Genomic DNA, 139,180 nt, shown 5'->3' with positions numbered 1-139,180 from the left:
TTAACAATTAAAAAAAAAAGATTGTAAAAATGTTGTTTGGTGACAAATGACTGACTGCACTTACCGTGGTGAGCACTGAGTAATGTATAGAATTGTTGAATCATTATGTTGTGCACCTGAAATTAATGGAACACCATATGTTCTTTTTTAAAAATTATTTATTTTTAAAATTTCTTTTCAGTGTTCCAGAATTCATTGTTTATGGACCACACCCAGTGCTCCACGCAATATGTGCCCTCCATAACACCTACTACTAGGCTCCCCAACCACCTAACCCCCTCCCCTCCAAAACCCTCAGATTGTTTTTCAGAGTCCACAGTCTTTCGTGGTTCGTCTGCCCCTCCAATTTCCCCCAACTCCCTTCTCCGCTATATGTTAACTATGCTTCGGTTTTTAAAAATGTGGGCTGCTCAGGGGCACCTGGCTGGCTCAGTTCATGGAGTATATGATTCTTGATCTCGGGGTTGTAAGTTTAAGCCCCATACTGGGTGTAAAAATGTGGGATGCCCGGGTGGATAAAAGGTTTATATATAAAAATATAATAATGTTCTTCCTAACAATTGTTTTTCCAATCCAGGACCATATTGTGCATCGTTGTTTCTATTTGAAGTCAGCTTTTAATACCTGCTTTTGACCATTTTGCTTTTACTGTTTCATTAGACCCCCATTTCTAGACCAATGAAACATTGCCCCTCCACATCCAGCTGTCTGAGCGAGTCCAGCCAGGATGGCACAATCACAGGGACCCTGCATGTTGAGATCCAAGCCCTGAAGAATCCCTGTGCTTTGCCCCATGTTCTGTCCTGTGGGAAGGGCAGATTTGCCTTGGCCTCTACTAAATTAAGAAGTTGTGACGTAGGCAGGGGCTCGAGTTTCCAGCAGAATGGGATTAGCTATTACAGCTTTCGCTACTTGGGAGACTTGCGAAGCTCGATTTTGAGTGAGAAGTGTAGCATGAATGAAAAGATGTTCATCAAAATGCGTCTGAAGCTATTTTGGGAGTAGACTGAGGACTGTCTGTGCGGGTGTCCTTGGAGCCTGTTTGGTTGCCAGGGGATCTTTTCCTTGTGATTGATCACGGGAGCACGTGACAGCTGGCGCGCCGCTGTCTGGCTAGGACCCCGTGCCTACATGTCCCGGCTTTGATGAGACACCACCCAAGGAGGCCACTCTGCCAGCTATATTTAGTACCATGATGCACGCATGTCCTTCTGACCTTAGCTTCCTCTCACGTCGTCCAGATGTATATTTTTAGGTTTATCTTACAGCACCCAGCTCTCACATTTACAGTTTTCTTTGGATTCTGCAGCAGCGGTCGTGGGCTGACAGCCTGCCTCCACTGCGTGGGGAAAAAGAATTGCTCCCTCTGCCTTCTCAGGATCCAGATTTCTACAGCATGTTCAGACGCTGAGCATGAAATCTCCTTCTTACGTGTCCTGGAAATGTGACCTTAAAGACGTCATGTAAACTCCCAGGTGTCCTACGGGTATAACAGGTGCCCTCCCTCACTCATCACTCATTCCGTTCATTCACCTGTTCAGCAACAAGCTTTATTAAATACTGTGTGTTCGGTTTTGGGGCCTCAAAGATCAATAAGAACTTCCCCCCTCAGAGAGGCAGTTTATAAATTTCACAGATCATCAGGCTGGGAGGGACGGTCCCGTCTAAATTTTAGTCTTATAGACCAGGAAACGAAGGCCCAAAGAAGTATAATAACTGCCCGGATGTCACACCCAATCACTGACCAGATTGGGATTAGAACCCAGATCGCTTAAAAAGAACAAAAAGAACGCAAATCACCTTATTTCCCAGCCCAAGGATCTTTGCTCTGTATCACCTGCTTTTAGCTAAACTGGTGAGCTTCAATTTTCCTTACATGATCTTAACATTAACATTATAAAATTAATATCCAGTGATTGAGAAAATATACAGTAACTAAGACGTAACATGAAATCAGAAATCAGTACCATTTTGAGGGTGCCTGTGTGGCGCAGTCTGTTAAGCGTTCAACCCTTTGTTTCAGCTCAGGTAGTGATCTCAGGGCTGTGCAATAGAACCCCACGTGGGCTCCACACTCAGCATGGAATTTGCTTGAATTCTCTCTCCATCTCCCTGTGATCCTCCCCCCTTCTCTCACTCTCTCTCTAAAATAGATAAATGGGTTTTTTTAAAGAAACTAAAACCATTTATAAATCAATTGGAGTTTATTCATCAAATGAGCATGAACAGATATTTGAAAAATAGTTGTCATGTATGTGTGAGACGTGGTATATGTTCAGCCTACAGGTTTTCCTGTAAATTGTATTTAACTGCATATAACAGAAAGCACAAAACCATGGCTCAAACAAAAGAGTGGTTTATCTTTCGTATGTAGCATACCAGAGGCAGGTAGTTCAGGGTGGAGATGGGGCCCTCTGGGGCCATCAGGGACTTCAGTTCCTCTGTGTGATTAACTATCTTTTAGCACTGGTTTCCATCCTTATGTCATAAAATGTCTGCTGCGTTACGTCACCTCACAGTCATATAATGGCAGCTGCGGCATCAGCTTTCATGTCCATGTCACTTTGGAAAACCCCAGCTGCAAGGGGGGGCTAGAAAATGTAGTATGTTCATGGGCACATTGTTACATAGAATAAATTTGGGCTTCTTCACTTAAAGAAGAGCGAGAATTAACAAGGGGTTGACTAGAAGTCTCTGCCACAGAAGAAACTATTTTACCTTCTCTTGTACCTTCACTCTGTGGAAATCAGATTTGCAGAGATTAGATTTCCTTTCTTTTTATTCGGTTTTGCCACTTCTCTTTCTGCCACTTTTTGTTCTAACAAAGTTTAGTTTTCTCTTCCAATTTGAGATGTCAGACTCCCTCTGTTTGGATTTTAAAGCAGCTCTACTTAACATTTGCCTCATATTCTAGAGTTATGTCTCTGTCTCTAGGTTTATAAGTGTATATGGCTTTTTAAAAAGATTTATTTATTAGAGAGGGAGAGCACACATACAAGTAAGCCTGAGTGGGGAGAAGGGTGGAGGGAGAGGATCTTCAAGCAGCCTCTGCTGATCACAGAGCCCACCACCATCCCATGACCCATGAGACGGGACCTGAGCCAAAACCAACAGTTGGATGCTCAACCGACTGAGTCACCCAAGTTCCCCCCACAAATGTATAGTCTTAAGTAACTTTCTTTTTGAGGCAGAACATGTATGGCAAAATCATAAGTGTATAGTTTGATGAATTTTCACGAAGTGAATATACAACATGTGCACATCGTTCAGATTAGGCTCCATAGACTATCACCTAGAGACCACCTTCCGTACGCACCTCCCAGTTTTCACTCTCACAAAAGTAATAAAAATCCCCACTTCCCCCACGTACAGTACTCTGTGTTAGAACTTTCTTTAAGTGAAATCATACAGCAGTTACCTATTTTGTGTCTAGCTGTTTTCATGCATTATATATTTGACAAATGTTGCATATAGCACAAACGTGTTTATTTTGACTGCCTTAAAAGCAGTGATTCTCAATGGGTGGGGAGCAGGTGACATTTGGCAGTATCCAGAGACATTTTCGGTTGTCACAACCAAGGAGGTGCTACTGTCACCTAGAGGGAAAGGGTGCTGTTAAATAGCTACAATGCACAGGTTGGGCCCTCATGCTTGATTAGCATCTGGGTACCCTCTTTTGTGAGTTGCTTGTTGAGTCTTTTGCCCACTTTTCTACTAGGCTGTTTGCCTTTTTCTTATTGATTTGTAAGAGTTCTTTATATATTCTGGTTATGAGGTCTTTATCAGCTGTTAAGTATTGCAAATACCTCCTCTCATTTTGTGGCTTGCCATTTTACTTTTTTATTCTTTTTAATTTTTTAAAATTTTTTCTAAACCAGAATATTTATTCTGCTACCAATTGTCGAAATCCTTAAGGTAAACTAATGCTGCCACGCTGCCCTCTAGGGTTTAGGTGTTGTGTCTCCATGGACTCATGCCTGCGTCTGCCATATGCAATTTTCAGGTGCCTCATTTGACCCCACCCAGTAGTATTTCATCTTTTAGCCTCGGCACTTCAGTTACGCTCTTCAGCTTGGCAGGGCAGCCACATCTGCCACAGGTTGACTTCTGTACGTGGAAGTCCTGACAGCCACAGTGGCGGCACAAAATGTGCCTCTTCTTAAGACGTCACCTCGTTCCTGTAGCCAAGACTGGAGGAGAAGACCGCCATTTTGTTTGTTTAATGGCATCTTTTTGACAAACAGAATTAATGTTGATACCCACCTTATCAATCTTTTCCTCTTTCATGTGTGCACTTTGCCTTCATTTTTAAAGCTATTTTCACTGGGTTTACACCCATAGGTTGTCAGTTTTTTTCTTTTAGCGCTTTGAATATATAATTCAAATATTCTTCCTTCCCTATGGCTTAGTTATCTGGGGCCATTCAGCATTACCACAACTTAACATCTTAAAACAAAACACATTTATCATCTCACAGTTTCTGTGGGTCAGATGTCTGGACACAACTTATGTGGGTCCTGGACAAGGCTGCAGTAAAGGTGTTGGTCAGTCCTGGGTTCTTCTCTGGGGCTTGACTGGAAAAGACTCTCCTTCCATGTTCACTCAGTTTGTCGGCTGAATTCATTTCCTTGAAGTTGTAGGCATAAGGGCTTCAATTTCTTGCTAGCTATCAGCTGAGGCTGCTCTGAGTAGCTAGCTCCCCAAAATCCCTTGCCAAGCGAGATCCTCCAATACGGCCACTTACTTCTGGAAGTCAGCAAGGGAGGTGGGACTCCAGTGGACAGCAGCAGACAGTCTCCATGATCTGATCTTTTTTTTTTTTTTTTAAGATTTATCAATTTGTTTATATGAGAGAGAGAGAAAGTGAGAAAGTGCAGCAGGAGGGGGCAGAGGGAGAGGGAGAGAGAATCTCAAGCAGACTCCTTACAGAGTAAGGAGCCCAATGCAGGGCTCAGTCCCACCACCTGAGATCATGACCTGAGCCAAAATCAACAGTTGGACGCTCAACCAACGCTCAACCAACTGAGTCACCCAGGTGCCCCACCATGATCTTATATAACATTGTTGTGTAATCTCATCATTCACGTATTCACATAATCATGTACTTCTCATTACCTTTGCTTATTCCCTTGATTAGAAGGAAGCCACAGGCCCTGTCCATCCTCAGGGGGAGATCATACAGGTCACAAGCACCGGGAGGCAGGAATCACAGGGGCCACCACAAAAGTCTATCCACACAGCATTAGAAGCGACCTATTCATCGTAACGTTGTAAATGTGAAAGTAATGTACATTTTTTTCTGTGGCTGCTTTTAAAACTTTCTTTTTGGTTTTTAACAACCCCATGATACTCTAGGTGTGTTTTTCTTTGAACTTCTCTTAAGTTTCATAGAACTTCTTGTATTAGTGGCTTGATAGTTTTCATCTATTTGAGAAAATTCAGCCATCATGTCTTCAAGTATTGCTTCTGCTTTATTCTCTCTTCCCTTTCTGGTATTCCCAATTACCCACACATTAGACTTTGTCAGTGTATCTCATATGTTTCTTATACTCTTTGCTGTATTTTCCAACCTTTTTTTCTTTCAAAATTTTCTGTCTTTTTTCCTCTCTTGAGTCTGGATACTTGTACCAACCTATCTTCTAGATTACTAATCTTGTTAATCTGCTGCTGGTAGGCACTTCCTCCTCCCATCACCTCAAATCAAGACACAGGTTTTATCGTATCTTTAAAATATCACAGCTAAGTCTGAGGAAGCATCTGGCACCTTGCTGTTTCCATAGCTGGGCAACTTAGCTCTTTATTCTCAGCCTGCTGAACTGCATTCCTTTTCTCAGAAACATAGATACAATCCAAAAATTCTCTGATATCCTTGTTTGGAACTTTTGTGGCTTACTGAATCAAAGCAGCTGAATTCAGTACAAGTTCAATGTCGTTTCCTTCAAGAATTAACTCACCTTTCTGGGCTCAAGATACTGAATAAGCAAATGCTAGACCTCATCTGAGGCCCATGGGTGTATTTTTCGCCCCAGAAATTTTGGATTTCGATAAGAGAACCATTCTCCTGAGTAACAACATTGACGGGGAGGTGAGCGTACGCAGACCACATCTTGTAACAGAAGCCCAGGGTAACACCCTTCCTTGATCATGTTCTCTAAGTGACTACACATAGTGAGAATGGTAGCCAATTCCTTTCTGTTTCTCTGCCATTTGTCAACTCGGAGCCTCTTCTTTTTCTTTCCAAGGAGACAGATCCACACTGGTGCATTTGAAAGTCCTCCACAGGGTTCCTCTAGGGCCCTTCACAGCAACAGTGCATCCCTTCAAAGTGATGTTCGCATTTTCTGGAACGTCAGCCATCTGATTGCGGAAAACAGTCCTCACTGTCACAGTAGATGCGGCAAAAAGAGAACCTTGTGGGACACATCTGTTGTATCACTGCCCAGCTTTTCGGCATTTCTCTCCCACGACATTTATGATACAGCACATTTCTCAAAGGGGGAAAGATATGATCAGGTAGCAAGAATTTCCTGTCCCCTTGGGAAAGGAAGAATCAGCTAGACTAAGAGTCCAATTGATATGAGACAGATTAACGGGAGAAAATGCAATTATCCTGCATCCGTGGAATCCACACAGGCATGGAAATTCCAAAGACAGGAAAAATGGGGTACATATGTCAATTTGAACCAAGGAAAAGGGGGGTTGGGGCCTGGGACTTCAAAGGGAAGGAATGCAATTTACAGGACAATGAAGAAAAGTAAATGTTTGGTGAATGTTTGCTGGGTCACTAGAAAACAAAGGCACATAGAGAGGAGTTAGATCATACAGGCCTTGCTATGTTCCTCCCTGTTCTCCATAACTAGTTCATATCATAATGTAGTTACGGGGATAGCTTTTTTCCTGGAGAAGGTCCTCTATGAATTCTTTTTTTTTTTCTTTAAGGTTTTATTTATTTATTTGACAGACAGAGATCACAAGTAGGCAGAGAGGCAGGGCAAAGGGGGGGGGGGGGGGGGAAGCAGGCTCCAGGACTCCGGGATCATGACCTGAGCCAAAGGCAGAGGCCTTAACCCACTGAACCACCCAGGCACCCCTCCTCTATGAATTCTTTTAGGCAATTGTGGGGGAGGTAAAGAGCTTTCCCTGATTTTTTTTGGGTTTTGATTGCTTTTTAACTCAATAATTTTCATGCCAAAATGACCCATTTTGGTGGGGGGGGGCCTGCTCTTGGACCCTAAAACACTACGTTCTTAGAATTTTCCTTCTCTCTGGAATTTTGGCTCCTTGAGTGCTGGCTGTCTGGGCAGCTCTCCGATGTCTTCAAACAGAATTTTCCTTTTCCATTTCTCTAGGCTTTCCAGTTGTTCTCAGCAAAAGGATTAATGTACCCACTTAGACCCACTTTTATACTTTAATGCAGATTTCTCTATACCACACCATCTGGTCTGAAATGTATACTTCAGTTCACATCTTTTTATAGGAAGCAACTATCTCACCAACCTGCTCTCAGTCAGACATAGGTTTATAACTGGCTTACAGACCTCTGAAACACTGTGGACATATGAAGTGTGAACATTGTAGGGGTGCCTGGCTAGAGCATCATAGAGTAATGCAACTCTTGGTTTTGGAGTTGTGAGTTCAAGTCCCACCCTGGGTGTAGAGCTTACTTAAAATAAATAAATAAAATTTTTTTGAAAGTGCAAACATTGTAATTCATGTTTCTTCTCTCCTTTTATTTATTCACATGGGACAGAAGTACCAACACACCCATTCAGTTCAACACCAGGTAGATGCAAATGTTGAGGGAAAAACTCTGAGCCCTTGGTTCATCTAATTAAGTCATTGACCAAGGAATAAATTTCAGAAGGAAGGTGTCTAGGCTTGCTCGCAGAGCAACACTATCTGTTTGGAATAAAATGGATTTCTTAGAAAAATGTATAAAGCCAATATGGTTTTCTTTGCTGTTTATCAGAAATTCAGACTTAACTGGGACTTGCATTTTTATTTGCTAAACTGGCCACCAGTGTGCATTCTTCCCTGATGGTGTCTCTAAAAGAGAATTGATTCTAGTGTTATAGGAATCTTGACAATGGGAATCATAACTTTCATTGGTCATTAATGCAAGTAAAAAATGGAAATAAATTTCGTTTTGAACCCAGCCCCTGACCAAATTAGCTTATCGTTCTAATACTTTTTCTGTTGGTTTTCTTGGCCTTTCCAGTTGTGTAATTATTTCACAGCAAATAATGGTAAATTAACTTCCTCAACAATTTTGATTCTTCTCATTTTATCTCAGGAGGTACTCTCATGTATGGTAATACCAAAGTGGTGTTTGTGGTAATAGTTAATGTTTTAGTCATTATTGCTGTGTAACAAACAATCCCACACTGACATAAAACAACCACGGATTCTGTAGATGGGGAATCTGGACAGGGCACTTTTTTTGAAAATTTTATTTATTTATTTGACAGACAGAGATCACAAGTAGGCAGAGAGGCAAGCAGAGAGAGAGAGGGGAAAGCAGGCTCCCTGCTGAGCAGAGAGCCCGGTGTGGGGCTCGATCCCAGGACCCCGGGATCATCACCTGAGCAGAAGGCAGAGGCTTTAACCCACTGAGCCACCCAGGCACCCCTAGACAGGGCATTTTTTAAGAGTGAACATCTTGAGACACCTAGATGGCTCAGTGTGTTAAGTATCTGCCTCTGGCTCAGGTCATGATTCCAGAATCCTGGGATCAAATCCCACATTGGGCTCTCTGCTCCGTGGGGAGCCTGCTTCTCCCTCTGCCTCTGCCTCTCCCCCTGCTTGTGTGCTCTCTCGCTCTCTCTTGCTCTCTCTGACAAACAAATAAAATCTTAAAAAGAAAAAAGAGTGGGGGTGCCTATGTGGCCCAGTTGTTGGGCATCTGCCTTCAGCTCAGGTCATGATCCCAGAGTCCTGAGATCAAGCCCCACATTGGGCTCTCTGCTCAGTGGAAAGCTGGCTTCTCCCTTCCCACTCCCCCTGCTCATGTTTCCTCTCTCACTGTGTCTCTGTCAAATAAATAAATAAAATCTTAAAAAAAAAAAAAAGTGACTATCTCAACCAAGCAAGGCAGAAGTGTACTGCATTGTTATGATCTAACCCTAAAAGTCACAAAGCACTGGGAAGACTGGGTGGTTCAGTCAGTTAAACGGCAGTCTTCGACTCAGGTCACATCTCACCGCATGGAGCCCCACATCCAGCTCCTTTCTATACGGGGAGTCTGCTTCTCCCTCCGCCTGCTGCTCCCCCTGCTTGTGCTTGCTCTCTGTCTCTCTCTTTCTCTCTGACAAATAAATAAATACAATCTTTAGAACAAAAAAAGTCACAAAGCATCACTTACACTGTACTATATCCACCGAAGAAGATTCACAAAAGACCACCACAGAGTCAAGGGCAAGGAGGAAACACAGACTCCCACCCAGTGGTTGGTTTGTTGGTCTTGCACTCTAAGAAAAGTATGGGATAAGATATCCTTGAGGCCAGCTTTGCAACATACAATCTACCAAAAGGAATGGCCTTACTGTGTTCCGGAGTTGAATAGCAATTCTTCTACTAAAGATATTTCACCTTTAAGCCTCAGTTCCAATTTATTTATTTATCATGGCAAGGAAGTTTCCCTATTCTGATTTTATTAAGTTTTTAAAGAATAAATAATAGGGGCACCTGGGTGACTCAGTTGGTAGAGTGTCTGACTCTTGATCCCAGGGTTGTGAGTCCAAACCCTGAGTTGGATGTGGAGTCTACTTTAAAAAATATATAAATTTAAAAGTAAAATAAATAAGTAAAAAGAGATGGTGAATTTTCTCAAATGCCTTTCTGCATCTATGAAGCATCTATTGAAGAGGCATTTAATAAGACAAGAATGAATGAGGTTGTTTTTGCCCTCTTTGAGCCAAGTCTGCAGCTGATCCCGTCATTCAGTGAGCATTTCTGAGCACTCCTGTGCCAGACCTCTGCTGGGTACTCAGACACAACACTGAACCAAAACAGAAGGGGTTCCAGCCCTCAGGAAGCTTACAGCCAAAATGATCCAGATCCAGTTCAGTGCCTGAAATCTGGCTTTTGTGCCCCCAAAAATGCAGGAAGAGGAGTAATTCCCACCCTCCCACCTAAATCCCAAACTCAGTAACTTGGTCCTGCAAAGTCTCTCCATTTTGGTGACATCCAATCACTGGTCTGAATGTCGTTTGAAGGCGAGGGGGATTTACATGTATAATTTTAGCCACCAGAGGGCAGTCACATTTAAAAAACATGTTCAAAGGGGCAAGAAATGACAAACCCAATTCCTTGAAAGGCTATCCCCCCAGGTTCCTGGACTAGAGTCAATCCCCACGGTGGGATTCTCTCCAGTGGAGAAATGGCCCAGCACCCAAACCACTCTCCCACTTCAGGCCTGGGGATCTCACCAATTTATCACAAGGCTCTGGTCTCTTGACTGGAGGATGGTATCATGGAAACTGACATGGACCATAATTAAGTAGATCAGAGGGTCTCCCAAACCAAACACTTTAGAAGAAGTTAACTGCATAAGAACCACCACAGGGAGGGGCCAGGGCACCCACACACCCACCTCCCTTCAAGTCCTCACTTAGGAGAGTCAGTCAGTGAGCATTTATTGAGCCATATCTCCTCAACAACCAGCCCTGTATGGGCAGGGGTAAAATAGATTTGTTCTGGCTACGGAGAGGGGCCTTGCTTGCACAACCTTATGAGAAAGCAGTAAGGACAGCCCCAAGGCAAAAGAGCATCCAGTTAAGGCGTCCCTTCCCTCTCTTCCAGGGGAAGCGCACAGGAGGCCACCCAAGACGACAGCTTCTTCAGATGCAGCTTGAAGCCCTGACCTTGGGGTACTGTCAGGGAAGGTGGTGCTTCCAGAAAGCTCAGTCCTTCTCTTTCTTAGCCTAGAATGAAGGATCTATTTCCAGTTTGGTTTGTTTTGCTTTCTGCTTGTCCAATGTGTTTTATCAGAGCCCCACATCCCCTTCCCCATCTGGGGCTTGAGTAGCATTGGGAACACATAAGCAACAGAGAATTTCAGGCTCTTTCTTACCCAGACTCCTTCCCCCTCTACATCAACAACTCCAGAGCCCACCTGAATGAGAAGAGGGAAAGGGAGAAAAATGGTTCATATCCCAAAAATATTCTCCTTCCATGGGGTTGTGACTGCATAAGACCTAACCCAAGAGTGGCATAGGACAAGAACCGGATGAGTGTTAGTTATTCTATGTCCACAATCCCTTTCTGGAATTTCCCAAGCTCTCAAAACCCAAGGGTCTTTCAGAATTCATTTGGCAAAAGTAATCTGACCTGAATTCATCTGGCAGGAAAGCCTCACCTGAACCATGATGCCGCTGATTTTGGTCCAGGTGTACCCCTTGGTGAGAGTACTCATGGATTCCATCACAGAAATCCACAATGCTCCATCACAGGGCGTAGTCCCAGACTCCACTGCGTGCATCACAGAGTCTATGGTGTAAGCACCTGATTGTCTTTCTCAAACCGAATATTCTGAATTCTGAAACGTAACTGGCCTCTAGGACCTGTTTCTATATGAAATCTAGGTTCTATAGCTTATCTGTCCTATTATCTAGCTATGTGACTTTCAATAGGGTGGACAGACCCTAGGGTGGCCCTAAGATTCATGTCTCCTGCATTATGCAGGCCCCATATAATCCCTTTAAGTGTGGGCAGAACCTGTGACTTGCTTCTAAGTAATAAAATATGGCAAAGGTGAAGAAATTTTGAAGATATAATTAAAATCTCAAATCAACTGATTTTTATTTAGTCAAAGGGAAAATTATCCTGAGGGAGCCTGAGTTAATCAGGTAAAAACCTTTATTTTTTTTTATTTTTTTAAAGATTTTATTTACTTATTTGACAGACAGAGATCACAAGGAGGCAGAGAGGCAGGCAGAGAGAGAGGAAGAAGCAGGCTCCCTGAAGAGCAGAGAGGCTAATGCAGGGCTCGATCCCAGGACCCTGGAACCATGACCTGAACCCAAGGCAAAGGCTTTAACCCACTGAGCCCTCCAGGCACCCCAGGTAAAAACCTTTAAAAGAGGGACTAAGTTAAGACATCTGGATGGCTCAGTGGGTTAAGTGTCTGGTTTGATTTTGTCCTCGGTCATGAGATCGAGCCCCAGTTTGGGCTCCCGGCTCAGTAGGGGTGGGGGTGTCTGCTTGAGATTCTTTCCCTCTGTCCTGCCCTCTACACTCTCTCTAAAGTAAATAAATAAATAAATAATTTTTAAAGAAAGGGACTAGGCCCTCCCTGAGGTCAGAGGGTCTCAGATGTTTGCTTTGAAGAAGCTGTCAAGCTCTAAGTGGGTCTCTGGAGAGGGCCATGGGGCAAGGAACTGAGGGCAGCCTTTAGTCATGGAAAGCATCCGGCTGACCACCAGCAAGAAACCCAGGACCTCAGTCCTGCAAACGTGAGAAGATGAATTCTGCCCTTGAGGAAATTCTGCCCACAGCCTGAGGGGGCCTGGAAACAGATCTTTCCCCACTTGAGACTCTGATGAGACAGCCACCTCAAACTGATACCTGGATTCCTGGATAGCAAATCTGGGAAGTGGTGGACCCAGCTAAGCCAAACCCAGAACCCTGATCCATGAAAACTGAGCTTATAAGTGTGTGTTGTTTTAGTCCACTCGGTTGTGGTCATTGGTTACGCAATACAGAGAACTAACACAATGGAGACATCCCTTAACGTCCTTGGGCTGCGGTTGTTTATCTGCAAACTGGGGAAGTGTTTTGTCACACCTAGCAGCATTTCCAGCTCTAGCTTTGGAGACTTGATGTATGGGGTAGATGCTGGGGGCTTTAGTGTTGGGGGGAGGAAGAATGGTTTTCTTCGTGGGTGAGCAGATGCGGGGAAGGGGCTATGGATGCCAAGGCGGTGTGCTGTTGAGGTTTCTGATGCACAAGCAGAGAAAAATACAGGCAGCTGAGGACTCAGCGAGTCCCCAGTGACCCAGCTGCCAGGCTGGACACTGACCACAGCTGGCATCGCTCCGGGCAGCAGGAGCGATCATCTTTCCGAAGCAGGGAAAACAAGCATCCTCTTTCCCCTGCTCTATAAGGGAAGCTTCACCACACTGGGCACCCGCCCCCATCTCTGTCAGTTTAGGAAGGGGCAGAAGATTCCCTCTAACCCTCTTCATCTCCGGGCACCTAAAGTTCTTGGACTGGCAGCCTCAGGAGCTGACCTGGGGAGCTTATGGGGAGCTGAGTCAGGGAGGGCATCGGGTTTCCTGTGAGCTCTTGGCAAAGCCCAGACAGAGGTGAGGTTGTGCTTCTGAGCTCTCCCACCAGACCAGTCCATCATGTCTCCTTGCCTTCTATACTCCTGCTGCCTGTCACAGGGGCCCCAGACCACTAACAAGCCCCAGAGGTGGTGCATGAACCGTCTGTCTTGCCTCCCCCAAATCCTCCCTCAGACACAGCTGACAGGCTCCTTTGACTGGCTGAAGCAATTGTCCTTTATTAAATTCTTCAGGGGATGATCTCATTAAGCCTTGTTATGGGTCACTTCTATTTCAGGGAGAATAAATTTGCTGGACTCTTTCTGTGTGCAGCTAGTTAATTGAAACCTGAAGTAGGGGGTGAGGGGAGGGGGAGGGACAGGCAAGGTGGTGAGCTGGCAGGGGGCGGGGGGGGGGGTGTAGGGGAGCAATGCGACTGGCTGGGTGAGGAGCTAGGAGCTGGTGGAAGGAAGAGGCAGTGGGTCCATGTGAGGGGGACCGATAAGACAGAAGACACAGGCCCTGGAGGGGGGAGGGGAGATAAAAACAAGTGCGCCCTGCAGCCTGATCTGCAAGATAGCCTCCTAGCTGCCTCCCAGGCCTCTGTGCTCAACCCTGCCTGACACATGAGTCCAGACCAGCAGGAAGCGATAAGGGTCTAGGCCAAGATGTGGCAACAGAGATGGAAAAGAAGGAGATGTGAGAGGACTTGGAAACCAATTTAATATGAGGACAGAGGAGAGGAAAGTGCCCAAGGTGACCTTGAAAGATCTCTGGAGAATGGGGAGGAGTGCCAGCAAACAAGACCAGCAGAGTCCTCAGATCAATACCACGCTCACGGCTCTATCGTGTGGAGAATCCCTCTTCACCCAGTCCGAAAAAATGACTGTGTCCAGTCTTCTGGCTCTTCTGCGATGATGCACGCGGGCAGGAAACATGAACTGAGTAGCCACCGTGGACAGGTCCCCCTGCTGAGCACCGGGGAGGCAAATACAAACAAGCTCACTGTCCAGGCCAAGAGACTCCAGCCCTTTCCAAGCAATTGGCCCTTCTCAGAGTGTTTTACTTCAATTCCCTTTTCAAACAGTTGTGCTGATCCTCAGCCTGGGCCCTTGGCAGGAGAGGGCATAAAGACAGAGGGGAGTTTTGTGTTGGGGACCTTAACATCAAGGGAACTTGGTATGGCTGAAAGATAGGTGACTGCTGAAAGACAAGTGGCCCCAGGCTGGTGCCTTGAACTTGTGGACCTGGCTTCCTTCACCTGTAAAGGAGGGAGGGGGGTTAGGTGATTCCTGGAAACTCTCCTATCTTTCTTTCTTTTGCTTTGTTTCATGGATGGGCAAGTGCTGTGACGAGTCTGATTTCTACAGAAGTGTAGGGTCGTCCTTTATTCCAGAAAACGATAGTAATATGAGCACCCACAGAGTGGGTGTGGGGTGTGACATGGAACCTCTATTCCCTACTCCTTGTGTTTCCATGTCGAGGTGGCTGCATTGAGTGTGTTCTTGGAGTCTCCCTGGTCTCTCTCTCTCTCTCTCTCTCTCTCTCTGGAAGAAAGACATCTGACTGGAAAACTTGAGGGAAGGAGCTGAGCATGCTGCGTAAGACCAGCTTCCCAAGTTCACATGTTGAAGCCCTAATCCCCCAGTACCTCAGAACGTGGCTGTATTTGGAGATCGGGCCCTTAAAGAGGGGATTAAGTTAAAATGGAGTCATTAGGGTGCATCTGGGTCCTCAACCGCCCGGGTCCTTAGGAGCTTAGGACACAGACCACACATACTGACGAGAGGCCATGTGAAGATACAGTAGGAGGGAGGTCATCTGCAAACCAAGGAGACCTTAGAAGAAACTAACCTTGCCGACGCCTTGATCTTGGCCTTCCAGCCTCTGGCACGTAAGGAAATAACTCCCCACAGGTTAAGCCCCCCGTGTGTGATACTCTACTATGGTAGCCCTTGTGAACTAATACAATATTGTCTTTAGGACTTGCCTGCCTACAGGGATGTATACTCAGAGCTGTTCATGACCAAACCTGCCTTCTGGGGGAGGGCTGAGTCTGTCCAGGTCTGTCTGCTGCCAGGTGAATGTCTGTCTGCAGTGCCTGGGGCATATCAGAAAGCCCTTAGGGATGGCATGTGTGTACCGAGTCCTCCAATCTAGTTTGTATCTACCATAAAGTTTACCATAAAGTTGACATTTAAATGTTCCTCTGCTTCCCGTGTCTTATTTCCCAGTTGATCCCAAACTAGAAGAGAAGGGGCAAGGTTATTCATTGTGCCTACAGCCCCACCCCAGAAGGAGAAGGCAAAAGCACCATAGCCCATGTTACACATTAAAGCCCTCTCTCACTGGTGCCCTCACCACTCCCACATGGGCACTCTATATCCAGGCCCACTTGTTCCCAGCATGGCCTGGCTCTTAGATTCCATTAGGACACCCACCTATTACACCTTTCCTCTTCTCTATGCTGCAGAATTCTCTTCATTCTTCCAGTCTTGGCTCAGAGGTCTCCTCCTAGCTGAGTCCTCCTTGGGGCCCAGGTCATGCCTTCATCTTTCTCATGTCAGCGCCTATGACCTGGTACATATTTCTATTATTTTGTCATACTGTCCTAATGTTAGGTGGCCACATGTCTGTGTTCTCCACTAGGACAGACTAGGCTGAGCACTGCACCTGGAAGGACTTCCTGGTCACACTTGTGTCCCCAGTGCTAGCTTGGTGCTTGGCTCCAGAGCAGGTGTCCATAAAGTACTGGAGTATGAGTGAGTGGCAGGATGACATTTTGACTATGTTTCTCATAGTTTTCCACCCCCCACCTTCCATTTCAAGTGGACTGGCCTGTTGGTAATTCCTCCATTTGGGCTTGGTATAAAGCAGAAGAGCCTGAGTTCAATAACTTCCTGTCCTTTGGAAAAAATCTAAACTCATTGGATTTCGTGTGTGTGTATGTGTGTGTGTGCATGCACGCACACGTGCTGTGGGGGAAGTGTGAGGGGTAAAGTGGGGAGATGGCTTTTGAGAGAGAAGAAATCATGTAGGCCTAGAAGGGGAGAGAGTTGTGGGTGCCCTCACCCTTGCACAGCCCTCCATGATGGAGGCGGCCAGTCCTCCTTTAATGGCATGGGAGCAAAGATTTCTGCTCCCTGAAAGGACGTGAAAACAAAGCCAGCTGCCACCCATCACCAGGCTTTGGCAAATCCTGTATTTGCATGGGTGGACAACAAGACCTCACCCCACCTTGAGATCTAGAGTCCTAAGTGGGGAAGGGAAATGAAAATTCAGCAATGACTTGGGGCACCTGGGTGGCTCAGTCCATTATGCATCTGCCTTGGCTTGGGTCATGATCCTAGGGTCCTGGGATTGACCCCATGTTGGGCTCTCTGCTCAGTGGGGAGTCTGTTTCTCCCACTCATTCTCCATCTGTGCTCTCCCTCTCTCAAATAAAGAAATAAAAGCTTAAGGAAAGAAAATTCAGCTATGACTGACATGGTCTTTCCTGCCATGTAGGGACCTTGGAGTAGAAATTAAATTGATCTCTCAGACATAAAGAAAGTGATGTTTCTTGCATATTTGAGTTGGGAGGACTAGACTATCATCCACCAGAAATGAATTCTGGATCCTCTAAGTCCTGAAATGTTTCTCCCTTTCCCCTTCTTCTGACCAAGAAATTTGCCAAGGCCTGAACTGGTCCAGAATTTAGCCCCTCGTTCCCTCAACTATTGTTTGGAGTGTGGTAATTTGGGGAGAGTTTTATCATTCTCAAGATTGTATGGTGACTCATCCTCTCAGCAGCCTGGGGAAGCCCCAGAAGACGAATCCTTCAGCCATTGGATGTTCCCTTCCGGAGACTAAAGGTCCCAGTAAGGAAAATTGTATCCTTCCTTCAGTGAGGTTGGAGAGAAGAAGTGCTGCTCAAGGTCAAGTCCCATGCTTGGGAGGAAGAGGCACCTAGGGAGGCCAAGAAGAAACTCTACTGGGAAATGACCCCAAGTGGGTAGGGGCTGGGGGTGAGGCTGTATGGGACAGGAAGGATCCCTCTAGCCAGCACTGGGCCACTGGGAGCAAGGTGCCCAAGAATGCCATGAGATCAATAGAACTGTCTCTCTTGGGCCCAGCTAGTCACCTCTATTGCAATTAAGACCTCTTAGAAACCACAAACATCTCTCTCCCATCTTTAGCCCCTCTCTCGTCCCTGCTGCCCACCCCCTACCTTGGTGCAGAACCAAAGCTTCCATGAGATGGTGTGGGAAAGAACGTCTGACTTCCTCACCCACACTCGGTCCAAGGACATAGCATCTGTCTCTGAGGAGAGTGTATGTTGAGAGGAGGAGAGCAGACCAGCAAAGAGAAGAGCGGAGGCCGCGTGGGAACTGAGTTGGAGGGACGGAAGAGAGGAAGGAGAGCTTGGGTTTGGCTTTGGGATCCCCCCCAAAACAGAGTCTGAGACAAGAGCTGACATAGAGGTAGTTGATTGGGGAAGCTGCTTGGGAACAGAAAGAAGGGACTAGGAAGATTGGCATGAGGAAGGAGGGAGAGCCATTCTGGTGAATGCTCCCACACTGGTCTCTCTGGAGACCGAGTGTCTCCATGGTCTGGCTGGCTGTCTCGGAGGAGCACTGCAGAAGGGACCACAGAATTGTCCACCTGAGGGAAGGAAGATGGGACATTTATCCATCAGCTCTGGCCTCTGCTGGCTGAGTGTCCCCCTCTGGGCTGCTGATTCCTTCTTCCAGATTCCTCTAGTGTCGATTATCTGCCCCAGGAGGGAAGGCCCAGGGCAGGAGACATTAGCACACAGAGAATGGGGGGCACAATGCAAGAGCAGAGGGTGAAAGCAGAAGATGCAGCCAAAAAATGGAGAGAGAGGAAGGGAAAGAGGGCTGGTGATGGGGACGGGAGGACAAGATGAACACAGATAGTCCCTGTTTGGGGGAGAGCTACATGCCCAACAGAGGCATCATGGGAGCAGCTGTGGACCCTCTGCAGAGCTCTGAAACTGGCTGGAGTGAGCCCTCATTGTCATCTCCTTATCTGCTATGGGACTTCAGCAGGTACAGGGGAGCCTTGGCAATGACTGGACATCCCCACCCCTGGCAGCCAGGAGCAACCTCTTTTGGGCCTTCCAGGAAGACAAACTGTCTCCTTAGTGTTTCTGGCTCTTCTGGTTCAACAACATCGACTCAGGTGTTCTGGCTGAAAACATACCTCTCCCAAGAGGCAGATTGATGGCATATGATTATACAAAAGGATCGTGACTTGCCAGAATGGAGCAAGCCTCCTGCAGTCCTTGTGGCAATGGGAAATCCAGTTTGGGGCATGGTGGTCACCCCTACTCCAAACCTTCAGTGTTGAGCAGATCTGAGAGAGGCTCTTGAAACTTCTGAAGTTTAGAAAGGCCTGGGACATTTCATATCTGTATTCTACCTACACCAGGCTCTTCCCACCATACAGTAGGACTCTTGCTACACAGCACTGACCTTTCCTTCTCTGATGTATTATCATTCTACTAATAATCAGTAGCCCAGATTGATCTCTCGCCTGTCTTTTTTTTCTTAAAGATTTTATTTATTAATTTATTTGACAGAGTGAGAGCACGAGAGTACAAGCAGGGGGAGCAGCAGAGGGAGAGGGAGAAGCAGGCTCCCTAAGCAGGGAGCCCGATGCAGGGCTCCATCCCAGGACCCCGGGATCATGACCTGAGCTGAAGGCAGACGCTTAACCAGCTGAGCCACCCAGGCGCCCCTCTCAACTGTCTTCTTAATATTCTTTTCCTTTGAGTTATTCTTGTCTTCTTTACTTGTAAATTCTAGAGCTTCTTGGTTCCCAGTACACTAGAACTACAAAACAGCTGGGGTTGGGGCCCAGTAAGAATGTATAGATGAATGAGTGTCAGACTGGTCCTCCTAGGCTGTCAGATTGCTATGATTTGAGAATTCTGAAAAAACTGGCTAACCAAAAATATCTCTCTCCTCCCAGCTGACTTGTCTTGTTGTCTGAAATTCCTATCTGTTATGTCATTCCTTGATGGCTTCTAGAGAAGCACTTATGTTAGTTGGACAAAATGCCATCACCTGGGAGAGGTCATGCGTTAGTCAGCTATCACTCTAGTAAGAATTGGGTCCTTAATTAATTGTTATTAAGACGTGGAGATGAGAAGCCTTTGAGATCGAGTCCTAGGGCAGGATGTTTTGGTTGTCAAAGGTGGGGAAGACAGGCAAAGAAGGCTAAAGTCCTGGGGCCTTGAGTGGTGACGACAACAACGCTGACTGGGTCAAGGAGGGTCCTAGCTGTAGTGAGCACAGACACACCAAAGAGATACTGATTTTATGGCTTGCCTTAGGTAAGGTCAACGTGTACATCCCACGAACAAGATCTTAGTTCTCTGCAGGCAGGGCTTGCCTAGACACCTCATACATCCCCCAGACTGACCCACAGTACACGCGTGTACTGAACAGAGCCAGCTTTGCACACACACATCACTCCGTGAGGCCTCCCCATCCACTGCTCTTTTGCCCTTCTGGTAACTTGAAGGACTTAGCAAAAACCACGAGCAGGATGAAAATGCCAGAGCAGCTCTACTGAGTGCTTTAAGGGACACATTTCTCCAAACAAGCAAAATTAGCCGAACAAAAACACATTTTTCTGCAAAATAAAAGGGTGATCTCTAAGACCTCCCTCCCAGGCCTGCTGGTTACTCATGGTTTTCAGTAAATGACAGTAACTCTAGAGGAGGGAGGCCTTTGGAAGTCGCCTAGTGCTTGCTGGCCTGGCTGGGGAGGGCCCTCCCAGTCTACTGCCCCCACACAGGTTCTAGAAATCTCTGCTTTGTCTTTTTCCCAGGGTGGGGGGCATCCTGTTTCCCAAAGCCTGATGCCTTTGCACTGATTCCTCAAGAGAGGGGTCACATGAGATACTCTGCTTCATTTCATTTTAGGTTATTGTTGCTGCTGTCAGTCTATTGAAGGACTTTAATGAAAGCTTGTATTGTTCTCGCGTTGGAGGCTTTTTCAAATGATCAGCACATTATAAAACACAATAATGAGTCTAATTCCCACCCCCCAACACACACATGCACGCACCTGCAATGGCATTGCTAAGTCCCCCAGATATGTACGGTAGTGAAGAGTCTGGGATTTAAGTGCAGCAGAGCTGGGTTTGGCTCTGACTTTCCTGTTCAGTGCTGGTGAGCTTGGGCAAATCCATTCATTCATTGATTTGTTTATCCAGTAAGCATTTATTCAGTACCTCCTTGTGTCAGTCATATAATCTCTGTAAAATGCTATTCTTTTTTAAAGATTTTATTTATTTATTTGAGAAAGAGAGAGAGCACGTGAGCATGAACAGGGGGAGGGGCAGAGGGAGAAGCAGGCTCCTTGCTGGATCCCAGGACCCCAGGATCATGACCTGAGCCAAAGGCAGGTGCTTAACCAATGAGCCACCCAGGCGCCCCTCTCTGCAAAATGGTACCAATGCCTGCTCTTACTATCTTTCCCAGCTGTTTAGAAGAGCTAATGAAATCATACTTATGAAAGGTCCTTGGTAAGCTCTGAACACACTTGTGTTGTTGACATTCATCAGCAAAAAGTTTAAAACAAAACTGGAGGGGTGGGGTAGGAGGGCCCAAACCACAACACTCCATACATCACTTGTGCCAGAAATACACCTATTCCACGTTGTCTGGTGTGCCCTGTATGTTGGGAGCCTAGACTTTCCTCAAGCCAGACTTTGCCTGGCATACCTTTCTCTCCATCTCTGTCCTTGGAAACCCTGCTTTCTCCAAGGCCCTGGCTGAAAGTTTCTTCTTGGCACAAAGTCCTTCTTGCTCTTGTGAATTCATTTCTTCCTCCCACATGTCCTTCCTCTGCTTTGGGCATGTTGTGTCCCATCTGTGAACTACTGTAATTTGTTTCTAGATGGAGCCCTGTTACTGGACGGACAGCCGTGCTTTGGAAGGAGGTGAGAGGTGTTCTTTTCCAGGAATCCTGGCTCTGCCCTTTCAGCTCCTGTGACCTTGGTCAGGCACACTGTCTTCTCTGGGCCTCAGTTTTCTCTTCTGTAAAACCTACCTGTCCTTGCTGACTGTGGGGAGGATGAACAAGATACCACGTGTCAAGGTCCCAACACAGTGTACCTTGCTTTCAGTGGGTGGGCTTTCAAGGATGACTTTTAAGTAAAACTGAAGGGCATTTGTACAGACTTCGGTAAGCTCTCCTGAGATACACATAGAAGAGGCACCCACTTAGTGCAAATGAAGAACATTGGGGCCATCTATCTCTACACAGGATTTGGTACCTGAAATATCCCCAGGAAAGGTGAATTCCTCCTCAGAGGCACTCCTTTATGTTTCAGTACCACTGGGAGAGGCAAACATCAAAGCGCTCTACTTCCACGGGTGCTGGGTGCTGGCAGCACTGACCGCCAGCAAAAACATGGAGACTCCGCAGGGAAGGGAGGTGAGGAGCCTGAGGAGAAACTTGTTAGGACTGGTCTTGCTTAACATAACATGTATTTAAAACCAAGTATGTTAATTTTCAGTCAAAGATTTTTGGGGGTCTTAACAATTCACCTCAATTCTGACACGAACTTCCCTGAGTTCGTAAAGACCCCACAAACGCTGCCACCTCAGATGCCAGGAGCAACAGGAGTTCCCAGGCTACCGACACTTAAGCCTGGCACACCCAGGATTTGGTGTTCCTGTGACTCTCCCAGTAGTTCACTAGAACACCTCACGGAACTGAGGAGAGTGCTTTACCTGTGATTACTGGCTTACTTCAAAGGCTACAACTCAGGAATAGCCAATGGAAAAGAAACCTGGTGGAAGGGGGTTTGGGGGTTGCGAACAGCTTCCATGCCCTCCCCTGGAGCGGCACCTTCCCAACATCTCAGTGTGCTTGCCTGTATGCGCTCTCTGTGAACCCTACCATTCAGGGGTTTTTATGGGTTTCATGAAGTAGGCACGATTTATTAAATCAGTGACCATGGGTGACTGAACTCAATCTCCCGCCTTTCTCCCCAGCCCAGAGTGGGGGTAGGGCCGAACTTTCCAACACTTCTCCGGAGGGGAGGTTGGCCCGCATCCTGAAGCTGCCTGCGGGCCCACCAGGAGAACCCTCATTAGCATAAACTCAGGTGGGGTTGAAAGGACTTTCCTAAGAATGACAAAAGGCACTCTTATCACTTAGGAAATTCCAAGGCTTTTAGGAGCACTGTGCCGAGAACTGAGGACAAAGACCACACAGTTTTTTTTTTTTATTTTTTATTTTATTTTTTATTTTTTTAAAGATTTTATTTATTTATTTGACAGAGAGATCACAAGTAGGCAGAGAGGCAGGCAGAGAGAGAGGAGGAAGCAGGCTCCCTGCTGAGTAGAGAGCCCGATGCGGGGCTCGATCCCAGGATTCTGAGATCATGACCTGAGCCGAAGGCAGCGGCTTAACCCACTGAGCCACCCAGGCACCCCAAGACCACACAGTTTTAATCATGCCACAGGTCCCCTGATGTTGTTCTTGCTTAAATAGCATAGTTTTCAGAGCTGGAAAGAGGAGGGTGAGGGACGCGGGACCTTGTCCATAAGGCTGGTGTTTCCATGGCCTCCCTGTGAGCTTCGACGTTGTCTCTTGTTTTCATCCCGAGGGTAGTTGTCCTCCCAACATCCCAGGGGCTTTTCCGCCCCTTACCCCTTTCCCCCCCAAGAGTCTTTTCTTTCCAGTCCCAGTATGTCTTCGGAACCGTCCTACCCGCTCCCAACAAGGAAAGGCCCTAGGGCTGTGGGCCCTTTCCTTCTTTCTTAATGTTTTCCTTCCTTCTACTTCAACAGGAACCAGACTGAGTCTTTCTGGCTCTCGCTGCCCTGGGGTGCGGTCAGTGTGGTGTCGGTTCCTTGCCAGGTTGTTGGGCAGGGAGGATCTGCTGTCTGAGGTCTTGATAGTAACACTCAGCAGAGGGGGAGACACCTGCTTCCCTGTTAGTGCTGAAGGAACGCAGCCCAGACTCACCTGCAGCCCCCCACCTCCTCTCTGACCGTCCCTCTCCTCACTCCTCTGCTGTCCAGTCACTGGCAGCTTGGCGCTAGGGTCATTGTCCTCCCAACACCCAGGGGCTTTTCCACCTCTTACCCCTTTCCCCACCAAGATCAGCTTCTCTGCATATTTTCTCTCAGTCACAATTATTGGCTTGCTCTTTCTGCCATTCTCTGTGCTGGACACCAAGGGAGCTCAGAAGAAGGAGGCCTGAGCTTTGCCCTCAAGGTACTGGCTCTTTTCTTCCTTTGTAGCAGTGGTCAGGCCTTCCCTCAGGCATCCCTCACCACCCTCAACTGCAGGCGTACCTCCTCCCAGCCTCTCACCCACTTGGCATCTGGCACCACTTCCTTGTCTTGACATCCCTTCAGGCTTCCATGTCTCCCTGGCTAGATGCTTGGTGGACTTCCTCCGTTCACACCCACGGACTTGTGTCTGCCACAGAAGAGGGCCCTGAGGCTCTCCCTGGTGAGTCAGGTGGGTGAGGAGGAAGAATGCGTACAACAGGTACACAGGAGGGCAGATGTTACAAAGGGAACAAACAGTTCCTGAGGTGGGGCAGTGGTGTGCTGGTCTGATGGTGTGTCTGAGGAACCTCTTGCTCCTTGAACCCTGGAGGTCACACAAGGTCAGGTCCTGAGTCATACAGAGCTCCTTACATTGAAAAATGAGAGGACAACACACACTAATTGAGAAATTTTAAACTGCCTGTTGCATTTATTTCCACTTTCTTTTTCCTAAGGATTTTATTTATTTATTTGACAGAGGGAGAGAGATCACAAGTAGGCAAAGAGGCAGGGAGGGGGTGGGGAGGAAGCAGGCTCCCTGCTGAGCAGAGAGCCTGATGCGGGGCTTGATCCCAGGACCCTGAGATCATGACCTGAGCCGAAGGCAGAGGCTTAACCCACTGAGCCAGCCAGGTGCCCTTATTTCCACGTTTTAATACAAGCTATAGACTCTTTATATAGAAGGTATCGCTGGTTGGAAAGAGGGTTGGGGAGCCCAAGACAGAGAAGCCTCACTCAGCCACCCTAGGGAATGGGGGAGCTGAGGGGAGGCATCCCCTCCCAGTGACCATTGGCCAAGAATGGCTCCACTCTCATGGCCTTTTCTGCCCTGGTCCATTCTGGTTCCATGTGAACTTGGGAGCTGAGTTGGCAGCATCACTGTACTTAACCAGTGAGCCTGGGTGCCTCTGGGAGGTGCCTGTCTGGAGCGTTACCAGCAGAACAAGGGCCCCGTTTGTGGAGTGTTCTCTCTGAGTCAAGAATCCTGCTGACAGCTTTACATACAAAAGTCACCTCACTCTTAGCCCTTACAAAAGGTTGCAAGGTGGTGTCAGGAGTGTGATGCAGTAAACTGGTGAGGACCCTTGTGCTTGGCAGGGTTACTGAACTGCCCAGGGGGGTCACTGCTAGAGGGAGGCAGAAGTGTATCCAAATTCAGCTCTGTCATATTCCAGAGCCCCTAGGGCTGATGACCATGTGACCCTCTGCTACCTGGAATCCTTAGAATGTTCTGGATGGCCTTCCGCGTGGAGGACATAAGTTAATTCCGTGGAATAATGCTCTGAGGCCAAGCAGGTAGTGTTAATTCTGGAGGCAGTGACTTGTCTGAGGTTATGTGGACAGCGCAGGGCAGACTTTCAACAGTTCCCCTTACAGTGTATACTGGGAGATTGTAGTGAATGCTGGTCATGCTGGGGTTGGAGGGTAGAGGGCTGGGTGGTTACCCTGAGGGAGGGGTAGCCTGGTTCTTAGCAATCTAGAAGAAAGAGTGCAGCCCAGACCCACAGATAAGGGTTCTGTCTCTCCAATCTCCCATTTTCCTCATCTAAAGAATGGCCCTAATAGTAATGTCCACCTTACAGGAAGAAATGGCAGAAGTAACCAGCTTGGTCAGGAGGGAATAGGCTATAGTCAAAGCAAGTCACAGGCCAGCCACATTCTGATGCTACTGTTCAGGTCACCATTTCTAACAGACACCTGCTGCAGGCCCAGCCTCAGTGCTGGTGGTGCACCAGGTATAAGCAATGATCCAGAAGAGCGATTCAGACAGGCCTGGCCTTGGCCTCCAAGACTTAGGATGGAAGTTGGGAGGAGAACTACAGCTCTGATTCAGTCATAACACTGCAGGTAGGCTAAGGGATGGAAATGTTTGTGGGACGGTGTCTCTGAACATAAGGATCAAGTTCAATTTCTGGTGGTGACAATGGGGCGGAGGGGGTTGCTAGTGATGTAGATGGAGGGGGAAGGGAGGCTGTGCCAGGCTTGTTGCACGGAGATGGGATTTCAGGAGCTTAGAGAGCTGAGCACGCCCTGCACTAGAGATTCTGGGAGACCATTCCATATCTCTACAGCACTGATGAGATAATATTGTCAAGGAGTAGTTTTAAAACCGAAGGTATTAATCCACATTTACTCTTTACTTCAAGATTGATAGGTGTGATCTTCACAGTGAAATTTTCTCTTTTTGTACTGAAAGAGCCTGGGCTCTTATCACTACTCAACTTCTCAAATTCCTTGAGGACTACGGTAGCACGGAAAAAAGTGAACAAAGGGATGAACAAGTGGGTGAAATATACATAGACAAAATGTGTATCATGCACATGGTGTAATTTCAGTGAGTTTCAAAGAGATGGGTGGTGGTAGAGGTTGGGAGAGCAAGGCTTAGAGCTGGACTGTTTGTGCTGGAGTCCCATCCTGCCACTCCTGATGTGTGACCTTGGGTGGGTCACTTTAACCATTCCGGGCCTCAGTTTCCATTTTTGTCACCTGGGGCTGGTAATGGTACTGAGCTTATAGGGTTGTTGTGGCAAATAAATGAATAAATCCATTTAAACCCATGCTACAGTGCCTGGCACACAGTGGGCATTCAAAAAAAAAGTTGGCTAGTAATATAAAATTATTTTATCAATGTATTCGTTTAGTCGTGGATGGAAAACTCCCATGCTTGTGGGCAGTCAGCATCAATGAGTGAACTGGGGCAGAAGAAGCACCTGGTATGAAGGGGAGACTGACGTGAAGGTGGACATGGGGCCAGTGCTGTGACTTCCATAACCTCCTCTTGGGTAGTGTTACCCCAGGTGCCAGCACGGCTCCTGAAAAAGTAAAGACCTCTTACATTTTCTCCTCAAGCTCTTATTTATTTATTCATTTACTTCTCAAAACCCTGCCTTTGGGAGCACCAGCTAGAGCTCAAGTTGCGTTTTTGTTCTCCGTGCCCTCTGAGCCCTGTACCGGCCAGGTGGCCGGCGCCCACTTCACCTTTCCTCCAGGTCCCGCGTACAGCACGTTCCTTTCCATCACAGACCTGAAGGAAGGGCCTCGCGAACTCAGAGCACCGGGCGCGTCCCGCTTCCCACGGTGAAGTGCAAAAGAGAGGAGTGACTCTGCAGAGGTGGAATTTGGGACGTCTGCAACGCGCGGAGGGGCGGAGCGGGCACTCCCGGCGGACCCAGTCTCACCAGCAGGTGGCGGTCTATCGGCCAGGCCGGCAAGGTAACCGACCAGAAACTTGAACGGGATGCTGATGCCTTCGCCAAGACAAGCACAGCGGAGTCTCCTCGAGCCGAGCTGTCGACATCCGCGAAAAAGTGGGGAGAGAAGAGAGCGGACTCCTTGCTGGAGTCACTCAAGGATTCGGACACTTACGAGCTTCATTCGGGAAGGGTTCAGAAGGGGTGAGTACTGAGAAGCGCGCGGAAAAGGGAGTATTGTCCTTCTCTTAGGGCATTGTCCTTGGCTTGCACTGACTGATTTCCAGTCCTCTGGGAAGGGTGTTTCTGGAAGGGAACTCCCTGATCAGATGGATGAGCGCGGGAAAGAAGCCCGGGAAGCTGGTGCCCGCGCACCAGGCGCTCTGCAGCGGGAGGAGCGCGGATTCCTTTACGCTAGATGGCGCTCTCTGGATTTCCCGTGGCTTCCCGCTCCAGTCCCTGGAGGCTGCCGCCGCAGCGGCCGCTCTAGCCGACCCGTGCGGGCTCTGTGGTTCCGGGCGGAAGTGAGGCGCCGAGCGGAACGGCCTCTGGTGACATTTTCTCCGGGCGGCGCGGACGAGTGAAGGGACTTGGTGGTGAAGGCTGTGGAGGTGGCGAAATTCGCTTTAGCTTCGGCGGGGCTTTGACCGCGACCCTCTGCTCGCCGCTGGGGCTTCTGCTGAAGAGGAGAAGGCGGCGGTGGCCGTCGCGTCCCGAGTCACCGCGGCCGGGGGAGTCCCGGCCGGGGGGTCGGTCAGTGCCCCGACGGGGCGCGCGGAGCGGGCGAGGAGGTGCAGAGCTGCCGCGGAGCTCAGGTGAGCCGGGAAGGTGCGCAGGGCTGGGGCCCGGCTGCGTCCTCGGGAGGGGTCAGGTTTGGTCGGAGGGGTACGGGCCGCGGGTGTAGGCTCTGCGGCGCCGGTGCTGCGGGGTCGTGACGGGCCCGGCCGGCGGGCGCAGAATGTTCGCGCCCGGACTTGGCGGGAGGCACGGCCCGGGTGGGGGCCCCCGACAAGAGCGGAATCGCTGGACGCCTTGTTCGTCCGCCCGCTGGTGACCCTCAGGTCCTCCCAGCCCGGGCGAACTGGCGGGCCGAGCTCCCTCTCCTCTTCCCCCGGCCGCGCGGGTCCCTCTCTCTGGGGGCTGAGAGGAGGCTGGTGGTGCCGCTGCCCGCGGGCCGCGCGGGAGAGCGGCTTTTCGGCCCTGGAGTTGTCTTCATGCAACTTTCCGGCGCCCCAGCCCACGGGAGAAGCGGCGGCAGCAGCCCTGCCAACTCTGCCAGCTCCGCGAGCTGGGATCTGGCGCCGACACCTGCCACTGCTCCCGGGAGCCCGGGCGGCCGCCCCAGTGCCGCGGTTGCCGGGGCTTTGGGAGGAGGGAGAAAAGGCTTCCTTTGGCTGGCGCCGCCTGCCTCTCGGTGCTTCCACCACCTTCGGTCGGCAGACGCCGCCAGTCGATGGGAGGGATGTGTCAGCCTCCAAAATTGACCTCTTCTGGAGAGTTTGTCAACTTTATGTAGAAAATAGGCGCAGATGCAAACTGACGGGCCCCAAGTTAAAGATCATTGTCTTCTTTGACTCTTCCCGGGGAGTTTTCACTTCTCCCCAGTAGCACTCCATGCTTTAGAACTTATTTCTTACAGCACCGACCTCAGTTTATTGTTGGGGCCGCAGCTCCCACGAGAAACCGCAGGTCATTCATTCTCTCTTTTAAGTCCTCCTCTCCACTGTCGCGGAATAGAGGCTCGCAGGTTGAACGAATGAACCTCTCTCTCTACTTGTTCTTCCAGATCGAACCGCCTGAGCAGTTTATGCTTAGATGTGCTTTTCATTTCTTGACTGAGCTTTTGCTTTCTGAATCCATCCACCCAGTAGGATGAAAATCCCACTAATGATGCTTTGTCAAGGTTGGACCTCTTAATTACAAATACATCTGGCAGTTTTGCTTAGGCTATTATTGTGTAGTGTCGTTGGGCACATGCTAACAGTTTGAATCACTTCCTTTCTTCTCCTGGGATATTTTAAGGATGGAGGCTATTAACTTTCTAATGTAGTTTTGCTGATGCAGGCAATCTGGATTCCTCCAGTAAGAGCATTGCCTTTTGGTTTAACAAGCATTTTTAGAGGCTTACAATTGATAGTTATTACCTGATGTCCTGAGGAGTCACAACGCTAACCGTTTGTTAGTGGGAAGTGTAATATTTTGGCTGTCTAATCTGGCCAATACAATGCTTCATTTAGTGCTTTATGCACAGTAGGTGCTCAGTAAATATAAAATTAAGTTAAGTTTTAATTTAGGAAACTAAGATGGAATTTACTGCAATGACCTAAGCTGCTTTAAAAAGAATCTTATTGAAATTTCATGCAGTTCCATTGAGAAATAAAAAATTTTTAGCCATTTTTTTTTTAAGATTTTATTTATTTATTTGACAGAGATCACAAGTAGGCAGAGAGGCAGGCAGAGAGAGAGAGGAGGAAGCAGGCTCCCTGCTGAGCAGAGAGACCGATGCGGGGCTCGATCCCAGAACCCTGGGATCATGACCTGAGTGAGCTGAAGGCAGAGGCTTTAACCCACCGAGCCACCCAGGCACCCCATTTTTAGCCATTTTTAAATCAGAGTGCTTTTCAGTATCACTGTACTCTTAAAACTTCAAACCATGTTTATTTTTCGTAATAACATTTTGTAGATACAAACTTCAAAATAAGTGGAGTGCCTGGGTGGCTCAGTTGTTAAGCGTCTGCCTTTGGCTCAGGTCCTGATGGATCGAGCCCCATATTGGGCTCCCTGTTCCGCGGGAAGCTTGCTTCTCCTTCTCCCACTCCCCCTGGTTGTGTTCCCTCTCTCGTGTCTTTCCCTGTCAAATGAATAAATTAAATCTTTAAAAAAAAAAGCTTCAGTATAGGTGTGTGCAATATGAAAGGCAGAGAGAAACTTCAAGGTAATTATACCTAAAGCGTCAGCTAAGTGATTTCTTTCTTTTTGTTTTTTTTAAATTTCTTTAAAGATTTTATTTATTTGAGAGAGAGAGAGAGAGATCACAAGTAGGCAGAGAGGCAGGCAGAGAGAGAGGGGGAAGCAGGCTGCCTGCTGAGCAGAGAGCCTGATGCTGGGATCATGACCTGAGCCGAAGGCAGAGGCTTTAACCCACTGAGCCCACCCAGGCGCCCCCAGCTAAATGATTTCTTAACGAAAAAATTTTTCTGATATCGTTTTGTGAAAAAGGAGTGGAGCTGGAGACTTTCCTCAGTGCTAGCTTCATATTAAGTTCACAGTGTAGTTGTTATATTACTCACTAATTTATTTTATATTTACTCTTAAGTGCATTTATGAAAGTGTCCTAATACTCTTTGTCTTGTACTCTTTGTGATTAATCCAAGATCTGTATATTAAAAATAAATTCAGCTTAAATTTTAATTTAATGTAGTTCTTTTGGAACTGAGTGCTTGGTATATGTCCTTGAAAGATTTTATTTTGTTAGTGACATTGATTGGTATCTTAAGTCTCGTTACTATATGACTAGTAACTTCTCCAGGATTGTGTAACTTGTAAACTCATTATTCAAAACATTCCCATGTTTTGCTGGGATCTTCAATCTTAAGAGTTTTGTTCTGACATCTACATGAGTAAACTCGATGTATATGCAGTTAGAATGGTTTTGTTTTTGTTTTTTATTTTTTTTTTAAAGTTTGGTACTGGTATATATTAGAGACTCAAACCCTGTGTAATTTTGGTGAATCATCTTAGACCTTCCTGTAAAACATTAAAAATGTTCTACCTTTTTAAAAATTTATTTATTTGACAGAGAGAGGGAGAGAGAGAACGTGAGTGTGTGTGCGCCCACACCACGAGCAGCAGGAGGGGCAGAGGGAGAAGTTGACTCCCAGCTGGGCAGGAAGCCCACGCCAGGCTGGATCCTAGGACCTGAGCTAAAGGCAAACACTTAACCGATTGAGCCACCCAGGCATCCCAAAAATGTGCTACTTAAAATTTTTTTTTTTTAATTTGAGAGAAAGAGAGAGTGAGAGAGAGAATGAGAGGAGAGAAGGTCAGAGGGAGAAGCAGACTCCCCATGGAGCTGGGAGCCCAGTGTGGGACTCGATACCGGGACTCTGGGATCATGATCTGCACCGAAGGCAGTTGTTTAACCAACTGAGCCATCCAGGCAGCCCGCTACTTTTACAAAATTTTTATTTTTTAAGTAAATGCTACACCTAATGAGGGGTTCAGACGCACAATCCCGAGATCAAGAGTCGTATGCGCTATGGATTGAGCAAGCCAGATGCCCCTCAAAATGTGCTATTAATGTGTTTTCTTTTGAACCATACTGATTATGGTATTCTGTATTACTTTAGGAAAGAATCTGGGGCCAAATAAATTTTCTTAGCTGTAGTAAAAATGAAATAGACATATTAATGATTGGGGAAGAGCTACTGAAAACTTTGAGCAAACAGAGGACAACGTATTCAGGTAGAACCTCTTTATTCTTACAACACTAATTTATTGATTGCCTACTGTGTGTCGCTAATGCTCTAGTTGCTAGAGATACACTGGTGAAAAGGACTGACAAGATCCTGATGCTAAAAGAACTTAAACATTTAAACCTGAGTTTAAGATGAGTTTCCAGGTGGGCATTCCAGTCTGGGTAACTGCTTATCCAGAGTCATGAGTATCAGTCTTGACTGGTTAAGTGTGGCCAGTGCCTTGAGTTCACAAAGGGATAGGTTGTCAAGGTACCTTAGTCTGCTAAAGTGTTTTTTTTCCTTTTAGGGTAAAAAAGCTCAGGTGGAATATGAAGGATATGATAGGCATTCCTTTTGAAAAATTTTCTTCATCCTTATGTTCAATGAGTAGAAATGTTACTGGTTTAATTTTATTATTATTATTATTTAGAGATTTTATTCATTTATTTTGACACACAGAGAGAGAAATCACAAGTAGGCAGAGAGGCAGGCAGAGAGAGGGGGAAGCAGGCTCTCCGCCGAGCAGAGAGCCCGATGCAGGACTTGATCCCAGGACCCTGTGATCGTGACCCAAGCCGAAGGCAGAGGCCTAACCCACTGAGCCACCCAGGTGCCCCTATTATTATTATTTTAGAGTGAGCAAGCAAGTGAGTGAGTGAGTGGAGAGGAGCAGAGGGAGAAGAGGAGAGAGAATTTTAAGCAGGTTCTCTACTCACACTGAGTAGAGCTCAGTCCCAGGACCCTGAGATCATGACCTGAGCTGAAATCAAGAGCTAGACAATCAACTGAGCCATCCAGGTGCTCCACTGGTTTTCTTTTTTATTTTGGGTTTGATTCTTATTTGTCAGACTAATTTGATAGTTACTTTTCTTTAGGTTTTAAATTCCAGTTTTAAATATAAATTTGAGTGTTGTCATGAAACTTTTCTAAATCCTTTTAGGGTTTATCTTTTTTTTTAGGGTTTATCTTTAAATTGTACCTACCTTTCTTACTCTTTCGGGGCTCATGGTAGGGGAAATAAACAGTGTTTTCTGCTTCTGTGTGGGCAGCCTCTCAGCACAAGTGGGATTGATGTTCAGTCAGTTTTCACACTCAGCCTACAAGTCCTTGTAAAAGGAAGGAGCAGGGTGAAACTAAAAAGTATTTTATATTCCTTCTGTATTTCTGGGCTAAGGGAGGAAATGTGTGTTGTATATATTAAACATACTTTTCATAACACATTAGTAACAGATGATAATACTAAACGTGGTTTAAAAATAACAGAAAACCAGTATGACTCAGATTTGATGATTGTCTTGTTTAGGATTTGTGGCTTTATAGTGTTCATTTTAAGTTTTGTTTTTGTTCTCTCTCATGTCTTCATTCAAAACAGGGACCTCCGATTCTGTCACTTAATAGCCAAAAGATAGATGGTATAAACCCTAAGTTATTAATTTGACTTGATTCAACTTTGAAACAACCTGGATGGGTATTTTCTAGTTAAGATTAGTTAAAAGTAGATACCTACCACATAACTGCCGTGTTTGTTTGTGGGGGTGTTTATACCTTTTTAAATCAGAAGCCCATTTACTGAGTACTTAGGGGCCAGTTGGGGATGGGTAGAAAGATGAAAGAAAATTTCTGCATAAGGTACTCAAATCTAGTGAGCCAGATGACCTTTAAGTTTCTTTCCTGTCCTAAAATGTGAAGAAAAGTAGGCTATAGCAGAAAAACGTATAGCGAAGTGTAGGATGGAGTTAGTCTTTTCTTTTATAAAATCATTTTAAATACGGTGTTGGAGAATGACGTTTTTCCTAAATAGGTCTCTAAATGTGAAAGAAAATGACTGGAGACTTGAGTGTTCTTTTTTGTACTGCCAGTTCATTTACAAAATACTTTTTCCTCTGCCTGGAATTCAAGTCCATGTATTAGTAAATTAGTTTTGATTGTTCAAAGAGCAGCAAAATTAAATCTTTAAAAATTTATAGCAGTCATTCCTAAGAATTTGGATAAACTAGGTTTGTGCTTAGGTAATCTAGAATTTTAAGTTTTCATTAGCATGATAAACATTTGGGAAACAAGATACTGACTGAAGTGTCCAGAAGTTATTTTATACTGAGTTGTCAGGTTTAAAGAAAAAAACAAACAACTTTTATGATGTTCTGAGTCAGCATTTTGCTAGGTGCCTTATAATTAGAGAAAGGTATTGTTGGGGATAGGGAAATTGTGTGTGGACTAAAACTCTGGGAAAACAGGACTGTTTTCCTTTCTGTATTAAGAACAAAAACCTCATGTGGTTAAGATTTTAAGTGGTATTCTGTCTGCCCTAGTTTTAACCTAGCATAGAAGCATCATTTATTCTTACATCAGCGCTTTATCAAGGGTTTCCCATTACTTTATTCCACTACAGTCCATCAAATAATTGCTATGTTAAGTTCTTGGCACCATTTATCTAGGGGACCTCAGGTCCTGGCATATGGTGACCCATCTTTATCCCATCTTTATGTGTACTGTATTTTGAGGGAGGTAGAAATTGCCAGAGCAGAGATCTTGGAGGAAATCTGGAATGTGTGTTTTAAAGTATTCTTGATTTACACTGATAGTGCTTTTGAGTACTTAGAGGGTCTCATATTAGCCATGGTGCATTCTTTGCATGTGGTAACTTCCTTGGCTCTTGATGCTGGTTTATTCACAGCCTGGGGCTGGGCCAGTTGCATGTCAGTAATGGTGGTATCTGCAACATGAAGTGATTTGAGCAGCCATTATCACTCTTGGCCTATTTATAGAGGTTGTATCAGTGGAGGAAGGTTGGCTGGCAAGCAAGCAGAGCTCCTTTCTTCCCATGGTTGCAGTCTCACAATTTATATTTCAGTCTAGGTGGGCCAAATCCATTCAGCTGCATTAATTTCTAATGTTTCTTTTCTGTACTCCAGTTTTTTAGCACTTCAGTTTCTTAGTCAACTTCACTCATGAAGGAAAAAACCCAAATAACTATTACCACACTGAAGATAATTAGCAATAATTTCTTACTATCATATGATATTTAGTGTTCACATTGCTCCATTGTCTCATAAATGTATTTTTATACTTATTCAGACTGAGTCAAAAAGGTCTGTGTATTGTTTGGTAATCTAAAGGTTCTCCCTACATTTTTTCCCCTGGCAAATAACTTGAAGAAACAGTTTTCCCCATTTGAACTTGTCAGTTACATTCCTATGGTGGTTTTAAACATGTTCCTCTGTCCCTCGGTCTCTTGTTATTTGGTATTAGGTTTAGAGGCTTGATCAGATTCAGTTTTTATACTGTGTGTGTGTGTGTGTGTGTGTGTATTTTAAGATTTTATTTATTTGACAGAGAGTGCAAGAGCAGGAGCACGCACACAAGCAGGGTGAGTGGGAGAGGGAGAAGCAGACTCCTCACTGAGCAGGGAAGCCGACATGGGGCTCTATCACAGGACCTTGGGATCATGACCCAGCCCCAACGCAGACACTTAACCAACTGAGCCACCCAAGCACCCCTGTAATGTATATCGTTTCTTTCCTTTTTCTTTGAAGGGGCAAAAATATACCTTGTTAGATCATGTTGAGTAGTTGTATCAGGAGACACATAATATTTGGTTCTCTGTGGTGTTAGAGGCTGTTGACACTCATTGCTGAGCTGCGCTTAATTACTCCTAATTCCTCACTCTGAATGCCTTTCATCATTCTCATTTCTGAGGCTTTTATACTGTACCTTGTTTATAGCCTCTTCAGCCTCTTCCTTTTGAGAGCTAAGGGAAGGGATGAGTTGCTGTGGAGAAGAGGGCTGTTTCCGTTACATCATTATATTGTGGTGGTTTTATTTCAGTCCTGATCTTTGGTTCCTGGACTGTACATATTATCCATGCTACCTACAACTTCTTAGTGAAAAAAACTAACCCCAGATACAACAAGTAATCAAAAGAAGTCCTTTGGGAGCAAAATTTGTTTTGAGATATTGGTGCTTACTAAGGTAATAGTACTGTTGTTATTAAAGTAGGTTAGTGGGTGCCTGGGTGGCTCAGTCAGTTAAGCATCTGCAGTTGGCTCAGGTCATGATTCCAGGGTCCTGGGATGGAGTCCTGCATCAGCCTCTCTGCTCAGTGGGGAAGTCTGTTTCTCCCTCTGTCCCTCACTCCCAGTCGTGCTCATGTGCCCTAGCTCAAAAGAAATAAAATCTTAAAAAAAAATTCAAAAAAAAAATGAAGTGTGCGTATATAAAAATTAGAAAAAAGGTTGATTTTTCTATTTGAAAAGATTTGGCAACATCACTGTTAAAGACATAGTGGATTCTCTTCCTAGAACTGGGGGCTTTGTTTTGATTTTTAGTAAGATAATTCTACTTTTACCTTATTTGTGTTATGTTGCCTAAGAAATTTAGTTTAGTTGTATCTAGTTTTTGCATCTTTATGCATAAGTTCATAAACATTTATATATAGTATTCTAATTAAGGAGGAATACCAGGTTATTAGCAGTGGTGTCCGTTTTTGTGTTAGTTTTTTTTTTTTTTTTTTTAGATTTTATTTATTTATTTGACAGAGACAGCAAGAGAGGGAACACAACCAGAGGAAATGGGAGAGGGAGAAACAGGTCTCCTGCTGAGTGGGGAGCCCGATGAGGGGCTGGATCCCAGGACTCTGGGATCGTCCCCTGAGCTGAAGAAAGACGCTTAATGACTGAGCCACCCAGGTGCCCTCTCTTAGGTTTTAGGTGGAAAGGAGAGTTACATTGTCAGAAGTCATGTTGACTTTATGTAATGGAAAATCTTTTTATATACAAATTGATAGTTCTATTAAGCAAGCAAGGGGTTTCATTAGTGGTCTTGGTGATTTTTAAAAATGATTCAGTTCAGTTTAACAAAGATTTAAATATTGTGTATAGGGGAAAAGACCATTAAGTATTAGGAACTATGAATGAACTGAAAACAACGTAATCCCTGTTTTCAGAGGAGATTGAAATATAATGGGGCTGGAGGGGTGAGTAAAAACATTTGCATAAGTGACTGGTTTCTTTTTATTACTTTCTTCATATTGTGCTGTTTCTCTCCTCCCCCATGTTTAAGGTTAACTCTTAATTTCTTGGGATTAAATTTTCTGTCATTGCTGTGTGTGTGTTTGTTTGCTTTAAAAATCACCCTCATAGCAGTGTATGTGTTGTGTGCTACAGTCAGAAAAATCAGGTAATTTATTAGGTGCTAATTTTTTTTGGATGATTATTTATACTGTGATTCTCTCCCACCCTTAGCTTGTCATATTATCTGTATCCAACTTGTCTGACATTGTAGAGTCACTTCATAATCTTTGACAGTTGCCCACACCAGCAGGAAGTAGGCTTACAAAACTGTTTGAAAGCCCTGCTTCATTCTAGTTTTATCTTCTTGGGTTGCAGTTTGTCTCTTGGTCTCTGTCTTCGGTTCATGTTTATATTTTAAAAAGTAAAACCATGCAAAACTTCAAAACACCTTAACTTGGGCCTTTTCTTTTAAGTTTTTGGGTATAGGGTAGGCAAAGTTAGGTAAAGAACTTAGGAAGTGGTTTTAAAAGACCCATAATTGTCACGGAATTTTTTTTTTTTTTAACCTTGGTCCCAATTATTAGGGAAGTTATTACTACTGCAAGTGAGTCAGTAGAAGATGCAAGCTATGCAAGAATTGCAAGCATATGCAAGAACATATGCAAATAACTCTTGGAGGCAGAAATTTCTACTCTCTTAGAGTTAAGTTACATTGTTGGCGGTGGTCTCATGATTTCTTTTGTTTTTAAGGTCCATTCATATAAGAAGTGTTTTTATAGTAGTTTAGAAGCAGTCCAGTTGCTTTTAATTTTATTGCTAGGAGAGTTCATCATTTTTGAATCATAGATTCAGTAATAAATGCGTAGTTGAGAGGTGCCTGGCTGGCTCAGTCAGTAGAGCATGTGACTTGATCTCAGAACTCTGTAAGTTAGAGCCCCATGTTGGGTATAGAGATTATACTTGAAAATATTTTTTTTAATAGAACAGCTTCTTCTTCTTCTTTTTTTTTTTTAAAGGGGAGAAGGGACAGAGGGAGAGGGAGAGAGAAAACCTTAAGCAGGCTCCTTGCATGGTGTGGAACCCCATGTGGGTCTTGATCTCACAACCCTGAGGTCATGACCTGAGCTGAAATCAAGAGTTTGATGCTTAACCAACTGAGCCACTTGTTTGTCCCCAAAAATAAAAAGTCCTAAAAAACCCCCAAACAAACAAAAACCTGAACAAACACATGTAACTGAATATTTAAACTATAAGCCAGCTAACAATTTTTGGATTTCAAAGCTAAACCAATTAAAAAAATAACTTAAAAACATTTGCTTAGACTGCTGTGAGGCTATTTGGACTGCACTTCCCTTGCTTAATAACTCCTTCCCTCCTTTATATGGCATAGTTTTTACTTTTTTTTTTTTTAAATTTTATTTTTATTTAATAGAGAGAGAGGGAGACCACAGAGGAAGAAGCAGACTCCCTGCTGAGCAAAGAGCCTGATGCAGGGCTTGATCCCAGGACCCTGAGATCATGACCTGAGCTGAAGGCAGAGGTTTAACCCACTGAGCCACCCAAGTACCCTGGCATAGTTTTTCCTTTTATTGATTAAATTGTATGGTATGCCTTGGGCATGGTTTTAAGTAAGTGTAGTATGGAAAAGTACACTGCTTTTTTCAGATATAAAGATATCAAAGAGGTGGTGGTTGTGTGGTTTCTATAAAGTGAATAAAAACAATGGATATTTGTTTTTAGGGAAAGTTATCAAAGGAGTATCCTTGTTTACCTTCTTAAGTGTAAAATGCAGATATATTTTGATTTATACAAAAGATTTTTTTTTTTGGTTCAAGTTTTGTTTTTTTTTTTAAGTAATCTCCACTGCCAATGTGGGACTTGAACCCATGATCCCAAGATTAAGAGTTGAACGCTCGGGGCACCTGGGTGGCTCAGTTGGTTAAGCATCTGCCTTTGGCTCAGATCATGATCCAGGGTTCTGGGATCGAGTGCTGCATTGGGTTCCTTGCTTAGTGGGGAGCCTGCTTCTCCTTCTCCCTCTGCTTGCCGCTCCCCCTTTTTGAGTGCCCCCCTCTCTGTCAAAAAGTAATATCTTGAAAAGAAAGAAAAAAAGAGTTGCCCATTTTTCCAGCTGAACCAGCCAGGTGCCCCACAAAACATGTATTCTTGTATAATTGTGGGTGAAACTGAATAATGAAGTAGCTTAGAATTTAAACATTAATAGCTTATATTAATTGAGCCATAGATTGAAGCAAGGAAAAAATCGCATGTCATGGGCGCCTGGGTGGCTCAGTTGGTTGAGCGACTGCCTTCAGCTCAGGTCATGATCCTGGAGTCCCAGGATCGAGTCCCACATCGGGCTCCCAGCTCACGGGGAGTCTGCTTCTCCTTCTGACCTTCTCCTTGCTCATGCTCTCTCTCACTGTCTCTCTCTCAAATAAATAAATAAAAATATTTTAAAAAAAGCGCATGTCATTTGTATTTCCTATAGCTACTATTGAAAAAAAAATTGCCTTTATCATTATTGTATATATCTGAAAGGCATGTGTTAAGCTAATATGTAGCTTATTTATAGATAAAGTTAGTGCTGAAGTAAAGGGTAACTGCACTTGTAGCAGTTTGTCCTTAAAATTTTTAAATGGTTGGGAAATTATTAAAAAAATAAGAGATTTTAAAAGCCAGTGTTTGAAATAGCAAAATGCCTTTAAGATTCTATTTTAATGAAACTTATTTTTAAAAAATGATATCCACAGGCCCTAGAAAAATATCTTTTGCTTCATAAATACTGTATAAATATGTGTTGTTCAACAAATATTAAGTGTCTGGCAGGTTTGGGTATTTTTCTAAATGCTGCAGATACAGTAATCAATGCGACAAATTCCCTGCCCTCTTATATCTTATATTCTATGAAGCAGACAGACAATAAACTGTAAACACAAATGAGCAAGGTAATTTTAGTTTCCTTTTAAAAAATAGAGAATAATGGGGATATGGGTGAGAGAGGAGGTGTTTTAGTATATTTAAGGAAGGCCTTTTAAAGGTGGGTTTCAATTGAGATCTTAAATACAAGAGCAAGCCAGATTTCAAAATAGCGACTACCTTTCCTCGTAGTGGGAACAGCAAGGGCAAAATCTCCTGAATCAGAAAAGATCTTAGCATGTTGAAGAATTTGGAGCCTAATGAAGCAAAATGATGCTGAAGTGAGACTTGAGCAATACATGCCTTGTAGCCTTTCTGAAGAAACTGTAGGTCTAAGCAAGGAGCAGTCTTGTTTACCTTTTTTGGTGTACAGTGTAGATGTGCCTTGATTCACACAGAGGAGTTATTCTTGTATATTCATGGGCAAAGCCTGAATTTTAAATATCAAACGTCAAATACATTAGGAAAACTTATTTTAAAGGAGTCTGATGAAAGCCGTATCTTTAAAATGTATAACCTAAATGATCTTTTGTAAAGATCCAGATGTTCACAATTTTCATTTTGGTTAAAGGAGGCTACTTGTGTGTCTTAGGTTAAGAAACAGATTGGAAATTCAGAAAGTGTTCTAAATATATCTATCTAAGTCTATCTAAATATATCTTGGCCATTGACCTACATATTCTTTTCTTAGAAATGAGGATTATATATTTCAGGTTAACTATGAGCAATAATTAATAAAAATAATTAAAATGTTCTGGAAACCTAAATGGAATTGTTTAGATTGTTGTCAGTGTGGACAGACTACTTACTGTGTGTATCTTTTTAAATTGTAGCTTTGTAAAAAGCCTGCAAATAGGTAATAAAACAGTCATCAGTTTGTTTTTAAAAATAGCAACAGAAGCATTCTTTTAGTAGGCTTTTCAGTTGAAATCGCCTATATCTTTTTTTGCTTTTTAAAATATTCCTTGAGGGGTGCGTGGGAGGCTCTGTCAGTTGGGCATCCAACTCCATTAATTTCAGCTCAGGTCATGATCAAATCTCATGGGTGGAGAGATCGCACATTGAGTTGGGCTTTCCGTTCAGCAGGAAGTCTGCTTGGGATTCTCTCCCTCTGTTCCTCCTCCACGTATGCATGTACTCTCTCACAAATTAATAAATCTTTATTTATTCATTTTAAAGTTTAATATTTAAAATATTTGTATTAAATATTTAAGTATTTTTTTATTTGAGAAAGCCAGAGAGGGAGAGAGCACGAGCAGCGTGAGGGCAGGGGGGGAAGCTGATTCCCCACTGAGCAGGGAGCCCAATGTGGGGCTTGATCCTGGGACTCAGGGATCATGACCTGAGCCGAAGTAGACCGTTAACGGACTGAGCCACCCAGTTGCCCCAATAAATAAATTTTTGAAAATAAAATAACCCTTGAACATTTTTAAAACATTGAGATCTTGGCTGATTCATGGTTGAGTTTTATGCTATATCTAATAGTCCTCAGCAGTAGTGCTTACAGGCACTAGTTTTCTGATGCTGAGAAGCAAAGGCCAAGGCAATGCACATTGCTCTCATGTTAACTTTTCGGTGAAGTCTACAAGTAAATCTGTTAACTTTGATGGTTTTCTGTGAGCAGTGACTCTAGCTCTTATAAAAATGGTATGCAAAAGATGACTAACATGTATATTGTAGCATCATATGCACTTTTTAAAAAGCAAAAATGAGGGACGCCTGGGTGGCTCAGTTGGTTAAGCAGCTGCCTTCGGCTCAGGTCATGATCCCAGTGTCCTGGGATTGAGTCCTACATCGGGCTCCTTGCTCGGCAGGGAACCTGCTTCTCCCTCTGCCTCTGTCTGCCTGTGCTCTCTCTCTCTCCCTCTGTCCCTGACAAATAAATAAATAAAATCTTTAAAAAAAAAAAAAAGCAAAAATGAGATTTAATAGGTTCCTTTAATTTTGATAAGTCCTGTGTGCAGCTGGCCTCTAACCTAGTTGGAGCTAGAAACTCACTCGACATCTGGGCACTATTTTTCCTGTTTGTTTACTGGCTCTCTACTGCTTTTCTTTGTGGGCTTCATTTTCAGTCAGGCTTTATTCTCATGAGGGCAAAGTTGGCTTCCCAGTAGCTCCAAGCTTACAATTTCCTCAGCATTTAAAAAAAAAAATTAATAGACTTTATATTTTAGAGCAGTTTTAGGTTTGCTGAAAAATTGAGAGAAAGTACAGAGAGTTGCTCCTCTTCAATTTCCCTATTGTTGGTGCATTTGTTAACAACTATGAGCTAATACTGATACGTTACAAAAGTCCAAGTTTATATTAGGTCTCACTTTTTGTGTTGAAGAATAGAGATACCATAACACGGAATAACAGTTCTGTGGATTTTGACAAATGCCTGTCCGTCATTATGGTATCCCGCAGAATGGTTTCACTGCCCTGGAGATCTCCTTTGCTTCACCTGTTACTCCTCTCCCTTCTCCATTTCTCCTTGGCTACCGTGGGGGTTTTTTTGATGGTGTATTTGTCTTAATAGGCTTTATTTTTCTTTTTTGGTAGTTTGTTTACAGCCGAATCGAGTGGAAGATACAGAGATTTTTCCATATACCTCTTGCTCCCACACATTATCAACATGCCCCATCAGAGTGGTACATTGCTAACAACTGAGGGACCTGCATTGACACATCATCACCCAGAGTCCGTAGTTAACATTAGAGCTCATTCTTGGTGTTGTACAGTTTTTGGGTTTGGACAAATTTATAATGTATATCCACCACTGTAATACTATACAGAGTAGTTTCATGCCGTAAAAATCCTTTGTGCTCCACCTTCTCATTTTTCCCTCCTCCAGGCTTCTGGCAACCACTGAGCTTTTTAGTGTCTCTTCTCCATAGTCTTGCCTTTTCAAGAATGTCATATAGTTTGAATTATAGAGTATGTAGCCTTTCACATTGGCTTCTTTTACTTAGTAATATGCATTTAAGTTTTTTTTCCATGTCTTTTTATGGCTTAATGGCTCTTTTTTTTTTTTTTTTTAAAGATTTATTTATTTTAGAGAGGGAGAAAGCATGCACAGGCAGGGGGAGGGGCAGAGAGAAAGGGAGAGAATCTCAAGTAGATGCTCCGCTGAGCTGGGAGCTTGATAAGGCGCTCCATCTCACTATCCTGAGGTCACGATCTGAGCCAAAATCAAAAGTCAGACTGGACCCTTAACTGCCTGGGCCACATGGGTGCCCCATAGTTCATTTCTTTATAGCATTGAATAATATTCCATTGTCTGGATGTACCACAGTTTACTTGAATGGTCACCTGCTATAGGACATCTTGGTGGCTTCTAATTTTTGGCTGTATATCCTTTAGCACTTTTGACTGAAAATCACGATATTGAAGGAGCTCTTTTTCTTGACTTTATTACTATTATCAATAGCAAATATTTATGTCCCCCCACACTGGTATAAGAATTAATTATTAGTTTTTCAAAAGATGCCAAGTGATAGAAGAAATTTTTCTCTTAGGCTGAGACAAGAGCAGGTCTGTTTTAAAAACTATAAAATGCAAATTAAATGTTTCTCCATGGTTAATCTAGCATTCAGTGGTTTAAGAAATATTTTCTCACACACTAGTGAAATTAATACTCATGGTAACATTTTGCGGGGGGTGCCTGGGTGGCTCAATCTGTTAAAAGTGTCTGACTCTTGGTTTTGGCTTAGGTCACGATCCTGGGTGGTGAGAATGAGCCCCATGCCTGGCTCTGTGCTCAGCAGGGGGTCTGCTTGAGACTCTCCCTTTCCCACTGAATAAATCTTAAAAAAAAAAAATAAGTTCTGAGGTGAGTACTGTAGTGTCATTTTGTAACTGAAAAATAGGCTCAGAGAAGTTACATAACTTGTCCAAGGTCATATATGTGCCAGATAAAAAATAGTCACTTTACTGTAAGTCTTGTGGGTTTTGCTCTCCCTTTACTTTATCCTAACATTTTTTGTGGGGAGGAAGCACCAGGTACAGGTTGTATTTAAGTTTTTCAAAATCTGCAAATTTTCTATATAAACCCCTCCCTGTAATCTCGATTTCTCTAACTGCAAAAGCCCTGTACATTGGCTTAACAAAACTACCACATAATTATGAAAAAATAGGATTGAGGATTATTAATAGCAGAAATTTATTGAGCAGCTCCTTATTTTAAGGAATGGTGCTAGGTGGGATATACTGTGCAGTGATGAGTGATAAAGAACTTGGACTCTGGAATTGCTTCTATGAAAATCCTGACTCCAGTATTGACTTTGTGCAAATTCTTTAACTTTGCCCCTATCTGTAAAATAGGATGATGGTATTTGCCTTATAGAATTCGCCTTGTTGGGGGTGAGTTATACTTTTAAATGCTTAGCTGATTTTCTGGAGGTTAAAGATTGCTTTGTTTTATTTTTTATTTTAAAGATTTTTACTTATTTATTTGACAAAGTGAGAGCACAAGCAGGGGGAGCAGCAGCGGGAGAAGGAGAAGCAGGCTCTCTGGTGAGTGGGGAGCCTGATGTGGGACTCCATCCCAGGACCCCAGGATCATGGCTTGAGCCACCCAGGCTACCCTATTTTACTTTACTTTTAAAAAAATACTATTTAGGGGCAAATGGGTGGCTCAGTGGATTAAAGCCTCTGCCTTCGGCTCAGGTCATGATCTCAGGGTCCTGGGATCGAGCCCCGCATTGGGCTCTCTGCTCAGTGGGGAGCCTGTTTCCCTCTCTCTCTCACTGCCTGCCTCTCTGCCTACTTGTGATCTCTCTCTCTAAAAAAAAAAACAACAAAAAAACCCTATTTATTTGCCAGAGAGTAGGAGTGTGTGCATACAAGCAGGGGGAGGGGCAGAGAGATAAGCAGACTCCTGGCTGAGCCTGGGGTTCAACCCTAGGGCCCTGAGATCATGACCTGAGCTGGAGCCAGAAGCTTAACCAACTGAGACACTCAGACACCCTACGAGCACTTGATTTTAGTAATGTTATTATTTATATGTATATATACAGATGTAGTATGTCCTTGGGCATCAAACAGTTCTATGCAGTCATCCCAAAGGGTGGATTATTTAGTTATTTTTACTAAAATGAAAAATTAGCACTTTCATTAAAATAAAAGATTAGCACTAAAACACTACTGAAACAACTGCTTGTCTTTCCTACATACATGCTATATATTGAAATAGTGTCTTGAGCAATATGTGTTTATGATGCTTTTGACTTTTTAAAGTATTCTTACATTGTTCCATATATACACACGTTTTGTTTCTCTTAACTTGCAAAATCTGTATTTCCATTCCCTACTCAACTTTTTTTTTAAGATTTAAAAAAAAAAAAATTATTCATTAGAGAGAGAGAAACAAGTAAGGGGAGAGGAGGGAGGGGGAGAAGCAGACTCCCCACTGAGCTGGGAGCCCAACACGGGGCTCAGTCCCAGGACCTGGAGATCATGACCTGAGCTGAAGGCAGAGGTTTAACCATCTGAGCCACCCAGGTGCCCCCTCTACTCAACTTTTTAAGTTTTACAGATAAGGAACTGAAGAAATAAGTTAGAGCCTCATGTTAGGTTACACAGTTAGCGGCAGAGCTAAGATTAGAACCCAGGTTTCTGACTCCTACCTAAATTACTTTTTTCTTTATTTGTTGCCTTTCTTTTTCATGTTGTTACTTTTACAGAAAGTGAGAGAGTCAGGTGCAGACAAATAGAGACAATAGTAACTGATTCTCAAAGATTTAAATCTTTCTTTTTTTAAAAAAATAGTTATCAGAGAGAATGAACAAGCAGGGAGAGTGGCAGGAAGAGGGAAAAGCAGGCATGGGGCTTTATCCCAGGACCCTGGGATCATGACCTTAGTCGAAGGCAGACGCTTAATTGACTGAGCCATGAGGTGCCCCCAAGATTTGAATTATCTTTCTGATTCATTGTTTTATTTGGTCTTAGGAATGCCAAGAATACTTTTAATGTTATTGGCAGGAAAATCCAACCCCAGTCTCTGCTGAGTTTTAGACCTGAATGTTAAATACTTAGTGCTTCTCTAACATTTCTTCGAATGTCTCAAAGGCACTTTAAAATCCCTAAGCCTAAAACCAAACTCTTGATGTCCTTTTCCTCTCCATTCACTACACAAATCCTTTCATGTTCCCTTGGTGATTGGTTCTACTGTCAGACTAGTTGCAGAATCCAGAAACCAAAGACTTGTCCTCGACACCTTTCTCACTCTACATATGTACTCTGTAACCTCCTATCCATCCACATCTCTCTGTTGCCAGTACCATCAGTCTAGAGCTACTGTAATTTTTTGCCTTGCCTTGGAATTGTTCTGTTGACATTTATTTGTCTTCTTTTCCATCCTGTCTCTGCTGTGCTGCCAGAGTGCTCTTTTTGAAGTACAAACCCGCTTAAATCTATGTCTCCTTCCCCTCTTTAAAACAATGGGTTCCTATTTACTTTTCAGGGAAGCCTTCCTATATCTTTTAGGCTATGTTACATTCCTCTTCCTTTTCTCTCTTTGTGGTGCCAGTTTATCTTCTCTCTGTAATACTTAACCACAGTAGTAAATTTTGTATTTGTTTGTGTGATTATTCAATCATGTGATTATTCAGTTGTCTTCCTTTTTTTTTTTTTTAAGATTTTATTTATTTATTTGAGAGAGAGAATGAGAGAAGATGAGAGGGGAGAGGTCAGAGGGAGAAGCAGACTCCCCGCTAAGCAGGGAGCCCGATATGGGCCTTGATCCCGGGACTCCAGGATCATGACCTGAGCCCAAGGCAGGTTGCTCAACCAACTGAGCCACACAGGCGCCCACAGTTGGGTCTCTTCTTTAGACTGCAAGTACTGTTAGGAAGGTACTGTATATTTCTTAGTGCCTGGCACAGTAGCTGACGCTGGGTACTCAGTAAATACGTGCTGAATGCATGAATGCAGCATACTTGAATGAATGGAGAAGTGACGTGTTAGCTCTGTGAGGGGCTTGAAGTGAAGAGGAAGAAGAGAATAGAAAGGCTAAAAAAATACAGTTTCTTGAAATTTGACTTTGTGGTTTTTACATATTAGGTACTTTGAATGTGTAACTCATTTCATCTTACCAGGGACTGAAGTTTTACAAACAAGGTAATTAGGCTTAGAGAACATGAATAATTTGTTAGTGGACACCTAGCCCTTCAAATTCCCTTTCTTTTCTAGTGTCAGGACTGATGTTTTTATGAACTTTTGTTTTCTTGTTTGAAATGTGTTAGGTCACCATATCTTATTGCTACCACTGTCTAGTGTTAGCGCTACTACCTTTTTGTATGAGTGCTGAGAGTAACATTGATGAAAAGAGACTGAGAGCAGTTTTGGTTATGCAGGGTTATTGTTTTTGCTAAAGTAGACCCCTCATCTATATCTAATCAGTTCCAAGTTACCTCGTGTGAAACTTTGAAATCCCATCGTGGGGTTTTTTTGTTTTGTTTTGTTTTTAAAAGATTTTATTTATTTGACAGAAATCACAAGTAGGCAGAGAGAAGGGGAAGCAGGCTCCCCGCTGAGCAGAGAGCCCGATGTGGGGCTCCATCCCAGAACTCTGGGATCATGACCTGAGCCGAAGGCAGAGGCTTTAACCCACTGAGCACCCAGGTGCCCCTCATCGTGGGTTTTGAGTCCAGTGCCTCTGACCTTTCTTGTTGCTTTTGATTTTTCTTATGTCTCTTTTGTTACAGAGTTTTAAGATTCTTTAGTAGCCCTTTTAACTCTTGCTTTTGTTTATTAAAATCATTCTTACCTTTCCAAGTGCAGTTAAATTCACTCCTTCTTGGATACTTTTTCTAGTTCTGAGCTTGTGAAGGTCTGGAGTTCTTTATACTTCTTTTGTAGTACTTACCTAATTTTGCCCTACTTGAATGGACTCACTCAGTTCATTTGTGCGAACTTCTTACTGTCTTTATCTGCTCTGAAACAAATAGTAGATTTTCAACCTACAAATTTGTATTTGATCACACCTCAGTGTGAGTACTGGGATTTATTCATGTTTTTGTAATCCCAAACCCAGCATGTTACTTGACATAATAGGCATTTGATACATATTAGTTGAATTAAATATCTTCTGTCCTAGTTTTTCTTTTAAAAGTAGTTTTAGTATTATGAAGAATTTGACCAGAGGTATAACAAGATCAGATTTAAAATTTTTTTAAGAACAGATTTTACTTAAAAAAAAAAATATATATATATATATATATATTTTAAAGATTTTATTTACTTATTTGACAGACAGAGGTCACAAGTAGGCAGAGAGGCAGGCAGAGGGAGAGGGAGAAGCAGGCTCCCCGCTGAGCGGAGAGCCTGATGCGAGGCTCGATCCCAGGACCCTGGGATCATGACCTGAGCCGAAGGCAGGGGCTTTAACCCACTGAGCCACCCAGGTGCCCCAGATTTTAATTTTTTGACGATTTATTTATTTGAGAGAGGACATGCAGCGGGGTGGGGGAAGGGGAGGATTGAGGGAGAGAGAGAGAATTTGAAGCAGATGCCCTGCTGTGCTTGGAGCCCCACACAGGGCTCTATCTCCCAACCCTGAGATCATGACCTGAACTGAAACCAGGAGTCAGATGCTTAACCAACTATGCCCCCCCAGGTACCCCAGTTTTTAATTTTTAAACAAAAACAATTCTGGCTGTACTTGTAATCAGGAGTGGGTGTGGGAAAACCACTATGATTATTATAATAGATCAGGCAGTGGGTCACGATAGCTTCAACGAGGCAGTAGAGATGTGAAAATGTTTGTGAAGATTGTATTGGATGGCTAAATTGATAGGACTTGGTGATGGAATGAGATTTGGGGGTATGTTTTTGGGTTTGGTAATGAGACAGAGTTAATTGTACATTAGTTGCTTGCTAAAGGAGAGGCAAGTTTGGATATATTTTTTAACATTAAATTTGCAGTATCTTTGAGATTATTTATTTTATTTTTTAAAAGATTTTATTTATTTATTTGACAGAAAGAGACATCGAGAGGGGAGATCAGGCAGGGGGAGTGGGAGTGGGGAGAAGCAGGCTTCCTGCAGAGCAGCGACCCCCATGCAGGGCTTGATCTCAGGACACTGGGATCATGACCTAAGCTGAAGGCAGATGCTTAACAACTGAGCCACCCAGGTGCCTCTCTTTGAGATAATTTAAATTGAATGTCAAGTATGCAGTTGGTCATCAGGATTTGGGGATCTTTGGAAAAACCCTTCAGGCTAAAGGTGAGAATTTGGGAGTTAAGGGTGTGGATGATACCACCTAGAAGTGCAATAAGAGAAGGGCCTAAGATTGGGCCATGAAGAACTAAATTTGAAGCTTCTGGGTTGTTGAACACTAGGAAGTTGGGGAGAGTGGTATGCCTGGGGAGGGTATGGAAGTTCTACATACTTTCCCTCCGTGTCTCTTCATCTGGTTGTTGATTCATATCCTTTAAAAACTGGAAAATGTCTGTTAGTTCATCAAGATGACCTGGTGGAAACACCTCAGACAGGGATTATTAAAGCGGCAACTTTGGACATGACATACTCAGGGCCCCTTCCAATAGATAATCTGTTGTTGAAGTTGAAGAACATTGCTCTGACACCTCACATTGGAAGTGTGCCTCATCAAGCCAGATGACAGATGATGGAATATTTGGTTGAACGCATCCTGGCTTCTCTCCATGGCCTTCCCATTTCTAATGAAGTGGTACTTAAATGATCTTACGTGGGCTGAGAATTCAGTGGGATGAAACATGGCAGATTAAATGGGGACAAAAATTCTTTAAAAACATAACTAAATTTAGAGAGATGAGAATAAGTCAATAAAGGATATATAAGTTGGTTGAGTTGGAGAGGAAGAAGGAAAAACCAGAGTAGTGTGATGGATAGAAGTCCATGGAAAGGGATTTTCAAGGAGGGAGTGCTTAACAGCGTCAGATACTGCTGAGAGGTAAGGAATGAAGACTAAAAATGTCTCCTGGATTAAAAAAAAAAAAGAATTAATTAATTATATATATTCTTACATTTTTAAAAATGTATTTTTTATTTTACTTTTATTTATATATTTTTACGGATTTTATTTATTTATTTGACAGAGAGGCAGCAAGAAAGGGAACACAACCAGGGGGAGTGGGAGAGGGAGAATCAGGCTTCCTGCTGAGCAGGGAGCCCCGATGCAGGGCTCAATCCTGGGACTGTCAGATCATGACCTGAGCCAAAGGTAGATGCTTATAGACTGAACCACCCAGGTGCCCCAAAATGTCTCCTGGATTTAGTGACTTGAAATAAAGGTAGTTTTAGCAAGCTTTAAGTGGAATGATGGGAACAGAGATTAGATTACATTGGCTTAAACAGTAGAAGGTAAGGAATTAGAGTCGCTGATAGATCTTAAAGTTTGATAGCTGACGTGAAAGAAGAAGAAAGATGTGTGCTTTTTGGAGTGCTTGGGTGGCTCAGTAAGTTAAGCATCCCACTCTTGCTTTTGGCTCAGGTCATGATCTCATGGTTGTGAGATTGAGCCTTACATTGGGCTCCATGCTCAGTGAGGTGTCTACTTTAGGGTCTCTCTCTCTGTGCCTCACCATGCTCATTCTCTCTTTCAAAAATAAATAAAATCTTTAAAAAGAGAAGTTTTGTGGTTTTTTTTTTTTAAGAGAGGTTCTCAACTAGGTTTTTTTTTTTGTTTGTTTGTTTTTTTTTTTTTTTTTTAAATACACAGAGATCACAAGTAGGCAGAGAGGCAGGCAGAGAGAGAGGGAGAAGCAGGTTCCCTGCTGAGCAGAGAGCCCGATTCGGGGCTTGATCCCAGGACCCTGAGACCACGACTTGAGCCGAAGGCAGAGGCTTAACCCACTGAGCCACCCAGGCACCCCTGTTTTTGTTTTTTTTAAAGGTGAGACTTGGACATATGTTTTAAACTTGTTTTTTTTTTTTTTTTTAGATTTTATTTGTTTATTTGACAGAGAGAGAGAGAGAGAGATTATAAGCAGACAGAGAGGCAGGCAGAGAGAGAGGGAAAAGTAGGCTCCCTGCCTAGCAGAGAGCCCAATGCGGGGCTCGATCCCAGGACCCCGAGATCACGACATGAGCTGAAAGCAAAGGCTTAACCCACTGAGCCACCCAGGCGCCCCTCAAACTTTTTGTTTTCTTGGCAGTGTCTTTGCAGAGCAGAAATTTTTAATTATAATAAAGTCTTTTTTATGGGTTGTGTTTTTGGTATTATATTTAACAATTCATTGCCCAACCTAAGTTCACCTTAATTTTCTCCAGGTTCCCACTATAAGTTTTTTAGTTTTGCATTTTACGTTTATGTCTCTCATCCATTTTGAGTTAATTTTTGTGAAAGGTGTAAGGTCTGTGTCTAGACAGTTGTTTTCCCTGAGAATGCCCAATTGTTCCATTTGTTTAATAGACTTTATCCACTGAATTGTTTTTCTTGTTTTGTCAGTGGTCAGTTAAATGTGTTTGCACGCATCTACATCTGGGCTCACTATGTTCTGTTCCATTGATCTTTGTTACCTGTTCTTTGGCTAATATTACACTGTCTTGATTACTGTAGCTTTTATAGTAAGTCTTGAAGTTGGGTAATGTCAGTCTTTCAATCTAGTATTGTGTTGACTATTCTGGATCTTTTGCCCTTCCATATAAACTTTAGGATCTATGTGTCAGTATAAGGTAGCTTGGGGTTTTGGTTGGGAATACACTGAATCATTGAATCAGGTTGGGAAAAATTGACGTCTCAACAATAATGAGTCTTCCAATCCATGAATATAGACTATTTCCCCATTTGTTTATAACATCTTGAAGGTTAAGAATAGACAGGTTGATCTGTGGTGATAAAGTTTGAGAAATGGTTACTGTTGGGAGAGGGCAGGTAATGACTAGAGATAGCAAGGGGGAGGTTTCTGGGATTTGGAAAATGTTCTGTATCTGTGTGGTTGTTACATGGGTGTGTTCATTTTGTAAAAATAATGAATGATATGTGTACCTCTCTTTGGTAATATTTTCAATATTTCTTTAAAACAACAACAACAGAATCTATTTTGATTAAAGAGCAGAAAACATGGGGCACCTGAGTGGCTCAGTGGGTTAAGCCTCTGCCTTTGGCTCAAGTCATGATCCCAGGTCCTGGGATAGAGCCCTGCATCGGGCTCTCTGCTCAGTAGGGAACCTGCTTCCCCCTCTCTCTCTGCCTGCCTCTCTGCCTACTTGTGATCTCTGTCAAATAAATAAAATCTTCAAAGTAAAAAAAGAAAAAATTTTAAAAAAAGCAGAACACTTGTATCCAAATTTGTGTTTTAGTGGCCTCTGATACCTACTTAGTATCTTTGAAATTTTGTGGGTATAGATTTTTTTGGGGAGGGAAGTAGGTAAGGAATTTAAATATTGAGGATAAGAGCAAACTCACATTAAAGGTTTTAATGTTGCTTGTAGTTGTTTTTATATTAGGTAGTTTTTGGTCACAGATACAGGCAGAATTTTTTTTTTTTTTTAAGTATCAATTTTAGACAAAATGAAAAACCAAGGTAGACTAAATCTAGAAAAAAAAAAACTATGTTATAAATTCTGTTTGAAACAGTGTTCTCCTGGGGTAGTTTGTGTAAGCCCTATCACTTGGTATTTGACACTAGATTAGATAAAACAGTAGAAGGTTTCCTGTTTGGAACAATCCCACTTTATTGCAAGGAAATAGGGTCACTTGTATGGATTTTTTTTTAACTTAAAGTTTTGTGACAGAGGAAATATATCTTCTGCTTTAGTGGTCGGAAGCATTGTTATTTTGTCGTTAAAACACTGGCCCTCTTTAAAGCTGCTTTTTTGTCTAAATAGAAAGCCATATTTAGTGCATTGTTTTGTATAAGAGCAATGTTGGAATTCATGAATAACTGTACATGTGGAGAAGCAGTGTAAGTTAATGGGTTCATATAGATTGTTTGAAGCATTAGCTGCTTATATTTCTTATACATCTAGGGTGGTGATACGAACTAAACAGATGTAGGAGTGCTATTAATTAGAACGCCCCATTTTACATGACTGTAGAGCAAGATCTTTCCTAGAAGCAGTTTCACTTAATGGGCTGTGCTTGTGTCAACTTGCGGTTTCAACGGAACAGTGCCTGTAGCAACAGTAAACTTGTAACAGCAAATGACTTGAGTTTGCATTTGTCACATTAGGAAGGACAATACAGTTTCAGTTTATTCATTCATTTTGTGTCATTATAATGGTGTTTAAAGCATGGTTAGTTGCTCATTAGGAGTAAAATTGAACAGTATAAAAGAAGGCAAACCTTTCTTATGTTGAGTGCTTAATGATTTTATATACAGTGCTATGTCAAAACTCTCAGGAGGGTTTCCTATAGTGGTTGGCCTTAGATAAGACCCCATCATTCAGGGCGCTTGGGTGGCTCAGTGGGTTAAACCTCTTCTTTCAGCTCAGGTCATGATCTTGGGGTCCTGGGATTGAGCCCCGCATCGGGCTCTCTGCTCAGCAGGGAGCCTGCTTACCCCCTCTCTCTCTGCCTGCCTCTCTGCCTACATGTGATCTCTCTCTCCCTGTCAAATAAATAAATAAATTCTTTAAAAAAAAAAAAAAGGACCCCATCAATCATTTTCCATTCTCACAATTCTAAGTTCATAAGAAGTTGTTAATCATCTGAGAATATGTTGTGAGAAGGAAGACTTTCTTCTGTGTGTTTATTGATACTTTCATTTTTTTTCCTCCAAGGATAATTGTTTTACCTATCAGTTTATACACTAAAGCAACAGATTCACATTTATTCATTCATTTATTATTATTTTTTAAAGATTTTATTTATTTATTTGACACAGAGAAAGATCACAAGTAGGCAGAGGCAGGCAGAGAGAGAGGAGGAAGCAGGCTCCCCACTGAGCAGAGAGCACAATGTGGGGCTCGATCCCAGGACCCTGAGATCATGACCTGAGCTGAAGGCAGAGGCTTTAACCCACTGAGCCACCCAGGCTCCCCTGATTCACATTAAAAAAAAAAAAAAAAAAATCTGTTTAGAGTTTCTCCTATGTTTACATTTTACGCTTTCTCCCTGGATTAGCTGATATAGTCATCTACCACCTGTGCTTACATTGATAATGTCCAGATCTGTATTTCTGTGTTTTTTTCTTTGAGACATATGTTCCTAAGCATTATGTAGTTCATATTAAAGTTGATTATTTCTCTTTTTAATTTTCCAGTAGTTCACATCACTTTGTTTTGTTTTGTTTTGTTTTGAGAGGGAGAGAGAAAAAATGGTGGTAGGGAGAAAGAGAATCTTAAGCAGATCCCATGTCCAGTGCAGAACCATATGTGGGGTTCAGTCTTACAACCCTAAGATCATGACCTGAGCCGAGTCAGAAACATAACCAACTGAACCAATCAGGCACCCTCCAGTAGTCCACATCTGAATTTGGGGTTACCCTGTACCCGGTTGTAAATGCCAGCAACCACCCAGGGGTGGGGTGTTCCATATTGTCATATGGATTGAATTGGTTGATAATGTTCAAGTCTTCTAAATTCTTCTTGACTTTCTGTCTTTACAGTGAGGGCTGGAAATCTGCAACTATGGGTGTTGAATTCTCTCTCTCCTTTTCATTTTGTTAGCTTTTGATTCATATATTTTGATTTTTGTATTTCACTGATATATTAATCTTTGAGTCATTATGAAATATCCTTCTTTGTCTCTAGTAATACTTATTGTCTGATGTTGCTATAAATATTTTAGCTCCCCTGTAGTTGGTCTTTGTGTAATGTATCTTTTTCCATTTTTCTCTCAACCTGTTGTATCTTTGAACCTACGGTATGTTTCTTAGACTATATAAAATTGGATCTTTTTGTTGTTGTTTTGTTTCTGTTTTTTTTACAGTTGGATCTTTTTTATCCATTCTGACAATATTTTGCTTTCTGTTTGGAGTATTTAGGTCATTTATATTTAATAGAGTTATAATATGGTTGGGTTTACATTTGTCATTTTATTTTATTTATTTTAAAGATTTTATTTATTTGACAGAGAGAGACACAGTGAGAGATGGAGCACAAGCAGGGGGAGTGGGAGAGGGAGAAGCAGGCTACCTGATGAGCAGGGAGCCCGATGAGGGGCTCTATCCCAGAATCCTGGGATCATGACCTGAGCGGAAGGCAGACAGTGACTGGGCCACCCAGGCGCTCCTGTTATTTTATTTTTTATAATGTCTCATTTGTTGTTGTACCTCTGTAACTTCTTTAACGTCTTTTTTGCAGGGGTTAGTTTTTTAACTATTTATTTATTTATTTATTTATTTATTTATTTAATTGTTGCTCTAGGGATTATACCTTTATCTTCATTTATCACAATCTTCAAATTAATGTTTACTTAATTTCAATAAAATATAGAAACATTGCACCAGTAAGGAAGAGCTCCATCTCCTCTCTCCTTTTTAAAGTATTACTTTTACATGTATGACATCTGTGTGTATTATAAATCTCACATTACAGTGTTATAATTACTGCTTTTTACCACCATTTATTTTTTAAAAGAAGGTGAGAGAAGAAATAAGAATCATTTATAGGATCTTCTATGTTAACATACATATTTACCATTTTTTGTCTGCATTTCATTTTGTGGATTTGAGTCACAGATTCTTTCCTTTCAGCCTAAAGAATTTCCTTTATTATTTCTTTTAAAGCAGGTCTGCTACCAATGAAATTTCTTAGTCTGCTTATCTAGGAATTCTTTTCCTTTACATTTTCTTTATTTTTAGTATTTTTATTTTATTTTACTTTATTTTAATATGTCATATTATATTATATTATATTATATTATATTATTTTTTACAATCCCTCCACCCAGTGTTGGGCTCGGACCCATGACCCTGAGATCAAGAGGCACATGGTCTTCCCATTGAGCCAGCCAGGCACCCCCCAGTAAAAAAAAAAAAAATAATAAAATAAAGTAATATCTGTGCCCAACACAGGGCTCAAACTTGCCACCTCAAGGTCAAGAGTCACATGCTCTTCTGACTAAGCCAATAAGGTTCCCCTTTTGTCTTTGTTTTGAAAGAATATTTTTGTTGGATATAGAATTCTTATTTTTTCCCCTCAGCACTTTGAATGTCATTCTCTCTTTGGGTCTCTAGTGTTTCAAAATGAGAAATCAACTGCTAATCTAATGTGGTTTTCTTGTATATGATGAATTTTCTTTTACTGATTTCAGGATTTTTCTAATTGTCTTTCACTTGTTTGACTATGATGTATCTATGTGGCTTTTATTGAGGTCTCCTTTGAGATTTGTTGAACTTCTTGGATATGTGTGGATTGATGTTTTTCATCAGTTTAGAGGATGTTTGGGGCCATTATTTTTTCAAGTATTTGTTCTACCTCATTTTTTTTCTAGGATTCATATTATATACATGTTGGTATTCTTGATAATTGTCCCTTATGTGTCAGAGGCCCTATTCATGTTTCTTTAATCTTTTTCTCTCTATCCTTCAGATTGCACAGTTTTTGTTGACTTATTTAGTTCGCTGATTTCTTTATTTGCCATCTTGAATCTGTTGTTGAGCCGTTTTTGTGAAATTTCTTTTCAATTTTTATACTTTCTAACTGCAGAATGTCCGTTTGTTCCTCTGTTAAGAATTTGTTTCCTTATTGAGATTCTCTTCTTGTTGATTCATTTTATCATACTTTAATTTTTAAAATGTATTTGCCTTTAGTATTTGGAACATATTTAAAATAGCTCCTTTGGGACGCCTGGGTGGCTCGATGGGTTAAGTCTCTGCCTTCAGCTCAGGTCATGATCTCAGGGTCCTGGGAACAAGCCCCATATTTGGCTCTTTGCTCAGCAGGGAGCCTGCTTCTCCCTCTGCCCCTCCCTCTGCCCCTCCCTTTGCCGGCGGCGCTCGCGCATGCATGCCCTCTCTCTTTCTCTCTGACAAATAAATAAATAAAATATTTAAAAAAAAATAAAATAGCTCTTTTGATGTCTTTGTGAAGTCCATCATCTGAGGACATTGTTTTTCTAGTGACTGCTTTTTATCTCCTGTGTATGAGTCACGTTTCCTATTTCTTCAAAGGTCTTAATTTTTTATTGAAAACTGGACACTTTAGATAATATATTGCAGCAGCTTTAGATTCTAATTGTTTTTCCCTTTGAAAGGGTTGCTGTGTTTTTTGTGATCTGTATTTGTCAAATAAATAATAAAATCTTTAAAAAATAAAGATTTTGTTTATTTATTTGATAGAGATCATAAATAGGCAGAGAGGCAAGTAGAGAGAGAAGGGGAAGCAGGCTCCCTGCCAAGCAGAGAGCCTAATGTGGGGCTCAATCCCAGCACCCTGAGATCATGACCTGACCCGAAGGCAGAGGCTTTAACCCACTGAACCACCCAGGTGCCCCCATTCCTGAGCTTTTTAAAGTAGTTTTAAAACACAACTGAGTATCCATATATATTATGTCATCTCATATTGTGTTGATTCGAACTTTATATACACTGAATGACACAGGGTTTTTTGTTTTTGCAATTTGCTTTTTTTGTTTTGTTTTTATTTACCATTGTTTTTATTGTTTTATTCATGTTGATGTAGTTGTCTTTTGTGTCCACTGCTGTATGCTTCTTTATTGTAGCAGTGTACCACAACTTATTTTTCCATTCCACTGTTTGTCAGTAGGTGTTCTGTTTTTGTTATGTCTATCACAGAAACAGTGCTGCTATGACACATGGTTTCTCTAGACAGTGTTTTTCAAGCTTTTAGGTCACCACCTATTGGGTTGTGAAATCAATTGACTGAGTCATGATTAACACTAAAATTTTTTAAATATATGGAATGAAAAAATATCTGAGTGCTTTACATAAGTTTTTGTCTCACAAATGTAACCACAGGAAGCTCCAAACTCCTAAGTCACCCCTTATTTCTTGCATTTCAGAAAGCACTGCACATTCCCTGTTGTTTGCCCTCCCCTCCTTCTCTACCTCTTTTCTACTTTGGTTCATCATCAGCAAAATCACCAATATTCTTAACTTCCTCTCTGAACTTCCCCTTTACCTTCTTGCACTAGTAACACTGTGGCTTTCCACTGAGGGTACAGCTTCATCTTGAAAGGGGTACCTGTGCTTTTTTTTTCCTCCTGCAGTCCTTATCAGCTCTGCCTGGATTTCCTTGTTCCTCACTGCCACTTTGCAGGTAATTTTCCTCTTCATTAATCCCCATATTGCTGTCCTCTTTTGACCACTGACAGTGGTGATTTTTGTTCCTTGCTTAGTGTCATTTTGTCCATTATTACATTTGTCTTAATTAATTCTTCCTGATTTTAGTATATACAGATGATCCTTCTGACAGTGCCCACTCAGTTCTGTGAACTCTCTCATAATGATTTTGTACTCTGCCTCAGCCAGGTATTTCCACAGTCCTACTCTAACCAATGCTTCTCAAACTATTTGTTGTGATGAACTAGTATGTATGTGTGTGTGTGTATATATATACACACACACACATACATACACATATATATATATATATATTTTTTAAAGATCTTATTTATTTATTAGAGAGGGAGAGAACTTACTTGTGTGTGCACGTGAGCCAGGGAGTGGGGGATGTGATGGGGAAGGGAGAGAGGGAGGAGCAGACTCTCCCCTGAGCAGGGAGCCTGGTATGGGGCTCGATCCCAGGCCCCTGAGATCATGACCTGAGCCGAAAGCAGGCACTTAACCTATTGAGCCACATAGGTGCCCCAAGACCAGTATATTTTTACTTCCAATCCATCACTGGTGGATTTTTTGGGTAAAATACAATTAATTAAAGTGCCTGGGTGGCTCAGTGGGTTAAGTATCTGCCTTTGGCTCAGGCCATGATACCGGGGTCCTGGGATCGAGCCTCCTTCTCCCTTTGTCTTTCATGAATAAATAAATAAAATCTTTTAAAAAAAATACAGTTAATTACTAGGAAATTGAAATGCTGTTTGGTTGTCATGACAATATCAAATTGCTGTAAGTCTCTAGTCAGTTTTCTTAATTTCTGTACTTCTCTCACTGCAGACAGTCCTTTAAGAACACCACTTTGAGTGGCACTGTTTTAGATCTCATCAGTTACCAATAAATGCAGCCCTTCTGTAATCTGTTTCATTCACAGTACTCCTGGACTACCACCTTCTTTACGCAGTTCACTCTAGTACCTTGACTCCACTGGGATGTTCATTCCATTGGACGTTTTCACTGCCCTCTCCTTTCTGACTGTGATCATTACAGTCATTTCCTTGTATACACTCTTTCTTTCTCTGATCTTCTTGCTTGGTAAAACTAGAATTCTGGTTAAACCAACTTCTTCCTCCTCTCTGCTTGGACTTACACAGCTGAATTTCAGAGGAGAAAAACATACCTGTGTGTGCCAGTCTCACTTGAAGTTCATGCTACAACCCTTAAAGTGGGCCCTTATTACTGTCTGAAAATAATGTACTGTACTACTCTAGTGTCTTCACTTTCATAATACTTTTTCGCACCTTGTTTTCTAATCAGCTCACCACCACCTCATTCATCCTCACTCCTAATGATGACCTTGCTTTCCACTTCCTCGAAAAATTTGTAGTAAGAGGGAACTTCCATATATTCCCATTATGTTTATCGTTCATTGGGCCTGAAAATTAGGATGACACTTTTTGTCTTGACAATTCTGTCTTAAGGTCTGTTTTGCCTGTTAATCATAGAGATAAATAGATTGGGGGATTATGTGATTTTTTTCATTTATACAATTTCTTATTTCTCTAAACCTTTATAAGTCCCTGTGTATGGTAGATGGACAGTAAACAGTAACACAGTTAACTATAATTATGCAAAGTGCTATGGAAGAAAATAGGTGTGTAATCTGTATATAACAGGGAACCTATTAGTAAGGTACCAAAGGCTACCCCAAGGAAATGATACTTATTCTGATATCTGTGAAGAATAGCCAGCAAGGGGGAAGGCTCAAAATGAGTGTGAAAGGCCAGAGATCTGGAAAAGCTGTTTATTCTTTGTATCTGGAAGGAGTTAGGGTGTGAGTGGCCTAATATGAAACTGGAGATGTGGGCAGAGGTTTTGAGCAGGGAAGAGCAATCGCACACTACCTTCTCCCCTAAGTTTGTGTTAATGATCCCTACCTGGCGTGGAAATTGAGTAGTATTGCAAATTATTCTTTTTGATGCTATATCAATTATTGTGCTTAGCAGTTTTATTCTCCTCACATTGTCTGTAGCGAGTGTTAGAATCCTTTTCCATTTTCACAAACCTCCAAACTTGCTCTTTTCACCTTGTATTAAGTTTTGCTGACGAAGAATGAGGTCTGATATGAGAGAAACTCCCTCCACATTTTCACATTTAGCCTTATACTTTGTACTTTCCACTTCGTTTCCCTTAATACTTTCCACTTCTCTGTCTCAGAAGGGCAGTGTATTGCATTCTTTCCATGGTTTGGCTCTCCTACCTGTCCTCATCTTTTGTTATCTTAGTTTCTTAGTGAATACAGGACTAATAAATGCTGCATTTTGACTGTCCTGAACTGACAGCCTGTTTTCAGTTTATTTATTTTCTTAAAGACTTCATTTATGTGAGAGAGAGTGTGTGTGTACACAAGTGAGGAGGTAGAGGGGTGGGGAGAGAGAGGGAGAAGTAAACTCCCCACTGAGCAGGGAGCCTGGTGCGGGCTCAATCCCAGGACTCTGGGATCATGACCTGAGGTGAAGGCAGAGGCTTTACTGATTGAGCCACTCAGGCACCCCTTTATTTTTATTTTTTAAAAAAGATTTATTTATTTATTTGGAGAAAGCAAAAGAGCGCAAGCCCTTGGGAGAGTGAGTAGGGGGAAGGACAGAGGGAAAGACCCTTCAAGCAGACTCCCATTTGGGCTCAGGGCTCAGTCTTACAACCTATGAGATCATGACCTGAGCCCAAACCAAAACAACGATGCTTAACTGACTGCGCCACCCAGGCACCACTGACAGCCTGATTTTTAAAATTACTGCATATAATCCTTTTTAAAGGGAAGAAGGAAACTCCTCAGATACAACTCAAGTTGCCTTGAACTACTCTCCTCTTGGTCATTCCCTTGCTCTTGTAAGACATTTATAAAATACTTTATGTGGAATCTACAAAAAACTCTTCCTATATACACGTTATATTTGCCTTGGAAAAATGTTGTTCTGTTCTTTATAGAGCAGGTTGGTGGGCAGGAGTAACACTGAACATAGAGAGGAGATGATGATTATTGATCATTGAAAAATAAATTATGGAGATTGTGTTTAGAGTGGTTGACAGTGGAGATGGAGAATACTAGGCTGGAAATATGAGGTAGGACTGATAGGAATTAGTGAATGATGGGATGTAATGAATAAAGGAGAAGGCATTGTCAAGGGTAACCCTCAGGTTTATGACATGAGCAACTGAAGTAATAGTGGTGTTATTTTTTAAAAGATTTATTTTATAGATAGGGAGAAAGCATATGTGCAAGCGTGGACGCAGGGAGGAGGAGGCAGAGGGAAGAGACTCTTCAGCAGATCTTGCGCTCAACAGGGAGCCTGATGTGGGGCTCAACCTCATAATCCTGAGTAGGACCTGACCTCACCAAGAGTCGGGTGTTCATCTCTGCCACCCCGGTGACCCTAGTGGTGCTGTTTTTATGAGCTAGGGAAAGTTAGAGAACGACCAGAGTGGGGTAATTCAGAGATGACTAATTTGGTTTTGGACATGAAGAGGTTGTGATGCTTTTGTGAAATCTAAATGCAGATGTCGGTTGGCTGTTTGGGTAGACTGGATAGAGCTTGGAGAAGAGCTGAGATGGAGAGAATTACTAGTATAAGGATGGTATTGGAAACTGGATGTAGAAGAGGGTTACTTTGATGGGTGTGAAAAGGACCTAGTCCTAGGAGTAACACTGGAGGTTTGGTAGAGTAAGTTAAGTCTGTTATAAAGTAGGCTGAGAAGGAGCAACCAGAAGAAAGGAAACCTTGGAAACCAAAGAAAAACATGAGCTTAAGGAGAAGAGGGGAGTGGTTAAGCATAGAATGCTGCTTAGACGTTAAATGAGGGCCAAGCTGTTTGTTGGCTTTAGATATACCAGGGTCATTAATGTTCTGCTGTTCTACAGGTTTAATAAAAGCAGATGTCAGATGGGATTGGGTTGGAAGAGTATGAGAGGTAAGGAAATAGAGGCTGGGAATTTAGACAACTCTCTTAATGAGGTGGTGAAAGAAGAGAATGGTTTCTGGAGGAGATGTGAGGTTGAGGTGGTAAGTAGAAGGAGAATTTTCTCAAATGAATGAGTAAATGGATGGATGGGTGGTCCATTTGAGTGTGAGAAGTTGATGAATGTATATCCATGTAGAAGGGGACTGCCTTTAGACTGGAGGGAAGAACAGCATGGTGGAAAATGATGTTCTAAGGAAGTAAATGCTGTATTTACTATTTCATTTACTTAAATGCTTATTTACTATTTCATTGTGAATTTACTATTATACCAGGTGGTTGAGAGCCTTTTATCCCATTTATAAGATGCAACTATTTGATAATTTTATCTTTTTCTTTTCTTTCTTTTATTTTTTTTTAAGATTTTATTTATTTATTCTACAGAGATCACAAGTAGGCAGAGAGACAGGCAGAAAGAGAGGGGGTGAGGGAAGCAGGCTCCCTGCTGAGCAGAGAGCCCGATGTGGGGCTCGATCCCAGGACCCTGGGATCATGACCTGAACCGAAGGCAGAGGCTTTAACCCAGTGAGCCACCCAGGTGCCCCAATTTTATCTTTTTCTATTGCCAGCTACTTTTAATTACCTCTACCAAGAATATCCATGTATTTTTCTGGACCAAAAACAATATATGCAGTAAATACTCTGGTTGTTGGGGAAGATTACTTTGTACACATGACATCTTTCCCCACTGTGTTTAGGGCACTTTATTTTTATTCTGCTGCAAAGAGTTTTGTCAGAGCTTGTATTTTCACTTCCTGTGACTTTTTCTTTCTTTTGTGTTTTATGAATTACGACAAAATTCCGCTACAGAGGGGAGACTCTAATAGACTTCACATGACTAAATTTGACCTGAACAGTGGTTGCTGTCATGAGCAGAAAGGAGAACTCCCCTTTTATTCAGAAGACTTTTCAGTAGACTTTTATGTTTGAGTGGGGTTTTGAATAGGTAATACTTGCATACTTGCACGTGATAGTAGAATCAAGAGGTAAAAACAAAACAAAGGTCTTTTGACTCCTGTTCTCTCATTCGCTTTCTTTCCTTGCCAAAGTAGCTGCTGTTACCTGTTTTCTTGAGTATCCTCCTAGAGATTCTGTACATATGCTGACAAACTCATAAGTATAATTTTGTTCTTTATTTACACAAATGGTATAATGTACCTTTTTTATTCATTTAACATTATGTATTGAAAATTGCTCCATATTAGTGTATTAAAGAGCCTTTTCATCCTTTATGGCCACATTGTATGGACATGTCACCGTTAGCTAACTGGTCTCCTATTCATGGTTGATGCTAGTGTTTGTGATTAAAATTGCTTTTTTTAGGCAGCAGAAGTCATAAACTCTTGTCAATGAACTCTTAAATATAAGGATCTTGAAATGAAAGATAATTGAGTTGTCATATTGAAAGACAATGATAATTTGATGTTTTCTTACAAAGAAAAACAGTCTGGATTTATTTGTCCTACCCACACAACTTACTTACTGAACAGTTTTTTTTTTTTTTTAAGATTTTATTTATGTATTTGACAGAGAGAAAGAGACGGCAAGAGAGGGAACACAAGCAGGAGGAGTGGGAGAGGGAGAAGCCAGCTTTCTGATGAGCAGGGAGCCCGATGTGGGGCTTGATCCTAGGACCCCGAGATCATGACTTGAGCCAAAGGCAGACACTTAACAACTGAGCCACCCAGGCAACACATAGGAGTTTTATGGTCATATTAACATATTCACTTTTCCACCTGATGTTATATTATGTACTTCAAAAAGGCCCAGGGTCTCCTGCTTTCAAAAATTAATTTGAGACTTTTGATTCTTATGCTTTATTTATGTCTGACATTAATTTCATTTGAGTATATTTCTAAAATATTTCAGTTGTAAAAATTTTTTTTATTCTGGAATATATAACATCATTCTCTACAGAAGAGTCAACTCTCATTTTTATTAAGTTAGAAAATCTTGATCCATTCCTCATATTTGCGGTAGTTCATATCTGAATATTTTATTTCCTGTTTGTATTGCCAACATGCTTTAGTTATGACACTGGCAGTTTCCTGGTTTAACTTTCACTCCCTCTGTTGGCTTTCAGAGGTGTTACATTCCTTTTGGAATTGTGTTAGGAATAACATTTATGCTCATTTTCATTTAATTCAAAAATTAGTAATGATGCAAATATGCTTATGAAATAGGCTACATATGGGATTGTTTTACGTTAATGAATGTTTCAGTGGCCGCAGATGTTCTGGTTTTCATGAATGTGTTGAGGAACCTTCATCAGAATGTCTGTTTCATCAGCAGCTGAGAACAAGGCCATGAAAAACAAAAAATAGGAACATAGAATATTCATGTTTATAGTAAGCAAAAAGTAGGCTTGGTATGTTAGATCAAGGAAAAGATATTCTGAGTATCTTCTGGTTGCTGTCTACCGTTTATTAAATTGTTAGTAGAGTTGATGGAGCGAAATGAAGATGTCTTACGGTGCCTAATTAGCACACCATCTAGGTCAGTGTTTGTATCTGTCACCATTGGGACATCATAATTGCCTTCGGTAACATTACCTGTACAGAGTGAGATATTTACTTGTTTTGCACGTTCTTAGCACCATTCTTTTAAAACCAGACCACCAGTTAATGAAGTTCGCTCTGTATGGGTTACAACTCTTGTGTTTAAAGATTGTGTCCTGTTTCTCCATGATTAAGTAGAGTTGTAGTACACTCAGTATGGGATGGATGTTAGGTTCTCAAGTTAGCATAGAGGGGCATCCAGGTGGCCCAGTCAGTTGAAATCCAACTCTTGGTTTCCACTCAGGTCATGATCTCAGGGTCTTCGGATCCAGCCCGGAGGTCAGGGAGGAGTCTGCTTGAGATTTTCTCCTTTTCCCTCTCCCTCCTCTGCCCCTCGTCCCACTCATGCTTTCTCTCTCAAATAAATAAAATATTACCAAAAAAAAGTTAGCATATAAGGCAGAGAATGTATGTAGGGTGTTTTAAACTCCTTAAGTCATTCATAGACTAGAGTATACTAGGCTTTCTGGGTTCACAAAGTAGTTGGTCTGTATTTAATGGCTGCTGTTCATGAAACAAAACATGTTGAAACACTAGGCTCACCTTCAGCCTGATGAGAGGTATGTGGGAACTAGGAAGGACCGTGAGGAAACAGCGTAGTGAGACCTGGCCTCTTCCTATGCGTACAGAGCAGCTTCTTCTGAGAGGAATAGCACAGAGGTGTGATGCATACAGTTACTTTGGGTGCTCATTTGCCAAATGCATGTAATTGAAAAAAAAAATTTTTTTTAACATGTGTACATGTGATGTTACTCCACTATAACTTCCTCTCTTTGAGGATTTGAGTATAAAAGTAATCATTCTAGCTAACTTTTTCTGAGACTAGTTTTTTTTTTTTTAAGATTTTATTTATTTATTTCACACAGAGAGAGATCACAAGTAGGCAGAGAGGCCAGCAGAAAGAGAAGGGGAAGCAGGCTCCCTGCTGAGCAGAGAGCCCGATGCAGGACTGGATCCCAGGAGATCATGACCCGAGCCGAAGGCAGTGGCTTAACCCACTGAGCCACCCAGGCACCCCTGAGACTAGTTTTTTTGAAGCATTCTTTTTCATTGATGTTAAAGTCAGAATATACACATTTAACTGTATCAGAGTTTTGAGGATCCTTTCTTGAATATTTTAAGTAAAGTTTTAAAATGGAAAATCCGTGTTTGGCTCCTTGCTGGGCTTGCAAGTTCAGTAATTGAGGATTAATATTATGCCATTTTTAGTAGTTGTGTATGCTAGTATTTTGATAGTACTAAGTTCTTCGGATTTGACTGTTAAGCAGATGACAGATTTTAAAGGCCTGGCTAAGGGTAACTTCTGCTACTCATTTAAGTAGGCATGTTGTATAGATAAATAATCTACCATTTCTGTTTATTGATTTTGTGTGTTTTTGTACAGGTTGCTTTCCTGTTGCATCTTTGACCTAGTTTCCTAGACTCTGCTCCATGATTTAACTTGAAAGTCTGAAATGAAGATGGAGGAGGCGGTGGGAAAAGTCGAAGAGCTCATTGAGTCTGAAGTCCCGCCAAAAACATCTGAACAAGAGACAACTAAGGAAGAAGATGGATCTGTAGAACTGGAATCTCAAGTTCCAAAAGATGGGGTAGTGGATTCTACCGTTCTGTCTTCTATGCCCTGCTTATTGATGGAACTGAGAAGGGACTCTTCTGAGTCTCAGTTAGCATCCACAGAAAGTGACAAGCCGACCACTGGCCGAGTTTATGAGAGTGACTCCTCTAATCACTGCATGCTTTCTCCTTCCTCTAGTGGTCACCTGGCTGATTCAGACACTTTGTCTTCTGCAGAAGAGAATGAACCCTCTCAGGCAGAAACAGCCGTGGAAGGAGACCCTGCTGGAGTGTCTGGTGCCACAGTTGGGCGCAAGTCTCGGCGTTCCCGATCTGAAAGTGAAACATCTACCATGGCTGCCAAGAAAAACCGGCAATCCAGTGACAAACAGAACGGCCGAGTCGCCAAGGTTAAAGGTCATCGGAGCCAAAAGCACAAGGAGAGAATCAGGCTACTGAGGCAGAAAAGGGAGGCTGCTGCACGGAAGAAGTACAACCTGTTGCAGGACAGTAGTACCAGTGATAGTGACCTGACTTGTGACTCAAGCACGAGCTCATCAGATGATGATGAAGAGGTTTCAGGGAGCAGCAAGACAATCACTGCAGAGATACCAGGTAGAGGATGTTTTTTAAACTGACTGTAGAGCAACCGATGGCATTTCTAAGCTGTCAGGTTCAGTTAGATGAGTGACACTTGAAAAAATCCAGGACCTGCAGCTCTGTGTAAATTTGAAGACTGCAGTGTATTAACAAGACATGGCCAATTTAAAAAACCTGTTCTGAGGTTTCCAGTGCACTTTAGCACCTCAGCAAAAAATACTTAAATGGTTAATGATAGGGACAAGATTATTTTTAAGTAATGGAATTTCTCACAAGTCTCTTTCTCTGTAACACATTACCTGAACTCCCATCATTGCCTTTTTAGCACTGCTTAGATTTAATACTCACTGTTCAGCATTATTACTAAGTAAATTCTCCTCAGGAATAGGCACTTTGCTTTATTATATAGCCACTGTACTTGAGCTTATGGTGTCTGAAATGACATGTTCCATTCTTCTGTTAAAGTTTTCTAGTAGCTGTTCCTCCTAAAACAGTAGTTTTATGAGCTTTTCCCCAGGTCAGTGCATGATGAGATATTTATCCTTGTTGCACATTTTTCTATTCTGAGTTGTCACTTGCATTGGAAAGAATGCTTTTTTGCAGTATTTTCTCTTTACTTTAAGAACTGGTGTAAGGGTGTGTAACTTATTACATGTTTGACATATCTGCTTTTTCCATATTATCATGACTGGTACTGTGTACTACAGAGGCATTCTTGAGATTTCAGGGTGCAAGAATGCTGAGGTCTGAATGGTTCTTAATTGGTGAATTCTCATTATTGAAGAGACTCTTATGATTAGAACATTTTATAAAGTACATGGCATTTAATAGATAATGACAGCATTGTTTATTGCTACATTAAAGAAGGGGAGGTTTTGGTTTTTAAAATTTTATGGGTGACTGTTCTTTCCTCTTATTTTTCTGAAAAGTTTGTTTCTATACATGAAGACAGCACATTGCTGATATACAAAGAATATTTCAAGAAAAATCATATTGGTTAATTGAGACTATAGCCAACCAAACTTACATAAACTCAGTAACAAGAATGATCCTATAGGTGTTCATCTTACAATAATAAAAGTCTCATCCAGATATTGCTTTAAATAGGATTTTTTAACAATTAGAAATGCTTACTGTTTTAGTATCTCTTGAACTCCTTTGGTAGTTCCTTGTGTTAAAATTGCTGGAGAGCGGGTTTATTTGAAGTTCATCAGTTGAATGCATGAGAGAAGCAGACTTTGGGGTCATTCTCAGACACATTCTAAGTATGTTTCAGTTTTTCATTTAATATTTTTTAGAAAGCTTGATTAGCACCTGTAAAATTGTTCATGCATTCTTCCTGTGTTCTGATTTGTTAATCAAGATCATGATGATACAGTGCTTAATTTCACTCACTAAACAGAGTTTTAGGTAACCACTCCAATAATTTGCCTCCTTATGGAAAGGGAAAAGAAGGTGGGTGAACAGAATAGACCCTGTTATAGAGGTGGCATGAGAAATGTGTTCATGGGCACTGTCCTGTTTGGGTTACATAGGTTAGGTGTGCTTTGTTTATACTGTCCAAACTTCCTTGCTATTTGACTACTTTCACCAGTGTTTAAAACTTCTAAAACCCTGGTGGTTTGTTTCTTGTCTATTCTGAATTGTATACAAACCAAAAGACCAAAGTAAGTTATCTGAGTCTGTGATTTAATTTCTCTTGCTCACAGCATTTAGTAAGGTTGTGGCTTTTGAAAGTTTGTAGGGTTTTCTAAGGTAATCCCGGCGAATCAAACGGTAGGTAAGGTGCTGGGCCACTTTATCTGACTGTCTAGACCGTGCGCACTGCACAGGTTCAGGAGGTGCTCTTCATGTGAGCGGGTATATAAAGCAGCAAAGATGAAGCAGCTGAAGTTTAAGTATTAGGAGGTTCCTTTCAAATGTCCATATTGCTACTCCTAAAAAATTATGACATTGTGCGTTTCTAAAGTAATAATTATGTATGTATCAGTTTCCTGAGTTACATTAGGAGTTCAGGAAAGGGGATACACTCAACCTAATAGCAAGGGCAATTGCTGAAAAGTTGTATAAATTGTAAAGGTTGGATAAATTATGAACTGACTTGGATAAATTATGACTGACTTGAACGTAGACCTTCGGGTGAACTTAAACTCAATGTGCCTGACAGAATCTCTTGGATGTTGACGTTTGAATCAAGCTGTTTACACAGAATGGATATCAAGAAGAAAAGTTAAAACAGATTCTTGCTATCCTTTTTCATCAAGGTACCACTGATTTAGTAATTCAGAAAATGCTTCATTTATAAACTTTATCAGCGGCATAAATGTTGAAGGAATTAGGCTTAAAGTTCTTTTACACCAAATTTACAATTAATGCATTTTCTTTTTTTTCTTTTTTCATTTTCATTTTTTTAATGCATTTTCTTTTAAAGAGGGAAAATGGTGGAGACTTCTGTATTTTATAGTGCACGATCATGTTTAATTGAGTTTGATATCTGGAAACAAATGTTTATGAAGATTGTTTTTTAGTTAACAGTTAACTAACAGACAGCTTATTATCCATGCTAAATCATTCTTTCATGAAGTTTTTGAGGCTGTATTGCAATTTTACGAAAGTGTTCGGAGAGATCATGTCAAGATAATTCTGACAGTTCTTGCACTTGGGGGATTTAGAGGTGAGCAAAATAGAGTATTTTGTAGTGAATATTAATGTGAAAATACTTTGTAGTGGTCTTGAGTATTCAAGGTTTTTAATCAAATATCTCATTTATCTTTATAGATGATCTTTTTGTACTTTTAATCACTCTGCAGTTTTATAGTTGGATAGTTGGACATCATTTCTCTGTAAAATCACTTTGAGTTGAAACTAGTTCTGTCAAGTCTGCTCTTGCAGGGAATTTTGATTTTAGTGAATATGAATGATGGACATCGGACTTCATTCAGGTAAAGAAATTAGTTCTCCGAAGAGACTTACTTAGGTCCATCAGTGTACATGGGGAGCAGGGAAAAGTTTTTTCCAATAACTTTTTTTTTTTTTTTTTAAAGATTTTACTTATTCGAGACAGCGAGCGAGAGAGCAGGAGTGGGGGAGCAAAGGGAGATGCATACTCCCCACTGAGCAGGGAGCTTGACACGGCTTGATCCAGGGACCCCAAGGATCATGACCTGAGCTGAAGGCAGACGCTTCACTGAATGAGGCACCCAGGCACCCATAACTGTTGTTTTTGATAAATATTTAGCGTAGAGTAAACCTGAGGGTAGCTTCATCTTGTCTTGGTTGTAATGACCTGCTTTTGTGTGCTTTAAAAGTCCATGATACAAATGCCTCTTCAGACTGAGGTTCCAAAAATAGTACCCACTTTTGTTAGGTAAGGGTCAATTTTCTTGGTGGGTTTGCATTTAGAAAATCTAATTTTGCATTTAGAAAATCTCTATTTCGGAAAATGTCAGGGAGGCTGTTGAGGGCAGCTGTCCAAGATCATGTAATTCTCAGTCCATGTGGCCAGGTCAGCCCCGCTGAAGCCAGGATCTCGGTATCCCTGACTCACCATACACATTTATGCCCTGAAATGCATCCTGATAAGCTATTATCTTAGCTCACAGTGTTTCTGAGGCAGAGACTTACTATGCTTCATCAACTAATTCTTGTTTGAAAATGAAAAAGAATTTTTTTAAGTAGTAAATGCTTTGTAGAAAATTTTGAAAATAGAAAAATGTGAAGATTAAAATCACCCACAATTCTTTTGTTAACATTTGAGTATGTTGCCTTTTATAATGTGTAACAAAATTCACCACCCTATGTATACTTCTGTCTTCCTTTCCTCTTAACATTGCGTTTTGAACATTTTAACAAAACACAATATTCTCCCTAAAATGTGTGGATTTTGAATTATTTAGCTGACTGTAAGATAAATTCCCCAGTGTTGGGCCTTTGGGCTGTTTTTAGTTTTTGCTATTATGAGAAAAGGCTATGAATACTTTAAGGCTCTTGACACAAACTGCTTTTTAGAATATATTAAGTTTATTGCATCCAGGAGTTTGTGTTTGTCGCATTATATTCTTACTGTTGAACATTTATATTTTTAAAAAGTCTTGCAGATTTGATGGAAGAATTGTATCTTAGTGTTAATTTGCATTTGTTTGATCACTAGTGAAGCTGAAAAATCACGTTTGGCCATTTGTTATTTTGGTAAACATTCTATTCACATTCTTTGCACTTTTTCCTCCTGCCACATTTGTTTTTCTTACTGATTGGTGAGTGTTCTTAGCCTGTTGGGGATTGAATTACTTGAAAAATTTTTATATTAAGCAGTGGGAACTCAAGGGTGAAGACCCCAAGCCCCCATCAGCAGTCCTTACAAATTTTTTCCTGGATTGACTATGAAGTGGCTAAAAGCTCCACCTTCCCATTTGAAGCCTCTTGTATTCTTAGTGTATTTTAGGAGACTCACTGATAACAAAACACTGAGACATAGTAATCAGGTGGAAACTGCCTCTTTTCAGCTTACTAAATGCAAACAAGGCAGGTAAAATCTGTGCAGTTTTCAATCTGACTATAGGTTAGAATCACTTGGGAGCATTTAAAACTAATGATGCCCAGGCCCCACTCCAGACCAATTCAATCAGGATCTCTGGGTCTCACCCAAGGCATCAGCATTTTTTCCCAGCTTTTTTGAGATACAGTTGAAACATAACATTATGTAAGTTGGAGGTGTACAATGTGGCAATTTGGTATATGTGTATATTGCAGAATGATTACTGCAGTAGGCTTAGTGCACATATCTGTCACTTCACATGGGTGTGTTGAGAACATTTAAGATCTGCTCTCAGCAGCTTTCAGATATACAGTACATTGTTAATTGCAGTCACCATGCGGTACGTTACATCCCAAGAACTTATTCATCCTATAATTGGAAGTTTGTACCCTTTGATCACTTTTACCCATCTCCCCATTCATCCACAATATATACTGTATGAGTTCCCTTATTTTACATTTTACCTACATGTGAGATCATGCATTTTTAAAGCTCCCCAGGTGATTACCATGAGCCGCCAGGGCTGAGAGCTACTAGTCAGTTAAGTGGTGATGTTTTAAGTCTCCCATAGCTAAAAATCATTGTGAAACTAGTAGTCTGATTCAGTTCTGTTACTGCTAATGGGCATCAAGTTATGAACAATGGAGTCCAGTTTTTAAAAATCATATTAGTTATAAAAACCACAGCACAGTTTTGTATTAATTAACAAGCATAAGCATTCTTTTCTTTTACTTCAGTTAAGGGATTATTTTCAAAGCATGCATTGTTTAAATATGGTTTTCTCTGTGGTACAATGTCTGGATAATATTACTTCAAATTTGGAAGCTTCACAGTCTTACTGGTGGGTATTTTTTGGTCAGTCTCTTACGTTAAAGCACTAAGGTATTATTTTCGGCCTGCTTTTCCTAACTTCCCAAAGTTGAGTGCCTATATTAACTTTGTGTACATGCAAAAGTGTAAGCTTTGCTTTCAATAAGTCCTTTTTGCAAAGTAGGATTATCTTAGTATTAATAAAAGGACATGCATGTGTTTAAGGTGAGAATATGGCCCCTGGTTTTGTTGTTTTGTTTTGTTTTGTTTGAAGGTTTTATTTATTCATTTGACAGAGAGAGGGGGGGAAGTAGGCTCCCCACCCAGCAGAGAGCCCCATGCGGGGCTTGATCCCAGGGACCGTGAGACCATGACCTGAGCCAAAGACAGAGGCTTAACCCACTGAGCTACCCAGGAGCCCCCCACTGGGTCTGTTTTTTTTTTTAATAGACTATTTTTTAGAGCAGCTTTAGGATTGAAACAAAATTGAGCAGAAGGTACAGAGACTTCCCAAATATTTTCTGCCCCGACATATGTACAAACTCCCCCACTATCAGCACCCCCACCAAAGACAGTGATGAACCTGCATTGACTATGTTATCACTCAGAGTCCGTAGTTAATATTAGGGTTCACTCTTGGTGTACATTCTGTGGGTCTTGACAAATGTATAGTTAATTGGTCCTTGATTTTAATACTTTAAAATGTCTTACTGATCAGTGTTTATTACTACATAGAGATGTAGTCATCTCTGTGAGGCTGCAACTTATCTCAGTATCCCTAGCATAAGTATTCTTACACCATTTTCTGAATTCAGCCATTTTCAGTGTTTGCTGAAAAAGAGTAGCACCAGAATCTGAAACAGATCAGAGTAGTCCTCTTAATTACCTATCCTATACACTTAAGTTTATCCAGCACTTGTAATGGGGATAAAGTGCTTAAAGAAAGTATAATATTCTTTAAATTTCACTTAGTGTTTCCATAAGCCAAACACAAATTTTGGGGAAAGGTATGTTCTTGAGAAAATTTTTGTATGAACAAGATACATATTTTTTTTTAAACATGAGGACAAAGGATGGAGTAGTCAGGGGAAAAGTAATAATATCAAAGAATAATAAACTTACTCTATTTGCTAAGTAGAATTGGGCCAAAAATTTATTTCATAGCCATTTAGGCATTGAAAAGAGGTGGCATGACTGATTAAACAATTCTCATTATCTAGGAGAAACACTGCTAGTCTTTTTTTTTTTTTTTTAAGATTTTATTTATTTATTTGACACAGAGAGAGAGTACAAGCAGGGGGAGCAGCAGGCAGAAGGAGAGGGCGAGGGAGAAGCAGGTTCCTTGTCGAGGCAGGGAGCCTGATGTGGGGATTAATCCCAGGACTCCAGGATCATAACCCAAGCCGAAGGCAGACGCTTAACCAACTGAACCATCCAGGCACCCCAACACTACTATACTTAAAACTGAGACCTGGGTGATTTTTCTTTTGTGTCTTCATAAAAAGCCACTATGAGATAAAGTAAACCGTATTTTCAGAAGTACCGTGGAATAAATACAATAGAGCATTTCATATGGCTGTTCTTTTTTTTTAATTTTATTTATTTATTTGACAGACAGATCACAAGTAGGCAGAGAGGCAGGCAGAGAAGGGGGAAGCAGGCTCCCCACTGAGCAGAGAACCCGACGCGGGGCTCGATCCCAGGACCCTGAGATCATGACCTGAGCCAAAGGCAGAGGCTTAACTTCCTGAGCCACCCAGGCGCCCCCATATGGCTGTTCTTTGTAAGACTTCTTTGTATAGGTAGAAGGGCTAAGGCCAGGGTTGATTGATTTCCATCACTCATTTATTCAGCAAATATTTGAGCACCTACTATGTAGCACGTGAGTGCAGCAGTGAATGAAAAGTCTCTGCTGTCATGGAACTTACTCTTTTTTTGAGGAGATGGATGCTATCAGGAATATACATCATGGATAATAATAAAGCAGGATATAAGAGATAAAGATTGACTAGGAATGGGGTAGAAAGGCTAGTTTAGATAGTACTGGAGTCAGGAGTGGTCTGATGACCACTTTAAATAAGTTTCCTAAAGAAAAGAGGTTGGCATTATTATAGTTTTATTGGAGACCCAGTCCAATCCAAATCAAAGATAATCACCTAGTTCAAGGTTAAATCCTAATTCAAGGTTAAATCCTAGTTGAAGGATAAAACAATGTTTAGAGGAACAGATCCTGACCTGGAATCCCATGAGATGACTTCCTACTGTGTATTAATAGCTGTACACTGTTCACACATTTGGAAAGTGCTGGACCATGTTGAAATAGGTTTCTTTACTGCAGGATAACTCAGATCCGTTAATGTGCTCTGCAGAGGAAGAGGATATGATTCGTAGCATATTCTAAACTTAACCACAAAACCTTTTTTTTTTTTTTTTATAAAATAAAGGCATACCTTTTAGCACTTGCATAGACCTCGGTTTGTAAAAAGCTGACCCAGAGGCATATACATGGATTGTATATATCCTTTACATAGTTTCCCATAAAGAAATTTTTTAACTTAATATAAGAGCTTTTGATATGAATCAGTCAGTTGAGAATTAATTGTATACTGATTTATTATGGATCAGCTGTGAAAACAGCTTTTAGAATTTTAAAGTTAAAGCAGTGAAAATATCACCTGGGGAGCTTAAAACGAAGTGACCTTCAGTGCCTAGGAGCCCTAGGTTTTGGTATTTGTTAAACCACTCCAGGTTTTTATGTTCAGCAAAGGTTGAAAATCACTTACAGATTAATAATTAGTTGTAACACAATATGGGTTGCTGGGCGAATAATATTGAAGCTGTGAAAAATGGTAGTGTTATGTTACTTAATTTTTCTTGGAGTTACTTTACTTTTGTTAATTTAAGTGCTTGCTTATCAGTGCTTTACATGACTCTTTTTAGTAATGCTTAAGCCATTTTCCTAAATAGGCATGTCTTAATAAAAAATACAATTTTCTGAATAATGATGTTTTATCAGATGGCCTCAATGTCTTTAAAGCTGACTTCAGTCGTGCTGGGGGATCTGAAGGAGCGCCCAGGGAAATTCCAGGATTACTTGACAGGGGTGCTGTGAATGATAGGCACTGCATAGTCAGTGTCCTGGAAGAGGCCATGAGCTGTTTTTCCGAGATGCAGAGGCAGACAGAGGAGAAGTTTCACGTGTGGATGGAAAAGTTAACTCACCTTGACACTGGCGAAGAGAACAAGCAGCTATGGAACCCAGGGAACTTAAAATGCAACTAGTTGGCCAAAGAATTTCCCCTCTCACCCAGTCAGGTGCTTATATGCAGATGCCTGATTTCCAAGAACTACCACAGCAGCCCTTTGGTTCTTGTGTGACTTGTCGAAATGTTGACAGTACAGAATTCCCGAAGACTTTTAACAGTTTTCCAGTTAACTTTGCCAAAAATGGCAATATTACAGAACAACATTTGAATCTGTCACAAATTCAGTTGTGTTTACTATCTGGTTTTTAGATTGTATAAGAAGGAATATAGTTTTGCCTATTGTAAGTTTCTTTTGATGGTGTTTTAAAAATTATGATAGTAAACAGTTTCTTTTTTAAAAATTAGATATTCAAAACAGCAGAGTTGGATAAATTTTAGCTTGTGTTTTCGTTACATTTCGTTGGAACATAGAACCATATTTAGATGATAATAGGAGCAATCTTCATCTTTATGCTTTTTTGTGCCAAAAATATAAATAAGATATAAGATAGGGAATGTTAGTGAATCCAAATAGTTAAGTGATTAATTCCTTGAGAATCTCTTAGCATTTATTCTCTAAAAACACTGTTGACTCCCTTCTATTTTCAACGGAGGAAATCATATAATTAACCCCACTCTGAAGATCATAAATGATGAATGTACTGCATGAACATTTTTATATCATTCTTCCGTATGTCATTTAATGAATGCATTTGTTGCTTGTCTTTAATAAATTATAACTTTCAGTAACATATGTATGTAGGAAGAATGAATTAACTTTTGAGGAAATGTATACTCTACCTACTATGCAAGATATTGTAGAGAAAGCAGAATAGAATGGAATTTGATTATATGCATGAGAATTTTTCATTGCTACATAGATGAATTTTTATCTTCAGCATTAACTTAAAGCTCAGTGCCTGAGTAACCTGGCAGACAACATTCGGTGAAATTGTCTGGTACCCTGATGTAAAGGGTACTTCTAGAGGAAACAGATGAAATGTTCACTCTGTTAAGGGTGTATATTGAATGGGTTTTTTCAGTTACTAGTGACTAAGTATATTAGCTAATGTACTACCGATTTAATTTTGTTTTTAATCCCTAGACAGAAAATAAATGGTCCTTTGGCATGTTAAAGGGCCCATAGAGTATGTCAAAGGGGAGAAAACATCACAGGATTGAAAGTCTTACAACATGATAGCTGTTTTTATGTGTAGCCTGGGATTGGGAAATATTGATATTTTATCTTTTCTGGGTTGGTAAGACTATTGTGAGAAACGGCTAAATGGGGATGAAAGTTTTTAATAGGAATATGTAACCTTGCTAACACTTTTTTTAAGATTTTGCTTTATATTTGATTTACTTACAATAAAAATTTATTAGTCTTTCCCTTCAAATTTATAACTTGTAACTTCTCAATATGAAAAAGGGTAATATTTTAACATTTAATGAAGTTGCAACTTTGGGAGAACTGTAATTCTTTGTTTTGTAAGAGAAGGATGGGTGGTTTACATAACAATGAAGACCTTTATTTTAATAATTTATCAGTAACTTTACTCAGAAAATTGTCAGTACATTTTCTGTTTAGTTCTTTATCCAAATATTTGTTACTTCTAAATTAACTGTAATAGAACAAGTCATTTTATTTCTTTTCTAGTTTTTATTATTTGAAAAATAAACTGGGTGATTTTTTTTTTTTTTTTTCTTTTTAGAAACTGATGGATGAGAGTTGGGAGTTAACTTTGGGGGAGGCTTGTTAATGTGCTCCATTCTTTTTGAAGAATGTGTGCTAGGAATTGATGAAAAAGACTGGAAGTCTCTTCTTTATTGTGTAATGACTGTCGGATTTCCTGAACTTGGTATTTGACAAATAGGGGTAAGGTTTGAACACCAGTACAACTTGCAATAAATTTCTTAACATCAGCTAAGCTCTTACATAATGTTAGTATGAATTTTTACCATAAACTGTATGAGTTTATTATAACAGATTTCTTTGAAATGATCATGCAACATTTGTAAATGTCTTCAGCTAGTGTTTTTCTTTTTTTAGTTTAAGTTTTATATCAACAGAAGAACATACTAGTTTGGGATGACTGACTAGATTTTAAGTAATGTGTAATCTTTACTTGAATTTGAGATATTTTCAGGGAAGTTTGTTATGTCTTCAGTTTCTTACTGGGATCACAGATTTTACTAGATATGGACTTTTAGGCATAAAAAATGTTAATTTAGGGGGGCGCCTAGCTGGCTCTGGTAGAGCACGCAACTCTTGATCTGAGTCATGAGTTCATACCCCACATTGGGCATGGAACCTACTTAAGAAAATGAAGTTAATTTCAGCATGTTAATGTGATTTTTTTTCTATGCATGTGTAAACTGCTTTAAGCTCTTAGCAGGTTTCTTTTTTTGTTTCATGATTTAATATTTGATATATTAAGCATGTACTGCTGTTTTTTATTTTTAAAATAGAAAATATGAATTCATCTTTTAAGAATAACACAAATTATTCCTAGTACTGATTGGATATATTCTAGTTTTTGGTACTAGATAATTGAGCAAAAAGGCTACAGATATATTTTTGCATTTAAGAGAAAAATGAAAAAATTTCAGTGGAATAGAATTATCAAATATAGGTTTTAATTGACATTCTAGGTAGGACAAGGTTTTAGATATTTGGGAAGGTGTCAAACAGAAATTTTGGGAAGCCTTTCTACATAATTTTGGGTAAAGAGGTGAAAAAAGGTTTTGGTAGAAAGAAAAGGACCACCAAGATATATTGATTTCATTCATAGAATATATTCCAAAATACTAAAATTTATTCTAAAGTAAAATTGGACACTTTGTGGTTTGGAGTGTTTAAGAATAATTTTGAAGCAGAAACATACATGCAAATTTTATCCTGATTTTCAGTTTCTCACAGTGCCTTGAAAATGTGTTGCTCTCTTAGGGAATATTGTTTTGAAAAACAGTAAGTTTTTATATGAGTTGTGCTTTAAAATGATTACACCTTGTCCAGATTGCACAATTTAAAAATACGTATTTTTAAGAAGTTTGATTTTATATTCTGTATATTTAAAGAAGTATCAAGTATTGAAGTAGTTTTAATACTTATTTTTATATGATTGCTGTTGTGGATTATTGAATTCTCTTTTAGCGAGTCAAAGTCTCCATACCTAAAATTATACCCCCTCATCCATGGGGCTTATGTCCCAAGACCCATGTGGATGCCTGAAAGAAACCACGGGTAGTACCAACTCTTCAAACATTGTTTTTTCCTATACAGACATACCTATGATAAAGCTTAATTTATTAAGTAGGCACAGTAAGAGATTAACAACAGTAATGAAATAGAACAGTTATAACAATATATTATAATAGAAGGTATGTAAATGTAATCTGAGAATCTCTCATTGTACTGTACTCCCCCTTCTTGTGATGATTTGAGGTGATAAAATGGGGTGATGAGAGGAAGTGAGGTGAACGACACATGCGCTATGATGTAGTGTTAGGCTGCTGTTGACCTTCTGACCATTTGTCAGAAGGCGGATCATCTGCTTCTGGACCACTGTTGACTAATTTAACTGAGACCATGGAAGTGAAACCACGGCTAAAGGGGACTGTTGTACTACAGGGACTACAAATAAGAAATGGGAAAGACTTTTGGATCATGTGTGGCATTTTATGTAGGTATTGTTTTAGAAGTGCCTAGTGGTCCTCCCTAACTTCTCTTGAATTCCCTTAATTTTCCTAGAATTTTACAAAGGGTAAGAGATGTATCCTGTTCTGACCTTTTTGTAGTATATAAAGGGCTAATGCTGGGAAGAAACTTCTTTCAACCTCTAAAACATAGACGTGGTTGAAATGCTTTTTATTAAAGAATAAAGTCCCATATTTGAGCATGTCATTTCTCTAATGTGTACATATGGAATTAGGTGATGATCTTTAAAAAGGGGCATATCCCCTCAGTAAAGGTAATGTGTTTTTGGAAGCTCTGTCTACAGACTACTTCCTGCCTAGTTTTTACTAATTCAGTGTTCTAAAACATTAGATTTTTAATCATTTTAAGAATATTTAACCAGCAGATTAGAACGATCTGGTTATTCGAGCCATTTGTTAGATAATAATAACTCTCTTAATTGTATTGATGTGTATTTTGTGCACATTATTAAAAATGAGTGTAATCAAAGCCCAAGTAAAATTTTAATTTATAACACAACACAGTGAAATTAAAATCTTATGATGTAATGTTTTGCATGAAGTGTTCTTTTTAACTTAGAAGTAGAATAAAGGATTCTGTCATTTTGGGGCTCCAAAAGAAAAAGCCTGTTTGTTTGTTACTGAATAAGAGGAATGAGAGTCATCTTAAGGATGTGTGTGTCTGCGCATGTGTGTGTACACATATGCCCATTCAGAATTCTGAAATAATTTCTGTTCTATTTGACAATTTGTTGGAGACAGATAACTATGTAATAGTCTTAACAGGGATTTTATTGGATTTACATCCATCATTAATATCCATTCATTGCTTCTTACTTGTATGTAAGAAAGAGTTGCCCACATATAAGCTTAGTTAGCATGATTAAATTGGAGAAAAGTGTTACTTTATGGATATTCTTTTCATTGCCAAGGTTTTTGGCCTCTTGTTTCACTAGCAGACTGAGTAAAAAAATAATTTTGCTTCATTGCTTTTGTCATTCTCTACTGTTACAGATTTACCAGCAGAGATCCAGGTCTCTGGGTCTAGGTATATCTCAATTTACCTGAGGTTTATTACTTAAAATTTGTATGCAAGTCAGAATATTAGAAATGAAATAATTTAAAATGAATTAAATCTGCTTGTTAATAAAAGAAGTGCCATAGTGAAATCTTCTTCTTGAGCAATCACCCAAGTTGGTATTACTGATAATTTTCATTTTTAATGTGTAGCTGAATTTGCCTAATGGTACAGCTATGTGGAAGTCACAGGAAAGATGGCGAACAGATTTCTTGCTGTTTTTTGTTTAGAATAACAGATTATAGGCATCTTAAGGATGGTGACCTTTTAAAGTAAGTGTACCTGTTACCTTTCTTTAGTTTATACTGATTTCCCTCTCTCCTGTTTGTATTTAAATGATACAGTGATGGAGACAATGAAAAAGATCTTCTGGAATGTCACATGTTAGAAAATACAGCATCAGAACTCTTTCAGCAAATTTTTTAAACTTGAAATTCTTTTTCTGTTCAGTAAAAATTGTTCTTGAAGGGAAATTCTCAGATCCTTTCTAAAAATGGTATGTGTCCATAATCATTGTACAGATAAGAAACTTGTCTTCTTAATTTGTCTAGCACGAATTCTTCACAACATGAATAGCTTGAGTTTCTATACTACTTTTTTTCTTGGTTTTTGTTTTTAATTTCTCTGAATTTTAGGAAAGTTAGTGGGATTGAAAACAATTAGTTTCTAGCATTGAATAGATCTTAACCTTATGTTAAATTTACCTCAACATAAAGTAGAAGACATCCTAAAAATTGAAGGAATAATAATCTATGAGGAAATATATTCTTTGGTAATGAAATCTTATAACTTTAAGATTTGGGGAGAATGTTATCAAATAACTGATTTTATTTTATTGCATTTTCTTTATATCTTTTACCTAACTGCATTTGAAATGTAATAACTAATCTAGATAAATAAAAGTTTTAAAAAAGAAATGCTTCTTGTTGCTATGTTGAGGACAGCATTGGTTATATTAGTGATTCTCAACCAGTTAATTCACATTAGGTGTTTGGAAGTCAAGAAACTTGCTTTTTCCATAATGTAATGATGGTATTAATTTGTAGTTAGAATAATGTTTTTGAGATAATTTTCAGGTTTTTTTTTGTAATTGGTGTATTGAGAAAGGTAATAACAAATTCCAATGTTAATACAAAAGTTGAGATTCTTTTCCTTTGCATGTCCTGTTAAGTTAGCCTCCTAAAAATTGAGGAGTATTTGGAAAATAGCAGAATGTAGACTACTTTGAGAAGTAATCAGAAAGGAGTGAAGGTATCTTTAGCAGGGAGTAGAGACATGGAGATGTGGCTAAAATCATACCTAATTTTTATGTCCTTCATGTACGTAGTACAGATATTTCAGTTTTGTTCCCTGTAGATCTGAATATTAAAGCAGTAGGTTGTTGTTTGTTTCTGAAATAGGCAGAAAAATTGAAAGATGATGACCTCTTCAGGTGCCCTGTTTTCTGTATTTTTAGGGTCTTTTTTTGAATATCCAGATACATATTACCTGAGTTATCTCATGAATAACCTCATAATTTTCCCAGCTTTGTAATTAGGGGTGAAATGTTAAAATTAAATTTTCTTTCTTGCGATCAGCTTTCTAACAACTCTGATAATCTTCAGTATTTGCTTTTATCTCTTTAGTCCTTTCAGAATTAACTCTTAATCAGTATCATAGGTAACTTTTCTGGGTGACAAAGTGACCTGTCATTGACCAGTATGATATAAGGACAGACATAATGTTTAAAACTTTATTCCCACCTTGCAAACTTTATAATCTCAAAAATTTTAATAATTGGGATGAGTATAGTAGAAAAAGCACAAAATAGACATTGATTCAGTTTTATTTTGAAAATGACTTAATGCCAGGTGCCTGGTGGCTCCATTGGTGGAACATGTGACTCTTGATCTTGGGGTTTAAGTTCAAGCCCCACTTTGGGTGTAGAGATTAGTTAAAAAACAAGTAAAAATTTAAAAAGTAGAAATTACTTACTGCCTAAACATAAATTTTCAGTGCATATTGCGTATCTCATTTCCATTTAGCCCTGTTCTCTCTCTTTTTTCTTTTCACTGAAATAGCTTTTGATAGTATTCCGGCAGAAAATATATACACACACGGTTTTTTGTATTTAAAGTTGTTTTTCTAGAGATAGCACTTTTCTATATAGATTTTTGTTTTTTTCTGGTAGATGTAATTATTTGTCTTTTCCAAGAGCTGCTTTGAAAATGATTGCTTTCTGTTTCTTCAAATTGGGGTGTGTGTGTTTGTGTGTGTGTGTGTGTGAGAGAGAGAGATAGTAATAAAAATATAGCATAAGTATTCTCAAGTATTTTTTATTTGCAAATATAAATTTTCACGTTGGTAAGTATTTTGGTATGTAATGAAAAAGCCTTTTTTCTTGAGTAGGTTTTGCTAACATGCAAATTTCCTTCTTGAGGTTTGCCCTTTCCCTCGATTCCTCTTATCCACATCTTATTCCCCCACACCTCATTCCCTCAACCGGCCACCACACATACATACTCTCCCTTCTTAGACCTCTTAAGTAGGTTATTTCTAAGTCTTTCAGGTGTAACTGTTTTGAAACTGACTATCTGGTTTGAGGCCAAGTGTGATTTCCATCATTGTCTTGATGTTGTAGATAATGGCACTGGGCCTAGGCCCTTTAATGACTATGGCAGTAGAGCTTGTATGGGAGCATTAGGCAGTGACAAGATAGATTTTTCCTCTCCTCATGAGGGGTTTCAGGAGATTGGCTATAATACGGACAACAGAAGGAATTTTCTCTGGGCTTTACTATATATTACTAATAGTCATAGAAATGGGAGTTGAAGGGGCAAAACATCTGTTGGGCCATTGCCCCACCTTTCCTTGGGCCTAACACTTAACCTGTAGAGAAGGAGAATTGGCATTCTAGGATGTCTGGGATACAAGAGGAATTCCTGTCTCCTAGATCTAATCAGACCTCATACTGGGAGACTGACAACACTTGTGTTAGTGAGAGGGCTCTGTAGGCAAGGATGGTGCAAAATATGAAGTAATCCAAAAATGAACTGTTTGGTTTTGAAACACTTTCATATGAATACACCCAAGCTGACGTGACACTTCAGACAAATATAAACGTACAAAAGCTCCATTTGTGATCTCAGTAATCCTAGCAAAGCATTTACTTCACAGGTTGGGTTAATTTTTCTTTTAAACATATAAAATATTATTTGCCCCAGGGGTACATGTCTGTGAATCATCAGGCTTACACATTTCACAGCACTCACCATAGCATATACTCTCTCCAATGTCCGTAACCCAGCAACCCTACCCTGTCTCTCTACCCGCCAGCAACCGTCAGTTTGTTCTGTGAGATTGAGTCCCTTATGGTTTGTCTCTCTCCCGATCCCATCTTGTTTCATTTTTTTCCCTTCCTACCCCCTACAACCCCCTCATATCAGAGAAAGCATATGATAATTGTCTTTCTCTGATTGACTTACTTCGCTTAGCATAAAACCCTCTAGTTCCATCCATGTCATTGCAAATGGCAAGATTTCATTCCTCTTGATGGCTGCATAGTAATTTTATTGTATATATATACAAGTCTTCTTTATCCATTCATCTGTTGATGGACATCTAGGTTCTTTCCATAGTTTGGCTATTGTGGACATTGCTGCTATAAACATTCGGGTGCACATCCCCCTTTGGATCACTACATTTGTATCTTTAGGGTAAATACCCAGTAGTGTGATTGCTGGGTCATAGGGTAGCTCTATTTTCAACTTTTTGAGGAACCTCCATGCTGTTTTCCATAGTGGCTGTACCAGCTTGCATTAGATTGGGTTAATCTTGTGACCAGAACGAGGCACCAATCTAGGCAGTGATGTTTTCTCAAAGCTGCTTGTTTGCAGGCTCTGTAGGGCAGAATTTGCATGTAAAGATAAGCAAACAAATAATAAAGTAGGGCAGGTGCTAATTATAATGGAAAGATGGGGCAATGGACCAGTATTACGCTGTTATGTCATCTTTAACTCTTACCATAACCGTGTGAAGAAACTGAGTCTTAGAGCTTAGTAGTAATAGGCAGGACTTTTAACCTATATATTTGCTTCTAAAGATCTATGTGTTTCCTGTGCCATTGTCAGTCTTCTGTATATTCCCAGTTCCCTCAACAATGAACAACTATAATATAATTGATTCTGGTCCCATCTAAGTAGGACTTAAGTCTCTCATCTGTAAAATAAGAATGGTAAATTGTGTATTACCTTACATAATTTTAAAATTCTGTGCTTTTGGTTGTCAAATTTGAAAAGGGGTTTGTCGGGGATATAGTAAAGGATGTTGGGTTTGCTTTGCCTCTATTTATTTACTTATTTAATTTTTTAAAAAAGATTAATTTTATTTATTTAACAGAGAGCGCACAAGTAGGCAGAGAGGCAGGCAGAGAGAGAGGGGGAAGCAGGCTTCCTGCTGAGCAGAGAGCCTGATGTAGGGCTCGATCTCAGGACTCTAAGACCGTGACCTGAGCCAAAGGCAGAGGTTTAACTCACTGAGCTACCCAGGCACTCTGCCTCTTTTTATTTTTGATTCAGATTCTTTCAGTGAGGTTTAAAAGAACGTATTTTTAAAAAAGAACATATTTGAGAGAACAATTCATGAAATTAAACACCCGATGGCAACAGTATGAAGGTTTAAGATCCATAAAAGTGTAAACTTCACTGTATCAGGAATGTGTGATGACACAGACACATCTGTATTTTGTTATTTGAAAAGTTAGAATGGTGTTTACAGCTAGGAGGTCAGTGAGAGGGTACAAACCTATTTCCAGCATAAAACGGATAAATCGATATTCTTAAAAAGGCAGTGGATTGCTTAACATTATTTTTTCTTGCCTTATAACTGTAATGACCAGCAAAAATTTCAAAATATTTCAGTTGGGAGAAACAGCACTTTAACCACAGACCAAATAGTTATTAGTTAATTGTATTAAATTTACCTTTTTGTGAGATATGCTTTTAATGATTATAGAAAAGCTAATAAGTTCTTATTATAAATTTATGTTTTAAGATTGTGACAAACTTCAAGGTAGCAGATGGGAGATTGTGCAGTTTGGCTAATCCTTAAATATTGTTAACATGGAATGTGCTTATATTAATGATTGAATTTTAAATTGGAACTATTTCCCTGTGTAACTACTTGTAGGGACTGTTTTGATATTTTTGAAAGGGAAAATAATCTTAGTAGCAGTGCATTTGTTTTACCAACATATAAGAATAATCAAGTGGGAAGGAGGACAGTATCTCCTCCTTTATTCCATCCTGTAGTGAATTGTTAGAGTCAAATTAGAAGCATAGTTGTTGCTTCTGTTTTTAATATTCTGAATTTTCCTAGCTCCTCTTCAGTGGCTTTTTCCTGCCTTTCTTTTAAAAGGTAGATAAAATTACTATAGGATCTTACCTGTCTCTTAATTCTGCTCTGTAGCAAGAATCACTTTTAAAAGAGTATCACAAATTATCACTGTCAGTTAGCTAATACTTAAGGGTTCAAGTCCAAGCCCTGGTGCTAAGTGCTTTAACATGCCTTATTTAATCTTGATTTGCTAATGATAAGTGTAAGATGACCTTGGAACACAAGATTCTTAATTGTGGTTTGGTGTTGGAAGAAGGATAAAAAGGCAACCATTCCTTTCTTAAAGTTTGTATAGTATTGTCATCATTTTGGATACACTGGAAATGAGAAACGACACTGATAATTTATTTTAACTTTTAAGTGTAATTAAAATATGAAAATATTACTGTCTTTGTTTATGATGAATGCTAAATTTAAACTAAGCTATAAGGTGTGCTGTTTGGAAATACGGAAGATGCAAGAATGAAGCCAGATAACAAGTTTATGCTTGTATTTCCTACTGATGAAGACTTTCAGACAAGTTATTGCATTGGGTAGGTGATGTTAACTCTGCATGTACATATACAACTATACTCTTTGCATGATTCTACATGTAGGAGTGGTACAATTTTGACTTGACTGTTGACCTCATGCCTCAATTTGGTGGTTGTGGGAGGGGGGAATGTGTGAGCAGGAGGTTGTGAAAGGTAGTAGTGTTCAAATTTTAAAATAAAGCACTAATTTTTTTGTAAAAACAACACTTAACTAAAGCCCTTTTAAAAATAGAACATTTGGTCAAATAGTCAATATTGTACTTGACCCTCATATCTTCTGCACCCAAATATTTGGACATCCACAGTATCTTGATTCCATAATAATCATTTTGAACTCTGACGAGAACTCCATAAATGATAGAGCTTTCTTTTCTTTTTTAGAAAAGAAAAATATCAAACTTCAACCAGTTTTTTTGCTATTTGAGCTAAAATCTATTACCAACTGATACTGAGGCCACACTATTGAATTCTATGAACTTGATTTACCCTTTTGGGAGAATTGGAAATTATTTTTAAGTAGTCAACTGAAATTGTCATGATCGTCAGAATTTCATATTGTGACATGTCTGTTCTTTATACAGTGGCTCTTAACAACTCATTTGCTTTTATTTGGTCATTTTTTATTTTAAGAATGTTGCTACATAAACCTGTGATTTGATAGCTTTGCTTTAAGGGATAAATACCCCAAATGTGTTCCATCTTTTGTTCAGTGACTATTTACACAATGGATGTTTGTGTTAAAACTAATCCTTCATTGTGTTCTATTTTAATGATTCATTGGCATATGTTTCATAAAATAGGTGTGCTTAATGTTAAATAGTCTCGATCTTAAAAAATCTTAATAGACATACATAATTTGCCTGCACTTCATAAATAGCTGTTGGGGGAGAAATTGCATTCCTTTATTTATGCTGCTTCTAAAATGGAGATAGGAGTAAGGGATGTGTTTCATAATTGAATGAAATTTGTATTTTTGCTTTTTTGGGGTTGCATTAGAAAAAGGGTAGCATTAGCATTTTAAAGCATGTATCTTCTACAAGCATGAATATTGAGTTATTTTAGCATGAATCACTGCAGTTTAATTACTCTGGAACTCTGCTGCCTTTTTCAGCTTGTTAGGGTGATTTGGAGGTAGAAGGGATCTCTTATTAGCCAGTAAGAACTTTCATATCATCTCTAAAATAACCCATAAGGTTGAATATCATTGCTTGGAGTGTGAGCTGGTTGTCTTTCTCAGGGAAAAGAAAATTTAAATATCTCTAACAAGACATCCAAAGCAAAATCCTGAATGTGGATTTTGTGAGTATTGTCTTTTTTGTGGAATGTTGTAAAATGTGTAACATCCCTGATATTTGTAAAGGGCTTTACTGGACATAGTCAAGTAGAGCTCTTCTTGTTAGCCTTATTTCTCTAGAATAGGAAAATACGTATTTGATTTTCTTCTCTGAATCTGAATCTATTAGTGACTTTTAACTATCAGCTATTAAGAGAAAGAACTAGATTCATTCTCTTAAAAACTATAAATTGAGTTTAAATAGTTTGCATCAGTTTTTTTTTTCCTTTAAAAAAATCAGTTTTACTCTGTGAAGTCTTCCCCTTTTTCATAATCTTTTGCTCTTTAGAATTAAGACAAGAACTCAATGTATTTTTCAGTATGCTGTTGTCCTCCTTTCTTCATAACACTCCTTTTCTCCTTTTCAAACATGTCCCTCATCTTTATAAGCTTGGGTTATCTCTTCCACTTTCACCTCATGTACAAAATACTAGATATATGAAGTGCAGCTTTTCTGACCAGATAGAATAAGTAGATAAAGGCAACTGCATCTTAGTTGCAGAAGTATTTTTCACCCCGGAAGTTAGATACAAGTATACATTTTCTTTCCTCCCTAGATGGACCTCCAGTTGTAGCTCATTATGATATGTCTGACACCAACTCTGACCCAGAAGTGGTAAATGTGGACAATTTATTGGCGGCTGCAGTAGTTCAAGAGCACAGTAATTCTGTAGGAGGCCAGGACACAGGAGCTACCTGGAGGACCAGCGGGCTTCTAGAGGAGCTGAATGCGGAGGCAGGTTGGTCTCCCTCCCCTCCCCCTCTCTAATGGTGTACTGTGCATGTGTCCCAGCAGCTGTTTTCCTTGTAGAGACCCTGCCGCTGAGAGCAGGCCAACTAGACATCTGGCATTAGATGACTGTGACTGTCCAGGGTGCCATTTATAACTGAAAAGGAGATGTGGGTGGCATGTCATTCATCTTACCTAATGTGAAGGAAGCAAAAATGAGAAATAATGGTAGGCATTGGTAGATTGCAGTAGACCTATTTCTTGGGATAAAAATGCTTCACATATGTTAAAAACCACCCAGAAGGCCTTAATACTCCGCCCCACCCCTCTTCTCCAGAGGCTTCCTTCACTTATTCTGTACCTGACCTTACCTTGCAGTTTGGGGAGGGAGCTGATTAATCTGGCCCCTAGGGGCTTCTGCGCAGGGCTGTACTGTTTTTTCTGCTCTGGGTGTTCCCGTCTCTGTCACTTCCTATACGGTAGCTCTCAAGTTCATCTCTTCCAACCCTTTTCTTTCAGTTTCTGCTTCTGGTATCTCAGGAAAATCTCCCTCCCTGTCTTGCATAATTTATCTGGGCTCTGTGATGATTCTGAAGAGTGATACTTACTCACTAAAAAAAAAAAAGTATTTCTTTTGAAAACATTGCCCACTGCCTCCAAATCTCCATAATTGTGTTCCTCAACACTTTTTCAGCATTCTTTCTCACTTAAACCTTTTTCTTAAAGTCCTAGTACTTAAGTTTGAGAAGAGAGGGGGAGGGGATTGAGAGACTACTTTTAGTGTGTATTTTTTTACATTAGTATTACAGAAGGGTTATAGTTTCCTAGTTAAATTATAAATTGCATTGGCTTTATGAGCTACTCTTATAATTTAATCACTACCTAAAATACTATGTTTATAGGTTTTGTAAAAATAATAATGGGTTTAGAACTTTTTACATTGAAATTGCTAAGAAATAGAAAAGGAGACAGAGCTCCACAGATCATTGCCCTTAATTCTTCCATAATGTTTGATTGGAACAAAATAAAAGACTCTTACTTGTTGAGTTTCTGCTTAATTGATTGTAGTTAATTTTGGAGCAGGACCTGACTTTAGTTTTTTAAATATGTTTTAACTGCTAACTGCCTATTTGACCTTGGTCAAGGTGTTTCTCCTCTGGACTTCAATTTTTATATGTATAAGTACTTGCTTTGCCCAACAAGGATCTTTTTTTTTTTTTTTTTAAGATTTTATTTATTTATTTGGCAGAGATCACAAGTAGGCAGAGAGGCAGGCAGAGAGAGGGGAGGAAGCAGGCTCTCTGCAGAGCAGAGAGCCCTTAATCGGGGCTTGATCCCAGGACCCTGGGATCATGACCTGAGCAGAAGACAGAGGCTTTAACCCACTGAGCCACCCAGGCACCCCCCCAACAGGGATCTTTTAAGGATTTATTAATATGTATAAGTACTTTTAAAAATTAGGCAGTAATATTTTATATCAAAGGAGAGTAGTTTGACCACATTTTGTGCAATGTGTATTTCTAAGTTACACGATTTGTTCTATACACTGGGTAGGTTATCTTCATTTTCTTCCTGTTGACTAGTGATGCATTCTACTTCACTTTTATTTCCCTGTTTTTTAGTCTTGCTGTTAAATGTAGATCACTGTGTAGTAAAGTCTTGGGGGTAAACATGAATGATTACTTTTTGTTTTGTTTTTCATATGAAGAATTTTAATATTAGTTTGAGCCATATGAAATTGTTAATATTTGACTTTTTGACCTATAACAAACCCAGCAGTTTCAGATAATTCAACCTAATAGTGCAGAGTTATGGGGTTTTAAAGTATCCTTAAAGTTACCAGTGTTGGGGGTAGTATCACATTTTAAGACTCAAGTAATTGTTAGCTTGATTGTTCAAAACACCACTAGCCTTTGTGTACTTAATTCTATTTTTGATTTTTTTTTTTAATTTCAGTCACACAAATTTTTAAAGAATATATTACTCAGTTACCTTCTTAAGAACCACCATTCTTAAGAAATGAAACATTACAAAATATGTAAGGAAAACACCCATGGCTTCAACTCTGTTCCCCTTTTCTCCTCTTCATTCCAAAGCTGTCTTGAATTGGGTATTTGATGTTTGGTATTCCTGTGTGTTTTTTTATATTTTTACTGCATTTGTTATGTACCTGTAAACAAGCATGTTTTAATACTAATTGATATTATATTGAAGGTAATGATTTGTAACTGCTTTTTTCAATACCTTGTGTTTTGTTCTTGTTAAGTGTAGCTCTAGTTCATTCATTTTTCACTGCTATTTAGTATTCACTGTATGACTATATTGCAGTTGATCTACTCATTTTCTTTATTAGACATTTAGGATGCTATTCCAGATGATGCCACCATTAACATTTATTGTACATGTCTCTTGGTACATGTATGTGATTAATTTCTCTAGGATATAATATAGAGAGAACATGTGTGTGTATTGGGTTATGTATTGTGTGTAGATTTTCAAATATCCTCACTGTTCAACATATCCTCAACACAGTTTCTTATGAAGCCATATATTGGCTCAAAGTCTTTTTTTCTAAATCTGACAGGGCAGGTATATGAGTAATAAAACTTAATACACTCTGGTCTTGATTTAATTGTCTTAGTGGGAGCCCATCTCACAAATTTTGAATATACTTCAGTGCCACAAAATGTTAACAGAATTCATGCTTGCTTGCCAGTTTATAGTTTAGAGATTTGAACTATTAGCATCAATGAGATGGTCATTCTTACAGTTTGCGTTTAAGATACATTTTTTAAAAGATTTATTTTATTTTTCAGATTTTATTTATTTCAGGGGGAGAGAGGAGGAGAGGAGGAGAGAATGAGTCGGGGGAGCGGCAGAGGGAGAAGGAGAGGCAGGCTCCCCACTGAGCAGGGAGCCTCATGTGTTTGGATTAGGACCTGAGCCGAAGGCAGATGTTTAACTGACTGAGCCACCCAAGCGCCCCTTAAGATAACTTGTTCTAAAGGTTGATCTTGAGTTGTTCTACTCTCTCTCCCAACAAAATAAGAACCCAGTCGCTGAACAGACTATTCAGGGGTTAATCAAGAGCAGCATTTCAGACCGGATGTGCAGCTCCACTCCATTTAGGGTGCTGTAAGTATTCTTTGGAGATAGAGTACCTTGCCTGTTATTCCAGGCAATTAGACAATGAAATTTTTTTTTTTTTTAAGATCTTATTTATTTGAGAGAGAAAGAGAGAATGAGCAGGGTAAATGGGGGTGGGAGAGAGAAAAGCAGACCCCTAGCTGAGCAGGGATCTTTTTTTTTTTTTTTTTTAAGATTTTATTTATTTATTTGACAGATAGAGATCACAAGTAGGCAGAGAGAGAAAGGAGGAAGCAGGCTTCCTGCCAAGCAGAGAGCCCGATGCGAGGCTCGATCCCAGGATCCTGGGACCCTGGGACCATGACCTGAGCTGAAGGCAGAGGCTTTAATCCACTGAGCCACCCAGGCGTCCCTGAGCAGGGATCTTGATGTGGGGCTCTATACTAGGATGCTGGGATCATGACCTGAACCAAAGGCTGACGTTTAACCCACTAGCCACCCAGGTGCCCTAAATGATGTTTGTTTATGGAAAAGAGTTTTTACACTTCAGTTTTAGTTTTAACCAAGGAAAAGAATTGAAATTGGAAAGCGACTGGTCAGCAAAAGACTTAAGCTTTCCATTTTAACTCTTGCCATGTGTTTACCTCTCCCCCCCCCCTTTTTTTTAAGATTTTATTTATTTATTTAACAGAGAGGGAGACAGCATAAGTGGTGGGGGTGGTAGGGGGTCAGGGGCGGGGACCAGCAGAGGGAGAGGGAGAAGCAGGCTTTCCACTAAGCAGGGAGCCTGATGCAGGCAGGGTTGATCCTAGGACCCTGGGATCCTGATCTGAAGGCAGATGCTTAACTGCTGAGCCATCCAGGTGCCTCTGCTTTTCCTTTCTTGATGCTAGGATTGAACAGTGTGGTAGATGGTAGCCTGCTGCCAACAAATCCTGGTTTGAGCCAGCAGCCACTTACATACTGTCTGAACTCTGTAAATTACATGAAGCCTCAGTTTTTCCTATCTGCAAACCAGAGTAAAACTAGTATCCATCCCAAAAGGTTGTTCTTCCCGTTAGGTGAAATAATGTCTATACTGTACAGAATACAGCACAAAGTAAGACCTCAGGAATGCTGGCCAGCGTTATGTTAATGTATTTATGCTGAAGTGGGCTGAGTAAGGAAGTGATTAATGGACCTAATCAGTGAATTTCTGATTTACTCTTCTGTCCTGGAATGAGTTGCTCTCACCATAGGAATTTCCTGTACTTGGCCTGAGCATAAGAATTACCTAGGGTGCTTATAAAAATTCGGAATCCTAAATTTCTCCCTGGGGATTCTGTAAGTAGATGTGGCATGGGGTCTGAAAAATCTGTTTTTAGTAATCACCCCCGGGTAATTCTTGTGTTGGACATCTTGAGGAAACTGTATCAGTAGATAGGATTATGACTTAATTTTTACTTATTGCTAGTCGTAGCTCACTGTAGGATTCTGTAAGTAGATGTGGCATGGGGTCTGAAAAATCTGCTTTTAGTAATCACCCCCGGGTAATTCTTGTGTTGGACATCTTGAGGAAACTGTATCAGTAGATAGGATTATGACTTAATTTTTACTTATTGCTAGTTGTAGCTCACTGTAAACATAAATGTGGATGAGGCTAAGACAAGCAGGAATCTGAAGTACTTTTGGTAAGGAAGGCTTATAATTGTGGTAAACTAAATTTATTTATAGTGTCTCTCCACCACTCCAGGAAATTAAAACTTATGAGAAACACGTTTTTTCCATCAGCCTTCTTGTCAAGAAGGTAGCCTGTGAGCATGTTCCCATCCTTAAAATAGGGGTGATGATCTTGATTTGTCCAGAACGCTAGTTATAGGGCAGAGAAACAAATCTTGGTTTTCCTGTTCTTCGCCTAGGGCTTTTTATAATCAGACCAGAATGGCCATGTTTCTATTAATAGCACTTTGAAGTCTGTATCAGTTCTGTGAGGGAGATCAAATGTGGTCAGGTTTTGCTTGTTTTTACCTGATTCTTATGAACTGTAAGATTTTTAGTTTTCTGACCTTCCCTTCCCCTCCTTTGTAAAGTTGTTTTTCACATTCTTACTGAAAAAACTAAATACAAGGTCATAATTCACTTGTTTTCAAGCTAAATGAATAATGAATTGAGATGTTACACTTTTTTATACCTAAAACATTGCTGACATCCTATATGTAATAATTTCCTTTAATGTGGTGCAAATCGGCTTTGGACTAGTTCTTACCCAGTAGATTTATGATTTAAAAAGTAGCTACATTATTTCTTTTGAAGACAAAAAGAAAATGTGCCATGATAATTTAGTTTACTTTTTTATGCTCTTTTCTTTCTGACTTGTGTATTGAAAAGGTGTTCAGTGGGAGGACAAAAATTTAGAATGTTCTTAGAGAGTGAAAGAAGTTATCTTTCCAAAGAGCTACACAGAGACAGCCAGCTGCCCCAATAGTTAAATATAAGTCCTCTGATTTATTTTCAGTTTACTATATGGTAATTGTGGTATTTACACTTTTTCTGCAGGGCTTATTCTTGCCCTGGAACAGGAAAGATTATTGCCACTGACAGTATTTGAAAACTCCAGAGCATCTTTGAGACTCAGTTTTGTGTATGCTTTGGCCATTGCTGTGTCACTGGATTCCTGTGAGGTCATGGGTTGGAGGGATGACAGTGGAGGATGGCACAAAGGCCAGAGAATGTGAAGCTGTGCACAGGAGCTCCCGAAGGAGTGTATGACATACTGAAAGGGTTATCTTTTTTTTTTTTTTTTTAAGATTTTATTTGTTTATTTGACAGACAGAGATCACAAGTAGGCAGAGAGGCAGGCAGAGAGAGAGAGAGGAGAAAGCAGGTTCCCTGCTGAGCAGAGAGCCCGATGCTCGATCCCAGGACTCTGGGATCATGACCTGAGCCGAAGGCAGAGGCTTTAACCCACTGAGCCACCCAGGCGCCCCCTGAAAGGGTTATCTTGAGAGAAAAGGACTAATTGCTCGGGCTCTGAAATAGACTGAAGAGGGAATATGTTCCTGGCTCATGGAGAAAGACTTGGTGTCTCTTAGAGAACATGGCGTCCCATAAAATTGGTGGGGTTGTAGCTGACTTGTTATCTGAGTGGCACATTTTATCCGATGGCTCTGACAAGAAATTTGGCAAAACTCTCACAACCAATGGTCTAGAGTTAACATTCACCAGGAAATTTGTCTTTAGCCCCCATCACTTAACCTCAGTGTCCCTTATTTCATTTTATACTGATTTTTAGACTAAAGAGTAAAGACACTGGCTACATGAGCAAACCCTGATTTTAAGTGAGCAGTTTTAGAACATCACACAAGTTCTGTAAATGCCAGCAGTGTGGGATTACAATTTTTATGGTCCAAATCGTGCTACCAAAATGGTTTGAATTGATGTAATAATGTGAAGGTGGTATGTAAATTATTAGTGTCTGGATCCATAATGGATGACTAAAGTTAGAAGAATCATAAATATTGATGGTAGTTACCTTATTTTTCTTAAGATGCAATAGTAACATTGTGAGCAAAAGTAGCATAGTAACTTTTTATTTCTTCCTCTTTATTATTTTTTTCTTCTTCCCCTTTCTTTAAACAAAGAAAGGCAAAGTGATATTTCCAGATCTGAAATGAGATTCTGTAGGTGACAGGGTCAGGATGATAGGATGTAGGGTGACAGGATCAGTGAAGATTGGTTATTCAGAAATACTGTTGACTGAGAACATTTCATAAGTTGGAATTATAAATTAGAACTGCAGGCTGCCCTCAAAAAAATAAAAAAAATTAGAACTGTGGAGATAGAATGGAGATAGAACTGGGCACAGAGATACTAAGAGCTAATGGTGTTATAGTCTTGTCATGTTTTCCTAATTACTGTTTAAAAGATACGAGAAATCAAGGAGGAATAGTTTAGTTATAGCAACCATGATTCCTACAATCTGCCCTTTTAGTTTGGTTTAATTCCGTTATCTTGTGTATTTTTAGGATGGTAAGGGCTGAGCCCCTTGCTATGAGTCTCCTACAGGGAGTGTTAAGTGCCTCTTGAGGCTCAGCTCCTTAGGGAGTATTTATGTCCGCATAAATAACGAGCACTCGTAGAGTAATAAGGAATCATGGTAGCAGGACTTGAAGGAGAGAAACTAAGCCCAGTGCCAGGAATGTTCCATGGAGGGGTGAAACTGTCCCGTCGTTAGTACTTGGAAGCTCTCTAGAAGGGGGGCGGCTGCTGCTGGTGTGCCTGAGGACGGAGGGCCATATTTGTAAGTGATTCTGGTACCCCAACTGAGGTTTAGGAGCAGCTTCCGAGGACTGCAGGGTAGATGGCATTTTCCGGAGATTCAGGTTTCCACAGGGAGGTGAAAAGTTCAGTGCAGTTTTCCGTGGATCTGACATTCCAGAGGGCAGTGGAAAAGTTGTAGGAAGGTAAGAAGTGGGTGGCTAGAGCAGAGGAGAGTAACAGTGGAGCGGAGGACGAGACAGGAGAGCAGTGGCTGGGTCCCAGAGGCTTGTGTTTGTGGGTGGCCAGGAGGGTGGAATTACAGTGTTTTACTTCTCATAATGATTGGTTTTCCTCCTACCTGTTCCTATTGCTTTCTCCTTTCCACAGGAGCTCCTGTACACTCTCATGCTGTCGCTTCCCTTACACTGTTCTTCTGCCTCACTGACCGTCACCCGGCCCTTTGGCAGCCCCTGCGGGTGTCTCTTCCCTGCTCCAGCTTGTTCACGTCCAGCTCTCCTGGGCCATATCCCCAGCTCCTGTGGAGCGGGCTTTCCTGTTGGACCCCGCTGGCAAAGTCTGGTCCCTGGGCGCACACTTGGAACCTGGATCACTCTGCTTAGCATAGCTGGAGAAAATCAAATTCCGCTAGGCAGAATTGAGGGCTGACATAGCCTCCTGATCTGCAGCCTCGCCCGGCTCTCAGTGCTGCCCAGCAGATCCTCTCCTTCCTTAGGCAGTTCTGTCTTCATAGTGGCCGCTTCACGTTTCTGAACCCCCACCCCGCGCCCCACCACACCTGTGCACTGCACGTGGCCTTGCCGCATTCTTCGCAGATGAGCATCGCCTCAGCCTCCTGCCATCGCGCCTGTTTCTTCTCTGCCTTTTTTCCAGATATGGCTGGGTCTCTCCCATCTTTTAAAGTTCTTCATACACACACCTCTCTCCCTCAAGCCCATTTTCCTTTCTCAGTACTGTCGTATTGCCTTTTTCTTCATGGCCAAACTGTTTAAAATGTGTCTGTACTTTGTTCCCTGCCCGTATTCTTCAGCTTGCTTTGCTGCGTTGGCTTTGGCCCTGTCACTCCTCTGAGGCTCTTCTTGCCAAGGCATCTGTGCCGTCATCTTACTGCTGATCCCAGTGGACCGTATCTAGTTCCGCTCCTCATCGGACCTCTCTGATAGGCACTGATAAGCACTTCTTCCTAGAAATGCTCATTCCCTGGTGTCCTGGCTTCATATTTTAAGATTCTCTTCCTACCTCTTACTTGGTGAGCTCCCCTTCATCTGCCCATCCTTAATTAAAAACTGGCATTCGTCAGGCTTCTCTTCTAGGCCCCCTTCGCTCCTCTGCTGCCTTTTACCTTCCCACCTACTGCCGAGGACTCTGTTTCCTCCCTAGACCTCTGACCTGAGCTTTAGAACAGTACCCCCAGCTACTTGTTGGACATGTGAGAGGCCCGCCATGGTCATGTCCTGAGCAACCACCCTCGTCTGTTCCTTGGTGCTCTGAAGGGTGCTGTGACTCTATCCAGTTACCTAAAGCAGAAACCTAGCTATTATTTTTTTTTTACTAAATTTGTTGATTTGCCTGATTCCCAGCATTACTAGCCCTTCTGTATATATTCGTATACGGAGTATCCCCCCTCTTTTGTTCCTTTACTAGTTCAGCCGTAGTCATTTCTTACCCAGAAAACTATAGCAGTCTAACTGGTTTTCTTGCCTCTCATATTCCCTTCCCTGATAGTAGTTCCATTTGTATACTCCAAAAGGAAATTTTTTATAATGGAAAACCAGATCATGTCACTGTTTAAATTCTCCAGTGGTTTCCTACCTCTCAAAGTCAAGTCCAGACTCTTTACCATCTGAGTTCTGCTGACTTTGTCAGTTTTATTACCCATTACTGTTTTTACTACATTACGCCACATTTCACTGAACTTTTATACCCTACAGGGCAACACAGTGTTCTTATTGCTACTTCCCTCACCTGTGCCTACTCTTCCCTAAGACCTCTGCATCCTTAATTATTCCCAAGTCTGGGAAATTTCCCTTTTCTGTGTCTTTAAACACACACCTTCTATAACAGCAGTTTTTTAAAAAAAAAAGATTTTATTTATTTATTTGAGACAGAGAACGTGAGAAAGAGCATGAGCAGAGGGAGGGACAGAGGGAAAGAGAGAGAGAGAAGCAGGCTCCCCACTGAGCAGGAAGTCTGATATGGGACTTGATCCCAGGACTCTCAGGATCATGACCCGAGCCAAAGGCAGCTGTTTAACCGACTGAGCCACCCAGGTGTCCCTATAACAGAGCAATTTTCAAGCCATAGTATAATGGACTGCTTTTTATAATCCCTGAATGTATCGTGAGCTCATTGAGGGTAGATATTATATATGTCCTGTCTTTGTTCTCTGTAATATTCCTAGCACCTAGTGCATAGCCTCTCATAAACAAGTACTTATTTATTTAGGAACAAATAGATGAGGTAAATTGTTATAGTTGCACAAAGCAAGGCTGCTCAAAGGATTGAATATGGACAAGTTGAAGGTTTGAAAAAAGACTATCAATTTATAGTCCTTCCTAGCACTGCAGTAGGAACAGTGTGTGTGATAATAGTTGTAACTTCAACATTGAACTAGAAATTGGACAAAGCACTTGGCCACAGGCAAGGTATTGGGGTCAGAGCAAGAACCTGAGTTTACCAAATCAAGACTTAACTATACATACTCCTCATTTAAGCAAGCACCCGAGATTTAACAAAACTAGGTTTTGTCTGGTGAATGCCTCCTTTCATATGCTTGTAGGATTCAAAGTTATTTACCCACTGCCAATTTTTAGAATCCTATTTCTGCTGTTCTTTAATACAGAAAGTTAAGCCCTTGCAGACTGTAATATAATCTCGATCTCCAGTTATATCTGGAAGCCATTTTAAGCTTTGTGGTCTTCTGTTTTCTCATATGCATCATAGTCAACTAAAGAAAAAAATTAAAGAATTGTTAAAAAAAAAAAAAAAGACCCACAGTTGCATTCAAACTTGATTGCTTTTTACCAGCTTTCACCCAGCACCAAAGTATTTTGATAGTGTCCTGTGTGACACTTTGTGTGTTATCCATATACTTCTTCAAGTTTCTGTGGTAGTCACTGTCTTTGGACATCATTGCGTTTGCTTATTTAAAGTTTTTTCCCTTAGGCTAAATTCTCAGAGATGGGACTACAGGGTCAGAGGGTATAAAAATTAGAAGTCTTTTGCTTTGGGACTGTGTAACTTTCCAAAAGGGTTATACTAAAAGTTCGCAGGAATATGAAAGTACAAGGTTTCTGAGTGACAAACATTGGAGTGAGTGATGTGAAGGGGTGAGGGAGGGGGAAGGGAGAGTTGTATGTGTAAAATCTTACTGATTGTGGTTTAGTTTATATGAGGTGTCACCAAGGATTTTTTTTTTTTAAATGTGGAGACATAATGTGTCAGATGACAATATATTTAAATAAAAATACCCTCTAATTGAATAATTGAAAATTTGTACCTGTTGCAACTTCCTAGATATTCTAAATTTCATAAAAGCCAGAATAGTTAAGAGCTGGGTACATAGGCTGAATTATTTTAACTCTTGTTAGAATTGTTTATATTGCTGTGTACTTTGCTGCTGTGCTGTTAGCCTTTACTGAGAGAGAGTTCCTTGAAGCTCATGTTTTTGGTGAGTTGGAGAGTGTGTTTTACTGCACCATGTAATAGATGCTTTGTGAAGCCCCTGGTGAAAAAGTTCTTACATGCCCCAGTGCCACAAATTGTTGTGTTTTTCCCAGAGTATGTGGTTTCTTTCTGTCTAATAAGAACTGTCAGCAACGTGCAGGTTCTGTTTCAGTTGCTCAAAGCAAAAACTGTGATCTGCCTCTAGTCTTTCCTTTTAGATGTGGTTTTGAGTTTAGATTTTGTCAACTCTATATTCCTTTTGAGAAAGACTGTTAAAATTTTGTTAAAATTTAAAGAAAATTGTTAAATCCTTCATAAAGCATTCTAGTACAAATATGATATTAATGAGAATTTCTGTTATTTATTCCATTTATGCCTTCGAACACTTCTGGTTTAGAATTTTGTTCTATTAAAATTCACCGTTAAGCGGTAGAGAACCCCATTGCCCTCTAGGTGGTGACAAACCTGTTACACAGGTCATTTAAAAGCAGAAGTTAAATGCAAAAAGCATTGTGGAATAAAATATAATAGAGTATTATCACGGTTTATATATACCTATTTACTAAAGTACTCGAAGTTTTTTTTTTTTTTTTTTTTCTTCCTGAGGAATAGAGAGCAAGAGACTTGACAGTTTTGCTCTGGTGAGCTCTCTCGTACAGCAATTCTGTTTCTGTGATTAAACCTTGATGGGAAATCTGTCAGTGAGTTGTTTATGCTGCTTGTGAGAAGTCAAACTGTAGAGCTTATTTTTTCCCCCTTCTCTCTCAGGTCATTTGGATCCAGGATTCCTAGCAAGTGACAAGACCTCAGCTGGCAATGCACCTCTCAATGAAGAAATTAATATTGCCTCTTCAGATAGTGAAGTGGAGATTGTGGGAGTTCAGGAACATGCAAGGTAGGATATTAAGTGGAGCATTCTGATATTTTATTCATTTATTTATTTTTTAAAAAGATTTTATTTATTTATCTAACAGAGAGATAGCATGAGTAGGCAGAGGGAGAGAGAGAAGTAGGCTCTGCTGAGCAGGGAGCCTGATGTGGGGCTCAATCCCAGGACCCTGGGATCGTGACCTGAGCCAAAGGCAGACGCCTAACTGAGCCACCCAGGCACCCTGCATTCTGATTTTTTTTTTTTTTAAGATTTTATTTATTTATTTGACAGAGAGATCCCAAGTAGGCAGAGAGGGAGGGGGAAGCAGGCTCCCTGCTGAACAAAGATGACCTCCCCTCCCCCGATGCAGGGCTCGATCCGAGGACTCAGATCATGACCTGAGCCAAAGGCAGAGGCTTAACCCACTAAGCCACCCAGGCATCCCGCATTCTGGTATTTTAAATGTAAATTTGATTTTAACCTGAAGCCAAGTGAGAAGAAAATGGTAGTCCTCATGGCATGGCTGGCATGAACGGTGGGAACTATCTCTCAGCTTCCTTTGGCTTAAAAAATGCCTTTTGATTAGACATGATATGAGCTTCAGTATGTGTTGCATATTGTTTCATCAAGAACTTCTCAACCATATAGGTATGTGAACTAGAACTAATTTTCCTCTTTATTTTTAGCAAATGTCTAGATAGCTTGACAGATTTTTCTCTTATGGCATAAGTATCACCCTACTTTCTCCTCTACCATTCATATTTTCTTGCCGTTCACTTTATCTGGAAATATATTGGGAGCAAGCAATTGGGAAATATACATCAGACATCATACCTCTATTGCTTGTTTCCTAAAGCAACTCTCCTTGTCTTTTATTTTAAAACTTGAGTTACTTCAATTTGTTCCTAATGTAATAGATTTCTAGTGATGTTCATGTGACTCAAGCAGTCCTGTTTTAGTATTAAAAAAAGCCAGAAGACATCAATTTTGTGTAGCATTATGAAAATTTTTGAAATTTATCATTCTTCATGAGCAAACGGTAGCCCATGGGTTAAATCTGTTCAGCTGCCTGTTTTTATATGGACCTTGAGCTAAGACTGGTTTACATTTATAAATGGTTAAGGGTCAGAGGAGGGGGGATCAAAAGAAGAATAATGTTTTGTGACATGTGGAAATTATATGAAAAGAAATTCAATTAAAATACATTTATCCATAAATAAAATTTTATAGGAGTGGAACCATATTGTTCATGTGCATATTGTCTGTGCAGTGACCGTGTCGGTAAGTTTCAGCAGCTGCCTTAGAGCCCTCAAAGCCCAAGATATTTACCACCTACTCCTTCGTAGGGAAAATGTACTGACTCTTCCTTTAAGATACTGTTCCTGAGAATTAGTTATAGCTCTCTCAGAGGTACCCCTGAGGAACATTTAACACACATATGCATAAAGAACAAAAATTTAGACTTTAAAAAATGTGTGTTCTATATTAGCAAACAGTTTTTCTCTTGGCCCACAAGAGTTAAATTATGATTTCCTGATTGCCCCAAGTAGGTATTGACAGAATATCTATGTTACCTGGCTTTTATTTTACTTATTTTTCTTTTTAAAGATTTTATTTATTTATTTGACAGAGATCACAAGTAGGCAGAGAGGCAGGCAGAAAGAGAGAGAGAGGAGGAAACAGGCTACCAGCTGAGCAGGGAGCCCAATACGGGCTCGATCCCAGGACCCTGGGATCATGACCTCAACTGAAGGCAGAGGCTTTAACTCACTGAGCCACCCAGGTGCCCCATTACCTGGCTTTTAGATCTGATTTTACTCTTTGGTTAGAAATAGAACATTTGCCAGGATTTATTCTGTCATGTATATAAAAGGCAAACTTAGGAGTGGAGAATGTAGGCAAAATACATATGTGTGTAAATTGAGGCTACATTTGTCTTCATGAGAACTAATCCTAATTTCCTTTCCTTTCTTTTTTTCTTTCTTTTTTTTAAAGATCTCATCTATTTATCTGAGAACGAGACAGAGATAGGGAGAGAGAGCAGGAGCAGGGTGGAGAGGAGAAGCAGACTCCTCACTGAGCAGGGACCCCGATGTGGGGCTCCATCCCAGGACCCTGGGATCACGACCTGAGCCAAAGGCGATGCTCGACTGACTGAGCCACCCAGGCGCCCCGATCCTAGTTTCTGAGAGCATTTTTCAGGTCATACCTGTTGGGACGTTAAGGATGTAGAGTTAAGTCATTGTTTAGCATGTCTTCTCCCCAAAAATGGCCAGTTCTCAGATGTTATCAGACCTAAACGCTTCCTCTTCTGTCCTGTGTTTATGCCGTAAGTATGTCTGCATGGCTGCTTCCTTTTTCCTTTCCTGTTTTTAATGGTTGTTTCCCATGTTCTGGTGGGAAAGAGTTTTCATTCTTTAGTCTTTCCTTAATCTCCTTCTTTTTCCTTTTTTTCTTTGCCTTAATCAGAACTTTTTCCTGTTCTCTTTTTTCACCTGTTCCCTGCATGCTGACTTATCCCTCAGATGACAGGGTAGAGCTTTTGATTTTTTTCCTTTACTTTAGTATGTATTTGCCATTATTTATTTCACCGTTGTTCCTTAAAATACAGAAGATTATCCTTTTAAATCCCTACTATAAATCTTGCTTGCCTATTAACAAATTGATAGAGGTAAATTATTTTCAGTTTTGCCAGGAACACATTATCTATTCACCAACTTCCTCTTGAGTTACATTTCATGTTTTAATTCACTGTTAGTCATGTGTTCCTACTGAAGTAGCAAAGAACAGGTAATAACCTGTGTTGCTTACCTGATCTCTTTGTCCCTGAGACATATTACTTGGCCCCGTTCTCTGTTAACTTCTATCACATCTCCCTTCTTTACTGTTTACTTCTGCCTACAAGTGTTACAAAGTGAGCCACCTTTCTTCTTGGCTTCTTTGTTCAACTTTTCTTCCATCATAAACTCTTTAGCTTCTTTTTTTCTACCAGTATTTTGGTATTTGGAGTTAAAATTATCCTTATATTTCCGTTTAAACTTGGAAATTTAAATAGTAAGTTCTTACCCACCACACACACACACACACACACACACACACACTCACTCACCCCCACATGTTAGTACACTGGTCTCCATACTTAATATGTCTTTTATCCATATTGTCATTTTATTCTATAGACTTGTCTGTTCCACCCTTGAACTAAGTCAAGTGACTGCCTACATTGTAAATAACATGCCATAATGTTACTTTCAAGGAGTTTTTCCTTGCAGGCTCTGAATCATCAGTATGTGTTTTATTCTGATCCTTTGGGTTGAATCCGGTGGAAATGCTCTCTTAAAAGTGACAAACTGATTATGAAATCTCAGTGATGGTGAATACTGCTCATCTGATAGAATGTCCAGTTGGCAAGTTTTGTTGGAGTATTTTGAACTGACTCCTGTGTCATTCTGAGGGGTCCTTTATTTTGCTTTTTCTGCCTAGGACTGAATAGAGTCTCGCTGGCTCTTCTGTGTCTTTCTGAACATTTTTCCAGTACTTTTTTTTAGAGGAAGCCTGACAATCTTTCAAACATTTGAAATTAAAAATCCGAGAAGCAGGTGTGGGGAGAAGCTTTCTTGTTGGCTGCTTCGGAGTTACCGCTTTGGTTCCTGTATCTCATCCGCAATTTATTTCTTTTACAGGTCTAGGGTTGCAGTTATGAAGTATTGATGGGCTTCTGGCAGGGTTATCGCTTGGAAAAAAGGTTTTAGGTTTTGATCCACATCTTTTCTGATTTGATTTGCATGCATAGATGTTTTGTTTAGATTTAGTTGTCCCTTTCTTATTTTTTCTTTTGACATTCTACCTTGCTGTGGGCTTTCTGAGAGTTTTGAAAAACTCAGACTCAGTTCTTGAGTTATTCTCTTTGGGATTGTGGTTGCTCTGACTTGAGTTGCGTTGCCATTTTTCCATATTGGAAGCATTTTGTTTCACATGGACTCAGTAGTTCTACTTACGATGTGTCTTTTTTTTTTAAACAGTTTTTCTTTTCTTGCACGTTAATATCTTTCCCGGCTCTTTAAATGTAGATTTTGAAATGTTCTTTTAGTTTTTGTGTTTCTTCTAGTCATAGACTAGAAAGCATGCCTTCTGAACTAATGGTTTGAATGCATCTTTTATGGCTGTCTTGTGTTGCTGTGATTAACTCCTATTGTTACCTAAATGTTATCATTTCTAAATGTTAATTTTGGGACAGTCCATTTTTACAAGATGTTCTTTGCCAATGAGATAGAGACTTTTCCAGCACTCTAGTTCCTCTGGTCCTTTAATTTTGTCAGAAGTTTTAACTTCTGGCCCTCTTCCAGTATTTTTCTTTGTCCTTGGTCCTTTTTCCTTTTCTTCTACTAGCCTCATTGGTAATTGCCCTAAGAAGTTGAGTGCATGTAGAACAGACCTCTCTGTTATGGAACTGTTGAACAGTTTCTTTGGTACCTGTCCTATGAAGCTTTGGGGAATAATCAAACCCTTAACTCATTTCACTGTAGTCTTTGGTCCTGTGGTCATTTGTCTTAATGTTGGTTCATCCTTCCCTCAACAGAAGAACTGATGCTAGAAGCCTTCTGCATTTAAGACTGACTGCTTCCTAGAACCAGTTGCAAATGTTAACCTTAAAAAAACAAGGGAGCTGTACAGATAGGCATTTCCCTGAAGCCAAGGATTCATTTCATCTTCAGTTAGGAAAAATAAGTAGGAATGTTATCTAAGAGGTCACGTTCATGCTTTGTAAATGAGAGCAAAAATGATTAATGTTTAATGTTGTTTTCTTAGGATAGTAGGTTAACTGTATCAAAAGCTGACCATCAGAGCCTGCCCTCTTTCTGTGTTTTTTCTTTTCCACTGTGAAGTCTCTCCTTTATTGGTTTCAGTATATGAAGAGCAGGAAATTATTCTGTCAAAACTTATTATTTATAAACTAGGTTTTTTTGGGGGGGGGAGTCCTAAGCATTTTCTTGGATATAGTACTCAAAGTATGACTTTAGGTTATGTTTTGTGCCTGTTGCCCATCATAAACAGATCGAATGGCTTTGTGAAAGCATAGCCTGTATCCGCACTAGAATTGGATTGGAACAGTTAAAAAACAGCTGTGTGTGTTTCCACGTCAGGTCTTTCATCGTACAGAAAAGGGGTTTGTGGTAATCCATGAAGCTGTATTTTATGTTTGTAGCTTTACCAGAAATTTGAGCCTCTTACATCCTTCTCTATAGGGCATCTCTATAGGGCTGATAACAATTGTACTGGTGCCTTTTCCTCCTGAATTTTTTTCCCTCCCTATCTGGTATAAGTTGATCTATAACGTATACCATCTTATAAAACAGTGGGAAGGTTTCTCCAGCACTCTTTTGTTTATCAGCTTGAGTCTTTTTGCCCTGTACTTAAAAAGGATGTGGTAAAAGCCTTGTTCAGGCCTCATCCATCTCTTAGCTACCATTTTGTTCAAGATGATTGAGGTCATTAAATCACAGATTTCTTGAATGTTTTACTGGCTTATAACACACACAGGGAAGTCGTAAGTGTACACTTTAGTTTTTGCAAACTGCCTACACTGGTAACTAGTGCTCTGATCAAGGAACAGAAGTCCCTCCTGTGCCATCTTCCATTTACAACCGCACTAGAATTGGATTGGAGCAGTTAAAAAAACAGGCTACCTGTTTTGCCTCCCTGTGACCACTAGCCTGACTTCTAAAAGGAGAGTTTTGCCTATATTATTCAAAATCTTAAAGTCAACACTAACCTTAGAAGTTGTCTTAGAGTACTCTTTAATATTCCTGACAGATAGCCTAGCACTTGCTTGAACATTTAAAAGGCAGTTTATACCATTTGGTAACCGAAGCTGTACTTGTGGTGTAGTAATTATCATCTAAAACTTCCCTCCAGGGGCACCTGGATGGCTCAGTGGTTTAAAGCCTCTGCCTTCAGCTCAGGTCATGATCTCAGGGTCCTGGGATCGAGCCCCGCATTGGGCTCTCTGCTCAGCGGGGAGCCCATTTCCCTTCCTCTCTCTTTGCCTACTTGTGATCTCTGTCTGTCGAATAAAAAACAAAACAAAACTAAAACTTCCCTCCATAAACTGATTAATGGTTGGTAGGTTGTTCTCAAGATCTCTGCACACGGTGGAGTAGCCACCTTCTCCCATGGTGAGTCTCCATTCTTTGGGAATTGACCTTCCATTGCAGCTAAATAGGAGCCCAGAAAGCTTTTGACAGAAGATGGGATCATCACATAATCCAGAGAATCTAAAATTTTGAAATGGGAGAAACAGACTGAGAGGGTTGAGGCTTGATTCAAATGAATGAGACTAATTATTCCATCATCCTTAGGTTCTTTGAGGTGCTTGAGTGTCTTTCCATCAAATTTGCTTTTTTGCTTAAAGTAGTCCGAGTTGGAGCGCCTGGGTGGTTCAGTGGGTTAAAGCCTTTGCCTTCGGCTCAGGTCATGATCTCAGGGTCCTGGGATCGAGCCCCGAATCGGGCTCTCTGCTCAGCAGGGAGACTGCTTCTCCCTCTCCCTCTGCCTGCCTCTCCACCTACTTGTGATCTCTCTCTCTTTGTCAAATAAATACAAAAATTAAAAAATAAATAAAGTATTCCGAGTTGGTTTCCAGTAACTGGAATCATTTGTAACATAACTACAGAAGCAATCTAATTCAGATAGTTGAAGAAGTGCCTCACCTCCTTATTCTCCTCTCTGTGTCCATCATTCCGCAGTGCTATATATTGTCTTTACACCTCTCACTCTCCTCCTCTTGAGTGTATTCTAGAATCTGCTTTGCTGTTTATTGAGTGATTCCCAGGGGCCATGCTCCTTACAATCAGATGGAGTATACTGCGTTAGGTGCAGTCTGAGGAAGGCGTACTTAATGGAAAATGAACTCCCTGATGGAGACCTTTTTTTGGGTTCGGTGCTTAACTTGCTTAAGACCCTGGGCAGTTGTCTTTTGTCTTTGGTTTTCTCTTCAGTAAAATGAACAGTATGGATCCAGTCCCTTTTATTTTATTTTTTAAGGATTTATTTATTTATTTTAGTGAGAGAATGCACTGAAGAGAGCAAAAGTAAGCATGGGGTGGGAAAGGCAGAGGGAGAGAGAAACTCTCAAGCGGACTTCTCTCTGAAATGGGAGCCCAACCCTGGGCTCAGTTTCACAACCTTGAGATCATGCCCTGAGCTGAAACCAAGAGTCAGACGCTTAACCGACTGAGCCACCCCGGAGCCCCTGGATCAGATCCTTTTTAAGCTACTCCCTTGTACGATTACTTAGGGAGCAGTGCAGAGTAACAGTTGGGACTAAATAACTCTTTTTTATTTGGAGATATTTCTGGGAATTCTGCCAAAGATTACACTGATTCTCTCTGTAGCCATTCATTCTCTGAATTCTGCTAAGTTCTAGCCTCCTTTGATTAGTACTTATACAGATGAGCTTTTGAATTTTTGAAGAACTTTTGTATTTTTAAATTGTTAATCTGGGCCTATTTTTGCACTCTGCTTTGAACTCACTGTGTTTGCCTTACCTAATTTAATACACACATTTGTAAAGCAACAACCCGATGTGAAAAGCCAGGACTCAGGATCAGACCTGGCTTGAAGCTCCGTGGCCCACCACTTTCAAGCACTGTGACCCTGGGCAAATCATGTAATCACTATAATCCTCAGTTTCCCTTTTGGTTGAGTGTGGGTAGTAACTTCGGCATTTGTTGGGATTGTCTAATGAGGTGAGACTGCTTAAGAAACTCAGTAAGCTAGTGCCATCAGTCATCAGAACCATTTCTGTAAATGCTGAATGGACTCCTTCAGCTGACATTTTCTGTGATTACAAGATCACTTCATCTGAGTATACTTAATGGATCGGACAGATCTGGATTAGCCTTTGGACTTTATGTCTCACATTTTAGTGCTTTTCACTCACTAATCTTTGAAAACATAGTAACCCAGAGGTTAATAACTACTTAGCCCGTTCTGTACAGATAATGGGCTTCTGATATGGTAACAAATCTGCGTTCTGCCCCTTGCTCTGGCCCTGGGGGATCTGTTTTTTGGCACCTCTCTTGGTAAGGGAGTAATTTTCAGGCTGCTTTTGTAGGAGCAGGGAGTCTTTGCAGGATCTTAAGAGTCCTTCAGCAGTTTTGCAACTAAATCTTGCCCATTGTTACCCTAATGTTCTTTTGCGTCTGGTAGTGTAGGTAGCAGTGGGTCAAAGCTGGAATTCTCCAGTGATCCAGCACCACTCATTGTACGCAGCCTGTTAGAGCAGCTACTCAAGACCCACTATAATAGTTTATGTGACTAGAATCCTGCCAGCTGCCACTTTCACATAGGATCTGGTCAGTTATTTAGGAGTGAAGACAAAAGTAGCAGCGAAAGCCTGAGCGGCCTACCTTCCTCTCATCCGAATCCAGAATCACTTAGTGATTCATCGGGAGGCTCACAGTTCTATCATTTGATTGGAGTGTGGAATTCATGATGTCATTGTTTCAGAAGCAGTTTCCTTCCGTTGAACTCTTGGTGAGATTTATCACCAAGGCAGTTCTGTCCCTCTGATAAAATACTTCTAGAGGACTTCAACCGAGCACTTCGGCCTTGATACTTTCCCTCAACGAAAACACATAGGCAGTTCAGATGCAGGAGTCAGGTGTTCTGTTGTGACCTTCGGGATAAGGGAAATTGATCTTTATGCATGACCTAGTACTTACAGACTTCCAGAAATCCAGTCTGTAAAGGGGTATTACCGCTACTGTCTTGGAAGGTATTATTCCCAGTGTGGCACAGAACTTATTTGGTAGAATAGCTTGTACCTGTATTTCCTACTGTTTTCATTTGGTTAGACTAAGGTTGTTTAGGTATTTTAATCTTGCTCTGGATTTATATTCTGCCCTGTCCTGAAGACCCCAGCAGTTTAATTGTGTTGAGAGAAACATTATGTTGTCTGTCCATTTCAGTAACAAATCTAGACCTAACTCAGGAGTTTCTGAGATAAGACTCTTGTCTGTTTTAAGGCTAAATTGAGAGAGGAGGGAGACACTAGAGGGGGGAAGAAGAGAGAGATATTGTCTGTGAGTTTCATGAGCTCATGCAGTAGGCTTATGTTTGTGAAAGTATCAATCAGTGCTGCTAGAGCCATATTCCCTTCTATTTTTCCTGTGGTGGGATTAACCATGCTTATGCTTTTCATCTCAATTGCAGGTGTGTTCATCCTCGAGGAGGTGTGATTCAGAGTGTCTCCTCATGGAAGCACGGTTCTGGCACGCAGTATGTCAGCACCCGGCAAACACAGTCATGGACTGCTGTGACTCCCCAGCAGACTTGGGCTTCACCTGCGGAAGTTGTTGATCTTACCTTGGATGAGGATAGCAGACGTAAATACCTACTGTAATACAATGTCACTGTGTTTCCTCTGCACTGTTCCCTTCTACTTCCTCCTCCTCCTCTTTGTGACATGGAAGTTCATTGTCATAGCTTCAGCCTCAGAAGCTGTTTGTGGCATTTGTATAATCGAAACTCATGGAAAATTGCCCCCCCCACACCTTTTTTTTTTTTTTAAATTAAAAGAAGTCACTTAGGAAAATAACCTAGCACAGAGAAAAGAATTTTTTCTTTCCCTCAGTAGGAATATGAGAATGATGAATTTATTAGACAGCTTCATTTTACTTGGTGACTTTTGATCTTAGGAAACTCTTCCTCCTAGAATAATATTTTAATTACTAAGTGAAATGGATTTCAGTTTTTGAATCTTGTATTTATTTTTCTGTGTAATAAAATTAATATCTAGACTTGACCACTGTCAGCCCACCCATTGGCACTCCTACCTTAGGGCATTTGCACACATTTAGTCAGGTCCTTCTTGGCACCTAGTAGGGCATGTGCATTTGAAAACCTGTCCTTAAAAATAGAAGACAGAAGTATTACTTTTCTTTTAGCTTAAGTCTTCTGCCTTCTTTCCTGACTTTGCTCCTGGCTGACTTCCCACAACACAAATAATTGATATGGCCCTTTGTGTTTATAAATACTGCTAAGGTGACTTAGTTGGTCTCCTTGTTGCAATAATTCATAACTCTTTGGAAAATGTCTGCTTTTGGGGCAGAGGCATTTCAGATAGATACCCACCATGAGGTTTTCTGGGCATGCGAGGAGAGTATTGAGAGATCAGTAGGAAAATCTCTCTCCATCAGCTTTTTTTCCCTGGTTTGTTCAAATAATGGGAGAACACAGAAACCTACTACTTAGGTAGAATATGAAAAGTTGTGTTCACCTCTAAGACTGTGGGCACTTATAAGTCTGAGAAGACTGTGCCTTCTTTCACAGCTGGTCTCTCCAGAGAGGAGGTACAACAATTGTTTAACACTTGAGCTGAAATAGACCTGATGCTGTATTTGGGTATTTTTCTCCTCTACCATCTAAAAGTGGAAAAATCAAACTTTACCGTAAGAAACCAGATGCAAAGCACATAAATGACACTGTAGGTTTTACAGTCTCTAACTAAGCAAAGGGTAGTAGGAGCTTCAGGGAATTTAGGAAATGCCAGTGTTGGAGTTCTGTGGCATTAGTTACTACCTTTTTTCCTATAACATGTTGTAGTTACTAGTGAATTCTTTTACAAGCAATACCTAGTTAGAACACTATGTACTGTGCACAGGGAGGAGTGAAGTACTTTTGGCTTAGAAGACCTCATCTTTTGTTTTTCCGTGGTTTTTGTTTGCTTTTTTTGTTTGTTTCCATATTTGCCATATAACATTGCTGTAGCCCTTTGCTTCCCTCCACAAATGCCTTAGTGGCCCTTCCTTATAAGAGCATGAGAACTACCAATTCAGATGTCTTTCAGTGGACACACATGTCCCAATGTCTGTCCTGCATAAGGCACTATGCAGGGTAGGTACGGTGGGGCCACCAAGACAAATGGGGACACCCCTGTGTGCGCATGTCTGCCTGGCTCCACCTGCCTGGCCTCCTCCTCCTCTTCTTCCTCTTCTTCTTCTTCTTTTAAAGACTCATTTAGTCCTTTATCCTTCTTCTGCTGCTTTAGTTCGTCCATGTACCTTTTCCATGGGAGTGGATGGAAACATGTGTTCTTTGATCTTCTCTGATAACATCTCATTTGATCTGGCCTCTGTTATTCATCAACTTTTTATTTTCCCGTCAATCTACTTTTAATAGACCAGGCTTTTAAAAGATCATGAACCTCCAGTTTTAGCACCTCATATATCAAGTCTCTCACGTGGCCACAATTCTAGACAAAAACCAAAGATCCAGAGGCCAGAGCGAAATAGGACCTTCTGCAGAGTCACTACTGGTGTATCCTTGGACCTTCATATTTTACTTTAGGATTAATTTATTGAATTTTGCTGTTACACATTGTTTTTGACTTGAATTAAAATGCTAGACAAAGCAGAAATGTACAATTTCTGGTCTGTGTTTTCCAGGAAAATCATTGGGAAAAGAATAGAGTGGATTATATGACTTGAAGTTTTTGCAGCTTACTTTTTCCCCAGCATCAGGGCAGAGCCCCATTTTAAAGAATGTTTTCGCATTACCTATTCTTATGTTAATAGTGTGTTTTGTCCAGTTCCACACAGCAGGTGATTTCCCATGACATACTTTCTTTAGCCCCTAATAGTCATCCGCTAAAGAGAATTCTTCTGGTGTGCTGTGTGCACTGTGGATTGGGGGCAGAGAGCAGAGTCATAACCAGGCTCTTCTGTGGCCTTTCACTTTTATACCAGGTTGCACTTTTCCCACACCTGCCCCTGTTCCAGCATCCTGACTACCTGACTTGATGCACCAGAATAGGGATTTAGAAATCAATATGCAAAAGGGGGAGGGGAAGGGATGGTAGAGACAGTCAGCTGTTTTCCCCTATAGGGTTGGGATTTTTCCACCTACTAACTATAGAGAGACTCTGTTTCAACTCTTCATTCATTGCCAGACCCAGAAGAGTTGGGGTGTGGTTTCTGGCAAGGTATTTTACTGATAAAATTCTGTGGGAAACAACTCCTGTGACATTTGAAATTTCTTTTAAAGTGATTGTTGTTAACCCAAGTGTTGCATTTGGTAGCATAAATACTTCTTTATGCTTCACAGAACATAATCTCTCTGCTAAAGTGGTGCACTTGGGTCACAGATTTGATTGTGGCACGAATTCAGTTAAGTCCCTCCCTGCCCTCCAGTTTGAAACCACAGAGCAGGATCTGGCTATCGCATCAACGTGGCTGCCCTAGAACACGTATGTGCTGCTCACTAGCAGCTGTTCTTTCATTCTGATGGAAGGGGCCAGACTGAATGGACTCCGGTAGTCATTACAGTTGAGCATTGCATAAACCCTGCTTTTATTATTCTCAATTGTGAATATGAACCGTCTGATTTGCTAAGTTAGTCAGTTGTTCACTGTTACTTTTAGCAGATTAGCACCATAGGTAACTTAAAAATGAATTTGTTGCCTGCTTTTTATACTGTGTCACAAGGTTTTTGAAAGAGCTGGGACACAATTTTGTCTTTTAGTTTAAACTTTTTTTTTAAATGCAAGGAGCCCCTAATTTCTGTTTTCCAGTATGTGTATGATGTGACTTCCATGTATATATAAAAATGATTGCGCCCTAACCAAACTTCCTCAGATTGTGCACTGTTTGTTTAAAATAATCACGTATTTTAGTCCAATGCTGTTGTATTTTTCATTTTATTTAAAACACTACATACTTCTTATTCTTTTAACAAATTTTAAAGGGTAGTGATCTTAAAAGAAAAATCACTGGATAACTAGGAAATATTTTTGTTGTTGTTTTGTTTTGTTTTTTAAAGAGTACAAAGGTCCTATGAAGCCTTTTGCTCCTCTTACCATGAAAATGAAATGTTAGCCATTGTATGGCTAGGAACCAATGCACTTGGTGGTTAACAGGTCTGCTGTTGCTGGAGTGTGAGCGTGGACTTGATGCAGTGACGACAAATCATTGCTTAGAATTAATGTTTTAAAATGTGCAACTCTAGTTTTTAAAACAAAATTTGGTTCTTCTTTACATTCATTATTTAGTTTTTGTTTCCATTTAGTATTTAATGGTCTTTGGAGAAAAAAAAATAATAAAACAGAGTGTTATATATATATTTTTTGGTGCAAGATAAGATTTTCTGTTTTTTGAAACAAGTCTGTAGCATAAAGGTTAAACTATTTTAAGACAAAATAAAATAGAGTGTATTTAAACAATGATAATTTCTGAGGATTTTTTTTCTATCTGCTTCAGTTAATTAGATGGTGCCTGGAGCAGCTTCTGAGTTAGCTTTTGGATGTGAAAGTGGATTATATTTTGTTAACAGATCTTACTGGTATGCCAACTTTTTCCAAGCAACAGCTGTATCCTCCTCCCAGGATGTTTTGCATGTGGCCGTTGGTGTGTTAGATCTGGGTAAAAGTAGCTCTGCACTGGCTTTCCTGTAGCCCTGCCTCCCTTCCCAGCTGGGACCAGTGAGGTTTCAGAGAGAGCCCACAGCTTCCTAGTGCTAGGTGCCTTTGCTCCTGGGCAGAAAACTCAGCGGACAGTTACTTCCCAGGAACCAGCACCAGATGCCCAACTGCATGCACTTTGCATGTGGTTGAACATCTAATCAAATATAGAGGATTTCAAAGCAGTCTGAAGATCTTCTCCTTTAATTTGGTTCTATTTTCAGGGGTTTTATTTGGCTATAAAAATTATAGGAACTACCATATTAACATCCCATGACTTTTTTCACTTACCTTCATGTAAAAGGGAACAAGGAATGAGACTATCTTTACTAAAATACCACTCCTGGATCTCCTCATGTTCCTCAGGAATTCTTAGTTCTACTTGCACTGTAAAGAGGTCTGTTAATGAGGAAGTACACCGTTAACAGTTGGGAAGTGTTTTCAGCATTCTGGAACAGTTCTGTTGTACTACCTTGTATCTGAAACCTTGACATATTAGTGCCTGTGAGAGACTCTTCTTGAGATTCCAGGCCTTGCTTTTGATCCCTTTTGCCCTTGGCTGCTGCTTTTGTAGAATGAGTAAGTAAAATAATTTGTGGCTAGTTCTTAATCTCATTCTACCTTCCTCCTCCTGTGCTTGTATGCTTGGCTGGCTTTTGGCCTCGCCTTTCCTTATTGGTGTGTTTTTCACGGTAGATGACAGCTATTTATAACTTTACTCCTGAGAAAAATTATAGATAAATCTTGACCAAATACATAAATAGCTCTTTGGCTTCAGTTTTGTATCTGAAGTACAGTGAATCTATTTTAGGTTTTGTTGTGTGTGTGTGTGTGTTTGTGTTTAAAGATTTTATTTATTTAACACAGAGAGAGTGTGCACAAGTGTGAGGAGTGGCGGAGGGAGAAGCGGGCTCTTGGCAGGGAGCCCGATGCAAGACTCGATCTGAGGGCCCTGGGATAATGACCTGAGCAGAAGACAGACACTTCACTGACTGAGCCACCCAGGTGCCCCTAAGTTTGGTTGTTTTAACTCTATTACTCATCTAGGAAGGACTGGTCTTCCTAGTCATTGGTAGGTATGATTTTCTTTACTTCCTTGACTCCATGTTTGAGAGCACCAAGTCACAGAGGCTGGGAAGTTCCTGGGCTACAGTAGAGCTTTGGCTGGGAGAATCTGCTTGGAGCAGAAGAAAGCCGTAGAAAATACTGGAAGGAACAGTGAGCTTGGACAAAGATGCAGAGGATGATTGTGCGGATCCCAGAGCTGCAGAAAGAGCACCCATTTGCTCCAGAGGCTGTGGCACTGTTTGGCTCAGGGCTGCCATGGCACATCTCTGCACAGGTGCAGGCCTTGTAGACGGAGGTGGCTTTAGGCAGGGATCCGTTTGTATGATGAGGAGTCACTGTTTCAGCCTAGCCTTGAGATTCCCATTTGGTGGGATGGGTGAGTGAAGGGTCAGCGTGAGTGCTGACAGCGAAGTCAGACCTCAGAAGGGAGGTGTGGCAGCAGCAACCCATGTGACCTTGGAGACTCTGGCCTGCTGGTTGGGAATACTCTTTGCTTGTAAATTATATCCATCTTGCTTCATATTCTTTGGTGAAAAATCTCTATGATACCAGCTTTTTCCTTCGTGCTTTGGTAAATGACACCCGAGAGGAGTCATTTCTGTTTCCTTTCCGTGATGACTCCATCCTAAGAGTGGAAGGGTGAAGTACTGTTAGCTTTTGAGCCCTCACACCTGTGATGGGGTCTGAAGCAAGCAAGTCTGACGTTAGCATGGACCTTGGATGGACCTGGAGCACCAGGGGTCTTTAGACCAGAGGGGAGGGTCTGGTGGCTAGTGTATACAAAGCTGGAACCAGAGACTAGGAGACCCTAGAAAGACCATCTGACCACCTAAGGGAGTAAATTTCTATACTTGTAAAATGAAGAATTTCTTAGATCTCTTTCTTGACACTGAAAGGGCTGTGTTCTTTTAGCGGGTCATTTGTTGTTCTGCAAAGCCGTCGGGCTTTTTCAGGCAAGAATTCAGGAGAGCAACTCACTCCAGGAGAGCTGTTCAAAGGGCTACAGTTCTGTCCTCTTACTTAGGCTTTTGGAAGGCATTGGATGATTAACACTCACAGAACCTTGAATTTCGACAATCTCTTTATTTTCAAAGTTTTGAAAGAATGTTTATTTCAAAATGTCCACATGGGAGTAAGAAATGGTACAGATTGTTATCCTAATTTTGCAGATTGGAAGACTGAGAACAGAAGAATAACAACTTTTCCAGATTTGCATGGCTAGACTTTGCAAGAACAGATTTTTTTCTGTGGTCCAAATTGGGACTTCTTAGCTTTAAGAAAAACAAAACCTCTTTTCTCCACCTGGTTTTCCTTCATTCTTTTTGCTGCTGATTCTGCTTTGCTCTGGCCTGAGAAGAATTGGAAATCTTCCTGAGAAAGTAATGTTTGATTGGTTCCCTTTTCTCTTAGGTAAGCGGTCAAAGATTTAAACATCAGAGCCTGGCGCTTGAGTATGCGTCCCTGCAGGCTCTGGAGTGACTATGGAAACTTTTTCCATAGATAGATTCCCTGTCTCATAGTTTGTGGAACAGGAAACTACAGATGGCCAGTAAACATAGGAAAGATGCTTGGTGGGGCTCACTACTAATTATAGAAACGCATACTTAACTTTACAGGATGCCATTTCACACACGCAGGATCGAGAATACATTTAAATCCAACCAGGACGCAGAACAGTGGCAACTTGCTTGTCTTTTTGTGTGAGGATAAGTTGCTACAACTACTTTGGAAAACAGTGAAATTGTCTAGTAAAGCTGAATATGTGTATGTCTCATATATGGGCTGAATGTTTGTGTCTCCCCACCACCCCCACCCGACCCTACCCCCAGTTTATATGTTGCAGCCTTACTCCCCAGTCTGATGGTATTTGGAGGAGGCCCTTGGGCAGTAATTATGTTTAGATAACATGGGAGTCCCCGTGATAGGATTAGTGTTCTTTAAAGATTTTATTGTGTATTTATTTGAGAGAGAGAGAGAATGAGAGAGAGAGCGAGAGAGCGAGCAAGCACACGTGAAGGGGAGGCTCAGAGGGAGAAGCAGACTCCCTGCTGAGCAGAGAGCCCAATGTGGGACTTGATTCCAGGACTCCAGGATCATGACCTGAGCTGAAGGCAGCCGCTTAACCAGGTGAGACACCCAGGCGCCTGGATTAGTGTTCTTCTAAGAAGAGGAGGAGACCTGAGCTTCGCCTGTGAGGACAGAGTAAGAAGGAGGTTGTCTGTATCCCAGGAAGAGGGCTCTTAACCTGAATCCAGCCATGCTGGCACCCTGGTCTTGGATGTCCAGCCTCCAGAGCTATGAGAAAACGATCTCTGTTGTTTAAGAGCCACCCACTCTTTAATATTTTGCTGTGGTGTCCTGAGCTAACTAAGGTGTCTCATGACCCACAAATTCCACACCTTGGGATAATACCCTTGAGCAGGTTTTAAACTTTGGGGGTAGCCTATATAGGGAAGTCATGAACTCAGTTCAAGTGTCTGTAAACCATATTTTCTTTATCTATTTAAGGGAATAGAACAACACAGCAGAAAACAGTATTGTTATATGAAACTTTTGTTATATGCGGATACACACCGCACAGATATGTGCGTGTGTGCAGAGGGTCTAGATACAAGCACGTTTGTTTTTTTTTTTTTACTATGGGTTGCCGTTAACAAGATATGGAAAGCCGTGGTTCTAGAGAAGCAGTTTATGTGCTCAGAAATATTTGGTGTCATTTTCTCCAGTTTTTGTCTGTTTCAGCATGGATGTTTATAGGATGGTTAGTGTATTTATACTGTGTTTAGCCACTGTGGAAATTAATGAACCAGATCTGTATTCATAGACTTACAGCAGTTTTATCAACATAGATCAATCTCAGTATAGAAAAAGAAAGCTTCAGATTATGTGTTACGTGATACAATTGATATGAAGCTTAAAAGAACAAAACACTACATATTGATAAAGGTTACATACACATGTGTAGGAAGACTATAAAGAAGTTCGTGAGAATAATAAACACCAAGATCAGGGTAATGGTTGCCTCCAGAGGGGGAGGTAGAGTGGGAGGGGACACAGAGACGTCAACTTTATGGGTGAAACTTCTTAAGTTGGGTAGTGGGGACACAGATGTATGTTGTTATTTGTACTTTTTTATATATCTTAAATATTTCATAATAAAATTTAAAAAATTTTTAAAGATTTTTTATTTACTTATTTGACAGATCACAAGTAGGCAGAGAGGCAGGCAGAGAGAGAGGGGGAAGCAGGCTCCCTGCTGAGCAGAGAGCCCCATGCGGGGCTCAGTCCCAGGACCCTGAGATCATGACCTGAGCGAAAGGCAGAGGCTTAACCCACTGAGCCACCCAGGTGTCCCTAAAATTAAAATGTTTTTCTGTTTCAAATAGGAAAGAACAAAAAAGCTCCTTATGACTTCCCAGATGATATTAGTAGGCATGGATAAGATCTGAAGCTGATTCTTTTTAGATGTCCTCAAAACTTTTTCCCCCTCAGCAGTTGTTGTGCATGTCACCAAAACCACAAACCACAAAAAACAATAAAACTGGCAAGTTGGACTTCATCAGAATAAATTTTGTGCTTCATAGGACACCATCAAGAAAGTGAAAAGAGGGCACCTGGGTGGCTCAGTGGGTTAAGCTGCTGCCTTCGGCTCGGGTCATGATCTCAGGGTCCTGGGATCGAGTCCCGCATCGGGCTCTCTGCTCAGCAGGGAGCCTGCTTCTCTCTCTCTCTTTCTCTCTCTCTCTCTGCCTGCCTCTCCATCTACTTGTGGTCTCTCTCTGTCAAATAAATAAATAAAATCTTTAAAAAAAAAAAAAGAAAGTGAAAAGACAGTTCACTGAGTGGGAGAGAATATTTGCAACCTTTGATGAGGGACTTGTATCTAGAATAATTAAGGAGCTCTTCCAAGTCGATAATAAAAAGGCAAAACAATTAATGGACAAGAGATCTGAATGGATGTATGTAAGGGAGATACACAGTTGGTCAGTAACACATGAAAAGATGTTAAACATCATTGATCATCAGGGAAATGCACCTCCAAGCCACAGTGAACTAGCGCTTCACCACTACTAGGATAGCTAGAAGCCAAAAGACAATGTGTCGGTAAGGAAGCAGAGAAGCCCGGAGCCTTGTAAGTTGATGGTAGGAATAGGAGGTGGTGCAGCCACTTTGGAAAACGGTTTGGCTGTTACCATACGACTCAGCCACTCCTATCCTAAGTATAATCCCGAAAGAAATGGAAACCTAGGTTCACACAAAAACCTGGACCCAACTGTTAATGGCAGCCTTAGTCATAGTAGCTGGAAGGTGGCGACAATGCGAGTGGCCATCAGCCAGTGAGGGGGTGAGCGGCGTGTGATCTACCTGTAGTTGGGTATCCAGCTGGAGGTAGGAATGAGGTGCAGATACATGGTAGAGCATGGGTGAACCTGGAAGGCATACTAAATAAAAGAAGCCAGTTGCAAAAGCCCCACATACTCTTTCATCTATGGGAAATGTCCAGAACGGACAAATTACAGAAACAAAATAGGTTAGTGGTTGTCAGGGGCTGGAGGGGAAGTGGAAATAGGGAGTGATTGCTAATGGGTAAGAAGTCTCTCTTTGGGTAGGTGAAGAAAATACTCTGAAACTCCAAAGTGGTGATGGCACGCCACTCTGAATATATTAAAAACCACTGAATTGTTATACTTTATTTTTTATTTTATTTTTTTTTAAAGATTTTATTTATTTATTTGACACACAGAGATCACAAGTAGGCAGAGAGGCAGACAGAGAGAGGGGGCAAAGCAGGCTCCCTGCTGAGCAGAGAGCCCGATGCGGGGCTCGATCCCAGGACTCTGAGATCATGACCTGAGCTGAAGGCAGGGGCTCAACCCACTGAGCCACCCAGGCGCCCACTTTAAAAAGGTGAATTTTATGGTATGTTTATTTCAATATGTCTGTTAATTGAAAAAATACCTAATCATTTGGAATCGAGAGGACCACACTTTTTAAGCGGTTAATGTCTTTTTTTTAAGCGGCGTGAATGGGTGCCACACATTCTGCAGAAACAGGGTTTAGGTCAGTTACAACCCAGCGATGAAAAGGGATGCAGGAGCCCAGTGTGACAGGAAGTGAAGGCAAGCAGGCCAATGCCCTTAGTACAGACCGCCCTGCCCGCCGAGATGAGCTTTAGGAGGGATCCATCCTCTGAAGAGTTGGAAAGTGCGGAGGTTTCTGTGCAGATCAGATTTGCCACTGGGGGTGAAGGTTATTGTGACAGAAACCAACTCTTCCCCTCTAAGCGCGCCCCCAGCCCCTGGCCCGTAAAGTCTGCAGCCACCTTCGGGCACCATGTCTGATAGCCGACAGCCTGCTAGAGGGACCCTCACCACATCTCTGGGCAGCGAGACGCAGCGGGCGGCCTCGGGGTGGTTTCTCACTCTGTGTACCTGCTGCTGCCCTGCGAGATATTGCCAAAGCGGTCCCCATCCTGCGTGGTTGTGACGGGCTTCAAGCCACTGTCACTGTTCCTGCTGCGAGTCTAGTGTTCCCTAGAGGGGTTGAGGTGGAAAACGTGTTGGGACCTTGGCTTTTAGGCTGTGCTGGGTAGTACCTGTTCTCTTTCATCCATTTATAGGCTCCCACACCCCAAAGTGGATGACTAAAATTCTCCTGATCAGCTTTTTGTGCCCTTGACAGAGTACCTTAGTTTGTGACATTGCAGATGTGAACCTCCCCCTCTAATGAAATCGTCCAAATCTTGTCGGCATAGGCACGAGCCAGTCAGCACCCGGAGTAGGACTGCCACAGGCTGCTGGCAGGTGTGGGACTCGCCCCGTCACAGGTAACCTGCAGATCCTGACAAAGTGCCCAGGGCAGTGGGGAAGACAGGTGGCTCAAGGCAGGGGCAGCCAGCCAGCTGCAGTTGAAGGATGTTGTCACTTTAACAACTGATAGAACCCATCTAAGATGATCTGTCTTGAATTCATCAGCCCTCTCAGTGCCACACGTAAAGTGGGGATAATGGTACTCGCCTTACGGGCTTGTCCCAGGGGTGAGTGAGTGAAGGCCAAGCCGTGCCTGCCCTGCTTCAGTCATTTGGCTAGCTCAGCCAGGAAGCGTGGAGATCAAATAAAACTAGGCGGTGGGCTGCTAATAATTTCCTAGCAGCATCATTAGATCCTTACAATATTCTTGAAACAAGTCAGGTACTTTCGAGAAGGCAAGCAACAGTTTGTGTCTGTGTAGCAGGCATGGGGTGGGGAGAAAAAAAGTCCCAAGGTCTGGATTTGAGTCCTGCCTTCACTGCTCACAGGCTGTGTGACAGCCTACTGTCCGCCATCTCTCTGGATCCCAGCCTCTTCATCCATGAATGGAGGATACTCACAGCCTACCACGGGATAGGGGGAGTGGGGGGGCAATCAAAAAAGATCGTAAAATAACAGAGGATGATTCGAAGCCCTTTAGAAGTTACAGACTCAAATGGTAACAAAGCAGGGCTGGAAGCAGTCGGTGGGCCAGGCCGGTGGGGGTGTGTCCAAGCGCAGAGAGAAGTGTGCCTTGTCTAAGGGGGAGGCTGCATCACTTGTCATGAGAGAGTGCAGGCTTGATGTTGCCAGGTCTGGATTTTTTTCAAGACAAAGGGAATCAGGATTTAAAAAATGCCAATTTCTGGTTTGTGTATGTTCTTGTGTGGCCATGGTCAGACCTGCTGAAGATCTGTTGGTACAGGAAGAAATAAAGTAAGGTGGACTCGTGCCACCCCCGCCTCTCCCACCACCCCCTACCCCCACCCCTGTCCTTCTGGGTGGGATAAAAAGCAGGGAGCCTGGGTACGTCTGGTGCTCCGATCCTTATTCTGTTCAGGTTGCTGAGCCTTTGAAGCTGCGGGCGAGCCTCTGCTATAAGGGACAGTGCACCCGAGGGGGCTGTGGTCACTTGCGTTCTTGGCCTGGTGCAGTGCCGGAGTACCTGTCTGGTTGGCTAGGCAGTCAGCCAAAGGGTACAGAGGCCAATTCCGTGTCATCAGCCCTGTAACCTGGATCGGTCCTAGTTGACCTCACTCAGCCAGGAAGTGTGTAGGCCAAGGAGAACTTGCCTGCGGGTCTGACTTAGCCTGTAAGCTGCTGGTTTGTGGCTCCCGTACCACGCCAATTTCGCTGGTTCAGCAAACACTTAGTAAATGCTCGCTTTACGCTGGGCACTGCGCCAGTCCTTAGAGACACGAGGTGACTGGAAGCCAGTCCTCATTCTCAAGTAGCTTTGCTCTGTCTGGTGTAACAAATCATTATCACAAAGCCTGACAGGCGCTGAGACAGAGCTCTGTGCAGTGGGAACCAAAGGAAGGCTGCCTAGGCCAGCGCTGGGGCGGAATGAACAAATAGGGAAAGAGCGCCTGCAGAAGGTGGCGGCCGGGCTAAGTTCGCGGCAGGTTAGGGACTGTGGGGTCTGAGGAAGTAGAGAGTGGCGGGTGTGGTGGGTGTCGTGCCAGGCCCAAAGCTTAGGTGAAGCATGAAGGTGAGAAAGAGCAAGTTTGGCTCAGTAGAGTCGCTGCCAGTTGGGAGAAATGGGGTGAGTGGTGGGGAGGAAGCCAGTTTGGAGCCTTGTGGGGAAGGACCTTGAATGCCTCCTTAACACCCCACAGACACTCTGGGGCCGGCCTCCCCTAGTGGAACATGTGCCTCACCCTCAGCCCGCCTACAGTGAAAGGCAGTGCGATCTAGGTGTATCCCTGAAGCGATGGGAGCGTTAAGGTGTTGTGAGGAGGGGTGGAAAGAAAACAGCCCTCCCTTGTGGTAAAATGGGTGAATGAACTAGAAGAGCCTTGAGATTGGAAACGGGGGGTTGAATCAGGAAGCTTCTGTGGGAATTGAGCAGATAAATGAAGAAGGCTGCACCACGGTGGTGGGAAGGAGAACGGAGGAGAGTTCTGACTGAAGAAATCAACATAAGAGAGAATCTTCAGGACTTGGTGACAGAGGGTTCGGGGTGCAGAGCATGTGAGTGAGGAAGAAAGAGGAAGGGAGGGACTCCCAGGTTATTGTACCCACTGAGGAGGAAATGCAGGAAGGGGTCAAGTGTGGAGTATGTAGCAGAGGCTTTGGGGTGTCTCATGTCACCCTCCTCTAAGATGAGGACAAGTTACTGCCCTTTGTACCCTCTGCTATTACAAAGGAGACCGAGCACTTGGTGGACCTCTTTTGGCTTTGGGACACGAAAGTAGCATATTTGGAAATATTAATCCAGTCCATTCATCAAGTGACTTGGAGCAAGGAAGGGCTTTGCAGCAAGCTTAGCTGCCAGGCAAGCTGCTTTCTGTGGACCCAGCAAGTGCTGGAGGTGTCCGTGGTGGGCAAGCAGGGAGCACGGAGTCTGGCAAGCCCCAGGAGAGGGGTATCGTGGACTCTCCAGGTTCAGGAGGAGGACTGTGCTTTCTATTCCCCAATTGAAAAGCAGCTCCCAGCATGCTCTTGGGCCCTAACTACAGGACATCAGTTGGCCAAGACCTTGGAGTTCCCATCATGAGCGGGGTTTGTACCATTCTTCTTATAAATTAAGTCGACTCTAAGATGGAAGTGGCAACATCTAGAATCGGGTGTCAGCAGGGCCAGGGGGCCCATGTAAGCCACACAAACAGACTTGCCACATAGCTTCTTCCCCAGACCTCCGAGGTGCGCCCACCCCTGCCCCCCGCCCCCCACCCCAGCACTGATGATTCTCTGTTTGTGCCAAGCACTTTGTTGTGATGAGCTGGTGGAGGAAGAAAGGTCCTAGGCCTGGTTCAGCGTGCTGGCGTTAGCCCAAAGCAGACTGCAGTTTTCACTAAAGCCCAGGCAGGGTAGCCCTGAAAGACAGTGGTGAGTGGAGCCTACACCGGTCATTCAGTGCGGTTCAGAAGGAGAAGTGTGTGTTTTATAAGGACATGCGTCTTATGCGGTGGCCAGTAGTTGGGTTGGTGGGTCAGGTGCCTGAAAAGAAAATGCTGAGAAGAGGGAGCAGGGAGGTCTGGGGTAGGGGCGTGTGATTGTCCTGTGGGCGTGGACACAGAGCGTGTGGGTCTTTGTGGTCATGCTCATGCTGGGCAGAGCGCACCCACCACAGAGGACGCCCTCTCGACAATCAGCTGGACAGCATGGTGCCCCGTGGCGGTCGGCCTTGTCTTCAGCCTTGCCCAGGCTTGTGTGATGAGCTCATGCACAGGGTGGCCATGGTGATGGACGGAGACTAGGCAGGGGTCCAACAGCCCCGGCTCCCTCTCAAAGGCCATCTGGACACTGCCACTGCTGCCTGATCTGTGGGCACAGAGGCCCCGAGCCCTTGACTGGCCAGCTGCTTGCCAGAAGTTGATTACCTTGCGCCCCTCCTACCCCCCACGCACCCCCTCCCGGAAAGAGCGCTAATCCTCCTTCTGGGGATTGATGCTTACTCTGGTGTTAATCGGAGCATTTACAGACAGCCTGATTTATTTACATGTGATGACTCATCACCTCAGATCCAGAGGTCCATTTTATGACAAAGGAAGTGCAACCGTGGGCGCAGGACAGCGGGATCGGCTGGTCAGGTATCCCAAATCACAGGACCAACTAGAGTGATGGGATGGTTTGCGAAACTCAACTAAGGTCCCAGCTCGAGGATGACACTGAGGTCAGGCACAGTCACCAGAATATAGCCGGTCGATGGTGCTGTGTCCCCACTTGTGGGAATACACGGGTCCAGGAGTCCCAGGTGGAGGGTAGGTTGGTCCCTCTCTCCGCCACTCTCTCTGCTCCACTCGCACTGGATGAGAGGGTCCTGGGGGGCAGGGCTTTCAGGCTGGGTGATGTCAGAGAAGGGCCCCTTGCAACAGCCATGGCCAGATGAGGCCATTCCTGCTGAGGGCTCAGAGCACTCAGGGTTGTGGGTCTGAGTCACCCTGTCAGGCGACAACCTCGACTAGCTGACAGAAACATCTAGAACAAGTGGTGCAGAAGGAAAGTAACCATCAGCAGTTTCAGCCTTGACTTACACACCAGTGAGTGGGTTGGGGCACATCCCACTGACTCTCCCGTACACACTATTTTCACTAGATTATGGCTGCCCACCACCTTGATCCCATCGGGGATGGAATGGACTTCATGGGAGACACAGGTGGGTTGGAGTGGCGCTAGGCGAGGACTGAGGTAGATCATTTTGGGTGCCCTGCATCTTGGTCGCCCTCTGATTTCAGCTGCAGCCATGATAGACATTGCTGGTGGCTTTTGCTCCTGTTGACAGCACCCCCCATTGAAGCCCAGAAGGCGTCATTCTCAAGTCTATTTTAGCACCTTCCTCAAAACCATAGAGGTCTGTTTGGCTTGCATGGCTCAACGCAGCCCAGAAGTTCGGGGAGTTAATTCCCTGGGACAGCTCTCAACAACAAAGTGTGAGAACCACAGGCTAGATGTCCGTCCCCCCACCTCCCGCCCCTTTCAGGTGCCCTGGCCAGGGGCTGAAAGCCCAGATTCCAGGGGAAGTGAGCCCTCACTGCTCACAGCTCTGACTTTGATGTTGGACCTTACATTGGCTTTTCCTCCTTTGCTCTTTCCTGTTTCCCGAGACCACCTCCCGATTAAACGATTAAACCGCCTGCACCCAGTCCTCATCTCAGGCTTGGCTTCTGGGAGAATCCAAACTAAGACAAGAAGACGGAGTCTGCGGTCACTCTGCATCTGACAGGCTGAAGAGGCATCTGGGAAACAGAAGGCAGGCAGCCTGAGGACATTTTTGGTGGTCACAATGGAGGGCGGGGTGGGGTTGAGGGGGTGCGATGTTGCTCCTGGCGTCTGGTGCGTCTGGTGCGTGGAAACATCCTACAAGGCACAGGGTAGATCCCTATAACAAAGAATGACTCAGCTCCAAAGGTCAACAGTGCCGAGGGTAAGAAACTGTCCTAAGAAGATTGCAAAGGAGTAGCCCAAGTGGCAAGGAAGAAAACCGGGAGAGAGCGCTGCTGTGACAGCCAGAGTCTCACGGGGCCGGAGGGCCAGACAGGTCCGTGCTGCTGGCGGTCCAGGGAAGAAGGAACCCATAACCAGCTGCCTAGTTCATCAACAAAGACCTTCACCCAGGCAGTTCTGCCAGCCACGAGGGGCCGAAGTCAGTTTGGTATGGAGGGAGGCACGAGGGGAAGGCAGGTAGTGAGGACAAGAACAGAGCCTTCCCAGGAGCTCGGAGGCGAAGGACAGGAAGGGCTGCTGGGACTCGCGAGCAGGAACAGTAGAGAGGAGGATGAGTTTGAAAAGATCCCAGAAAGACCAAACATCCTGTGTACGCGATGATCAAGGACCCGAGGGACCTAGGGACGGGGATGACTGATGGAAGTCAGGGCCTCTGGGCATCTGTGCTACCAAACTCCAGAGAGCAGGGGCTGTAGCGTGCATCCGGTGTGAGCGTCTCCCCTGAGACGCCAGCTGACGCTCTCCTTCTCTGCGGAATGCCTGTGGAGATCCAGAGTTCTCTCGTGAGAGGTTCACGGACTTGGGTTTGGGTTTTGGGGTCCCCTCTGCCTCCTGGTTCCTGGGTCTGCCTGTGCTCTCTGTTCTGCCACAGAGTCCAACTCGGAGGTGAAACCTTTCTGTCCTTTTGCAGAACCCCCTCACACCAAACGCTCGGTTTGTGACCGGTCTGGGCCGTGCCGCGCCCACCCTCGAGCCCTTGTGTGAACACCTTGCTTTTCCTCTTCCCGTCCTTCTCCCCCGATTTGCTCAGCCCTCCTGAGTTCCTCAGCCCTGTGGCTTCGCCCAAACTGTCAAGGTGCAGAGTAGACAAGAGAGCTTCCTCTTAGGTTTAGCCTCCAGAAGAAGGTGGTTAAAACGCATGGAAGCGCGCCTTCTGGAAGACAACAGCTTCATCCTCCCGGGTGTGACGATTCATGCCCAAACCCACCACAGCTGCTCGGTCTAACCCCCCCGCCCCCCCGAGATCTACTCTCGCCTTGCAGGAATGTGTTCCCCTGCCTGTCAGCCTTGTGAGCTTCAGCCTCTGTGTTCCCACCTGTACGGTGAGGACAGTGAAGTCCCCCTGCTTCTGCAACCAGGAAAAAAATGCGAGTCTTAACAATTCTCGTCTGGGTGCCCGGAATGATTAGCGAAACGTTTGGTGGCCCTCCGCCACTTCCTTCTGGGGTGCTGGTCGATCCGTCAACCCACACCGTCCCTTGCCACGAGGTCTGTGTTTATTTTGGAGTAAAATGAATTCGCATTTCATCAAAAAACTATTTTGTATTTTGACCGGTCATGAGGAATTTGCTACTGCCTTCCCCCGACCCCACACACCCAGGCAGGGCCAGACGTCTCCCTCTTACCAAGGGGCAGTTTTCCGGCTCCTGATGCAATTCCTGAATTTCCCAGCAGGGGGCAGCCTAGCTCTTCTCCGTCTCCAGCTCAGTGGAGCACTGCAGGCTTCCCAGAGGTCTGGTGGAGGCTCTTTAAGGGAGGGCTTGGCACTGTTTTGACCATGACCCACAGCTGGACATACATTTTTACATCTGTGCTGGTTTGCACATGTTTATCTTGCTAAGCAATCCTTAAAATCCTTACTGCATGGGTGCACTCTGATCTGTTTCTAGGTTGTTCAGTTCTGTCCGACGGGATTTGGTCATTTAAAAAATACCGCTCACACCCACCAATGGATGGAGACCTGTACTCTGAAACCCACTGGGAATCTAAGCCTGGGGAGTGGGGCTGGGGGGGTTAGATTTGGGGTCACCTAGGATAGGATCTCGAAGTACAGTGGTTAAAGTGTGGGCCTGGGCGCCAGGCTGCCTCATGGAATCACAGCTCTGCCCTTTCCTCCCTCCGTGGCCTGGACTCCACCCTCCGTGCTCAGTAAAAGGACAGCTTGGCTTACAGTCACGGCTCCTTTTCCATATAGAGACAAGGATTGCTGCAGAGTGCGATCGCCATGCTAAGCCTGCCCGGTGTCTCCTGGACTCACTCGTCCAACATGTGTTGGCCCAGGTTACCGAAGAGAACCGAGCAGAGAGCTCTAGGCCTGGCAGAGGTGGCCGAGAAGCACACAGACGATTACAACAGATGTGACAAGGGCGCGGGTGGTGATTAGCGCTGTGCCCTCTGGGAGCGCATGGGTACCCGGAGGACTCCTTAGCTCAGCAGCTCTCCAATTATGGTCCCCAGGCCGGCAGCAGCAGCAGAAGCTGAAAACTTGATAGAGAGGCAGTCTCAGCTGGGGTGCCTGTGTGGCTCAGCCATTAAGCATCTGCCTTTGGCTCGGGTCATGATCTCAAGGTCTCTGGATCAAGCCCTGCATCAGGCTCCCTGCGCAGCGGAAAGCCTGCTTCTCCCTCTTCCACTCCCCCTGCTTGTGCTCCCTCTCTCGCTGTGTTTCTCTCGGTCAAATAAATAAATAAAATCTTCAATTAAAAAAAAAAAAAAAAGGCAGTCTCGGGGCCTTAGCCCAGGCGTATAAAATCAGAAATCCAGAGTCAATGCTGGTGCACCCCCAACTGGGGAAAGATTGCCAGCGGGTACCAGACTTCTTTGCATTTCAGAGTCATCTGGGGGAACCCCTGCCAATTAACCACAATGTCTGGGAGAGGGAGCCAGAGAGCATAAGTTTTTATTTTTATTTTTTTATTTTTTATTTTATTTTTTTTAAAGATTTTTATTTATTTATTTGACAGACAGTGATCACAAGTAGGCAGAGAGGCAGGCAGAGAGAGAGTGGAGGAAGCAGGCTCCCTGCTGAGCAGAGAGCCTGATGTGGGACTCGATCCCGGGACCCTGGGATCATGACCTGAGCCAAAGGCAGAGGCTTTAACCCACTGAGCCACCCAGATGCCCCGAGAGCATAAGTTTTTAAAAAGATCCCCAGGTGTTTCCAATGTGCAGCAAAGTAGAGGAACCACTGCCCTAACCAGAACCTGGGCACACGGGGGTGGGGGTGGGCATCTGAGAGAGCTTCCTGGAGGTGGTGTCATGTAGGCAGAAACCTTCAGTGCAGTGGTGGCCTGTGAGCACACGTGAGTTGGAAGGGAACATGGAGGGTGAGGGGGTGGCTAGAGCCACAGAAGGTTCTAAAGGGACTGTGATCCAGTGCTGAGGAAGCTGGGGTCTGGACACCAGCCATCTGGCTATGAGTCCTGCTGTGCCCTGACTAGCTAGTGGGTCTGCAGACAAAAGTCATTTAACCTCTCCACTCCTTACGCACGTGGTCTTCCTGTGAGGGTCAAGTGCATGTAAGAAATGTGCCTTATTACTGTTGGGATAGGACTATAATTTTAAGTTGAGCGATTGAGCGAAATGCCCAGACAGGAGCCAGATTATCTCAGGAGATGACACTGGAGAGAAGGGACAAAGCCATGGAAGGCTTTACCACCACAGTCTGGACCCACAGGCTCTGGGGAGCTTCGGGGAGGTTCAGGTGCCAGGGAAGCCCCGGGGAGAGGTGTGTGGACAATGTACTAGAGAACAGCGTAACACGGGAGTGTGGGCAGGGCGGGGTGCCGTCCCCCGGGGCAGGTCAGAGTGATGGCAGCCGGCCTGGCAGAGAGGGCTGCTAGAAGGCCTACGAAGATGGTGAAATAGAACCGGGAGATGAGGCCATGTCCCGTTTGGGGCCAGGCAATGCGGCCTTTCGACCATCCCCTCCCCTGCCCCTTCCACACACACTGTTCCCGGGCACGGCTGAGCGCTTCGCATTCTGGAGCTGGTCCTTGGGGGAGGACAGTGAAGGCCTGTCCGGGCAGGTGCACTTCTTGTCCCTCAAACGTGTCACGCATGTTCCCAACTCCAGACCTTAACCATGCTTCCACCTCTCTCCTGGCTCTCAGAATCCTGCTTTCATTCCATGCCCGCCTTCCTCCACACACCCCCTCCCCTGCTCAACCTCCTTGAAGCCTCCCGACCACATGGACTCTCCTGGGGGGTCACTGACATGCCACTCACTCCAACATGCCAACACTCCAGTGTTGTATCGGTGGTACCTGCAGTAGAAGCCCTTGGGAGCCAAAGTGGGTCTCAGGATGTCTGACGGGTGTTTTGGTGAGCAAATGTGGGGGGTAAGCCCCCTGATTGGTTTGGGAGAAAAACCCAGAATTCAGCGACCAGCCAGGAGGGCCTTGTTGAGAATGAGATGATCAGAAGTGGCAGTGGGGGCCTTGGCTCCGAGGGGCTCAGTGGGAGGGAACAGAGGATAGAAACTTCTCAGTGTCCACCTCCCTGGCTTCTCCGGGGGATTATAGGCACATCCCTCTTGTTTCTGTGATGTGGTCCCTCTTTCATCCTGCATCGAGGGGTGGCTGCAGCTGGGCCCCCTCTGCACCCTTGCTGGGTGCCTCTAAGACAGCTTCTCCCAGCACCTGGAGATGGGGCTGAGGGGTGTGGCCAGCACCCCGCAAGGGGCGGGACCAGGGGCAGCTCAAGCAAGACCCCTCAGCCTCTGAGGCGGCCAACTGTGTGCCTGCAGCCCTGTTAGGTGCTCCCAAGAGGCACCAGAACTATTAAGATGAAAGCCCCAGAAACAATAGGAGAGAGGACCACCGAATTGTGTAACACAGATGCTAATGCCTGGGGGAGGGAAGTGAGAGTTTGGACCCAGACAAACCTGGGTTTGTTCACCAGCCAAGGGACGGTGAGCAATGCAGGAACCCGAACCTCTCCAAAGCTCAGATTCCTCCCCTGCTAAATGGGGGTCACAATAGCACTTGTTAATCAAGTGAATAAAACTTCAATTATATTGATTCAAATATACGATACAGTGATGAACTAAGTATACATGTGCTAACGGATGTAAAGTCCTTCAGCGGAGCATCTGGCACAGAGTGAGCTCTGCTAGGTAGTAGCTGGTACTGTTGCTGCTGTTTCACTTGGTCGTGAATGGTTATGGTTCAGGAAAGGGGGAATCCACTGAATGAAGGCATATGGCCCGAGACCGGACTGTAGGCTGGGTTCCAGAAGAGAGGAAGGACTAGCCAGCCAGAGGGAGCAAAATGTCCTGATTTTCTAAAATAAAGGAATATGATGGCTGGGATGTAAGTTTCATGTCACTCAACAGCTCTGTAGAATTATCAAACAGATGGGTTTGGAGCGCTTTACAGAGAACCATGCTTTTCTGGAATTAATTCATTAAATCATGTCAAACCAAACTTGCAGTGACTTTCATTACCAAATGATTGTTTTTTTCATTCACTCAGCATATTTATTGTCGTCATGTTAGGAAAAGTAGAGCTTATCTTGGCAAGGCACTCAATGAAGTTTTCCATGCTCTCCCTGTGAACACGACAGAGAAATGTAAGCAGGGTGGTGGGTGGTTAGGAGAGGTCTGCAACAACATGAACGGTTTCCCCCCAGGAGCTGGAGGAATGGATAGACATCCGTTCAGGATCTTCTATGGCAGGTTCCCCGGGCTAGAGTCCTGTCATTGAGGCATTGGAGGAACACATGATGGGGAGGATGGCTCAACAGGGCACATAGTTGGCACTTAAGGATTCAGCTAAGTAAGAGCAAAACGTAATTCAGAGCAGAATAGCAAAGAAGTCTATTATTTTTTTTTTCTATTAATGGGAGTCATATAAGCTCATGGTAGAAAATTTGGAAAACAGATAAGACCATAAAGAAGTACCTAAGAGACACCTGTAATTGTCCTCGATTGGCACAGTTTGATAGCATGAGCTACGAGAAGGGTGAGAATGGAGTTTGGGTGATGTTTAAGACGGTGAGGAATTCAGGACTGTCCAAACCAGGAAAGGGCTGGTGCAGTCTACGCGGAGAGGACGGGCTATCGGGAGCTGGAGGCTCCCCTGCACGGTTCCAGAGCGCAGTTATCGCTCAGAGGCTGGCGGGGGGCGTGGCGGGGGGGGGGGAAGGCGGCGGTTGCTAGGGGCAGAGGGGTGGTGCCCGCTGTCTGCGCAATGACAAACAAGGCGGCTTCCAGCAAGTAGCTCCGCCCACCGACTGGAGAGGCGCTCAGGCCCCGCACCGCACGCATTCGCGTGCAGGGTTCTAGCAGAAGCTGGTGCTTCCCCTCCCTCTGCTCCGGATGTTACCGGAGACTCCCTGTGCTGCTGTGGTTCCTTTCCACTCCAAGACTCGTGTTATCTAGAGCTGAAAACGGGGAGGCAGAAAGAAATGCGTTTCAGTTATTGCCAAGGGAAACGAGCATGGTACAAACGGCAGGCTCTCAATTTTGTTGGAAGTATACAGTTAAACTTAAATTCATTGAAAAGTAATAACAAGAAAATTTTAATGCTTCTGTGGGAGATGCTTTTCACCTTTTGGGCCCTTTTGATTTTTCCAAGTTTTCTACATCTGACTTACTCTAAAATCCAATAAATGTCATATTAAAGCAAAGTAAATGTGTCTCCAGCGTGTGTGAGGATACTTTAATGACCAAAACAATAGAGTAGGGAGTTAGGAGGAGGGAGTGTAGTCCAGGCCGATGTGTAGGGGTGGGGCTTGATTGTGGAGGACCCTGACATCCAGGCAGAATTGTTTAGGTTGATTTGGTCATTGCAATGGCAATGGTAATGACCTTGTTTGCTGACCCAAACTCAGGATGTATAATCTGATAGATAACCGCATATTTTGGGGATGAGAGGACACAACACGATGATTAAATTTGCAGAACTCCTAGAAAATCAGTGTTACAGTGGATTCTCCAGGGATAAACACTCATTTGCTTATTCATTCATTCAGTTGCATCAGGTTTCTTAAGCTCCAGCTGTATGCCAGACAGGTGTGCACCCTGATGGGAGCAGGTCTCTGGGGAGCTGAGCGCAGGACACACCAGAAGATGAAGACAAAACAGGCAGTTAGTGGGTCCCTACACACCCAGGCGAGAGGCTCTGACTCTCAGGAGTTGGAGTGGTAAGAATGGAACTTTCAGTGATATTTCAGGATAGTATTTGGTTGCTTCGCAGTTGCCCTGGGGGTCTTTCTTCAGCAACCTCCCCCCGCCCCCCGGGGAGGCAGAGTGCACAGGAGGCACTCAGCAAACATTTGGCGGGAGGAGGGCTGGAGCTGAACCCCAGTCGATCATCAGGGATTCACTTATTTATAAAGCGAACCCGTCATTGCAATAAGTATATCCTGAGTGTTCACTACGTGCCCGCCGCCAGCTCCAGGCTGAAGCTGCCAAGATGAGACAGAGTTTCACCCTAGAGGAATTCACAAGAGGACAGTCCGACTGGGGAAAGAGATACAGCTATAAACAGTGAAAGTGCTTATAGGAGACTGTTATAAGATGAACCTAGATAAAGGTATAATTGATACCTTTAGGCACAACTAGGAACTAATTAGTCACAAGCACCCCCAGAGAGGCGATTGTCCAGGGTGGGAGTGGCGTAGAAGGAAAGCCCAGCATATGGAAAATTAGTAAGGTACAAAGTACAAATCCGGGAATGGCAGGTCCTTCTCAGTCGGCTTTGTGGTATATTTTCTTCTGTTTCTTCCTCCAGGATGACTCCATTTCCGCAGGCCCATACCTCTGTTGGGCTGTAGGCGAGCCCCTCTTTCCCTTCTCTGAAAACTACTCCACCCCCATCTAACACAGTCACAGCGTAAGATGTGTCACGAGGACACACACATCTGCCCATCAGGCCAGACTTGACTGGTCCAGGGACAGGGCTGTGACCAAAGTGGACCACTCAGGGTCCTCCCTGGGAATTTGGAGTCAGGACACTAGCTCCCAGGGCCAGTCTCATTGGTCTCTTGTGGTCAATGTAAATTTGGGCGTCACGGGGTCCTGGGGGAGGTCCTAGCAATGTGTGCACAAGGCCATATGTTTTTATAGAATTTTCAAAAGTAAGATAATTTTCAATGTAGTTGGTAAAGTCCACTGTCTCTTTTCCTTTTCTTCCCTCTGTCACCTCCTCTCATGATGGATGGTGTTGGAGTGACTGGGTAGCCAGGGATCTAGCTAAGGGGAAGTGGGGTTGAAGGTTCATTTAGTTAGGGTGAGGTAGGAGCCCTGTGTGTGGTTTGCAGCCACTTACAGCCATAGTCACTGTAGCAGTGGCTTTGGGAACATTCCTGAGGCTCACTGTGATCCTCGGGACACCCAGATGCAATGTGAGCCCGTCATCAGTCCAGGCTAGGGAACGAGTGCGTAGTACAGGAGAAAAAGGTTTGAAATGATGGGTTCTTCTGGAAATTGGATTCATAAAATCAGAAACTTTGGGGTTTTGTTTGTTTGTTTTTCAAAGATTTTATTTATTTATTTGACAGAGAGAGAGAGCACAAGCAGGGGGAGCAGCAGGCAGAGGGAGAAGGAGAAGCAGACTCCCCGCTGAACAGGACCTGGGGATCATGACCTGAGCCGAAGGCAGCCACTAAACGAACTGAGCCACCCAGGCGCCCCAGGAACTTTGGTTTTATCGATCCTATAACTGACAAAGTCCTCTACTTGCCCAAACTCTACTCAGCCTCAGCTGGGCCCTGACTGTCGGGCTTCCACGTTCACATTTGCATGGTCCAGTTTTAGCAAGATCACTGCCAAGCGAATTGAGCTTGAGTGCCCCCGCCTCCAGATCTGCTCTCCATCGTCCTCCACCAGCACTACGGGGATAAACTGAACACCCAGGCCTGCCCTGGGCAAGAGCCCTGCGAGGTCAGCCTAGCCAGGCTCCGTTCTCACCTTTGGTGGGTCCTCTGAATGACCTTCTACCCACTGACCCTCCCCCTGCTCCTTGGCTCGAAATTCCCATGTTTCTTCCTTATGGTCCAGGTGGACCCTGATCTGTTTCTGCTACAAAACCCATCTCTAGGGCGCCTGGATGGCCTAGTTGGTTAAGCCAACTGCCTTCAGCTCAGCATGATCCTGGAGTCCTCAGATCGAATCAATCCTGCATTGGGCTCCCTGCTTGACAGGGAGTCTGCTTCTCCCTCTGACCCTCTCCCCTCTCATGCTCTCTCTCTCTCTCAAATAAATAATATATGATAAATAATGAATAAAATAACAATAAATAATAAATATGCAAAATCTTAAAAAAGAAGAAAAAACCCCGCTCTAGTAGCCTGCTTGAATAAAGCCTTTTATACCCTCTTTTTTGCAAGTGTTGTGAATACTTTTTTTTTTAACATAATACGCACCATACTTTCTTTTAAAGTGGGAATCACGGGCAATTGGATATATCAGATTTTTTTGTGTTTAAATTTCTGGTTAATTGGAACAAGAAAACTCAAAATGCCCTGAATTCCATAGCTCACATACAAAAGAAATGGATAGGAATTTTCCTGAGTTTTTGTGAAAATCCTAAGCATTTACATGACAATAGTAATAATTTGGGACCAGGAACCTTTTTTAAATTATCCAGAATAGAAAAACAAAATTTGGATCAACCACGCTAAAGGAAAGACTGGAAAGTTTTTTGCATTTTCTCTGTGGAGAACCATTACAGAATAGTCCCAAGCAGAGGTCATCAAACGGGATGCAGCCAAAAATCATAATGATGATCACAATAATAATCATAAAATAAAAAGTAGGAGTAACATACAGTGTAGGAGGATTCGGCTGCAAATTCATTAAACTTTTTTTTCCCTGGATTTTGTGATTTTTTTGGTGTTTCTTAGCCTTTTAACTTTTTTAAAAAAAGATTTTATTTATTTATTTGACAGAGAGAGACACAGGGAGAAAGGGAACACAAACAGAGGGAGCCGGAGAGGGAGAAGTAAGCTTCCCACTTGAGCAGGAAGCCTGATGCAGGCCTCCATCCCAGGACCCTGGGACCATGACCTGAGCCAAAGGCAGACACTTAACAACTGAGCCACCCAGGTGCCTGCTTTTTGACACTTGTAAATTTGCTATGCTTTCTTTTCTCATTCTAGATACATTTTCAGGTTTGAACTCATTTGGTATCCGTCATTTTGTATTCTTCTCCTTCCAGAGTCTCTCCCCACCCCCCAAGCCTAGAAACGCAGTGTAAGCTTTGCCCTGCCCACCCCCTTTCCTGTCCTGCCTTTCTATGATGTGGTCACTCTCTTTGGGCCTCTCTCTGTGTCTTTCTTCCCAGTCAGGGTTCGTGGCCTGACCTTCCACATGAGGAAGTATTAGAGACGAGCTGGTTAATCCTGCCGGCATCCCTCCTGCTCGCAGAGAGTCAGAGCACGTGGCATCCGTTATTACATTCGGTCCTTACTGCAAACCATTAGGGGAAAAAAGTCCCGCTCTTTTTGTTACGGGAATGGTCAGATTTCTAGGAAAGGAGGAGGAACAACCACAACCCATGCCGCAGGGTCAGGCTTGGTGAGGTCCCGTGGCACTGGGCTAATGAGTGGAGGAGCCAGAAGGTAAATCTCTGTGGTCCGCATCCTCTCTCCTCGCCGTGCCCATGCTTCACGACGCTGGCACATATGATTAGATGGTCCCATCCGTGTCTTCTGCCAGGTGGGGAGACAGGCAGAACCTCTGGCCCACGGGTCCCCGCCAGGAAGCCAGCTGTAGCCCCGAGGCCTCCTTGGGAACATGAAATGGGACCTAGGCTACCTCTCCTGGACCCTCTCCCTCCTGGACCGCAGGTTTGGGGGCTGGTGGGGGCAGCCTCAGAATCACTGGGGGCGTTTTTCCCACTTATGTTCTGTGCACCCCAGCCAGCAGACGGGACAGGAGCCTTTTGGATGAGCACCAGGCCAGAGGGGCTCCTGAGCGTAACCAGGAGACCGTGGAGGCCCTGATGTGCTCACCACCAAATGGAGCCACCTGCTCCCAGAGGAACACAAAGCCAGACTGCCTGGGGGGAGTCCCTGACCTGCCTCCTCACTAGCCCTTGGGTCCTGGCAAGTCACTTGACCCTAGAATCCGCCTGCTTCTCTGTAATACGGAAATCACTAAAGCACCGTACCCGAAATGTGATGAGGCACAGAAAGTATCGAGCACAGAATTTGATGCATACGGCTCAAAAATGTGAACCACTGCCCTTCCTTCCTCCATGGACATCAGCCAAGAGTGAAGGGAAAGGTAGACACTGTTCCCCTCCCCGAGGCCCAAGCTAGCGATGGGCTTCCCTCCCTCCTTCCCACGGAGGAGGCAAGAGGCCAGCCGCTGAGGGCCAGGGACTTATCCTGAAATCCAGACTAGCCAGGATCTTCTTTCAGCTCAGAGCGGTTGGGAACCCCCTCTTTTGTCTGGGGCTGGGGAGACCGGTTTGGGGCAATAGTCTCTGGTGTCACCGGTTCCCTGTCCCTTGTGCAGACAGCTGGGGGTGTCCTGGGGGGCCGGGGAAGCCGGCAGACAGTCTTTCCTTTTCAACAGGAACAGGTGGACAGCCAAGTCAGAGAAGGAAGAGGGAGGGCTGGGAGGCTGCTGCTGGAGGCTGTTTATCTCAGGCTCCCCAGCCTCCCCTTTCCCTCCTCTCCAGCTGCTCTGATCTCCCGGGGTGCTCAGGCCCTCGCTCTAAGGCCGTTCAGGAGGATAGAGGTTTAATAAACTCATTTTCATGAAGGCATTGAGGACTGAATGCACTTCATTTCAGACTGGGCAATTCCCCATAGTGATATTCTTTAAATGTTCTTACTTGAGGGGCGCCTGGGTGACTCAGTGGGTTAGAGCCTCTGCCTTCGGCTCAGGTCATGATCTTGGGGTACTGGGATGGAGTCCTGCGGTGGGCTCTCTGCTCGGTGGGGGGCCTGCTTCCTCCTCTCTCTCTGCCTGCCTCTCTGCCTACTTGTGATCTCTGTCTGTCAAATAAATAAAATCTTAAAAAAAAAAAAAATGTTCTTACTTGAGGGCTCAGGCTCAGACCGGGGGGAGACCGGGTCTTGGCCTCCTACCCCAGGTAGGTGTCCCTGTAGGCCACCAGGGCCAAGAGCGTTGGAGAAGCCCAGCCATTCTACAAGTCAGAAGGCCCCTTCCACGGCCTTCTACTCCTCTCCTGAAGCCAGTCAGAACAGGGGGTCCCCAGTCAGGCTTCTGGCCTGGGGGGATCCTCCTAGATGGTGGGGTGAGGGCTCGGGGCCAGGCCTCTCTATCCCCAACCCCAGGGTCCACAGTCTTTCTCTGGGTGATTCTGTTCCCCAGTCCTGGGAGTTGGGGGAAAGGGAACAAAAATGAAATTCTGACCCCAACACTCATTCCTCCCCTGTCCAGGGACCAGGGATAGACAGGGAGTGTGGTCAGGCAGTTCCCAGAGCCCCACTGAGCTGCTGAGGGAAGCTGATGAGCTGACACCACCGCGTCCCTTCTGCCCCCACCTTCATGCCCTCTGTGCCCCGGGAATGCCCACTACACTTGCCCCATACCACCCCCACCCCCAACAGAGGCCAGCACCTTGGGCATTTATCTGAGCCTCACTAGATGGACGAGAACACAGTGCAGCCACTGGCCCCCCTGGAGATTAGATCCGACAAATCCCATGTTTGAGGGCCAGGCTGGGCCCTTTCCCATCAGCCATTGGACCTGAACAGTCCTGTGTGCTGTATCCTCCCGCCCTACGCTCGAGGCCTGTCTCACTCTGCCCTGCACACGGCAGCCAGAGGAAACAGACTTGATGTACATACGGCCAAATGGAGACGCTCAAAACAGAGCCAAGAGAAAAAAGTCAGAGTGAGATCCATAACACAACCCAGTTACATTAATTAAAATTACATGTGGCCCAAACAAGGATGTACGTGTGTCAAAAATAGGAAACCTGTTAGGAAGGTGCCTTCTGGAGGGAGAGGGAGAGCTGAGGGAGTGGGGTCCGAAGGAAATGGGAGAACAGAGGAGAGGAGGGAGGGAGAAAAAAGGAAGGGGAGGGAGGGAAAGAGGGAGAGAAGGAGAAAGAGGCAGAGGGAACACGAGGGAGGGAGAGGAAAGGAGGCAGAAGGAGGGAGGCAGGCAGAGAGGGAGAGGAAGGGAGAAGGAGGAGAGGGAGGGAGAATACTCTTTACGAATCACCTCTGGAAGTTTCTTCTGGGAATAAAGCTTGGATTTACTTAACATGTATATTTTTTCATGTAAAAACATAAGGCCTATACAATTTTCAAAAATGGGAAATGTATTGATTTCTAATATCTTAAGAACATACTCCCCACCCCTTTTGGCCAAAAGCCATGCCAAGGCTTACAGAACAAAAAACAGCTATAATGTTGCCTTAACCTGTAGTTGAAAGCAGAAGCAGCCGTGAGTCTCTGTGGAAGGGAAGGGAAGGGCTCACTGTGGCACCTGTCACAGATGAGCAGCCACAGGCTCGCTCTCCTGGTGTCAGAATGCTACTAACGAGGGTTACACTTGGAACATGTGAAGATGCAGAGTGGAGTGGGACCCGACCCAGAGCCCGGTGGAAAAGAGAAGAAACGAGAATGGAGAGCTGTGGCCACCTGCTCTGGAGAGCTCTGAGGAGAGGATTCTCGTAGTCTAGATGACTCTGATCACAGATCAGATCAAATATCACCAAATACAAGAACCCTCACGGAGGCTTTGCATGGTAGGCTGTGGTCAGGGGTGTTTGTCTAGGAGGCTTCCTGGAGGAGGTGAGTGCTAGAAGCCAGAGGCTCATCTGGCTGGACAGGAGATATCGTCTTGGAAAGCAAGGGTAGCTGATTTGGACCCCTGGAGCTGCAGGGAGACAAGTGAGACCTGCTCCCCACGCACACTCCGTTAGTCAGCCTTTCTCAGCACCTTTGAAAGGGGATGAGGCCAAGGGCTGGGGCTGAACGTGGAGCATGCCCTGTGGGGGTCAGATCCCCTTCGGACCTCCCCCAGGGACAAGTGTTGAGGGCAGCCTGGGGCTCTCTGTTGAGCCAGGCCACATGCACGAACAGGCGTGCACACTCATGTGTGAGCGTGTGTGTGTGTGTTTGTGTGGTCAGCGAATCCCAGGACAGGGACATAGGAGAGCAGACTCAGGTTAGGTCAGTGGGGGTGGGGGGGTGGGGGTGGGGAGGGCTGAGCTCTCTCTCTCTCCAGCTGGGCACATGAAAGGAAATGGGCTCAGGGTCCCAAGTACCTGGGAGGAGTGTGGCCACCCCTCAGAGTGTGAGTGGAAATGACGAGTATCAGTTCTGGGCTGGGGCTTTGAGGGGTGGACATGCCCCCTCCAAGGTCTCTTTGCACCTGGTAGCTGCAGACAGGAAGACCACAAGTCTGGGATGCTGGAAGCACAGAAGGGAATGGGCCTGGATACCTGAGTGAGGGAGGACGGTCCCCTGACGAGGCTTGGACTGTGCCTTGGCCTGGAACCTGAGAAATGGATTTTGGTTGTGTTCTAGGCTTTCTAGGTCACAGCGCTTTCCTCTGCTCTGCCCTCCCCATATTATCAGGCTTGCACACGGCCCGTCTCTACCCGTTGGGTCCGTCTTACCTCACATCTCCGTGGCCTCCACGGAAATCCCTGGATGTGTGCGCTGGGCCGGGTGCGTGACCGATGTCTTTTCTTCTGCTTGTTCACACTCCCCACTCTCCTGCAGCTTCTTGAAATCCCCCCCAATGTTCATGGTCTAGTTCAGACCCCGAGTCTGCTGGAGGCCCTCCCTGAGCATTGGAGGC

The 139,180-nt window shown here is 42.6% G+C and overlaps 1 protein-coding gene and 1 pseudogene across 7 annotated transcripts; one reads left to right on the top strand and one right to left on the bottom strand.

Moving 5' to 3' along the window:
• Positions 1-5,739: 5,739 nt before the first annotated feature.
• On the bottom strand, positions 5,740-13,030 carry LOC116868833 (annotated as a pseudogene).
• Positions 13,031-26,826: 13,796 nt separating this feature from the next.
• Positions 26,827-109,671, top strand: CUNH18orf25 (chromosome unknown C18orf25 homolog). 7 transcript variants are annotated; one of them, XM_032859479.1, is made up of 5 exons: positions 26,827-26,966; positions 65,252-66,036; positions 87,181-87,363; positions 99,132-99,258; positions 108,451-109,671. In XM_032859479.1, exons 2-5 carry the CDS (start codon positions 65,322-65,324, stop codon positions 108,638-108,640), a joined length of 1,215 nt encoding a protein of 404 aa, XP_032715370.1. In that variant the 5' UTR covers positions 26,827-26,966; positions 65,252-65,321; the 3' UTR covers positions 108,641-109,671. The 7 variants fall into 7 exon arrangements, with proteins under 7 accessions (XP_032715370.1, XP_032715369.1, XP_032715374.1 ...); XM_032859478.1 differs by lacking the exon at positions 26,827-26,966 and adding an exon at positions 27,287-27,577; XM_032859483.1 differs by lacking the exons at positions 26,827-26,966; positions 108,451-109,671 and adding exons at positions 27,287-27,577; positions 102,918-103,216.
• Positions 109,672-139,180: the final 29,509 nt, after the last annotated feature.

Source organism: Lontra canadensis, unplaced genomic scaffold, assembly GCF_010015895.1.
Source record: "Lontra canadensis isolate GAN:19392208 unplaced genomic scaffold, GSC_riverotter_1.0 scaffold17, whole genome shotgun sequence".
NCBI lineage: Eukaryota > Metazoa > Chordata > Mammalia > Carnivora > Mustelidae > Lontra > Lontra canadensis.
This window is presented reverse-complemented; position numbering and strand designations above follow the sequence as displayed.

Coding starts and splice junctions, on each gene's coding strand:
- CUNH18orf25 (XM_032859479.1), top strand. CDS start 65,322: ATGAAGATGGAGGAGGCGGTGGGAAAAGTCGAAGAGCTCATTGAGTCT. Junction 66,037..87,180: donor AATCACTGCAGAGATACCAG/GTAGAGGATGTT, acceptor TTTCCTCCCTAG/ATGGACCTCCAGTTGTAGCT. Junction 87,364..99,131: donor GGAGCTGAATGCGGAGGCAG/GTTGGTCTCCCT, acceptor CTTCTCTCTCAG/GTCATTTGGATCCAGGATTC.